At 40.6% G+C, this 144179-nt stretch overlaps 1 protein-coding gene across 11 annotated transcripts; it reads right to left on the bottom strand.

The window, feature by feature from the left end:
• Positions 1–2556: 2556 nt before the first annotated feature.
• On the bottom strand, positions 2557–93815 carry LOC126248879 (dnaJ homolog subfamily C member 5). 11 transcript variants are annotated; one of them, XR_007545552.1, is made up of 10 exons: positions 93664–93810; positions 93472–93574; positions 86965–87103; positions 66612–66764; positions 64355–64486; positions 43654–43719; positions 12592–12733; positions 12132–12217; positions 8971–8997; positions 2557–5590 (listed from the first exon to the last, which is right to left on the bottom strand). XR_007545552.1 is itself a non-coding variant. In XM_049950328.1 (9 exons), the coding sequence occupies exons 2-8, from the start codon at positions 93489–93491 to the stop codon at positions 12156–12158; spliced, it is 723 nt and encodes a 240-aa protein (XP_049806285.1). In that variant the 5' UTR covers positions 93492–93574; positions 93678–93815; the 3' UTR covers positions 2557–8997; positions 12132–12155. The 11 variants fall into 11 exon arrangements, 9 of the variants coding, with proteins under 9 accessions (XP_049806285.1, XP_049806292.1, XP_049806290.1 ...); XR_007545551.1 differs by having other exon boundaries at positions 12132–12226; XM_049950328.1 differs by having other exon boundaries at positions 2557–8997; positions 12132–12226; positions 93678–93815.
• Positions 93816–144179: the final 50364 nt, after the last annotated feature.

Here is a 144179-nt window from a genome sequence, read left to right on the forward strand (position 1 = left end):
GTAAGAACTGATTTCAGTCTTCATCATTGGTGCCCTGGGATCAATATCACATAACCTAAAGTAGAATCCTAAGATGTAGTAGACAGTGAAATACAAGGTACAGTACTGTTTGTAACTGCCCATGTATTATGCAAAGTATTGTAAAATCACGTAACTTACCAGGTCTGCTCTTGAGAAAGTTCGAAGTTACCTGGAGTAGACTTTATTGTATCCAACAATGTTAACTCTAGTGTGAAAAATAAAGATGATGATGATGATGATGAAATGAAATATTCCCAAGCCCTGAACTCAAACAATGGGAGAAGAAATTAAATGTTTGAAGTACACCACGGTACGCAGATGAATCAAAAGGAGAAATGTTGAAAGGAAGAAACACGAGGTACATGTTAGTGTTAAAAATTAGTGAATAAATTAAGAACAAAATCTATGCAAAACCCACAGTGTGAGAAAATAAAGCTCAATAGGACATACTGACATACCTGTGATAACTTTATTTGGCAAGTCAGTAAGTAGTCACAGGAGTAAACAATGGGGCACTACAAAAATTTTATTTGGGAAACTAGATGTCTACACAACAGAGTGAAATGTATGACGGTGGAAATGAACTGTAAGATAGCTTAACACCAAAGGAAAAATCATGTCAGAAAGAAAATTGACTTCAACTCTACAAAAGACCCATAGGTGTCAAAGTATAACTTTTCTCACTAAAGCCAAATTACAGTTCAAAACATTAATGTAACAATACCTTAAATTTTGTCAAAAGGAACAAAACAGATGTATATGAAACTTGTATCTTGTAAAATCAAGGGAGAATTGCACAAATAAATACATTCCCCCTCTACAGAAATTAATAAACACTTGTTAAATAAGCCGATTATGAAGTGACACCAGATGGTGTAATTATACAGTTGGTCACTAAAATTGCAGCACCATGAAAGCAGCATGCAACAAACATCAGATCGGCATGATGTGTAACACACATTTGGATATACACATGATTAGCATCACAGTGCAACCGCACGAAGTACATATGTAATGCCATCAACATTCTATATACAGAGAGAGAGAGAGTGCAGCAAATTTCTCTTTCAGAAATTACATTTGAATGTTGGTTGGTAGTGTGGAAGAAGAAGAAGAATAAGAAGAAGAAGAAGAAGAAGAAACAAATGAGCACATCAGTATTTGACAGTGGAAGGATAATGGCCCACTGAGACTGCAGTTTATAATTCCAGGATATTGCTGCTCGTGTTGTTCAAGACCTCACGGTTGTCGCAGAATGTCGACTTGATGGGTTAAAGAGGCCCATAATCAACGTCATGCTGGGTCTCAATGGCCCCACGTGAGTAAGGTCCAAGGAACTGAAATACTGTTTTCTCAGCTGTGCAGGATTATAAAGACGTACCAAATACCACAGGTCAGGAAATGGGCTTGTTTGCAGAAATACAAGTATCCAGTGGACAGTGCAATGATGTCTGAAGCAATATGGAGTGTCAGCACCTAACCATTGCTAACACAGCAACAGAGATGTCCCTAGAGCGGTGTGCCCAATAACATCACCAGACAGGGCGACAACACATTGCCTTTTTAGACGAGTCTCAGTTCTGTATACAGTATCACAATGTACATAGCCACGTGTGAATGCTCAGCGAAAATGAGTGTTTCCCGATTGCATTCATCATTGTCACACGGACCAAGCTCCTAGAGTGATGACATGGGCTGCCATTGGGCAAACACCACAATCACCTCTAGTTTGCATAGCTGGTAATTTGGACAGCAGTTGTAACATTTCAAATGTATTAAGGCTGGTTTCTGTGCCCTAACTTTCTGGCCACCACAATATCTTAACAAGATAATATGCTGTCTGTACCGTTCTAACCTACCTCGATACAGAAAGTATTCAGACTGTTGCCCTAGCTGGCATATCTCATCCACTGCAAACATTTGGTCATCAGTTGCCGCGAGACTAGCATCCTACCACTTGCTGGCCACTAAGACTAATGAATTCTGACACAGGGTTGAAACAGCATAGAAATGGTTTGTTTGAGATGAATTCATTGTTTAATTTTTTTCTTTATTTTTTCCCTACTGGTTTAACTGCTTCTTATTCTTTTCGTTTATAGTCACTGTTGGCAGAAGTGGCAGCTCTTTATAGTAGATTTCTTACAATGGATACACCAAAATCGCATACTATTTTTTTTCTATTAAACTGTTTACACATAACGAGTTAAGTTTTGTTATTTGCTCTCTTTTCCTCGTGTTGAATTTTAATGTTCAGCAGTGTATATTTATTTCACTTTTTATAAGTGCTGGTGCATTATTTTTTACATAATGGTTAGCTACTTAAATTTAAAATATTTTAACTTAATAAGAAATTCTGTTATCTATGTAAAACAGTTATTAAAAACCACGAACATCTTAGCAGCTTCCTCCCTCCTCGCAAAAAGAAAAAAAGGTATTCTTTGCCCAAAAGAGAATTACATTGGAGCTTTTTATGTGGAACATTGTGCAATGATGACAATATCCTACAAAAAGTGAAGCATAGTGTATACACAGGCATTTGATTTCAGTCTTATGTATTTTCACAACAATTTTTAATTAACTTGATCACTTACAGTACAATGTGTGACAAAGCCTTCACAATAACTCATGGCACATTTCTTTGGGTAGGATTTTCCATTTCAAGTGATGTGAAAATGTCTTACTGTTATAAGGTTCACAGAGTACAGTGACGAGTCTGGTAGGCTACCAAGCCAGTACAACATAGGAGAGATTTTTGTCCATAATTTAATAAGTATCTTCCAATGTGCTGCACTGTAGTTTCTGCCTCTTATCAAATTTCTTTATTGTTTTCGCTTTTTCTACAAAAGAAGGAACTCCAATTTATAAAGAGCAGATTTTACTATTTTATTAACAATTTCGATTCATGGAATGTAATATATTTACATATGTATGTTCACAAAATGTTTGTGTGGCATGGCGAGGAGCAGGCACCAGTTCCATTACTGTAATGAATGAATTCTCTCTCTCTCTCTCTCTCTCTCTCTCTCTCTCTCTCTCTCTCTCTCTCTCTCTCACACACACACACACACACACTTTTCGATTAACAATGTTCCTAATTTTTGAAACTGCTACAGCACAATAAAATACAATCATTGTAGACTTATCACAAAACAATTTTGTTGGACAAACCTGAAACTAGTACATAGTGGCGTTATTACCATTAACTTAGCAAGTAATTCATACAACAGTATTCCTGATTCACATTTGTTTCTAACTACAACTGGACTTTTGTCCTGCTCAGTAGTGAGAAAGAAATTTTATTATATTGACAAAATCAAAAGTATTAATAGACAAATTTCAAATGAAGTGACAATCACAAAAAATGGTGCTAGGTACAAAAAGTGACTAAACTGACTGGTTGTTACGTCTGGTACAATACATCTAAGAGTATCTATATCTGAGTTACAATTTTCTCAACCATTAATCACAATTACAGAAAATTTTAGATCTGTACACTGAATTGTGACAAAAATTCCCCGTTTTCTTTCTGATCAATGAGGCTTCTTATACATTCGATGTTATACCTACATTATCACTGTGATACAGCAATGTAAATATCAAAAAGCCAAACTGAATCAAAATGTATACTAACCTGAATGATTCATTTCACTGTAGAAAGTGAGATTTTATTCAAATTTGTATTTCATTGTTAAGAATTAATACGGGTAGTGGAAACTTTTAAGTTTGATGTATTTCATCTCATCTTTAAGAGTATGTAACAAATACAAGAACATTAACACTTTTCATATTATTTTGTCACCCATGTGCACTTACAATTTATAATATATGTAAACACTTTTAAAAGTCTATTAAACTGCAGTAAATATGAATTTAATCTGCTTGATGCATAGAAGTTCATTGGACAGGTAAACTCTAATGCATCAACACAAGTCTGGAGATTCACTGTTACCCAGTAAATGGGGGAGGGGGACACTATTTGAATTTAATTTTATTTGTAATACAGTCCATCACTGGGTCTTATATTGAGCTCATATCTCATCTCAGAACCTACCAATATGACCTTGTATTTATATTTAGTTGTTTTGTGAGGCACTTCAGAACTTTATTTCACTTCTCATATTTCATGGTTCAGCCTGTTTTACCTTCTTCATTCATCCTGTTGCCACAGTAAATTTACATTTAATGTATTATCATTGCTTTGATGGAGGAAACTTAAACAAGGTTCCCCACTAGTATTCTTTAGAAAAATGAGCATTAAAATATCTAGACAGGCCAAATCATACATATACAACTGCAAACTCTGTGCTGCTCAGTATGTAATTACCTCCACAGTACACCACCCAGCATCTTAGCAAAATACAAGTACATTCATCATCCAACTGTAGTCCTTAAATCAAGTTTCTCCTCCATAACAACAAGTTTATAGTGTATTCTACAATAGGGTTCTCTGCTAAATATGTACATGTCCTCAAATTATAACTTTCAAATGAAATCCTATGAATTAAGTAATTTAACACAAATGCATTTTAGTATTCTAGTACCTAGTATGAAGCTGGTCAGATGAAAACTTCCCATTGTCAATTTAACTACGAAGTCTATAACTGATTTATGCACTTACATACATACATACGTAAATACATGCACATGTTCACAATACAAAAAGTAAACAATATAAAAGCAATCATGTAAATAACAAATTACTCATCTAAGTAAAGTTTGGACCGGCTGTTGCAGGAACAGATACATGTCATACAGCAAGGTGCAGACGCAGTCTAGTGCAAAGAGATGTTTGCTGTTGTTCTGTTCTTAAAGCACAGTAAAGGAAGCAAGATTGGATTTTAATGTCTTGTTGATGACATGGTACAATAATAGACAATTTATTCACAAACAAACTTTATGTTAAATGTTATTCAGTTTGTTGACAACAAAAGGAAACAGTGCACATGGAAAAGGTTACACAATATGCTTCCCAAAATGTTTAAATATTACAACATTCCTGTGTGTAAAATATAGGATATGGGATATAGCACTGAGCATAATGGGCAATCTACACAGTTGCAAAGAGTGGAATTTTAACAACAGCAGAGAAATAATTAGGCCATTCAATATTTAGTTGTTGGGCTACTCCTATCTTGTTAGTACATAACACCCTTAAGGTGGGGTGGGAGGTTAATACAACACAACAGTAACAGTACTTTTCATAATAAAATTGAGAGGAACTCAAATCTTACCAGTTTTTCCATTGTCACAACATAGCAAGTACTCCACTTACCAAATAATAATAATAATAATAATAGATTATTTATTTATTAGCACTATTATTATTATTATTATTATTATTATTATTGTTGTTGTTGTTGTTGTTAGCTTTGCAGTTTGTCTGTCATTACATTAGACGAAAACTGGATCATGTCCCAATGGAGTACAATGTGCTATTGGATAATACACTTGGGTGAATGGTAAAGCTTTTAGTGTTGGACAACATGTGCTCATACTCAATTGGAAGAGTTGTAATCAGTAGCAGATGGTAGTTCCACACATACAGGGGCTCCATCAACAGAGGGCAGTTCTGCAGACACAGAAGTCTAAAATCATAATACTGCAAATCTAATGCCAGCAAAACACTTGCAATTTAGAAACCACATCCATTACAGTAGAAACCAACTGAACTGAAAACAATCTCTCTTGTAATAAAACCCTGCAGCAACTATTACTCTTTTGTATTAGCATTAATACTGCTATATGATACTTTTATCTCAATAGACTACGATTATAGCTAACACAGAACATTTCAACACCATTGCATTAAGTGCGTATGGGCCACAGATTCCAAAAGTCAATGACTATAACAAAATAATAGTAATAATACCCCCCCCCCCCCCACACACACACACACACCACTTATTTGAATATCAGCTCTACTGAAGCAGCTGTGTATTTATTTAACAGAATGCTGTGCATATATAATGAGCTATCAACAATGTAAGGAAAAGACAGATTGCTACTTACAGTAAGATGACATGTTAACTTACAGACAGGGATAGTGAAAAAGACACTTACACATTAGCTTTTGGCCAAAGCCTTTGGTATTTCATTCCCGTCCCAGGTGCCAGAGATGGCAATCTTGTGCATGCTTGTGTGAATGAATGTTGTGTGTTTACTTTACTTTTCTGATGATGGCTCTGGCTGGCTGACGGCTAATATGTACATATCGTTTTTTTTTTTTCCCCAAACTTAACACGTCATCTTTATGGTAAGTAGCAATCTATCATTTCCTTATATTTCTGATGTTACAACCTGGAGTTCCCATGGTTTGCATAATTAACTATCAATCAGAAATAAATACTGGATAAACTGATTTCTCTCATCCTCCATTCTGAATTTTGTATCTGTTATTGTACCCTCTTCTGAGTGTTACACCAAGATTAAATTCAAGACTGTACAAAGCTTCACAATTCAGCTATAAATATGTTGACAAAATTACTGCACATGTTGTCTTTGTTTCCTTTTAATGAAGTACTGGAAGAGAAGACTAAGGACTGCAGCTGTAATAAATGACACTTCGGTTTGCTTCGCTTTTTCAAAGACTGACTGCCAAATAGGTCTACACTAACCAATTTGACAAGTTTTACAACAAATTTTAATAAAGAATAAAATAAATAATAAAAATTGTGAACCTATACAGCAATATAAACTGTGAACCTATACAGAAATCTAAAAACAGGACGACCGGAGCTGTGGTTTAAAAATCCAACTACTACTGCCCCACCAACTTATAAAAACACAGTTGGATCAAAAGTGTAAGGATGACGAAGAGACTTCCGAGAGACAAAGAGGAGAACACTGACCATCAATAGACATAACACTAACTCATGCCAGCGGCAGTTTTAATTTTGTGCTCTTCAAGGACCCACTTCCAAGGCTATTTTGCTACTTCTGAGAGCAGTCTCATCAGATGCTGTTACAGCACAAATTATAGTACATATGGATAACTCCAAAGCAAATTTTTCTAACGGAAAAATGAATCAAGTATTCCAATGAGGCTGTTTTTATTGTGTCCTCTGAGTCATTCAGTATGATGCCCTCTGACAGAGTGTTAATTTTGCCTTTATTAGTTCCTATGAATTTTACTGCTGCTTCCGCAGTTAGGCACATTGCAGAATACACAATTTCACCTAATTTCCACGTGATAAAATATATTTTGCCTCAAGCATCCTTAGCAGACAATTATTATTAGTTTTATTACTACTGCAGTTAATTTCCATTAGTATGTAGTCTATAATATAATATTTTCTTTCTTTCACATAGTATTTTCCTCCTGTCTGTTCTCTAAGCACTCCCCTATGGTGCATATATCAGATTAATATACCAATATATTTGATACTAAACACTTTTCTGACACCTTATGGAAACAAATTAAATAAAATACAATCAGTAGAACAAATTCTTATTTTATATGCTGCACTGAATTAAAAAAAAAACATTACATTTCTCATATATTAATAATGTTTTCCAAATCTGGAAATATAATGACACACAACTTAAGCCATTCTGAATGAATTCAAGCCTCCTGAATGACTATCATTCACAAACCACAGTTCCTTCCCTCTCTTTCATTTAGTAAGTTTAGAATGCAATTGTGGCAGTCTTAGAGCTTGTAAACCAAACTACACAACTTAAAACACTCTAGCCAGGCTATTCCCAATATCATAAAAAGGTTTTTACGCCTGCTTTATATAGTATCACATATTTAAAAAAGTGTGTATTTATTAGTTAAGTTAAATTTACAGTTTTTACAATACCAAAATTTATACACAGTAATATACATCTGCTCACAAAATAAACATGTAATACTTGACAACGAAGTGTTGTTAATTTTTAACATCCAAGCATTTCTGATAAATGACTCACAGTGGTAATTGATGTAAATACAATCACAATTATCTGCAAAGCCAGAGAAGACTGAAGCATATCCTGCCCTTGAACAATGACTGAAAGTGAATAATTTACTGTGTCTCAGAGAAAATAAACTGAGAACACTAATTGTCGATAATTATTACTTTGAAGGGCAGTTTCAATTTGTTGTATGCAACAAACAAATTCTGATTGTAAATTTTACAGAGTTAATATTTTCAGTCTCTGCTAAATTTTCAGAAATCAAGTTTGAACATATGCATTTCATTTGGCAGCTTACAGTCTATACACTACTACTAAATAGCTAACGGTAAAACTGATTCTTCCAAACAGACTGACAGTCGCCAACAATTCAACTGTAGGTAATTTAACAAAGTCTTCTGTAAATTTATTTGGAAAGCTTGGAAGACCATTCAAACCTGTGACACTTTTTTTCCCCACTTACTTTCTTATAGGATATAACTAATCCTAAAATCAAATGCATTTACTTCCAACAGATGTTCTTGTTGCATTCATGTTTCTTTCCAGGCATAACAATACAACTGCTACATTCACATACAAACTAACAATTCTAAACAACAGGCAATGTTGGCCCTCTCAACGTTCAATCCTATTCTCTCTTACACACTCAATGTAATAGTTAATTACAGATGCACCCAGATACAACCACAGAAGTTACTTACTTGATTAACAGGGGTAGTGTTAAATTTGTGAGATTCCCCTATACATTTCCACACTGCATGTGACTAGAGTAAAATTACGTGAGCATAGCAACAAGCAAGCATGTCACTGAATGTACATCATTATTTTGAGGGTGGAAGTAAAAATAGCTATTTCCCAGATTTAAAAAATGCTTACTTCTCATTGTGACTAATGTCTGGTGCCACTAAAGATAAATCAATCACAAGCATGTAGTTAAATGAAATAACACTTCAACTCTCGATGATGATAATAATTATATTATAACAGGAATGAAGGGCTGTAGTTCTTATAAGTACAAAGTTTATCAGACACTGCCACTGTACGTCAACTTACTTTCCTCAGTTTCTTGTACACGTCTACCTGAAATTAAGACAAATTTATTAAATCTAACTCAAAAGGTTAACTACTAAATTACAAATTAAATTAAGGTGGGAACAGTTTTTAGAAACAATATTTATGAGCCAAGGGATGCCATTTAGCTTCAATATATATTCTTATTATTTTGCCTCTCACTTCGCTGCTGTTTCACCTTTAGCATCTAGTAAAGAGAGTATACCATCATTACACTATATGTAAGCACAACAAACCTCATTGTACACAGCAATTCCTCTTAATGTTTAAAAACCCACAAAGTGACATAGATGATGCTGAAAGAAGTTATTATATACAAGACACATGGGGCCACAAATGTTGGGAAATACCCCAGCAAGTGGGTGACAAACACTGAACATGTGACATCACCAGATGACGTACCTTGCTGCACATGCAGCAGTTGAGCTTGTCGATCTTAACTCTGGCTGGTAGGGGGCAGTGCTATATATCGCTCCAGAAGGCTACTCTGTTTTCATAAATGTAAACTGATTCATTGTAGTCTTATATTACCACTACCATGAGCACTACCATATCACATTGGATAATGCAAGAATGAAAACAGACTAACCGAGTGGAGCAATACATAGCGCTGCCCCCTACCGGCAAGGCTAGGATCGACAAGCCCAATAGCAGCACATGTGGCAAGGTATGTCATCTGATGAAGTCACATGTTCAACATCTGTAGCCCACTTTTGACACATTTCCTGACATTTGCAGCTCCATGTGTCTTACATAAAATTATTTGTCTCAGCATTATCTATGTTGCTTTACACATTTTTAAGCATTAATAAGAATCACCCTGTATAGTGTGAAACCCAACTCCACCATCTTAATTTCGAACTCTGTTCAGGAATATTTTCCTAGTATTTCAGCATAAGCAAAGAGTTGTAGATTGTGTAGCAGAATAGTTACCAAAATAAATGTCCAATAGCATGATGTAAGGTATGTAAATTAATGCATACATCCACTGTTTTTGCAAATTAAGCTATAAATAGAACTTCGACATAATCTTATAAACAACACACAGAGCATCACGTTGTTAATACATATCTCAACTGTGAACTATAAACAAATGATGTATAATATTTTACAAAAAATATTCATTCACAATTGTAAACATTATGTACCAAAAGTTTTGCTAAATGTTAATATGTAATGACAATTTTACAGTTAGAAAATAAAAAATAATCCACTGAAGATTGCACAAAAAGTACTGAAACATGCCTGGGTGAAACAAAATAGAAAAAGAAAGGTCTTTTGCATAACATGGAATTCCTCGTCCTATTTTTGCAGCAAGCACGGACATAACAAGAAGAATTGCAGCACCACAAGATGATTACTCTTGTTGCTATTTCAGTCTTATTTCTGTCATAAGCATACTGCAAACTGAACAGTTTATTCATGAGAACATTTCACTTTTATAAACATAGTATTAGCAATGATTGTTTTGAAATCGTTATGGGTAGAAGTCCTTTGAGCTCTTCTGATTATTATAGACTGAATGACAGTTTTACTTTAGAATGACACATTAAAGACTCTACTGTCAGTGTCAGCTAATGTTTCTCTTTCTGATTTAGATCAAAACTTAACTTTTTTCTGTTGGTCCAAGATTAGCATTATATTATACAGTATAGTGAATCTGTGAATGGCATTCAATATCTGAACTAAAGTCAGTCAGTAAAGCTTAAACAATTGGCCCTAAAAGCAGAAGACAAGTTCTTTTTATTTATGCAGCAAAATAACTGACAATGGCTGTAGTAGTGAAGATATAAAATGAAAACTGACATTAGCAAGGGAAGTGTTTCTGATGAGGAAAACTTGTTAATACTCAATATAAGTTTGTGTTAGGAAGAATTTTGTGAAGACATTTGTCTGGTGTGTAGTCTTTTACCAAAATGAAACATACATGATAAAAAACTCAGATAAGAAAAGAATAGAAGCTTTTGAAATGTTGTGCTACAGAAAAAGGTTTAATTTGTTGTTCTGTTTACTAATCAGGAGACACAAAACTGAATTGGGGGAGAAAAAAAATCCTGATGGTATTACTTGACTGAAAGATCAAGTTGCAGGACCTGTTGTGTCTCCGTCAGATGCAGTACACAGCACTAGACTTTAGAAAGTACCACACACAGAATGGCCAGCCACATCCTCGATAGCACACGTCAGGAACTACCTCATGCTTACAGTCCAAGACATTCAAATAGTCCATTCTTACACCAATAGTTACGTCTGCCACCTGAGAGTGCTGAAACCCAGAGCTATTCGATCCATCTGCCAAATAGTCCAGATTCGCATGTTCATATGCCGAGCACAAGATTTAAGTGACCGTACACCAACGCACAACCAGTTATCACCCAGCTCCAGTCATTGGGCAGTTAATGCCAAGTGTCTAAGATTATCTGTTGAGAGTCTGAACTTACGAACTCTCAAACTGCAGTCCTAACTGAACATCAACTAGAGTATTTAGTCATCATTTACTGTGTTAGGTTAGGTAAGATTCAGACTTTTACATAAGTGTGTCTTCTCCTCGAGCAAAACCAGAGTACATTTTGATGCACATTATTTTAGTAAATCATTGTTCTTATTTCCCACATGTTGTCCTAGTTATTCTGTTTTGGATATTTTGCCCTGTGACGTGACTGTGGCAAACAATCAAGTACGCCACCTTCCTACAAGTGTGGGAGGGATTCCACCTCCTGCCATCTTTAAGTTGGCTTGCGCAAGATACCTAGAGAGCTAGTTGCACAAGCTACCTAGAAGGCATTATACTCTCACTCAATATGCAAACAGAATGGGACACAAAATCCATAATACTGGTACAAAGTATCCTCCCCTGTGCACCCTGCAGTTGCTTGCAAAGTGTAGATATTAATGTAAATAAACTATTGTTAACTTCTGACTGTAATTCTTTATCAATGTTGTAATGCATTGTATGTGGCTTTATTATGTGTGTGTGTGCCAACAGCTCACTGCAGTAAAGACGTTACAGCCAGGAACAGATGATAGTTCTTTTAAATGGTTAAAGCTATGTACGCATAATTTATTTGCTCCTAAATGGCTTTCATAAAATGTACATACATGAGCAAAAAGTAATATCACTCTGCAACTATGATGCCACATACCTGCAGAACTAGGGTACTCCCCCATTACCATTTTGACTGCTGTTGAGGCTGTGCTGTTTGTGCTATGTGTGATGGAGAGCCCTTCTCTGACAACCCTAAAATATAATGCACAACTGTACTGTGTTTACACAAAATAAATCAACAAAAATTAAAGTAAGTAATTCACCAGACAGACAGACAGACAGACAGACAGACAGAGAGAGAGAGAGAGAGAGAGAGAGAGAGAGAGAGAGAGAGAGAGACACAATATATCCCCAGATGTGAACATACCCTCAAGAGTTGCAAGTGCAGGTTTATATAATGAATTTATCAGGTTTTCTCATTTACTTTGTCATGTATGCTTTGAGAAATAAATTTCTGTTACGTGGAATTACATTAAGTGACACAGATCCATGTCAGAAGGTCTCGTACTTTCCTTAAAATGACGGATAAAAAATTTCAGTTAAAACTATGCACATACCAGGTGTATATGTCACTTTTTCTGCTGGGTTCAGTGATGTATTCTCCGTTGCATTATCAGGGGCAGATGCAACAAACACAGCACTTGTACCAGTAGGCTGAGAAGTTACAGCTGGTCCAGCTTCATCATCGCTTAAATCCTCCTACAAACCAAATGAAATTTGAGTATCACCTTGAAATCTTTAGATAAAAAGTTGGTTAGCAATATTTTACAGAAACTTAACATCTGAAATAAACAAACATGAACAACAACAAGTTAATCAGTGTTTAAATACCTCACAATATGGTCTATGTATTATCATAAATACATTTTGGATCTCCTGGTTTTCAATTTTTTATGTACTTCAATTATGCAAAATATGACTACAGTGCAAATGAACTTGGTATTCATACAACTGGTGCTGACTCCAACTATAAGTTTTCTGTTATGGAGCTTCACTGCTATGATGGATACTTACTTACGTTCATCTGATAAAGCTCTTAAACAGCTTCTCTTTCCAATTAAATTTTATAGGGACATGGCAGCTGAAATTTGTATTATTTGAAAGGCAGAACACAACATGATACTTGTTATGAAGCCAACTAGAGATAGAAATTACACTATTCAATTTTGAGGGATGAGATGGTTGGAGAAGGATGGGGGCATATTAGGTGGTATAGTGTGATTTAATCAAAATAATTAGTATTTAACACTTATCAGACATTACTGGGTAAGATCTCATTTTGTCAACATGCTGTACAAAGTGTTACTGCAAGGATATATCAAATAGCCGAGACTATTATTGACATAACTGCAGGTTAGCATTATGACAGGCAGCTGGCTCCAAACCAGCAAAAAGTACCGTTTTGTGCAATGTAATAATTGTTTAAGGATTTACTATTACGGTTCAACAGTATTCAATTACAGTGAACTGATATGAAATGCATTTGTTACATATGGATAAGTGCAAAAGAAATGATACATGTTAAAATTATTTTATATTTTACAAGGAAATTCTCAAACTGCAGTCCAAGCTGAATTTCAACTACAGTAGTTACTCATTATCTACTGTGTTAGTTCAGATTATGTTCAGACTTTAAAGTAGGTGTCACGTCTTCTCCTCGAGCAAAAGCAGACTATTTTTAATATAGTTGGGCTTACTGCTAACAATGGTCAAAAGCTTATGAACACAGATTTCCACTGCCAAAATGAACAAACTGCTCCTATAAGCAACATTAAGCATTTAGTCCATTTTCATCAACAGAAGATTATTAAACCACAAGTTCATTTTACATTGTTACATTTAGCAGATTATCATGAGTAGGAACAGATTTAACTGTTATTGAGATAGCTTCACTGCTCAGACAACTCTGCAATCCAATGGCCAACAAAATTAGACCAATTCCACAGCATCATCAACAACAATTACATTTCATATTCAAAGAAATTTCAGGCTTTCAGCCACTCATTGTCAACTATATTTTGACTGAACACCTGCCAGTAATCCTCAGGTGAGCCATTAAGCCTGAAGAAGGTGTCCTCTATTCAACAGTTGACTAGTGCATTGCGAGTCTTCGGTACATGCGTCAATCTTGTAGCGACGGACAGACCAAACTACAAAGAAGTCCCTCTCTGGTGGAATTGCAGAATTCAGTCGTCCTTAGGATTGCTGCTTTGTGTGACCATCAGTGAACTCCATCATCTTTGATTAGAACAAATTGAGACGACGACAGCGATTCATGCATTGTCTACCCGATAGTCGCTACCACGGTTCATCAGAATTTTCATGATGCGTATTTCTGCAGATTCTTTAATAATGGATCTCCAAAAAAGATGTTGCTGTACCCAGAATTACTGTTTTATCACATCTATTGAATGTCTATTGGAGATAAAATGTATGACAGTTTCAGACTTGTTTGGGTGCAAAAGGTGAGTGCAGAGTTTATTATTCGGGGCAGCATTCTTTCATGGTGCATGTAGTGTGGCCAACATAAACCTTACCACAATGGCAAGGTATTTTACAAATCCCAGCCTTCCACATTAACAAATTGTCCTTCACTAATCCCAGAAGTTTGGCCACCTTAGATGACGGGTAGAAAACCACTTTCACTTGAAAGCAAATTAAAAAGGGTAGAAACAAATAAAGCTAAGAAATTAGGAAGTGAATAAAGAGGAGATCGCATCAGCAGAATCTTTAGTTTTTTTTTTCACTTTTTTGGGGGATATTTGATTCAAGACAGCACAAATCCTTAACTATTTACAGATGAAAGTGGTTTCCCACTCAACATCTAATATTGCTGAACTTTTGGGGTCAGTGATGGATAATTTGTTATTGTGGAAGGCTGATATTTTGAAAATATCCTGCCAACGTGGTAAGCCGTATGTGAGCCAGACCACATGCACAGTGGAAGAACACAGTACTGAACATCAATGCTGCACTCACCATTTGGTACAAACCAAGTCAGCTGTTGCCGAACATTGTATCTAGACTGGACAGTCAATGGAGTATGATAAAACAATAATTTTGGCCACAGAAACAAACTTCTTGGGTCTCCATTAATAAAGAAGACATGGAAATACAAGTGGCAGAAAATCTGACGGACCATGATAGCGTTTAGCAGTTAGATAATGCATGGAACCCTGTCATCTCCACAGTTTGCTCTAATATAAGACACCAGAGAACACAGACAGTCTTAGCAAGTTGCGACTCCCAAGGACAGCCGAATTCCGCAGTTCAACCAGTGAAGGCACTGCCACAGGGCATTATCATAACACACTCAGTGCGCTAACAAACTGCATAACGGAGGACATCATTGCAGTCTTAAATGGCTCACTTGAGAATGACTGACAGGTCTGTAGATGAAATATCATGGAGTGTAGTTAACAAAGATTTCTTGCAAACCCAAAATTTCTTTGAACGTTCAATTTACTGGGAAATTTTTAAAAGAAGTAGCTTTGCACTTACAAATCAACAGTTTGTGACTTGGTCATCTGTTTTTCACGCAGAATATCAGAAAAGAAAGGCAATTATGGTGGGATACTTTATGAATTCTGTGAATCGCACAATATTCCTCTCAATATAAAAATCTAGGACAGGATGTCATAGATAGGTTATACACCTGGAGTTGTTTTATATGTGATGAGACCCTACTTGAAAAAGGGTATTTGCTTTATATAGACTTTTTTTAAAAATGGAAACGGGGGGAAAAATGACAGTTGTTGTAAGTGTAAAGATGAATGGAGAGTACTCACCATTTCAAAATGCACTGTGCTGAAAAGGCAAGGAGCCTATAAATCTATGCAGTCATTAACTACAGAGGTGCGACAATTATTATGACCCAATATTTCACAGAAAAGAGCACTTTTGTGTTTTTATGTACTTGCTTATTTAACAGGTCAATGTTACACCAATATTTCGTATGTGTGCCTTTCAACTTTAACAACAACACATTTCTCCTACATATGCTTTCTATTGCAAATGAGTAAATAATTTCAATTCCAGCATCGTACTGCCATAGTTTGATAAAGTCCCTCCATAATTTTTACCTTTGTTGTAAGGGTAGTTTTTGTCCCTCTTTGCTCCCCCCCCCCCCCCCCCCCCCCAATCTTCCTCTATGAACCATGGACCTTGCCGTTGGTGCCGTACCACAATGGAGGGGTATCTGTTGAGACGCCAGACAAACATGTGGTTCCTGAAGAGGGGCAGCAGCCTTTTCAGTAACAGGGGCAATAGTCTGGATGATTGACTGATTTGGCCTTGGAACATTAACCAAAAGGGCCTTCTTGTGCTGGTACTGCAAACGGCCGAAAGCAAGGGGGAAACTACAGCCGTAATTATTCCTAAGGGCGTGCAGCTTTACCGTATGATTAAATGATGATGGTGTCCTCCTGGGCAAAATATTCCGGAGGTAATATAGTCCCCATTCAGATCTCCGGGTGGGGACTACTCAGGAGGATGTTGTTATCAAGAGAAAGAAAACTGGCATTCTACGGATCAGAGCGTGGAATGTCAGATCCCTTAATCACGCAGGTAGGTTAGAAAATTTAAAAAGGGAAATGGATAGGTTAAAGTTAGATATAGTGGGAATTAGTGAAATTCGGTGGCAGGAGGAACAAGACTTCTGGTCAGGTGAATACAGGATTATAAATACAAAATCAAATAAGTGTAATGCAGGAGTTGGTTTAATAATGAATACGGAAATAGGAATGCGGGAAAGCTACTACAAACAGCATAGTGAATGCATTATTGCCACCAAGGTAGATACGAAGCCCACGCCTACCACAGTAGTACAAGTTTATATGCCAAATAGCTCCACAGATGACAAAGAGATTCGTGAAATGTATGCTAAGATAAAAGGAATTATTCAGATAGTGAAGGTAGACAAAAGTTTAATAGTCATGGGTGACTGGAATTTGATAGTAGGAAAAGGAAGAGAAGGTAACGTAGTAGGTGGATATGAAATGCGGGCAAGGAATGAAAGAGGAAGTCGCCTGGCAGAATTTTGCACAGAGCGCAACTTAATCATAGCTAACACTTGGTTTAAGAATCATGAAAGAAGGTTGTATACATGGAAGAACCCTGGAGATACTAAAAGGTATCAGATAGATTATATAATGGTAAGACAGAGATTTAAGAACCAGGTTTCAAATTGTAAGACATTTCCAGGGGCAGATGTGGACTCTGACCACTATCTATTGGTTATGACCTGTAGATTAAAACTGAAGAAACTGCAAAAAGGTGGGAATTTAAGGAGATGGGACCTGGATAAACTGAAAGAACCAGAGGTTGTACAGAGTTTCAGGGAGAGCATAAGGGAACAATTGACAGGAATGGGGGAAAGAAATACAGTAGAAGAAGAATGGGTAGCTTTGAGGGATGAAGTAGTGAAGGCAGCAGAGGATCAAGTAGGTAAAAAGACGAGGGCTATTAGAAATCCTTGGGTAACAGAAGAAATATTGAATTTAGTTGATGAAAAGAGAAAATATAAAAATGCAGTAAATGAAGCAGGCAAAAAGGAATACAAACGTCTCAAAAATGAGATCGACAGGAAGTGCAAAATGGCTAAGTAGGCATGGCTTGAGGACAAATGTAAGGATGTAGAGGCATACATCACTAGGGGTAAGATAGGTACTGCCTACAGGAAAATGAGAGACCTTTGGAGAAAAGAGAACCACTTGATATTCATACAGGACATCAGATGGAAACCCAGTTCTAAGCAAAGAAGGGAAAGCAGAAGGGTGGAAGGAGTACATACAAGGTCTATACAAGGGCGATGTACTTGAGGACAATATGGAAATGGGAGAGGATGTAGATGAAGATGAAATGGGAGATATGATACTGCATGAAGAGTTTGACAGAGCACTGAAAGACCTAAGTTGAAACAAGGCCCTGGGAGTAGACAACATTCCATTAGAACTATGAGGCTATTGGCCACTCTTATTTCAATAGCCTCCTTTAGAACACACTCCCAAAATGAAGTCCATCTGAGCACTTCAGTTTGTTCATATTTCCTTGAGAACCCTGTAGCAATACAATGTTCCACAACAACAGATTTCATTGGCTGCTTGAGTTTACTGTCTCCTGTGGTTCTGGCACCATTCTTCAAGTGTCCACACAGTCTTCCCGATGTGTGCCTCACCACATTTGCAAGGAATACGGTAGAGACCTGGTTCATGGAGCCCCCGAATCATCTTTCAACATACCCAATAGTGCTCAAATTTTCAGAGGTGGACAGAAAATAAATTTAATGTTATGTTGAGCCAAGATTCTTCTTATTTTGTTTGACACTTTCTCAGCATACAGCATCGTCTTACCCATCTTGTCATATTCTGTTTCCTGGGTCAGTACATTCTGCCAGACAGCAGGTAGGATTTGTCTCCCGCCGTGTCTGTTCTTCTTGAACACACCCTTAAAGTAGTTGTGTTCCCTTGTGTTCCACAGCAGAATAGTAATTAAATGCAGCAATAAAATTTTGTGGAACTTGCTGGGATGATGCGAAGTGTTGCACATCGGTTGATTGCACAGTGATGATGTTACCAACATCAACACTCAGAAGAACGGAAGTACAAACAAGCTGGGGGCCCACTGCCTTAGACTGTGTGAGAGAAAATGTCGGGAACACCTTATTCGGCACTTGGACAACAGTGCAGAGCACCACCAGCTTGGAATCCACTGCTATGAGTACGCAGTTGACCGGCTGAAGTGGGAACCTCAACTCTGCAAGCTGCATTTCTGCTGGTGACTTGACTGCAGATGAGGGCCAGGACAATCTTCCATGGATGAAGAACTTATCTGCCTATCTGTGATACATTACATTTGGCACCTGTGCTGCCACTCATGAGCAGCTGTATGCTGGGATCGCCTCTCGGGCTGCCCTTCATGTCACTGTTGCATCTTCCGCTTACACACAATCTTGAACAACTGATAACAGAGACATGCAGATTTCTGGATTCTAGCCTAAGCACAGCTTAGGAAAAATTCAAAAACACAAATGTCAGCATATCAGTAACTATGTACATATCATTCAATGGCTGCAAGAAATACACTTTCATAACCAAGACCTAATGGTGAGCTTTTATGTATTCTCCCTCTTCACCAGACTGCTGCTTGCTGATTTCTTCAACTCAGTGTCAAATTCACAATGGATGTGGAAGAAAATGGTGACTTTCCTGTTTGGATGTCCTGGACAAGTGCAAAGCGGATGACACTATGGGATACTGTGTGTAAAGGAAAGCCACCCATACTGATTTTTATATCCAAATGTCCAGCTGTCATCATCCTTCAGAGTGTGACCATGCAATATTGGATGAAGTGAGCTCAACCACCTTAAGCAATGTATTCAGGAAGAATGGATTCAGTGGGAGACATATGGTGTGCTTTCAAGGGTACAACCCCAGCAAATGGAACATGACAAGCAGGATAAGAAATAGGCACATCTGAGTACACCAGCAAAGTCCCTAAGAAAATTAGCAAATTCTTGGCTCGACATAACACTAAATGTGTTTTACGTTCACCTATGAAAATGCATGTAATATCAGATATCTGAAAGATGATTTGGGGCTCGATAAACTAGGTGTCTACCATATTGCTTACAAATGTAGTAAGGCATACACTGGACAGACTGTGTAGGCAGTCAAAGAAAGATGCCAGGAGCATAGGAGACACCAAACTCCAGACATCACCAAAATCTGTTGTTGCAGGAAATTATGCACGTATAGGGGACTCAACGAAATATGAGTGGCTGATGGGCTGATCAAGAGAGACAGGGGCTTCACTCTCAGTAAAGTGTGGGACATAGTGCCAACCAACTGGAGTTCAACATCGGCTGAGAGCAAATTCCAGGCAGGAGGGGAGAAAGAAGCACTGAGGGACCAGAATTTGGGCCCAGCATTTGACAATTGCACCCCTCCTCCACCTACCCAACACGGGGTATGGCCAGGTAGCAAGGGAATGGGTGGGGTGAGGAGCGATGTGGCGAAGATGCTCATTCTAGAGATATCACCTGAGGATGACAGCAAGGTACTTTGTCAAAAACTTGTTATGTAAATGACCACAACTGGTTGACCATTATGTTTTCAGGTGTCCAAATTTTATCAATCCCAAGAAGCCTCCCCCCTCCCTCCAGACACCCCTTAATGGCATCTTTAAGAGTGTGCCTAATCCGCATGGAATTCACTCATGTGCGATGTGTGAGGATGATGGCAAATACATCTCGCACAGTTTGGTGGAAGATGCCAAAGATGACAAACTACCTTGCCTAATGACACAGCCATTTGAGCAGTATGCATAGCCCTATGGGAATCACATGGATGCACATAGGTGTCGAGGTTGCAGTTTGCACAAGCTTGATGCTCTTCCATAGACCTCATGCTGTGTTGTGATGTAGCTAGTTGCCATGTTCCCTGTTAGGTCACACTCACCAAGTACTCACTCATTTTCGGAATAGGGGACGTTGAGTGATGGAGAACGAATTTCACTCATTCGGTACACCACGCGAATGCAGTGCTCTAGCCCCCCAACCATTGCATGACCTGTTGTTGAAAACGAGGATTTTTCGTTTAATATTGTGGCTCTACTTCTGTACTGTGGAATCAGTACATATGCTTGTGTACCCAAATGAACAACTTCATTAAAGCTGAATGGATATGAGAGAAAACCTGCATGTCCAATGGGTAAACGAAACTATTTCCTACTTCCATGCAGTAGATTATTTAAATTATGCTAAGAGCACAGTATTTTACTACAAGAACATGATCAGCCTAGAAGACAAAATGGATACTCATAAATTTCATAAATTCAAGGCTGAAGGCTAGTTCACAATTCGTTGTTCTGAAAAATTCTGGCCAGGCATCAAATCAGTCATGACCATAGAGCAGATCCTCATGACGACAATGACGAGTTATGGAGGGCTGTCTCTTGGTCACTGCATAACGAATACTGTTCTGTATTTGGGGACTTTGGCTATTAGGGACAAGGAAAAAATACTTGGATTTTTCTGCATGTCCCAGTTAGATATATCCTTTTTCTTGGGTGAAAATACACCTTTTCCTGGTTGAAAATATGCTGTACCCTCAGGTGAAATTACAGTTTTCCCATGTTAAGTGACAATCTACTTTCCCTCCTGGCTGTAAAACCTATCAATCCTTTGAATGGTAAAGGTTTTATACTCCGTTGTAGAACTTCCCAGCACTAAGAAGTGAAACTCAGCAAAAAATGTTTTGGAAAGATTATTGATGCACTGCAACATGTGCACTGAATATTTTCATATCACAAGAGTATAGATACGAATTCCACCAAATACGGCACGGTAGCTTTCAAAGCACTGCTATTGAGACTGCAACGCACTTTGAATACTTATGCTTATTGCTAACCTTACCTACCTAATAGTAATGTGCACCTTAACAATAAGTAGCCATTGTGAAGGTAGGTTGGTTGGTTGGTTGGTTGGTTGGTTTGGGGGATTAAAGAGACCAGACTGCTATGGTCATCGGTCCCTAGCCATTGTGAAAATAGTATTGATCTGTGTACATTAGTTACAAAAATGAGTGAAGAGACTGTACCTGTTTCTTCTAGCAACTCTCCATAAACTTCCACGTCATGTCTGTGACGCATTAATCCAGTACATGCTCAATTTCTTTTATATGCTTTAATCTCACTGCAATGAGCCAATTGCAAGGTTTCTCTCACAGCACCCTCCCCCTCATGGACCAAGTAAAAGTGTGTGTTCAGCCAACAGTGACATCATTGTTAAGTAGTGCGAACACAATTAGGAAAAGTTAATGGTTTAAATTAAAATACATTCAGCATAGCTACAAGAAAGCTAAGCTTTCATACATAATAACGGTCAAAATTTTTTTGCAGTTCTCTCTCTCTCTCTCTCTCTCTCTCTCTCTCTCTCTCTCTCTCTCTCTCTCTCTCTGAGGGTGTGTTTAGGCAGGATCCTAAGAGCACAGTTTAAATTGCTGTAGCTGAATATTAAGCCAACTATGTGTGAAACTGCTTAAGAACTCGCCTCACACATTGTTTTTGAGAGAGTAATTATATTTTTTGTCACTGTTATTGCATACTTTGTAATCTATGAAAGAACTAAGTAAATAGAAAACACTGACACTGAAGCTTGGCCTTCTTTTGCTGTGTTACCCTTTAAGATACGGTATATCAAACACAAATATGCATGTAAAACGTGATAAATGGCATAAATGGCTGGTCCTCAAAGTGTTAAGTTTTGAATGAGAGTCAGACGCTCCATGTTTTAAGGAATTCATCGCGTATTGGCACAAGTTAACATGATTCATCTTATGTAAAAGAAAATTTACTTTGAAAGTACCGCTTCCTAAACCATCATTCATGATATTTTCAAGCAACCTGTTAGAAATGAAAACATTTATGATGGCGTGCTGATCGGAAGCAGTTTGATGTTACGAAGTATTGAATAGTCTTTGAAACATTTTGCTGTTGGCAGACGTTTGTGTGTACTATGTTTTGCTGTTGTAAATGGTGCATTTTCTTTGCCACTAAAGTTTTGTTTTGGTGGTGTTCTCTCATTTATGTTTTATTGCTGCAGTCTTATTCTGCAGTAGTGGACTAAAGTAAAATTCTTTGTTAGAATATCAGTTATTACCAGCCAAAATTACAAAAATTTAACTGAAAATAAAAACAATGAAAAACTCCCAGAATTCTAAAAAATTCCTGAGGTTTTCCTGGATGTAAGAATTCTTTGTTTTTCCCCCAGATTTCCTGGTTGTCCTGGGGCATATGCACCCTGGCTATGCCATGCCTCGAAATCCCTTGAGACTAAGGAGATAGTGACTTAGTGAAGGAACATGGGTATCTCAAGAAATTGGCATCAACTGCATGAAAAAAATGGTGCAAAATGATTCTGAAGATATGAAGTCCATACGAAAGAATAAGGTGGTTACTTTAGCCTCAGCTTCATGTGCCCTGACAAGTGCAGAAATAAAATGTACAGTCAATCATCTTACTTCCTTCCAATGAATTTGCACTGCAGAGCAATCTGATGATAATGTGACAGAATTTTTCAAATTTGAGCTTGCACTTTTTCCTCTCTGTATCTTCAGTGAGGGCGGCATATGCAAGGGCACAAAATCAGCTTTGTATGTGGCTTTCACTCTGATAAAAGAGGGAGTGGATCTATGGATGCGCAAATACGCAATAATTTATGATGAATACTTTCTACATATAAGTGTACTGAGTTTGACTACAACAACCATGTTAAAGACATTGTGGAAGTTTTATGTGAACAATATGCAAAAGCACTTTGGATATAATGCCACCGTAGTTTTTGATGATGGTCTAGTGACATCCATTACCTGATCATTGAAGTAACAGGCTTCACTACACTGATCTACAAAATTAGCCTTTTCTGCAACAACAGCCATTACAATGTCATAATTTTTTTATCAAACAACAACAACAACAACAGCAAGAACAACAAAAGGACTTCATTTCAATGGTGATGACTGAAATGGTTGCAAAGGCCATAGAAGATACCAATTCAATGATAATGAACACTTTAGATATGAGTGGTGTCTATTCTGGTTGTTTTGGTTTTAGGGCACAAAACTGCTATGGTCATTAGCGCCCGGTCCGTGACTTAGGAAACAGTAAAAACCGAAAATGGAAACCAGCAGAAATGGGAACAAAACTCAAAAACTTGGAGAAACTAAAAGCAGAAGGAAGGCTTAAAAATCCACTACAGAAAGGGGTTGGTTGTCCCCAAAAAAAGCTTCAAATGTCTGACGTCATTTCACTGGCACTAATAAACTCAAGAACGCGATCGGCCGAGCGCGTGTCATCTGCTAAAATTGACAATATATCAGGAGACAGCTGTAGACGGGCGCGTAACGGAGTAAAATAGGGGCACTCAATTAAAAGGTGTATAACCGTCCACAGCTGAGAGCAGTGGGGACAGAGTGGGGGATGATCGCCGCTTAAAAGATGTCGATGGCTAAAAAGATAGTGCCCTATCCGAAGTCTAGTTAAAATTACCTCCTCCCGACGATGCGTTCGGGAGGAAGAGGTCCAAGCACAAGGAAGAGCTTTCACGTCCCACAATTTATTATGGGGAAGTGTCGACCAAGGTGCGTGCCATAAAAGAACAACTCGACGACATAAAACGCTCCATAGATCGGTGAAGGGAATCGATTGAATAGCTGGCCGAAGAAGAGAGACTGCAGCCTTGGCCGCTATATCATCCGCCTCATTTCCACAGATACCAACGTGTCCCGGGAGCCAGAGGAACGCTACCGAGATGCCCCCCCAGGTGGAGCAAGCGCAGACAGTCCTGAATCCGGTGGACCAGAGGGTGGACAGGGTAAAGAGCTTGGAGACTGAGGAGAGAGCTGAGAGAATCTGAGCAGATAACATACTGTATCCACGGATGGTGGTGGATGTAGTGGACAGCCTGGAAAACAGCGTAAAGCTCCGCAATATAAACCGAACACTGGTCGGGAAGCCGAAATTGATTTGGGGTGTCGCCAACAATAGGCACTTCCTACACCTAACCATGTTTTCGAGCCATTAGTGTAAATAAATGTGGCTTCCTTCATTTGTGCACATAGAGCAGCAAATGCCAGATGATAAACAAGTGAAGGGGTACCATCCTTGGGAAATTGACAAAGGTCACAGAGCAGGCAGATCCAGGGACGGAGCCAAGGCGGTGCTGTACCCCAAGTTGTCAAGAAGGTTTTAGGAAAGCGAAAGGAAATAGAATGGAGCAGTTGACGGAAGCGGACTCCCGGTGGTAAGAGGGAGGAGGGGTGGTCTGCATACCCTACATCAAAGGAGGTGTCGAAAAAAATGTCATGGGCTGGATTAGCAGGCATGGAAGACAGATGGCTAGCATAACGACTCAGAGGGACTGCTCGCCGATTGGACAGCGGAGGTTCAGCAGTCTCAGCATAAAGGCTTTCCAGAGGGCTGGTGTAAAAAGCGCCAGACACTAAACGTAATCCACGGTGGTGGATTGAGTCGAGACGACGAAGAATAGACGGCCGAGCAGAGGAGTAAACTATGCTTCCATAGTCCAATTTCGAGCGCACTAAGGCGTGATAGAGGCGGAGAAGAACCATTCGGTCCGCTCCCCAGGAGGTACCATTCAGGACACGGAGGGTGTTGAGGGATCGCAGACAGCGAGCCGAAAGATAGGAAACGTGGGAGGACCAGCACAGTTTTCTGTCAAACATAAGACCCAAGAATTTAGCGACGTCCGAAAACGGAAGGTTGACAGGTCCTAGATGTAAGGAGGGTGGAAGAAACTCCTTACGTCGCCAAAAATTAACACAAACGGTCTTACTGGGAGAAAAACGGAAGCCGGTTTCGATGCTCCAAGAGTAGAGGTGATTGAGACATCCTTGAAGACGTCGTTCAAGAAGGCTGGTCCGTTGAGAGCTGTAGTAGATCGCAAAATCGTCCACAAAGAGGGAGCCCGAGACATCAGGAAGGAGACAATCCATAATTGGATTTATGGCAATGGCAAACAGTACAACACTTAGCACGGAGCCCTGGGGTACCCCGTTTTCTTGGGAGAAAGTACGGGAGAGAGTAGTGTTCACCCGCACTCTAAATGTGCACTCTGCCATAAATTCGTGAAGAAAAAGGGGCAGCCGACCTCGAAAGCCCCAAGAGAACAGTGTGCGGAGGATGCCTGTCCTCCAACAGGTATCGTATGCTCTCTCCAGATCAAAAAATATTGCTACTGTTTGGAGTTTCCGGAGAAAATTGTTCATGATATAAGTGGAGAGAGAAACAAGATGGTCAACTGCAGAACGATGCTTTCGGAAACCGCATTGGGCAGGTGTTAAAAGACTGCGGGGCTCCAGCCACCAAGCTAAACGGCAATTCACCATACGCTCCAAAACCTTACATACACTCCTCGTGAGAGAAATGGGGCGATAGCTAGAGGGGAGATGTTTGTCCTTTCCAGGTTTCGGAACAGGAATGACGATAGCTTCCCGCCAGCATCTGGGAAAAGTACTATCGGTCCAAATTCGATTATAAATGCGAAGGAGGTAACACAGACTATGGGTTGATAAATGCAGCAACATTTGGATGTGAATACCATCTGGTCCTGGGGCGGAGGAGCGAGAAGAATAGAGTGCATGTTGGAGTTCCCGCATGAAGAAAACAGTATTATAGCTTTCGCGATTTTGAGAGAAGAAAGCAAGAGGTTGCACTTCCGCTGCACGTTTCTTCGGGAGAAACGCTGGCGGGTAATTTTAAGAGCTCGAAATCTCAGCAAAGTGTTTACCCAAGGAGTTAGAAATTGCGACGGGGTCCACTAACGTATCACGCGGGACCGTGAGCCCAGAGACCGGGGAGAAACTAGGCGCGCCAGATAACCGTCGAATCCGACTCCAAACTTCCGAGGAGGGAGTGAAGTTGTTAAATGAGCTAGTAAAGAATTTCCAGCTTGCCTTCTTGCTATTGTGGATGACGCGACGGCATCGCGCATGGAACTGCTTATAGAGGATACAGTTGGCCAAAGTAGGATGGTGGCGGAAAACGCGAAGAGCACGTCGCCACTCACATATTGCGTCACGGCATGCCTCGTTCCACCAAGGAACTGGGGGGCGCCGGGGCAATTCGGAGGTGCGTGGTATTGAACGTTCCGCAGCTGTAAGAATAATGTCTGTAATATGTGTGACCTCATCGTCGACGCTAGGAAAGTGATGGTCATCGAATGTCGCTAGAGACGAAAAAAGTGTCCAATCGGCTTGGGCAAACTTCCAGCGTCGCGGGCGCATATATGGCAGTTGAGGCTGCAGTCTAAGGACACATGGAAAGTGGTCACTCAAGTGTGTATCATCAAGGGCGAACCATTCGAAGCGCCGAGCTAGCGGAACAGACCGACCGAAAGGTCCAAATGAGATAAATTTGTCGTGGAGGCAGACAAAAACGTAGGGACCCCAGTGTTGAGGCAAACTAGATCCGCTTGGTGGAAGACGTCTAGCAATAGTGAGCCATGTGGACAAGGATGTGGAGATCCCCAAAGCGGGTGGTGGGCATTGAAGTCCCCAACTAGCAAATAGGGGGGTGGAAGCTGACCAAGAAGATGAAGGAGATCAGCTCATGCCATTGGTGTGGACGATGGCATGTATACAGTACAAAGAGAGAACGTGTATCCAGAAAGGGAAAGACGGACGGCGACAGCTTGGAAGGAAGTGTTTAAGTGGATTGGGTGATAATGGAGAGTATCATGGAGAAGAATCATGAGTCCTCCATGGGCTGGAGTGCCTTCAACAGAGGGGAGATCAAATTGGACGGACTGAAAATGTGGGAGAACAAAGCGGTCATGGGGACACAGCTTTGTTTCCTGAAGACAGAAGATGACCGGCGAGTAGGATCGTAAGAGGATCGACAATTCATCCCGATTGGCTTGAATGCCGCGGATATTCCAGTGGATAATGGACATAGGGTGAACAGAAAATGGAGGAATGTGACCAAGGTTGCCGTCAACTCAACGACTGCTCAGAGCTTGCGACCGACAGCATGGAATGGCATTCAGCCGAAGGCAGAAGATCCTGATCCATAGGTTGTTCAGGAGCAGCTCCTGCCACCAGCGATCGGCCGGTTGATCGGCTGCCAGCAGTGCGCCTCGGCGACACAGAAGACGGCTGAGGGCGATTTCCGCCAGGTGGTGCTGTAGATGGGACACGCCTTGGCGGAGAAGGAGATGAACTGGGTTTCTTATTAGCCTTCTTGGAAATATGATGTTTAGATGAAGGAGGAACCGATGGTTGTGAAGTTGGGGTACGTAAAAAATCTTCACGAGTATGCTCTTTTTTCGAAGTCTTGGTGTCTGACTTTTGGGCTCGAGATTTATCAGAACCTGATGAAGGGTGAGCCATAGAGTGGGCAGGCGAAAGTGGTGAGGTTGAACGGGCGATCTTTGCGCTGGCCGATCTGACGACCGTGGTACTGAAGGTGAGGTCGCAAGTCTGCGTGGCCGCCTCCTTTGTTGGCCGAGGGGAAGCAAGGACAGTGCTGTATTTTCCTGTCTGAGGCACGGTGGGCTGTCGACTGGCGAATAATTTTCGAGCAGCAAAGGTCGACACCTTTTCCTTCACTCTGATTTCCTGGATGAGCTTTTCGTCTTTAAAAATGGGGCAATCTCGAGAGGAAGCAGTGTGGTCACCCATACAGTAGATGCAGCAAGGGGATGGAGGTGGACAAGCACCCTCATGGGCATCCTTGCCATACGTAACACATTTGGCCGGATTGGAACAGGACTGGCTAGTGTGATTGAACCGCTGACACCGATAGCAACGCGTAGGGTTCGGAACGTAAGGGCGAACGGAAATTATCTCATAGCCTGCTTTGATTTTCAATGGGAGTTGAACTTTGTCAAATGTCAAGAAGACAGCTCGGGTTGGCAGATGTTCATGTCAACCCTTTTCATAACTCTATGAACAGCCGTTAGGCCCTGGTCAGACAGGTAGTGCTGAATTTCTTCGTCAGACAATCCATCGAGGGGGCGTGTATAAACAACTCCACGCGAGGAATTTAAAGTGCGGTGCGCTTCAACCCGGACAGGGAAGGTGTGGAGCAGTGAAGCACGCAGCAATTTTTGTGCTTGGAGGGCACTGACTGTTTCTAACAACAAGGTGCCATTCCGTAATCTGGAACAAGACTTTACAGGACCTGCAATTGCGTCGACACCTTTCTGAATAATGACAGGGTTGACCGTGGAGAAGTCGTGACCTTCGTCAGACCGAGAAACAACAAGGAACTGTGGCAACAATGGAAGAACTGTCTGTGGCTGAGACTCAGTAAACTTACGCTTGTGAGCAGACATAGTGGAAGGTGAGGAAACCATTGCAGAAGAATCCCCCACGATTACCGGCGTCTCCGATGGCGCGCTCCTCCCTTGTGGGGGCCCTCTCTGAGGGCACTCCCGCCTTAGGTGATTGTTCACACCTCAGGTCACACCTCCCGACAAACGGACGGGAGGACCAATCGGCACTTTCGGAAGGTATCAGCTCGGGTAATCACCCCTCCCTGGGCCTGGCTGTTACCAGGGGGTACGTAAATGTCCTACCTGTCTCCCCGAGGCGGGGAATTACACGTTACCCCGTCACCGGCTACGCTTGGAAATGCGTGGGTCGGCCTTCAGACACGCACAGGGAGGAAAAGAGAGAAAGGGAAAGGAAAGAAAAGAAGAGGGGTCTCAAACGCCGCAGCGGAGAAAAGGGCAAAGAGAAGAGGTAAGGAAAAGAGAAGGACAGATGAAGGACTAAGACTTGCAAGTGGAGAAAGCAAAGAATTTGTTACAGTTTTGAGCGTCCGTCTCCAGACGTAGGCACAAACCATACTCCCAGAGGGGGAGAGTGGGAAGGAAAGAGCCAGAGGTGAGGGGAGGGGGGGCGAAGATGGGGGATAGGGAAGGATGCGGAAAAGGAAGGTACGCAGCCCGGAAAAGAAGGAGGGCCACATTAGCTCGGGGTCCCGTGCTCGCTACGCACGTATCCACAAAAGAGTTGTGAACCCCTGGGGGGGGGGGGGGGGGGTGTCTATTCTGTCAGATATGTCCAATAGAACAGACACCACTCTCGATGAAGCTGCTGGGACATATACATGAATAATAATTGAGGTGAAAGGAATGGGAAGGAAATGGCATGGGGAAAGAGGCAGGAAGGAAATAATGACTTGCAATGTGGTGCGGTGAGCTGGAAGTTGGGAATTTTGGTTTGACAGAAGATGTGTGTGGGTGGCCGATGAGGTTAAGGGAACTGTTCTAGAGAAGCAGATCATTTGTGTTCGAGTCCCAGTCTGGCACAAATTTTCAAACTCCTGTCGCTGCATCGCTGCAATGCCTTCTGTGACTGGAAGTCATTATTTCCTTCCTACCACTTTCCCATCCCATTTATTTCCCAATTATTTATGATAATAAAGCCACTGCATCAACCACTGCTAACAATGATATGTTTTTGTACAAGGTGAAGACACACAATCTGGTATTGCTGACAGCATTAGCCTTAAAAAAAACCACACACCTGTTACAATGGGATGGATAAGTCCTCCAGCATTTCCAACTCATTAACATCAAGCAATTTCTTTCCACATGATTTTGTTTCTCTTCACACAGTAAGTGGGAGTGACACTACTGCAATCCCCTTAGCACATTGGAAGAAGAAATTCAGCACCATTTATAACAAAAGCTCTCTGAACAGGCAGGCGCAACAGTACAACAAATTTCTGAAGCAGGACAAAGGTTTCTTGCGACACTGTACAATAGCAACATTAACAGTGTAACACTGAATGATCTTTGACACCAACAGTTCTTTAAACCTGTGGACTGCTGTCCACTTCAGACACCACACAGTACCTTCCTTTTTGTATCTGCCTACAGGTACAGCCATGGCTGGGTAATAGTTTCGATTCTGAGGCTGCACGCGAACAAGAGGATAGGGTGATCCCTATAACAACGAAAAATGCAGCTCCAGACCCCTTACTGATTACGATGACAGGAAAAACTAACTTACGACATTACAGTCAAGGAGGAAGAAGAAGCTGATTCCCCAATCTGACTTGTCACAGGGATCGAAGTGGTCGAGGAATTAACTTATTTGCCCGAATCTGTGTTCTGTTATATATTTTTTGTTCTCAGCCATTTTTATTTTTTAAATATATATTTAGGTGGTAGGAAATGACATTGTATTCGGATGGGACTGTGGTGTGTTCTTGGTGTTTTTAAATTTTCACAGTTACAAGCACCTACCATGAAAGACCTGCATTTTTTGCCACTTTTGTGCAGCCTTACGAGAAATAAGGATCCTGCTGACTGTAGGGATGGGAGTTTCTTGATGTCAAGAGTTGATCATTAGAGAGACCTACATTACCCTTTTTAAAAAAGTTGAACATTAACATTATAATGCAAAAACCTGTCCGTTTTGTAATTTTTTTTCATAATCTGAGAATCTTGCCATTCCTTCAGAGCTGCATCTCTTGGTAAGTACATGGTGTAAAAGTCAGTTTGTCCAGTGCAGAGTGTAGAAAATTTTGCACTCTACATGAAAGATTTTAGTTTTTTCTTCTCACACGATGCACGGAAAAAATTACAGAAAAAAGTTAAAATGTCGCAAAATTTTGCAGTTTACGATTCCTCACATACTGTGAATAAATGTTGCAAAATGACAGTGTCCAACAAGTATTGTCAACCAAGTATCCCCAGCAACATTTAATCATTGTGAATGCAAAGTTTTCTTTCGTGGCCACTTCTGTACGAGTAGGCCTATACCAGAAACGACTTTGGACTATCATGTAGAAATGGACAGATAAAGACTAAAAAGAGACAAGGAAAGTTGAACTGTTGGCATTCTTTAAGGACCACCTACCTTCTCCTCTATTTCACTGACAAAATCTTGCAAAAAGATGGTTCCCTACCTGCTACCACCACATCATCTAGACCTAAATCCTACACAATTGGTATGGACCCATGCAAAGCATAAGACCCATAGTTTGTGTCAAATATCTCACTCTCTAACCCAGAAAAATAACAGGTGATATTTCTGCTGCTAATAAATAAATGCCGTGCGACACCTTGCCTGCTGCAAGCCTTTCAATATAAAACTATTTTGGTGACTTGAGTGTCAATTTTGCTGCTTTTATATTCAGGTAGTTTTTCAGTTGCCCTCTCAAGCCTGAATGGACCCCGTTCCCAACCTACCCAACATAAAAAATTTTAAGTGGTCATTGGGAACCAAACATTGAACCTAGGCGACACTGGCCAAAAGTGCTAACCACTACACCTTGTGGTCAGGTTACCTTCGTAGTTTTAATATTAGCTTTTACTGTTGTGGTATTGGAAGACTTGAGAAAGACTGTGTCTCACAGGAAAAATGTGTGTGTCAAGAGATACTTCGACGGACGAGCAAACTGAAAATACAATAAAAATGGTTGGAACAGAGTCTAACAAAGAGACAGCATTATCATCCACAAGTGAAACGGCAGACAAAAAAAATCAACAGACACTGCTGTGGAAAGTAGTTGATCAGATACTGCCAGTAAAGCCTCCTGCTGTGAGATATACTGTATGTTCAGTTGCTGTTCTTTTTCAACATGGTCACTTCCATTCAGCGACACGTAAAGACGTATAGGATGTGACAGCATACCACTTTTGACGGTATGCAAGTGTACACTTTTCCTGTTTCCTTTCCCTGCTTCACAGGCATAAACGTAATGGTGCTGCCACCCTGGGCAGATAACCAGTTCGTTTTGCCAGGTAATACTAAAAGTTCATAAAATTTGGATCCTTTGTAAATAAGGTCCATTGTGCCTGGTGACTTGATTATATGGTGATCCACAGGGTATGAAAACAGTCACCATCAACACTACAACTGAGGCAGAAGTTTCTTCCAGGACCTTTTTTTTATATTGGTGTTCATTCATTGAATCTTTAACAATAGAGAAAATGTGTGTGTCAATTACAGAACTGGGGCCCACTCCATAATAGAAGTTGGGTGCTTCACAATTTGAGTCGCACACAACAAAGAAAACTGTTCACCTTAACACATGCAATATATGAACTCATCCGAAAAGCAAACTTGCAATAACATAAAAAAAGTTAAGTTTCAGGTTTTAGATGGTTGTCTGAATGGATGCTAGAATTCACTTTTCTCTAATGGTGTCTCCTGGAGGAAACGCGCATTTTCCTTAGGGGAAAAGATTACAGAACTTTAAGAAGGTCTAAAATAGATTCCTTTATCTTGTTTCAAACCAACCTCAAAATGATTTTTAACATTATTAGTCAAATCCAGACTTTTCCTAGCCACTGAACTGCATTAATTGGGTTTTCTTTTTTAACAATTAATGAGTTTTCTTCAAACAGTGGAGGTACAAATAGATAGTCCGTACCCTTCCAGGTGATCCTTTAATTATCGCCTAGTGATTCTCCTATTGCTTTGGTAATTTAGACAAGTTTGCACTGAATTCGTAGACTCAATTTACTCTTTCATCTACATCTTTCCTACTGAGCGGAATGATAGTCATGCCTATTACTTCGAGCTTACATGTGCTCAACAGTGAGGTTATCAGTGATGCCTATTGTTTAATGTTTAGTAATTTTTATGAAATTTGTAGCCTTTTGGTTATTCTCTCTTTGAATACTATTTTCTTGCAAAACTATTTTTGAAACTGCAAGTTTTCCATTTGACTAACCACTTTTTCTGTTCACAACTTCAAAAAATCTAACATGAAACAAAACTACAAAGTTAATATCTAAACAAAATTCTGATATAACTATATTTATGTTGTTCTTTAAGAGTACATCACTCTTAAAACTAATGCTGATTACATTTTTTATGTAAGAAATTTTCATAAGTTACTAAAATGTACAGAGGATCACATGATAAACAACTGAATTCCTCAAATCAATCCTGTTTCATAAACGGAAGTAATAAATTTGTCAAGCTAATGAAATTCAAATATGTTACACTCATTTTAGGAAGTAAAAAGTGTATAATGTCTAATGAATTACTGCTTTAGAGTGAAGGAAAGCAATAATTCTAAAAATTTTGTTCGAGTCCAATAATTTTCACACCTCTGTACACTAATGGCATGCCAGACACTAAGCAGTATGATCAAACAGTACCATGCTTGTGAGGAACAACAACAAAGTGTGAAAAGTTTGCTCCTGTATTAGGTCTACAACTTTTGCTTCTGCCATTTTGCAATAGGTGCCAGTAGTTGCAAGTGGTGGTGCAGTTGATAGGTCATAAGTGTCATACAATAAGCTTAGGCATTTGTAAACATAATGCCATCAGAATGTTAGTCTATTTGTGGTTGTGTCATAAAGTCATTCTTAATCGAATACATCAACTTATGAGCCTAATTCTTGTGTTTTATGGGAAGTTTTAATTTTCTGCTTAAGCATGGAGGAATCTGTGGCTGAGGCTTATAAAATATTGCATAACCTACTAGTGGAAGAAAGAGTGGAGAATTGTTTCAACACTTCAAGAACAGCGATTTGATGCTTTTGAGCCAAGCAGTGAAAGAAAAAGCCCGCAATACAGTGATAGAAATGAAACGGTGATTTTGGAAATGACAATGCTTAACCCAACGCCACAAAACCTGCCAAAATATACTTGGAAAAGTTGAAATGGAAAGTCCTACCCCACCCACCATATTCTCCTCACATTTCTCCCTCTGACTAAAACCTTTTCCGATCAATGGCACACGGCGTGGCTGACAAGCACTTTTGGTCATATGAAAAACCGCAAAATTTGATCAATTCCTGGATCTCGTAAGATGCCTAGTTCTTTTGCCACAACATTTGTATGCTGCCTGAAAGGTAAGAGAAAGTAGCGGCCAGCGATGGTCAGTACTTTTAATCTTGTGTGTGTGTGTGTGTGTGTGTGTGTGTGTGTGTGCAAGTTTTTCACAATAAAGCCTCAAACTTCGAGAAAAGTGGTGGAAGCAAAGTTGTAGACCTAATATTATGAAAATGTATCTACACAACACACATCTATTGTACAGACAAGCAACTTGAAACTATTAGGTCTCTAGATTTTAGAGAAAAATTCAGGCTGTGGTAGGGGTTAAGATGCTACCCATATAGAAGGGAGGGGAAGAAAAAAAATTACTAGAACAGCAGGCATCTTTTGTTATTTAGAGGCCATGTCTGTCAACAAAGCCATGCTACACATGCACTCAATGCAAAAACAGTCATGAATTATGCAACAATCATCCATTTTGTGAAGCAAAGCAAGCTCCTTGTATAGAATAATGCTTCAAAATCTATTAGCAATAACAGGAACTTCATTTTTACCACTTTTAATACAATGCATATGTTATGTCTAATAACATATGGTTTGTATGTACTTTCAAGTTACTTCATTCCCAATATGAAAATAAATATTCTGTTTAACAGTTTACTACACCTGTCTCTGATGACCATGACCTGTAAATCACAAATATTTGCTACGAGGTTTTCTTTCCCTAGCTTTATGTAGAATTTGGTATGTAACAATTAAATCACAGTTTGAGATATCAGCCAGATTGTCGCATGTGAGATAACTCTTACATGGCCGTCACTGTGTTATACTTGCATTAACATAATTACACTCTATAATTTATCTGGAACTATATAAACTATTCTCCAGGTGACATTCCTTTTTTACGCAGTTTTATGACCTGCATTATTGCCAACGGGCCTATGGACTTGCTATAACAGTACAGTACCTACCTACATCAAAATTATAACAATAAAATGCATTGCAGGATGTATGCAAGTATGTAACACAATTGTATTCCCAATTCTATCTGTGACTGCAATAAAATTGCATTTATGGTTTTGATATTAGGCCACATAACCTGTGCACCTACTTAGTTTAATGCTGTCGTGAAACTAATTAACATTTAGACTATGCATACCAAATCAAAGGACTTCATAGTAATGGAATATACAATTACATGTCATCCTGGAGCAGCATTTACTGAAATCTTCACCACTTTCTCTCTCCAATTGGAGATCAGTCAACAATATGTGTCATGGGGCTTACACTATTCCTAAGGTGACATTTTAGGGGTCACCATTTAAATAAGGCAGAACAGTTGACCCTCTTTTCATCTTCTCATTGATTGCTCACTACTTTGACCTCACGACTCTAAAGGCTACTACGATTTCTTAACACTGCATGCCATACCTTACTGCAGAATGGAAGTGATCATCACTGGCTTTGATGTTGGCCTGAGGACTTTGTGAGATAATGTGTCAGCAACGCGGAGGATCATGCTTTTAATTTAATCAGCCCAATCACTAATGATGATGTGGTCTTCAAAAATAGCCAGTTGGTTGTACAGCATTCAGTTTTCTCTGTTAAACATCCATTACTGCAGCTTCCCTTTGTAAAACTTCCCCACATGCAGAAATGGGTACTTTAACAAAGGTCATTAACCAAGGAGAATGTGAGAGTAATGGTGAAGAATGACTTATGAATTCCTCCACATATAGCCCAAACACACTCACATATTATTGTAAAATGGAAGTAATGTTATCAGTGAGGGTTTACTTTATTTTTCATCATGCCATCTTCCCATTAAAGTCAAGATAGTGCAATAGTTTTGGTAGTAGTAGAAGCTTGTTGGTTCTCTCACGCATACTTCCATGCTAAAGACATCTGTGCTTGAGTCATCATTCAATTTGACAACAGGACCAGATACTCATGATCAGAGGGTTTCAAATTAAGTAATTAATTAATTAATTAATTAATTAATTAATTAATATAAATTCAAACAGCTTCAGCTGCTGAAGTCTGTGTACAGTAACCTTTTTTTCTGAAATGTAGTTGTGGTCACTGATAAATGATGGCAATCTCTCAGCCATATATAGCTTCTTTTATATATATAAAAGTTAGAAAGTTGCACAGTCTTTATTCCAAACTGGATGACTGTCTCAACAGTTCTCACAGAATTGAGGTGTTGTGCACTGGACTCCATGCTCCTGTTCTGGTTATCTGTATTTCCCACAGTTTTCATATCCCTTAGAGTACTGCGCGAGGTGGCGCAGTGGTTAGCGCACTGGACTCGCATCCGTGACGACAGCAGTTCAAACCCGCATCCGGCCAACCTGATTTAGGTTTTACCTGACTTCCCTAAATCCTTTCACACAATTGCTGGGATGGTTCCTCTGAAAGGGCACAGCTGACTTCCGTCCGCACCCTTCCCCCATCCGATGGGCCAATGATCTCGCTGTTTGGTCCCCTCCCCCAAATGAGCCAACCAATCTTAGAGTAGGCTGTTCTAATGCTGCTGGAGCTGGAACAACCTACCTCACAGTGTAAGGTCGTGTATCTAGAGCACTGGTACATAAAACAACAAATGATGTGAATGTATCCTGGCATTGCAACTCTGTCTAATTAGATCAATAAGAATTCACTCTTTTAATGATATTTTTCATGCCAATTGCTCCTTCAGCTTTTCTGTTTTATTTAAGTTCTTGCATGTCATCATTAAATCCCTGCAAGATACAAAATCTTTATAACAACTAAGTGTGGTTCTGATACTGTCAGGGATTCTCCAAGACATTCAGCTTAACATTACTGTTGTCTTTGGTGAGGAATAACTTTCCACCAGAAGCGTCTGATTTTCCTAACTGCTGCACAAATTTTTCACAGTTACTACAACGTACTGCAAGCCTTTGTTTACATAAAGTGGGGAAAACTTTTCAAACAATACTTCCTCTTGTAACAAAGCAGGTAGATTCTTTCCATCCATTATGTTTTCCTTTCCCCAAAATAATAATAATAATAATAATCACCACCACCACAAATTTTGCAATATCTTCAATACTGTCATTTATATAACATGTGCACAGTACCTAAAAATCTCAAATATGAACCCAGTGTTTATTAAACTAAACTTTTTACCAATTACATTCTTATGATATGAAGGAACAAGCAGTCTTGGTTGCAGAGTTAATTTTTTTAATTATTTCCCAATGATGCATTTAATCATTATTTAGGCATCTTTGGACTGGCTGATATTTGGTAGTGATGGGTACATGGGATACTGACCATATAATTTTGCAGCAGGTAAACACCCTTTGGAAAAGCTTTAAAAACATTGCGCGGTGTCCCCATTATGGCACGTGGCGCATTCCAATGAAAATCAAATAGGCTCAAGCCTACAGTAAAGTTTCACATCATCCTAAAAATGCCAGAGGTGTGGCACACATTTTGGTTGTACTTTTCATGAGCAGTCTCCCTAACCACCACAGCATGTCTCCTATCCGACCCAAATTCCACATGTCGCACGCTACAGAGCAATGCCCATTAATCTACTTGCTTGCAGCTTACCTGTATTCTCGCAACGGTTCAGATACTACTGTGCATCTGCACTGAGGTATCTTAACACCATCACTACATAATAGTTAGTTTCAAGTGGTCTTTGCAACTTAAATTAATGAACATTCTTTCTGTACCGTGTTGTGATTGTCAGGAGTGTAGAGTGTTATTGTCATCGAAACCAATTATTGTTGGACTCAATATTTCGTGTGATAAGACTCATTTAAATGAACCACAGAAGACTAATTATACCTGATGAATTGAAAGAGGACTGTGATGATTGTGAACTTTGACTATTTAATGCAAAAGTGAATTGTTTAGTTTGTGCACAATTGAAAACTTCACCACTGTTACAGTGGGTACTGGCCTGTAAACTTGCGCTAAATAATATTCATAACAACTGTATCAGTCACTGTCTTTAACTTTCAAAATCCAACAGGAATGCAGTGTGCAAGTTAATTTCAACCAAACTGTTGGTGGTGTGTACATTTTGAAACAGACACCATTCCACATCAATTTAAACTTTCAGTGGAGAGGTGACCAAGAAGAGGAACTACAGATGACAAGAGGCTACAAAGAACAGGTCAGTATCGCTACACTTTCTCTTGCTAATGAAAACAAAATTACAAAGACGACTGAAATTTTGAAGCTGTCACACTTTGTGAGCTGTTGAGAAGGCGTTTCTGTTCCCCAACAAGAGACTCATCATGTTGGTAGTGATAGTTTATTAACTACGGATCGTTCTGTTCCCAGAGACAAAAAAGGCAAATGCAAGTCAACTCGGGTGTAGCCCATCATACTTGCTCAAACCAAATACAACTTAAGAGTTAGAGGCTGCCTTCCAAAGGATGTTACACACTGACCACTGTACACCACATCAACAAGCAGCTCAAATTTTAGTGAAAATAGTTGTACCGTCCTGGCAGTTAAGCCAAGATTCCCACAACACTAAATGGTTCACCAGCACCATCAAACATGTACAGTGCTTACAGCTATAGAGGACTGGCATCACTGACTGATTACAGGTTTCACTAACTACAAGTTGTTCGAGGTGTTCCCCTCTGATACTACAAAGACAGCACATGTAGTTTAACAAATGCTATGGATGCAGCAAGCATTCATCCCCGCTCCTCCTAGGCCCAGACAGAGTGGTATGCCCTTATATGTTATGGTGACACTGAAGTGCTGAAACAAAGTATAAACGTAATTCTTTACCTCAAGCTCACTATCTACCCTCTACAGCTACAGCAGCTATAACTTCTTTGCAGGCATCCTTTCGTAGCTCCCATGAGGGAGACAGGGGAAGAGAGGACAGCAAAATATTTAATATTCAAATTGGCAATGTCTCCACTTACTAGCCTGTTTTGTTAGCAACACACCATAGCCACAAATCTTGTTAAAAATATAGCAAGTTTTGTTAGGGAGATATATTAGAATGAACTGTCACATATTTGTAAGAAGCTGCTAATGTGGTTATGTTATGGCATGGGCCCAAACTTTGCAATTATTTGGTCTCTCTACCCTCTCTACTTTGCAGTAAACATGTTACTATCATCATCATCATCATCATCATCATCGCACTGCAGTAGATGCTGCAGGAATTTTCTTTCACTCATCCTGAAATGTAGCAAACCACTACCTTAACTGATTTTGAGTACACTCAGTGCCCCATCAGCACTATCACACATTTCACTGGGAACAGAATAGTTTAATTTCCTCCTATTTTATTTATCAGTTCATTATGTTACGGGATTTTCTTTATAAATGGAGGCATTATCATTCTCAAATAATAAGTGCCTCCTGTCAACCATGGACCCTGCAAAGGTTGCTTGCATGCCTCAACGATACGGACAGCTGTACCTTATGTGGAGGCACATTTATGGGGTATCAATGGTGAGGAAAGATGACAGGGGGTTCCTGAAGAGGGGCAGCAGCCTTTTCACTAGTTGCAGGGACTGATCTACCCATGTAACATCAGCCAACAAGGCCTTGCTGTGCTGGTACTGCGAATGACAAAGTAAGGGGAAACTAGTTTCCTCATTCAGATCTCTATGCAGTGACTATTCGGGAGGGTGTCGTCGTCATGAAGAACGAGACTGTTATTCTAAAGGTCGGGGTGTGGAATGCTAGATCCCTTAATGGGATTAATTAGAGAACTTAAAGGAAAATGGATAGGTTGAAATTAAGATATCGTGTGAATTAGTGTAGTTTGGTGGCAGCACTGTATGTGTGGAACAGACCTGGAGACACTGGAAGGTTTTAGACTGAATATGTAATGGTAAGGCAGAAATTCTGGAATCAAATTTTAAACTTTAAGACATTTCCAGTGGCAGCTGTAAACTCTGACCATAATTTACTGCTTATCAATTATAGAATGAAACTGATGAAACTGCAAAAGGGTAGGAAATTAAGGAGAGGGGACCTGGATAAGTTAAAAGAACCACAGGCTGCCGAGAATTTCAGAATGGGCATTAGGCAATGACTGACTGAAACGGGGGATATGGATACAGTAGCAGATGAATGGGAAGCTTTGAGAAATTACAGAGGAAAGGCAATAGAGGATCACATAGGAACGAGGATATGGGCTAGCAGATATCCTTGGATATCACAGGAAATAATGAATTTAACTGATTAAAGGAGAAAATATAAAAATGCAGCAAATGATGCAGGCAAAAGGGAAGAGACACATCTACAAAACAAGACTGACAGAAAGTGCAAAATGGCCCAGCAAGAATGGCTACAGGATAAATCCAAGGCTATAGAAACACATATATGAAGGGAAAGATAAATACAACCTATTGGAAAACTGAAGAGACTTTTGGAGAAAAGGGGAGTAGCTGTATGAATATGAAGAGCTCAGATGGAAAACCAGTACTAAGCGAAGAAGGGAAATCTGGAAGGAAAATGTAGAAGAGCTATACAAGGGAATGAACTTCAAGGCAATGTTATAGAAAGGGAAGAGGAAGTAGAAAGGCATACTGAAAAGTAATGCCTCCGAATTTTTTATTATGTTCTCAGTATCAGTCGAGATATTACATGTCATGCATATCACTCTGTCGACTTTGCCCCTTTGCTGATGCAAGTTGCAACCATCTGGCACTAAGAGGGCTCCTCAAAGAATTTGTTAACACATGGCGCATGACAATGCCAGTCCACATACAGTTGCTGCAGCATCTGCAACAATCCAACAATTTGGGCTCACTAACTTCAATCATCCTTCATATTGTCTCAACTTAGCCCCATCTGATTTTCATCTTTTTCCAAAACTTAAAGAATACCTTTGAGGACATCACTTTGATAGTGATGTAGTGGTGTAAGAAGAGGTGACATTGTGTTCCGTGAATAAAATCAAACTTTCTACATGACAGTCCCAACAAAATAGTCTCTCATTAGGTGAAATGTGTTTGTTGCGAGGTGCTTACATTGAGAAATAAATATGCAGACATGAAGAATTAAGATAAAGAAAGTTAATAAAATTTGTTTTATTTAAAAAGCTTTGTCAGTTTTCACATAAAAAGTTCTGAGACATTACTTTCCATGATACCCCCACAGATGGAGATGAGATGGGAGATATGATACTCTAAGGACAATTTGACATAGTATTGAAAGACTTAAGTTGAGACAAGGCTCCCGGAATAGATGACATTTGCTCATAACTACTGACAACCTTGGGAGAGACAGCTGTGACAAAACTATTCCACCATGTGTGCAAGATGTACGAGACAGGCGAAATACCCTCAGACTTAGAGAAGAATATAATAAATCCAATTCCAAAGAAAGCAGGTGCTGACAGGTGGGAATATTACTGTACTATCAGTTTAAGAAATCATGGTTGCAAAATACTGACATGAATTATTTACAGGAGGGTGGGAGGACTGGTAGAAGCTGACCTCGAGTGAGATCAGTCTGTGCTCTGTAGACACGTAGGAACATGTGAGGCAATACTGACAGCAAGACTTATTTTAGAAGATAGGTTAAGGAAAGGCATACCTATGTTTATAATATTTACAAACTTACAGAAAGCTTTTGACAATATAAACTGGACTACAGTCTTCGAAATTCTGTAAGTAGCATGGATAGAATACAGGGAGCAAAAGTTTATAGACAACTTGTACAGAAACCAGATGACAGTTATAACAGTGGAGGGTCATGAAAGGGAAGCAGTGGTTGAGAAGGGAGTGAGAAAGGGCTGTAGAAGAAAAAATAAAAACTTTTGAGATTTGCCAATGACACTGTAATTCTCTCAGACAGCAAAGGAATTGACAGAAAAATCAAGAAGAAGTAAGAACAACATCCAAAAAAGCAAAACAAGGGCAATGCATGTAGCCGAGTTAAATCAGGTGATACTAAGGGAATTTGATTATGAAATGACACACTACAAGAGTTTGTCTATTTGAGCAGCAAAATAACTGATGATCGCCAAAGGAGAAATGACATAAAATGTAGACATGACAAGAAAAGCAGTTAAGAAGAAGATAAATTTCTTAACACAGAATATAAATTTAAGTGACAGGAAGTCTTTTCCGAAGTTACTTTGCTGTAACATAGTGTTAACAGAAGTGAAACATGGACAATAAGCATTTCAGATAAGAAGAGAACAGACATTTTTGAAATGTAGTGCTACAAAAGAATGCTGAAGATTAGATGCGTAGATCGTGTGACTAATGAGGGAGTATTGAATTGAATTGGGGAGGAAAGAAATTTGTGGCATAACTTGATTAAAATAAGGGATCAGGTGACACGGGACATTCTGAGACATCAAGAAACCACCAATTTAGTTGAAGACTGCGGGTGGGGGGGGGGGGGGGGCAGCAAAAGTTTTACAGGGAAAACGAAGAGACAAATACAGTAAGTAAGGTGAAATGGATGGAGGTTGAAGTGGTTATTTAGAGATGATGAGGCTTGCATAGCATAGACTAGTGTGGAGGACTGCATCAAACCAGTTTCCAGACTGGCCACCACCACCAACACCACCAACTGTTGTAACATGGCCAGCCAAGAGTTTATCAAAATTGCACAACAGCTTCTGCAATTTTCAATCACAAGTAAGCACTGCTCACCCGACATTTACCAGTTACAGGAACATTTGATGGTCAAAATCGTGCACCCTACTAGAGCATTACTTATGTATCACTACTGAAGAGTAACTTTGTATTAATGTGTTTGACATCACTATAATTTGAGTTCCATGACGCTGCTGACTTCAGTGAATATATTATGTATGAACAGCAACAAAAACAAAAGTTTTCTAGAACATGCAGTAAATTTTTTGTAGTATACACGTTCTAAAAAATGGTTTTAAATTTCACGTTTCATGCTAAGACTCAAAAGAGCTGTTATCCTGCACATCTGACAGATCTGAGAGTCAAACATACATGAAATTCAGCCACTACATTCGATACAAGAGAACAGAATACAAGAGAACAACATTTCTTTTGCTGTCAAACTATGGCAGGGTATTTCTTCTTAAAGGTTAATCATCTCACAGTATAACATACAAAACTTTAAAACCTTCCAAGTAAAAAACAATAATTTTATTGAAACAGATATTCATGTTTTTAAGAATAAATGTTAAAACTGGTATCCTGCTCTTGGGTGGAAAAAAGAATGAATTAAATTGCAGTTTGCAACATCCAAACCTTTTTTTTACAACTAATAGCAAAATATTTTGCAACATGAAAGCAACATTATTGAATGATAAGTACTATATTTACCTAAAGAGTATGTTGTGGTCCATCTGTGGAAACAAACAAATTAAAAAGAGTATTACATGTCCCGCACCTGTTTCTTTGAAGAATGAGGCTGCTCCGATATGACACCATCAGCTGCTCCGGATCCAGCATTCCTCTACAAATAGAGCAAGCGACCAAGCTCAGTCCCAACAAAAAAAAAAAGAAAACTACTAAATAAACCAAATCTAAATTAATGCAGTCATGCAGGATATCCACAGAAATACAGAAATGTACAACTTGTCAAAACATTGTCAAATACTGTGGGGGCAAAAAAAAAAAAAAAAAAAAAAAAAAAAAAAAAAAAAAAAAAAAAAAAAAGGGTCACTGGCAACATTCACTAGAGCAAGTCGAAGGGACTGAAGAGGAATAATGAAGGTAATGTACTACTCACACTGCTGTATATGATGACAAAGACTGGTTTAAGGCAAAATGAAGGAAATAATAATAATAATAATAATAATGCAGGGTAAAAAAAAACAGGAAGGGTAAGACACCCTACAATACTTAACTGCAGATTTTGGTGATAAGCTTCATTGGAAAAATGCGTGAACTTTATACATGCCTTTAAAAACAACAATTGTTGTTCTGAAAGAAGGGCCTAAACATTGAGCTCTCAGAATTTTTAGTTTGTTACTTGTTCAGTGGAAGTAAAGTCAGGGAACAAGAGGTCAGTTTTATTAGGATAATATATCTACCAATGATCAAAAATATGTTGAACTTCTATTCATTTAGTAAGTTGTTAGTATTTCTTGAACATATAAAGGTGTTGGAGCTGCTGCTGGAAAAATTCTGTTTTCATATACACAATTTCTCTGATGAGTCTACAAATCAAAGGGAAGAGCAAAAGTTAATAAGAATATAATCACAATCCTCATTTTAAATGTGTCACATAAAAACCTAGAAAAAGCTGTTCAGAGAAGTTAACAGAATCTCCTTACAGTGACCAAACACTCTAAATCGTTTGCAGCAAATGACTTTTTCATGCAGTTAACAACAGAAAACAGACAATCACAAATGTTCATTGCATGCATAAATTGTACATTCACTGTAAGTTCTATCCATTATGGATAACTGCATTCCAGTATCACAGAAAGAAAGCATTTGAACAAGATGTGCTCATGCACATATTAACACAAAAGATAATTTTACTTATTAACCTGACTCAGAGCTAGAAACCTTTGATTTGTTGTGTGACTAACATTACAGTACAGTTGCTGATCACCATTTCCTGAAAATGGAAAGGAGATGTGGAAGACTGATATTCTGTTATTCATAAATTAAGAATCACATACAAAATATCCCTCACTGCTAATACTCGGCTTCATGGAGAACTGTTCTGAAGCCACACACTATCAGTTAATACTGCATGTCGTGTCACCAAAAGCAGCCATAACTGCACTTTATTACACCTTGATGACTAACAATATATTCTTACAATAGTCATAACTGTATGATTTTATCATGGCAAACCTTATTACAGATCAGTAATTTCAAAGTCTAAAATTTAACCCTGCCATGTCAATATCAGAATTGGAGAGTATAAGTCCAGATATATATGAAAACAATCTGTAGTTGTTATAAAAGTGAAACATAATAATTTACATTTGAGACTCCACCAACACTGACTCCAAGAGATGCAAGATGTCTTGAACTTGATACAATTAGCATAGTAGGTGAAGTGTAAAGCAACAAAATGTAAATGTTTACTGATGCATACAAACAGAAAACAGCACCCTTGTTTCAACTTGGGAAGATTCATCACACATCTCGGCTATTGATTTAACACAGGAAATCAATTCTATAATTACTGATTTCATTAAATTTACCATACCCTTGGCCCATGACAGGTACATTGTAGTCAGTCACCAGTTAGTTAGGAGACAGAAAAAAAATTAGACCTGGGACAGACAAAAATTAATATCAATGAAATTGTGTAACAACATAATTATAGTGTAAACCCAAACTGCAGGATAGTTTTGTTTATACAACTGTATGAAGTAGTCATGAGTGCAGACATATTTTGAAGATGGACCATGTGAAGCGCATTCCAAAATAGCAAACTAAGTTGGAAAAATTACGAAAGTGCATAAAAAGGAAGTGGATGTTCAGCAAATGACAAGTGTATTATTTTATTTCACACGTCTAGTAAGATAGGACGAAACTGAGGAGCAAATCTCCATGGTCAATGAGCCAGTACATGAAATTAACATATGGGACAGCAGGCATATCAGGAGAAAGAATACAGAACATCTTACATGACCTGGCTACACGAGTGCTATATGAAAGATATAATTCACACTTATTGGTAAGCAGATACAAGCAAATATGAAAGTAATTTTTCTCGACAGTTTTTGGACCATTTATTGATAATGCAACTGATCTATTGTGCCAATTTCTTATTGTGGAAGACACAGGGATTAACCACTTCTCAGCAAAAATGAAACAGCATTTGGCAGAGAGTTTACAAGCAACATTTTTTGTGATGCAAAAGGGATTCTGTGAACTCAGTACCTTTCACAGTAGATAAAGTAACAGGTGAAAGAGCATCTGCTCCGAGGCGAAAGGTACTATACTGAGTACCAGAAGGGCTTGTGGTAAAAACTGGGGCCTAAGCCCCAGAGGTATGCACTGGATATACACCTATGGGGCCGTAGTGTGGTGGAAGAAGGTAGAACAGCGGGTTGCAGCTAAGGAGCTTGCTAAGGTGCAGAGGCTGGCCTGCTTAGCCATAACAGGTAGAATTAGCAGCACACCAACTGCTGGGATGGAAGCCCTACTGGACATGCCTCCACTAAACCTTTGGGTCAAAATGGAGGCAGCAGCTGGGGCATACAGACTTAAAATTGGTAAAAACTGAATCTCATCGGGATATCCAGAAACACGCACTAAGATAGTGAGCGAGGTAAATATAGGAATGGCTGGGGAGATATCAGCTGACTATACAATAACTCCCAACTGCTTCAACAAGCCTTTTACAATATAATAATTGGAAGCAGGGGGGGGGGGGGGGGCAGTGAGGAAACAACAGTTCAACACCATACGGGGGACATTGTTTGGTTCACTGATGGGTTGAAATCAGATCAAGGCATTGGGGCAGGGGTGTACAGGGTTCAGCCAAGACTGGAGGGCATCATCTATCTAGGAAAACTGGCCTCGGTATTTCAAATTGAAATTACTGCAATCTGGGTATGTGTGGAGGAGAATATACATAGGTGCTACAGGGACCATAGCATCTACATCTATTCAGACAGTCAGGCAGCCCTGAAATCACTGGCAGCTCCTGCAACGAGATCTAAGATTGTTGCAGAATGTCACAGGGCTCTGGTGGAACTAGGAGGAAGGAATAGGATAAACCTGGTGTGGGTCCCTGGCCACTCAGGGATCTGTGGCGATTAACAAGTCAACAGACTGGTCAGGATGGGGGCAACGACTCCACCTCTCCTGACAATCACCAAGGCTATGATCAAACTAGAACTATGGAAATGGCTTAGGAAACAGCAAGTAGAATATTGGACCAAGGTCCATAAACAAAAACATGGTAACGTAATGATGCCCATGCCATGCTTTAAAAGGAGCTCTGTAATCCTGGGATTGAACAGGAAAGAGGTCAAACTCACCTGCCATGGGAATTTCAAAGAACACTTACACACAATGGGTAAAATGGAAGAAGACCCTAAATGTACGATCTGTGACGAGTGTGAAGAAACCGCACCTAATCTTCGAATGCATGGCACTGGAGGGCAAAAGATACAGAATCTTCGAGACAACTAGACCTGAAGAAATTGTGTCCAACAAAAAACTGGTAAAGTGACTCCTTTCACTATTTAACGGCATTGGTTGGCTTTACTAGATATAAAGGGAGCAATACCGCACAATAAACTCTGTTTCGGTGCAAGCAGTGGTGGGTTAGACCTAAGCTGTTTTAGCTTCCCTGTCAAAACCAAATCAGTTGTTGCAAAGCATGCAGTTAATTTTATCCCAGAACTCCCAGTTCTCATACCCATTTACAATGTTCTCAGAATCCTGGAGCACAACTCATATCTGATCATCAGGGTATAGAAAGAGTACTAAATTTGCAAAGCTCTTACACAAACCTTGTGATACAATGTGAGCTATCTAAGAAATTTCTTTAAAGCCATTCTCACATGGAATGAGTTAACTGATGTTTGCATGGAGCTGGACAAGTTTGTGATGTCATTTTGTGTTACTTCACATGGAGAAAATATTGCCAAGCGTAAAGCACAGAATAAGTTATGTAATATTTTGGCAATGTGTTAGAAAACAATGAACCAATTAGAGGCAAGAACACACTGTACATCACAAGTAGAATTTGGGAGACACCATACTGGATTTCATCTTTTTCCAATTGAAGCCCAAATTTGGTGCGTTTTACATTATAACTAATGTCCTATGAATATATGCAATTTCAAAGCACCAGCACATTGGGGATCTCTCAAAAATGCATCATCATTTGTACAATTTGTTGTAATAAAATGATAGAAAATGTCATATTGGTGGTTAAAGAATTTTCGTATTTAGTTATTTGCATATTGTAACTTGTGTGCTGTGAAAATATGTCATTTAAAGGGAATAGCGCACTGAAGATTTAACAAAAAAAATGTGTTCTTGGTAGGATTTATTAAAAAAATGTCAAACTTTAGAAGATCGTACATATAGAGTGTTTGGAAATTCCCATTACAAACTTCTAGGGCTTGTAGAGGGGAATGAGTACATAATATTTCAAATGGCATCCCACGTCCAGAAACATACCATTTCAGTTTCACAACCGTTTCAGTTCAGATGTTCAACTCATCCACTTCTGCTTAAGGAATTGAATTAGACGTGATGCAGTACAATTATTTGGTAACAACTCTATAGGAAACATAACGAAATATCCATGTATCACTTAAGCACATTTTTTTGTATTAACACTTTAACATTGTGTGTTTACATTCTTCCAAAATAAAAAAGAACCCAGCATACTGTATGCACAGAACAGTACTGATGCACTACAACAACAGCCCAATGTGACAAGCACCAATGTTGTCGTAGAGATTGTACCCACAAAGCCTGTTCTGGTACACACTCTCCATCCCAACTGGTGCCTCCAATTACCACCGCAGTGGCCAGAACTCTTGTTACTAGATCTCCCTCTGTTTCTACACGAGTCTTGTAAATTAAACTTTGCATATGACCCCACAAGAAGTAGTCCATAGGAGTTAAATCCAGTCCACGCAGGTGGACCACTTTGGCCTATCCACCTTTCACCATATCATCTGTTGAGATGTGCCAAAAGCACATGAGAAGTGAGGTGGTGCACGCTCATGCTGAAACCACATTTCCTGATGGACATTCAGTGGCACAACTAATAAGAACAGGCCCAATACATTTTGTAGGAAGACCAAGTATGCAGGATCAGTTAGCTTGAATGGAAGGAGGTATATCCTAGTTACATGACCGTCCAGAATATTTACCCACACATTAATACCAAAGCAGTACTGAAACCCCTGAACATGCCTGGCACGAGGGTTTTCGTCTACTCGCACATGACTATTTTACGAATTCAGAACACAGTCACTAGTGAATTTACATTTGTCTGTTAACGGAAATCTATGTAGAAACAAGGGTGTGTCAATGCAGCTGTGCACGAAGCACATGCAGTACACAACACACTGTGGAAAAATCGGCTGGATCCATAGCGTGTACTATATGTAAGTGGATAGATGTAATTGTTGGTAACGCAGAACATCCCAGACGATACTGTGACTATCACCCACTACATGTGCAATTCTTTGAATACTCACCAATGGATTCTTTTCAATGTGATGCAGTGCATCTTCAAATTCGGGCACATGGCATTGTCATGGAGCATCACAGTACTGCCTCCTCACGGTGAAGGTACCTGTTTCTCAAAGCTCCTGCGTAACTTGCCCGATGGCATGCTACATTGCAGAAAATGTTTGCGATACAGCTCAATAGCGTACTGAATCAGGCTCACTGGATTGGAGATGCATAGGCATTGAACAGGTCTCACAGCAAGATAGACATTAAGTGACATTAGGTGACCATCTGGCGTAGTAAACATCATTCTATCTAACATATTTCATATCAGGACAAGCAACTCTAGAGACTTTTCTCTTTCCCTCAGCAGATGTGCACATGTTACACATCTGAACTGAAACCAACATAGAACAGAAACAGCAAGTTTTTGGACGTGATTTTCCTATTCAAAATATTATTTACTCACTCCCTTCTACAAGTCCTAAAAGTATGTAACAGGAATTTCCAAACATCCTGTATAATATATGTTCCTATGTTACAGGAGTTCAGTGTAATGTAGTGGGTAGTGGCATCAAGCTATGATGTACTGTGTGGCTGATTCGCCTTTCTGAAGCCAAAAGAATTCTAATTTACCTTCGTGTTTTGTATAATATTGTGCAGTTTTCTTATTAATTCAATAGAAATGTTTTCTGTAATATCTAGAGCTATGTAAACAAAGTGTACTCTCTCTTAGTAGCGACTTTCTTTCATTTTGTAAACTTTTATAAGCTAATGTCCTTACTAATTTGACATGGAACTTACCTTTTGCCTTTTAACATATTTGTGGATACTGAAGTTTTTATTTTTGTATGCTTCTGGTAGAACACAATCAGCATGTGGACAACAGAAGAAATGCGTGTTTTAATTGAGCTAATGTATGTGTCCAGTGTGTGTCCATTTTTGTGCACAAACTGTGTGGTTAACGAGCCAGATACATCAGACAGTTGCCCGAACATTCGTAATTTTGCATCAACGGTGTGGAAGTGAAATGCGGTTGGCATCCCTGCACACACCTGTGTTTAATGTGTAACTGCTAGAAGTTTCATTGTTGTATTTCTGTTATTTATTGTTCAGTACTATATTGAGTACAACGTTGTGTCACACAGTTTGTGAATTTCGAGATGGCAGATGCTTCTGCATGAAACTTGAGAAAACCTTTACAGAGAGACACCAAATGATGCAGAAAGCCTATGGTGATCAGTGTTTGAGACATACTTGGTGTTACCAATGGCTCACACGGTTTAAAATGGCTGGATGAAAGTTAAGGATGACCCTCACATCCTTCAGGATGTCCTTCAATGTCTACCAATAACACTAGTGTCATGAATGTCAAAGAAATTGTTCGTGCGAACTAAAGATGAACTGTTTGAGAGATTGCAGAAGAATGTAATATTTCAGTTGGATCGTGTCATGAAATCCTGACACAACATCTTGGAATGCACAGTGTTGCTGCCAAGTTTGCCCCATGGCTCACGAGTGAAGACCAGAAAGACCTTCGCCTCACAATCTGAAGAGCTTCTGGATCACACAAATGAGACCGAGACATTCCTTAAAGGAATCATAACTGGTGATGAGACATGGGTGTATGGTTATGATGTCAAGACCAAGGTTCAGTCTTCACAATGGGAAGGGAAGGCAGGTCAAATTTCAAAGCCATGCTGATAGTTTTCTTTGACTTTGAAGGATTAGCTCATCACAAAATCACGCCACGGGACAAACTGTTAATTGATGGTCCTATTGGGACGTGTTGCGCGACACCTGCAAGAAAATGTGAGAAGGAAATGGCCTAAAATGTGGAGAGAGAATTCATGGCTCTTGCATAATGATAACACACCTGCACGTTCACTCCTGTTGGTGTACGACTACTATGCAAAAAACGAAATCCCGATGCTGCCTCATCCTCCGCCCTCTCCAGACCTGGCCCATGCAGACGTTTTTTATTTCCAAAGTTGAATACCCCATTCAAGGAATGAAAATTTGCAACAACAGATGAGATAAAAGAAATTTGCAGATGGCAAGGTTTCATTAAAGCAACATGCCACGTGAACATTCCTTTGCATAAGCAAATTTGAAACTTCTTGCCAAATTAAAACTGCATGCAAGACCACAATTCAAATCCAGTATTCAACATTCTGTGAAAAATGCTCTTACTGACTTGGTTATCTAGTTGGTAAGAGAATTACCCTTGAAAGACAAGGTTCTGTGTAAGAGTGCCAGTCCTGCACACAGTTTCCATCAGTCAGGAATTTTTCAACTAAATGTCCCATTACACAGAACATGTCCTCTGGCATATGAAAGACTCATTTGAGCCAAACTTTTTAATATGAAGGCAACAAGTTGCCTTGGTGTAGTCTCATTATTAGCACTGTATCCATCACAGTCTCCCAGGTAACCACATTGTTCCAAATTATAGACTTTTGTTTAGTTCCTGAACTTGTGTTATTTGAGCTAAAGTTAGTCATTGCACATGGCCATTTTTGTAGTGTTCAGTTTATGGGAGGAAAGATGCAGTGCCAAAAGGAGGGCAAGGGGCAGAGGGTGGAGGGGGAAGGGGGAAGGGGGAAGGGGAAGGGGGAAGGGGGAAGGGGAAAGGGGTGGGGGGGTGTGGGGGAGAGGGAGAGGGGGAGAGAGAAGAATGTGTGTGTGTGTGTGTGTGTGTGTGTGTGTGTGTGTGTTTGTGTGTGTGTGTGGGGGGGGGGGGGGGGGGGGTTGGAAGCAACACTCAAGATTGAGCAGTGTTATTTGAATACAACCCTCAAATTGGAAGCCAAGCACAATGGTGCAGTAGTAAGACAATGAAATCTTATTTGTGAGGGAGGTGGCTGAAATCCCTGTCCAGCTATTCAAATATAAGTTTTCTGTGATTTCCCTATAGAAGATGAAAGCCGGAATGGTTCCTTATGTAAAAAAAAGGAGAGCAGGGCCAATATCCTTCCCCCATCTGAGCTCGTTTCTCACATCCTCATCATTGAAGGACTGTTAAACCTAGACCTTTCTTCAAATGAGAGGACTTTTGTCCTCAACTGAAGGTGTTCAGAATATTCATCTGTAACAGAAATTGGAAAAAAAAGGTTGCCAGAATTTTGTACAGGTAGTGAGAGTAAATTCACTGAGACAGTCCACAGTTGTAGCAAACTAACTCCAGGTACCGTCACTGTGGCAACATGCTTATGCATTCAGCACTGTCAATTGGAAAGTTTCATGAGAAAAATCAGACTACTGCCCTCCACCACCTACTCATCTCACCAGACCCCACTATAAATGACTTTCCTGTTGCCAAACTTGCCATCAGTACTGAGACTGGCACTTAGAAATAACTGAGTACATTAAGGATGATTCACCACATGTACTGAATGATGGGCATTCCAAAATAGGCTTCCTAGAATTGCAAATGGAAATGGAAATACTGTTGGATGAAGTGTGTGGATGAGAAAGTATTTAAAGAATAAAAATGTAAAAATGTGGAAGCTGAAAAAAACTTATTAAATATAGGTTTTTTTACTAATGAACCTCCATGTACAGTCATGACAGGAAATTAATGGTTGTATTTATAATTCTATACTGACTATCCTTATACAATGTTGCAGTGTGTACAGTTCCATTGGACAAGGTGGAAATAACAGTGTATCTACCAACCCATTTTACAAAATAATGTAAGGCCACCAAGGTCTTCCTTTAAAAGCAGAAGACGATAAACTTTCCAGTCAGCACAAGAACAGTTATATTCAACTACCACATTTGTTCAGATATCCAGTGCTAGATCACATTTAAATTCCTCCTGGTTTATGTAATAAGAAAGTGTAATAAGGGCATGCCTCTGTAGCAAATTTTTCACCTAAGCCAACTGTTTAGGTAGATATTACAGATGTCATTTATAAAACTGATTTCTCTATTGTTAAAGCTAATAAGTATTATAGTGGGGGAACAAAATTGCTCATTGTCCCCGTGTTAAACTTTAAAATACCCTAAAAAGTGTCCTACTGGTAGTGGCAATATAGCAACAGTGAACTGGTACAGCCACACTGGTTTTCAGGGATCCAAAACTATGACTATCACAGTTCATCTACCTTTGTCAGGACTCTAGTTTGACAGATTTACAGTGAGCTATTAATGAACTGTTTACCAACTAATCTCTTAAGTCATAACCGGAATAAACAGTAATTACATACTGAATATCTGTCAATATCCTGGTATCACAAGAAACACACACTAGTGATGAGAAACAGCTCTTAGCTAGAGGAGGAAAGTGGCTGGATGTATAATGGCAATAGCAGAACACCATGCCACACATGGAAGAGCCACATGTGTCAAGAATGATGACTACACTGCCAACAATACGGAAAGGATAGACTGCTACTCACCACATAGAGGACATGGCAAGTGGCACACGTGTGGAATGAAAGAGAGACTGCTAGATCTGACTGCCAATCAGTGCCTCCTCTATGTGGTGAGTAGCAGCCTATCCTTTCTAAATTATCGTTATTTCATCCCAAATTTTCCATTGTTTGCCCCCGACTCGGTTCTTCCCCCCTACTGTTCAACATATATACTCATGACCTTACAGAAACTGTATGTCTCAAATTTATAAACACCACTGACATCAAGCTCAATGGAACAATCTCTCGGAGGCAGAAGAAATTATGACAGCAGACCAGTGTGTATTGGATAAGTATTTCATGAGGGGGAAGCTCATACCAAATCCACTGATGACTGAAGTCACACTATTCCATCTGAGCAACAAATATGTAAAACTACTGTGTGTCAGAAATAATACATTACAGTGCAACAGAATTCCAAAGTATATGGGTATCACCTTGGACATCTCACTTACCTACACACCATATTTGAGAAACATCTGCAAAAGTTAAATTTCATAATACCTCATTGCAAAGGGTAACAGGGAGCTGATGCAAACACTTTTAGAACAGCCTTGGCCTTGGTTAATTTATTAGCAGAGTACTTTTCAGTCTTACAACTGTACAGTTTCCAGACCCACACCCTGTGGATGTTCAGCTTTGGCAAGCCATGTGCACTGTTTCTGGTACACATCTGCCTACACTTATTCCGTGGCTCAAGGTGCTAAGCAATATCACTTCACCTCAAATAAGAAGACAGGTAGCTCTTTTTCAGTTATGGACACAAATACACAAGAGCTACCCACTCTCCAAACACAACATAATCCAGAATGGTTCCAAATCCAAATCAAAACTCAGCAACCAACCTGGAGAATCACTATGAGCCTCTTAGTAATTTCATTCCTGATGCTGTCTGGAAAACAGGGTGGTCTTCACCCTTGTAAGGCTTCTTGTGACAGTGGGCATGGCCACAAACTGCCTGCCTATCTGAATGAATGGCAACTGCCAAATTGTGGCCAAGAGCCAAAGCTTAAAACCTAGTGGCAGAATACTGTACTAAGCACAACATGTGACTTCAATGTGTGCTTCACAACCCAAGCCATTTGTATCCTGAAAGAGAACACTGTCTGAAATCACAGCAACATTTTCGAACTTGTTTATGTGAGTGTCAACTGTTCACTGCCTAAACTCTATTGTGAATTGTTACTTTTATTCCTTCCATTATCCATATTCCACTTATGACTTTCCAAAACCATATTCATACCTATTAGTGGCATAGATCATGAGGAAAGTTAGAAAAACAAGGAGGAAATGTGACCTTTGATTCTGTAAAGAAACACAGAAATTACAAATACATATGGAAACAGCAAGTCTTCAAGAGCAATGGCTCTTAAGAAGCAAAATTTATTAACACCAACATTCAAAAATATGAATAAAAACCAGATTCTGATGGCTATTCCTGTAAATGAACACACATTCTTAAATGTATCAGTAACAACATATGTTCGTTAAGTGTGTTCTATGCATGTCCTGTTACATAGACAAGTAAATCTTACTTCCCAGTAAAGCATGCTCATCATGCAAACAGAATAACATGCCCAGACATTTTTTAATTATGTGCATTTTCTTTTACATTCTACATATAGGGTACGACTTTAATTATATTCTGACAAAGCCTCCTCAAAACTGGCTTGAGTTATGGCATATCCCTTCCTGAGTTTTCAACAACAAATACTGTTATAAAAACTTGTGAAACCTGTACTGACTTTGATTTTTAAGAGCTATCCCATTCTTAGAAGAGAAGACAAACACCCATCAAAAACAACAATTGAAACCATGAACTATGTGCAATACTTAAATTGTACATTTAACGGAGACAGTAGTTCAGAAATATATCCGGTACATTTATAGTTTCTTCAAACACTGCATATTGATAGAAGTACTTTTAATTACTAAGTAAATACATAATATTTACTGGGAAACACACTCCGACATATTTGTGGCCCATTTACCTGCCATCACAAAATTGACAGACATTCAAATGGCAGATATAAAGACATGTTTCTGCACATGCTCCTCTAGCAACCAATCCATCTACGAATGACAAAACAATCCTACACTAATGTTTTAAATTAAAATCTGCAGGATATACCATTCATAAACAGGCAAGTCTTGGCTGATTACCTTAGTAACCTACCTCTACCTTCCCTAGAGGTCAGCTTTGACAATGAAGTGTTAAATATTAGGTAAGAATATTTTAGCAATGGCGCAGACCGGAACTTCAGTATTTTTTTATCTATGGAAGTTAATATCCATTTATACCTTAATGCCATCACCAGTGGTTTGACCAAACCTTCTCCTTACACAGCTTCTTGGCAGAACATGCATGCACATTGGGGAGGGGGGGGGGGGAGGGAGAGAAGAGATGGAGATATCAATATTCTGATTCATCTGAAATCAGCAATAGCAGCCATTGCTGCATATTTACAGTGCCTGTGACCCACAAAAATTATACACACTGCAGCTATTTAAGAACCAAAATTATTACTACAATATAATGGTCCATCACAGCAGATGCGCTCCTACCGAGTGACACACAATGGGCTTTCCTAAGTAATATGACACGCAGTGCTGTGTTTACATCAGCCCTAAGTAAATTCCATAGCACTCATTCATTTCTTCTAATATAATTTTTTGTCATCTACAAAGGAGTCACTCAGTGTCTGGCCCTGTCTCCTCTGAGCACTCACTAAAGTACTTGCTGTACCACAATAATGATTAATGCTTCATTTGGAACTACTCATCACATAAGTTACATTATTGTTTAAGAAACCTGATAATGGCAATCTATGTTACCAAACCGACAAACATTATTCACCCAATGTTGCAGTTAATACAGCTTTGAGAGACAAAAATAGCCACTGAAGACATTGAAGATGTACTCAAATAAGAAAGGACATCTTTCTTGCACTTCAGTGCAGACTGGAAATGAGAAGCTCCTAAATTAAGTCAATTACGGGGAAGCGGAATACTACATTGACACAAAAGAAATAGCACTACTCACATTAATAAGAGACAATTTTTCATGACATTTGTTTAATACATAATTGTTCTTTAGCTTTTTCTTAAAACAAACATGGCAGATGTCCTGAAGATTCCCACTGAATATACATGCTGGGGTAGTTGGCAGGGGGTGTGGTGGGTAGAGGGGGGAGGGTATGATTGTGAACGAGGGAGTGATGGTGATGGTGGGTACAAAAGTGGGTAGAGGGGAAAGGAGCATGTCATAGGGAGGGGGAGGGAAGGAAGAGAGAGAGTCATCATCTTTCAAAGTAAAAGTATGACTCCAAGTGTTCAAATCATCAAACTTGCAACTTTCATTTCCCATAATCTTGGACATTTCAGTTTCCCAGTACACTTTTAGATTACAATAATTAATAACTACAAAATACAAATGAAAGAAAGTGAAGCCTTCTGAATGAAATTCATACTACCCTCACATTTTTACTGAATTTACACTTTCCTGTTTCGTTCTCATTATAAAGAAAAGGTAATGCGAAACAAGACAAACAAGCCTCTAATTATATATCTAGATAGCTCAAAACTTCCTTTCCCAATAGGAATGGCAGAGGTTTTTTTACTACTACTACTGCTGCTGCTAAATGATACAAATAATAATAGCAATAATGAAATACATACATAAAAACACCATGGAGCCTTTTCATGGAATATTATATTACATCTGACAACCAAACAACTTCGAATGTGTACTCAATGTTCAAGATAACTTCTTATATTATACTATCAATGAATACGCAGGAAATAATACTAATTACTTACCAGTAAACATGATGCCCTACAGAAAAATCGAAACTATGTACAAAGACTTAATTTAAGAACATGCATTTCTGAAAATGTATTTATGACATATCATATATGAAACTGAAATTTTAGACAGTATTGCATAAAAATAAAAATACAATAAGCCTCCTGGAATTTATCATATTTGTGAATTACTGGACATATTCAATCTTTAAGCTTACACACTTAAATATTGACAGGGCCTACAACTTATATAACTGAACAATTTAAACAATGTTGTTCGAAAAATTTTCAATAGGGAAAAAGTGACTTGGCATTACACACTAGATTTTGGTTAGCAATCTATGGATATTCTTCTGACATGTTCTCCAAATTGGCTCAATTTTTAGACATATAAATAAAAAAAATCTTTCAGGAATCAGGCACACAGCATCTGTAATTTCTCAAGCAAGCAAAATGACAAAGAATGCACATTTCACATCAGTGCAAATGCCTATCAATAAAGCAAAATTTATTCTTTTTGTCAGCTGCTATTAGATCCTTAGTGTAGGGTGGAGACTTCATTCCATCTAAAGATTTCCCTTAGAATTCCAGGTTTTTCCGTATTTGAATTGATGGTTTCCTTGAACCATGTTCTGTTACAGGTGACAGCGAGTTTTACTTAATTAATTTTCAAGCTGTCACATAGCTTACTAATGATTATGCCAAGTTCAGGATTATTCCAAACAGGATTGGAAACTAGATTGGATAAAATTGACAATTTTATTGTTGTTGTTCAAGAAATCAAGTTCAGTCATAATACTTTGCAGCACAACTACATCAGCAACATAATCGTTTCGACTGTCCACAGAGAAGCACACTAGAAGAGAAACACCTGTGTCCCAGGCCATATTCCAAATAACGATCTTCAGTTTCCCATTGTGATTTTTTAAACAAAGCAGCCACAAGGATCCTAACCCAGTTGTAATTGTTTCAAGACACTTGTGTAATTCACAACAATAACTATCAATTCTAGAGTCAATGTGTATTTGTTTCACGTTACAATATCAAATTGAGAAAAAGCAAATATACTGACAAATTTACCTATCGGTAATTCTACAGTAGAAGAAAATCAAACAAATATTCATGCTGACAGCACATCAACTTTTCCTGATCACAGCCAAATAAAATACGATATGCAATTATAAATGAAATACATTCTAGAGTCTAAATAACGGCATAAGCACTTGGAAACAAGCAGCAACAATGGCAAACAAAGCCATGCTAGATATGGCTTTCAAAATAACCTAGTGGCTGTTCCTAATTCTGCCGTACGACTTTTTCAGTCTGATTGACAAAACTAATAACATTACAGAAACAGAGCAGAAAACTTATGGCTTCGTTTATTTTCTCCGAGTACAGAGAGAGAGAGAGAGAGAGAGAGAGAGAGAGAGAGAGAGAGAGAGAGAGAGAGAGAGAGAGAGAGAGACTTCTGCCTAAGTCATTCACTAAACAACAAAACAGTGAAAGAACACTTTAATTAGTTTTATCAACAGTTCTGTAAGTTATAACTGGAATCCAGAAATCTCACTGTTCTCATCGTACATCACTACGCCTTGCCACACTACGTTGTTATGTGATAAACTCAGGAACAGTATATGAGAAACCCTCTTAAGTATATGTTTCAAACACAATATCAATAGATTTTTATAGCAACGGCACAGCAAGTTTCAAACTGAACACTACGGTCATTGTTGAAATGAAGCACAACATAGTGACAGTAAAAATACTGTATCTAATTGAAATTAGAGAAAAACATAAAAAATGAAGCCCAGATATTCAATGCTGATCTGCAAATTGTGTGTTCAAAGACACATCTGTATTTATTGTTATTTAAATAAAAACAACTGAACTATAAACATTAAGACAATTCAGTGCAATTCTTAACCATTCTTTACAGTATGTCACACCCAACTGTTCCCATATCAGAAGCTCAGTGTTTCGTAACACAATGATTCAACTATTAACAAAAGGAGGGTCGGCATTGGTCGCTGAAATAGAAATCTTTATTACTGTTGCAAATCAATTACAATCATTGCGTGACCAGCATTAGAGCTAGTATTAAAAGCCCTGTGGACTTCTACATACAAGCATTCAAACTACAATATCTGCACATATCAGTGAACAGTACTTGTCAGACCAAAGTAACAAATTGATGATGGTCACGCAATGATTGAAACTGATCTGCAACAGTAATAAATATTTCTACTTCAATGACCAATGGCTGACCCTCCTTTTGTTATCAATATTGATGTGGTGGTGGTGGTTGTACACACAACTCCTACTGATAGAGTCCACATTCAAAACAATGATTCAATATATTTCTTCATGTCAAACAACAGCACCACTCCTATAGGCTAAAGTCTCCCCTCCCCTCCCCCCCCCCCCCCCCAACTTTTCCAGTAAAACCAATATCTCTGAGAATGTCTGATTTTCCAAGCATTTTGGACAAGTTGCCACACTGTAGTACAAATATATTCTTGGTTAAGCATTACTCTGCAAGTGAAACAACAAAAGCAAAATATGACTACAAACAAAAACAAATGTGCCAATCCATAGAACTTTTAAAAAATGGTTGGAGCATCAAACACTATGTAAAACCACTCCTCAAAGGTGCTCAATTGCAAAAGAAAAAAATTGGATTTTTTGTGGACGGTAATGTGACAAGGATTTAATCAAGTAACAGTCACTATGCATTAGTTACATAACTGAATTGTGTGAAACACACAACAACAACAACAAAATTAAAGTCACTAGCTGAATTGGAGAATGAGTGTAGGAGAATGGTCTGTTGGAGGAACTACCCCAGACTTCACTTCAGATCACGTGCGGAAAAAAAAGGAGAGAGATGGCTTAACATGGATTTGGACCTCAATCCTAAATAAATGTCAAGTATCTACATCACTGTTCTACCTGACTTTATAACTTTTTTCCTCATACTTTCAGTTCACACTAAATCGCATCACACACATATTCTACATATGATTACAATATTCCTTTTTGGATATGCAATCTTCACAAGATACAAGTAGGAACTTCTACAGCAAGTAAGTTTTAACTCAGTGCATCACATCCTTTAAGGTCTTATCCACAAATTTTGCATATCCAGCAGAGTTGCCAGGTCACTGTCAAGAAAGATTTTTCCATCAAATTTGCCAAAAGTGCATCGAAGTGGGTATGCCCCACTGTAACAGTTATCAGGGTTTCTTCCTGTTCCATTCACATACTGAGTGCAGGAAGAATGATTGTTTAAATACCTCTGTGTGTGTTGTAATTAATCTAATCATATCTTCATGATCCCTATGTGAGCAATAAGCAGTGGTTTGTGGTCTATTCCTTATTACCATTTAAAGCCAGTTCTTTAAACTTTGTAAGTAGGCTTTCTCAGAATAGTGCATGTCTATCTACAAGAGTCTACCAGTTCAGTTTCTTCAGTATCTATGTGACACTCTCCCAAGGATCAAAGAAACCTTTGACCATTCATACTGACCTTATCCATATATATATATATATATATATATATATATATATATATATATATATATATATATATATATATATTGAGTATCCCCTGTTAGTCCTATTTGGTACAGGTCCCACACACTTTAGCAATGTTCCAGAATGTGTTGCACAAGTGATTTGTAAACAATCTACTTTATAGACCGATTGAATTTTCCCAGTACTCTAACAAAGTTTAACACCTGGTTTACCCATAACTGAGCCCATGTGGTCGCTCCATTTCATATCCCCACAAAGTGTTACATCCAGGTATTTGTAGGAGTTGGCCAATTCCAACAGCAACTCATTGATATTAAAGTAATAGAATACTACATTTTCCACTTTGTGAAATGCACCTTTTTGCATTTCTGAACATTTAAAACAAGTTGCTAATCTTTGTGCCACTTTGAAATCTTAGAGAGATCTGAGAATATCCGTGCAGCTTCTTTCAACAGTACTTCACTATAACTCATTGTCTCATCTGCAAAAAGTCTGAGATTACTATTAATATTGTCCACAAGGTCATTAACATACAGCATGAATAGCAAGGGTCCCAACACAATTCCTGGGGGGGGGGGGATGTATGCTGACAAGAATGCAATCTCAATTTTCAGCACACACTTGTACAATGTTCATTATTATTTCTACAATTTCATTTAGTTTTTGGACAAAAATATTTTTTGAATACATATGAGATGTTTGTTTCTATGTCTTTTGTTTTCATAATAAATTCCCATACACAATTATCAAGTGGATGTGTAATGTGTATTTCAACACTTTGTAAACAGAAAGTAACCAACTGAAAATGGGCCAGACTGGATTGGAACTGGCTATGAACAATACATAACAGAAATGTGAAGTTATTTGTTGTGCTTTTCCCCCTAATTACATTGCCTTAAATAGATAGTAATAAAACCCCAGGATTACAGACAATGTTGTCAGTTTTTAGGGAACTGATCTCTAATGAGAACTGTTGATATATGGAGGACGAGATGGAGGTTTTTGCCTGATGCAACCTTATTTAAACATATGTAAAAAGTAATGCATGGTAGTATGCATATGTTCCTTGCACTGTATCAGTATAGCATTAAATATGAATTTTTTAGAGTCAACACCCCCCACTCAAACCTGATGGTCATGATATAACACAGGGATTTGTTCCCGTTCCCAACATTTTTTTTCCAAATGAAGGTGGAGATATTACCTCCGTGTTGTGATCATCATAGGAAGGTTTAAAGCTACTTGCTAGATACTTATTTCAGTTGTTGATATCTGTCATTAAATTTGGAAGGTATTACGTTCCTGTTTAGTTAGAAGTTTCATTTGAATACATGCTTTATTGGCAATTAAAAAAAGGCAGTACAAGTGACAATGTGTTTCCTAGTTTTTAAGAGAAGCGGATCCAACTCAAAAATATACAGCGTTAACGAGAGCATGTCCCTTTAGTCTCAGAGTGACTAGTGTGCATCAAGACATCATGACAATAATAGATGAAACAGAATTTTCAGCTGGCAACATATCTGGTAAATACTCCTTTCACTATAGAAAGCTGTTGTAGCCCAGACATTTTGAGCAACGTCTGTGCAACAATGTTAATAAGCTATCAGGTCTTCACTTCTGTTTATATGAGTAGGTTTTTGTGGTCAGAATCAGCACACAAAATTCATTGGATTGTAGGCAGCAACATATTGCAGAATGTTGAATCAATATTCCAAACACTATAACATAACATCCCCTACTGGAAGCTACTTCCAATAGCAGCCAAAACAATGGTCTTACAATACAACACCAACTATACCCCAGAAAAATATTACAGTCAACAATTTAGAATATTTAATGATAAAAAACTCTACATACCTGTCAGAATTTGTTTCTCGGGTTACATCTAGTGGCAATGTTTTCCAAAGTATGATACAGAAACTGATGATAATTTCATTTATTGAGAATATTAGCCAGTTTTTAACTATAAAGAGATTTTTTAAAGTACACTAACATTAAATGTGTCTCAATATGAATTTAAATCAAAGTAATAATCTTGATTTTCACCTTGGGAAGTATGGTTTAGGTAATGTACATTTCATATATTACAGAAGCCAAAGTCAATGTCTCACAATAAAATAGAAAATAAAATTACAAACAAAAATTCCTATTCCTAATAATTTAGTTTTTGATCCAGTTTTTAGAAAATTTCACAATTTACTGTAACAGTGCATGGTAGTGCAAGGATTAATACCTCAGAGTAATAATTTTTATAGACATAAAATGGGACAAAAGCAGACTCTTAATGTGAAAAAAAAAATCACACAACAGATCAATTCATTGTGGAGTTTCGCAGAGGGTGTAGTAGTAGTAGTAGTACTACTAGAATGTTACAGACTTGCTCAGGACATTCCACTGGAATAGCCTATAGCAATACCATTAGGTATGCAATGAGCTGTCCATAAAATTGGGACTCTTTACTACTCCCTTACACATATCATCCATCCATCCATCCATACGTAACATACGTATTAATGAATGAATGATATAGAGGGAAAACTGATAAATGGCAGGCAACACCTTTCGGCTTGTGGGGTTAACATCTGTATGCAGATAAAAACAGTATACTGCTCTTATCTGATAATCATAGTACCACTAGAAAATAGAGCAGACAGAAACAATATTTTTTCATGTCACTAAAACTAATCTGCTGAAAAAGTGGCACCACTGACTGTGACGGAACTATGGACACGATGAGACATTACAAGTGTAAATAACTGAAGGAAAAGCAGTGTAACGTGCAAAAGTAAGATCACAATGACTGGTTATCCAATTAGTTCAGAACTGATGGAAACTGACAAGAGATGTCTAGTCACTACCTAGTATAATAAATTATCACAACTACAAATGATCCAGCCTCATATCAAAGTTAATCTAAACTTATTTAATGTGTGTCTATCATGTATTCGACTTACCTACCATCAGTGATGTTTCACCAGCAGCAGGTTTATTAACTGAGGTGTCATATGAAATGGTTACACAAACTTCCTTTGAGGCTTGCACCATTTACATTTTGTATTACAAACAACTCACCTTACTTTCCTTAAAATATAGCTATAAGTTGAAAGCTGCATCATTGTCTGATTTAGGCAAAATGGGCTGCAGCACTGCAAGCTTTCTGACTTACAGTTTTAAACAACAGTTTACATGTGGTTGCAAAACTAAATTAATACATACGTGCAGTGTGTGATACTCTCCACTATCTTCAGGTGGAGGTGGTTTACATTTTCCACAGCAGAAGTTACAGCAACAACAAAAGCAACAGCAGAGGTAGCAACCAGTTATGATGCCACAGAAAATTATCAAAGCCTGAAATTAAAACATGGTATGGTGCGATTATTCATTATATGAAATTCCTGTTTGCAAAAATAATTCAATGTAAGAATGCTACGTCTATTTAGCATAATACACAATGCTCCCTGACACAGGTTTTTCTGTTCTACTTTGAAACTACAGAATTAATACTCATTGATAAAATTAAGGTTTTGTTTGATGTAATCTTTATATCATACTTTCACTGACATTACTTCAATCATTAACAAGTTGCCAAAGTATGTCTCACATGAAAAATTAATTTAACTGATATTATGAATGAAAAAATCCTTTTACTATATTTTTTGGTTTTCCTTTTTACACCACACCAATACACTTTGTATTCTGACTGCTATACTATATTTTAACAATAGTTACAAAGTTTCTCATTATTAGGTGATTTAGATAAATATCTCTTCTCCTTCATTTATGTTTTGCCATTATTCCTGTCCATGTAATTCCTTCCCTTTACGTAATTCAATTTCACAGAAGACCATGAAACATATACTAGAATGGATGTTTTTAGTCTTTAGTCTTTGCAGAGTATTCACCATGCTGAGCATTAATGGCAAAATTTAAAAAATGTTCTAAACAAACATTATTTTTGCTGCTCTCATTTTTAAAAGACAACTTTGTTGCCATCCCTGCCATGTCCAAAATTAGCATAATATTTTTGGTACATAACGTCTACTAGAGGATGCTAATTTGCCACTATAAATTGTGAGCACTATATTCACTATATCAGATCGGAGATATTTACAAGTAGACCTAATACAGGGCGAGGCAAATAAAAGTGGTCCGGACGAGTGGATACGATTGGACATAAATGTATGCATATAACCATACCCATGACCTACAGTTACTTCCAACAGGATGGAGCAACTGCCCATACAGTTGGCCAAAACTCTGAGCACATTTACACAATCTTCATGCGTGACAGAGTTGTTACCAGAGATCAGCCTGTTTGCAGCCCTAGATGGCCACCTAGGTCACTTGATCTGTCAGTGCGATTACTTTGTGTGGGGAGCCCTAAAGTCTAAGGTGTATTTATTGTAATAAGTCTCCTAGAACTGCAGCAGAACACTTCATATGAGATTGCAGCTGTCTCGTTTGATCCGCCATCAGCAACTTGCTGACCACTGCCAAGAAGTGTCAAGAGATGAATGGTGATCACTTTCTACATTTATTCAAACATGCCACTGACATGGCATAAGAAACAGTTGCCTGAATAATTTGTGGTGCTAAAGCCAGATCTGTGCTGTAATTTGTTTCCTAAACTTTATATGGTTGCCATTATGTATATATGTGTGTGTATACTGGGTATGTGGCTCACTAATTGTGTGGATAAAATACGAGACTAGATAGTATCAGCTGCTTGCTGGTTCTGTGTGTAAATACCACACCACAAATTTAAAAGTCTGTGGTTCAGTTCTTTGTCAGTGCTAGAATTTGTTACTTATCACTTCTTTCAGGTTTTACATACACATTACAAATGCCCTACCTCACGTAAAATAAACAGAAATTTGTCCTGAATCTACAAGAAAGAGGTAACTACGTAGCCTTTTTTTTTTTTTTTAACTATAATTTTCCTAACATTAAGTATGATGATTATTAATTTGAAACATGTTTTAAGAGCTACCAAAAACCATGAACTGTAACACGGTAATTGGTTATTAATATTGGTAGAATATACTGAAATCTCAAAAACATGCTGTATGTAAAATGTATTCACACCTCAAAAACATTCCATATTTGCAAAGAACTTATGTAACCTGGTCTGGCTGATTCAGAAAATTTTCTTCTACATTTGTGAAATAATAACCTGTACGATGTCTTGAAATTGCATTGTTTTGTGAATTTTAAGAGATGTTTGATGTTTAATAAATTATTATTGCTAAACTACATAGTTTTTGCAGGCATTTAATTCCATATTTGCAAGACTTGGAAATTCTGTGTAAAACTAGTGCATTATTCCAGTGAAATAAGAGTTACTGGGAAAAAAAAAGATGGCGCCATGCTGGGTTGGCATAATACCGTACATTTCCCACGACACCTAATGCCCCCAGAGTCAGTCATACTGCCAACAAGAGATTTTCTTTCACTTTCTAATAATGTTACTTACCTTGCACCATCCAGATGTAACTAGGAAGTAGGCATTCACATTTTCTTCTCCAAACTGTTCTGCTATATACAAGCCCAAAGAGCCATAATTGTCGTATATATTCCTTTTTGTCAAATCGCTCAAAATGCTGTGTGCTCGATTTACTTCCTTGAACTTTAAAACGAACAAGCACATTAATGTTTTGCAGAGAAAAATTTAGTCACACATTTAATTAATGCAAGATGAATAATATATATTCTAATAATCACACTGGCTCAAGACAACAGGTCATAACATAACCCAAATTAAAGTAACTACCACCACTTTTAGGTATTTTCAATTCTCTATCTCTCACTCTCTCTAACATGTCTAGCCGACTTTTCAAATTCTAATCTTACAATATTATAAAAGCCACTGAATATAAGCTGATCACAAAATTTTGTACCACATGGTGGTATTTCATACAGAAGTATATGAAGGTGAGATAAAAATCGGCAATGGAAAATACAGTGGAGGAATGCCATCACTAAAACAAGCATCATAGTGAATTCTCAATCTTGAAAAACAGTTACTTCAATTTTCTGGTCCACAAATACATCAACAAATTTATGAGTATCTGAATTTTAATAATCACATTGTGGCTTCAGTAAACTGACTTTTCAGATACTTCTCCCAGAAATGTTTTCTACTTTGGACACAGATAGGGGAGAAAGGTATTACACACAAGTCTAAACAACACAAACAAGTAGGGCTCTATGATAAGCTCCAGGAAGCAACTTCAGAAATCATTTTTTTTTCTTCTTCTTTCATTGCATATTCTGATAATTTTGGGTGTGGGAATGTTAAAACTGAATTTTCTGTTTTTTGAGATCATAAGATCAAGTATACTGACCTACGCAAATCGCAAATTTAACAGCAGCAAGTGTACATAACCTGGTAAGAAATATTACCTGGAAACTTTCAAAAAGCATACAAGCACTGAAATTACTTCCACTATGTACGTCAAGATTACCTCCAAATGATGGGGACGAAAACTGAAAGTAATTTTTTTCACACACTGTTTATTCCTTTGTCAGTAAAATCTCACTAGTGATATAAGGTCTGGTTTCCTGGGGATGTCTGCTAATGCTTGTGCATCATGGGGTAGTGTTGACTGGAACACCTTAGAGGGCAAAAAAATTGGACCTGCTCAAATACATGACTACTAGTATTAAAACTCAAGATATCAGTATTTACTACTAGTGCTCACTTCAACCCAAGTACATAGCACCTCTCACAACTGCTGAAGAGCTGGAGATCGCTCTTTTAGATATAATCTCAATGAATCTATTAAAAATTACTTGCATGGACTATTATGCCTGTAAAAAAAGTGTGCGCGCACACGCACACAAGTGTGCGCGCACACGCACACAAGCGCGCGCGCGCACGCACACACAAACTATAAGGATTTGTGCTTGGATGCACAGCATTTCACTTTTTGATTGCATGAATATCTAACTCAATTTTTTTTCCAGACAATTAATTTTTACATATTGTGGTGATTCACCTTCCCTGCCTCCCATTTCTGAGGTCTTGTGAACATCTTACTCGATCCTACTTACAGGCAGGGACCAAGCAGTCAATCTGAACACTGATTAATCAAAGCATATCATGGGTTCTAAAATGGTTCAAATGGCTTTGAGCACTATGGGACTTAACATCCGAGGTCATCAGTCCCCTAGAACTTAGAACTACTTAAACCTAACTAACCTAAGGATATCACACACATCCATGCCCGAGGCAGGATTCGAACCTGCGGTCGCACGGTTCCAGACTGAAGTGCCTAGAACCGCTCAGCCACACCGCATGTCATGAGGATGTAGGTGAACAGGAAGGGTTGTACCCCAAGTCACAGTAATAGGAGATTCCAAAATTTGATGTACATAATTGAAATGTTTTCTGCATTTAGAATTTACAGAAAAACACACATTAAGCACTGAAATCGGGAAGAAAGAGTGCACTAGTGTTCAATATCAGGTTTCACATGTGATCAAGCAACAATTAAAAATTAAAGTTGCAGAATGATGTCAAGGAACCCACTACTAGGGTTGAGACAAGTGAGAGGGAGAAATACTAACAATAAGGAGCAGTAGTGGAGCATGATGGCAGGTTACCTAACTTGTATGGCACAGAATCTGACAGTGATACACTGACAGCAGCTGCAATTTTACTCCAATAACATAAATCACAAAGACCATTTATGTTTCATGCAAAGTAATCATCATACTCAGTCTTCAAAAGTTGTCACTAATCCCCCAAGTGTGAGAGCTCTTAGAGCCAGACTTTTACTAACATAGCACCTACCACATCACAAAATCCTCTGTGATGGACATTACATGGATATTAGATGTTGATTATTCCAAACCACCAACAAAAGTGAAGCTGAGTGACCCTGCAGGATCCTATTTAAAAACTTGGGCTCCACAAGAAAACCATACTCTGTCAGGGTAGAGACTACATGGTCTAACCACATTAATTTGACAACCACTTATGTTAGATGTGAAAATGCAACAAGCACTAACAGACAGCAGGTTGCAGCACTAGCAGTGAAGAGTGTATAAGGCATGTTGGGGGACATAGAAAAACAATGCAGTCATTGTTGTAACGTAGAAACTGAGCACTTTATCACACAATCAAAATGGCACAATCATTGGCTTAGAGGCCAAGGGTGCAAGGATTTACAAAATGGCTATGTTTGTAAACTGTTTGCGTACCACCATGGTTAAAGTATAGAGTGCATGAAGAACATTGCTACCTGAAACCAGTAGTGAGGCAACTGTGGTGCACCACAGGCCATATATGACAATGGTGAACAACGGCTGAAGAGACATGCAACAATTGAGCAACTGATTGCTCAGATGAACCAATGGGCTGCCAATAGTGACTCTTCAATGACCATCCACCGAATGTTGATGTGTACAGGCCTCTGCAACAGGCACCTGGTTCACGCACCCATGCTAACTGCAGTCCAGCGGTGATGAAGGCTGGAATTTGCAGGCCAATACAGCAACAGGTGGTTCTTTTAAATGAATCATGTTTTATGCTCCATCATCAGGACAAAAAGCAAACACTATTCAACAATATTTGGAAGGGTCCTGGCCAGAGGAGGGAGCATTACAGTGTGGGGAATATCTCTGTGGCATTCCCTGGGTGATCTTGTCATTCTGGAAGGCACAATGGATCAACACGAGTACGCACTTATCCTTGGAACCACATGCATCCCTACATGCAGTTTCTTTTTCCTTGAAACAGTGGCTTCTACCAGCAGTACAATGCAATGTGTCACATAACTCACAGTATACGTGGGCCGCAGAACAAATGGAGATTGTTCAGGCTTCCGGCAGGGGTCACATTAATGTGGCTGGACAGTGTATTTTCTACTGACACCTTAGGCCATGGTTCCAATAAAAACCTATTTCCATCCTACAAATGAGTTGAGAGAAAACTTCAGATCTGTTAGGTTGCCACTACCTGGCCACTCCTAGCCACCAATTATCACTGTGCTCCTGGAACTGTTTGTCAAACCAAGGAATCATCACAGTGATCAACAATAATTTCAATTTGAAAGGCACTGCATTAAAATAAACATGGCCTAAAATTGAACCTGCACAGAGGTAATTATAATATGTAATTTCCGTCTCATTCTTGTAAGGACAACAGTAGGGAAAAGATCTGTCAATTTTGGTTTATTGAGAGGGTTTAAGGAAAGTGTAGCTCATCTACAAAATGGACCACATATTAGAAGACTTGTGAGACCCATTCTTGAGTATTGTCAGAGTGTTAGGGATCCCCACCAGGTCGGATTAAAGGAAGATATTTAAGCAATTCGGAAGTGTGCAGCTACGTTTGTTGCCAGTAGTTTCAATCAACACGCGAGTGTTATGTAGATGCTTCGTGAACTCAAATGGGAATCCCTGAAGGGATGATGATGTCCTTTTCATGAAACGATACTGAGGCAATACAGAAAACAGGCATTTGCAGCTACTGCAGAATGATTCTACTACTGCCAACATAAAATTCACATGAGGATAGCGAAAAGGAGAAAAAAGAAATAGGGGCTCATACGGAGGGATACAGAAAGTCCTTTTTCCCCTCACTCCATCTGTGAGTGGAATAAGAAAGGAATGACTAGTACAGATACCCTCCACCGTATGGTGGCTTGCAGTGTGTATTTGTATATCTTGGCGGAGAGGGAGGGGGGGGGGCAAAAAAATTTGGAAGCAAGGGTTTTTCCTTTTTTAATTGCGGCTTAATTCCCTGACATTTTCTTACTGCCTGAGATTACTCTTATCAGTAATTTTTTAACAGGATAGCAAACCAATATAATGAGTGCTGTCAGTGCAAATTTTTGACAGCAGATTTAGAATATTGTTATCTGTGGTTGCTGTTTGAAAATTCTGCTTCACAGGGCACAGTTAAAATGCCTGACATGGCTATTACAATAACAGCAGAAATCTCAAGTTATCTCCTTTTTGGTGATCACAGTTCCTACAACCACTTGTGACACAAAATTTCAACACTCCACATGGAGGTGTATCAACAACACAGCTTCAACTTCAGATCATTCTTGTGAATAATAGTGCTTGGCAATGGAAAGTTTATTTTAATTTTGAAGCTGTGTAATGTATCCAATGTATTGAAATATAAAAAGAGTGTGTCACAAAACAAATATTTGTTTGAGCAGACTATTAGGAGAACTGTAGTTGCTTGTAAAATAGAGATAATTTTACAAGATAAATCAGAACTCAGTTGCACAAAATTTTTTGTCTGTTTCAGTGTTGAGGCACTGTGTTTATAACCACAGCAACACACTCCAGATTGAGTGTAAGTCTCAATGAACTATTTCAAATGCCCCTCTGCGTTAACACCACAGCTTTTCTTCTACACTGCACCAAAATTGTCTACTGCAATAGCAAAAATTCATAATTTTGCTCGAAGTCACAGGTGTACTTTGTGAGAATAAAGTAAGCTACACCATGTTTCATTGTTTCTATGCTGCTTTACAATTAACTGTACATGATGTTTTGTACAAAGTATTTTCTCACGAGTTTAACAGAAATGACAAAAAAAGCTTTTATGTAAACCTTTCAAAACAGGCACGCTACATTACCCAGTGCTTTCAACTCACTATACTATCCAAAATACTAGTTTTTACATTCGAACAAACATGTCTGTATGAAATTTTGGTTGCAGGACCATTACGTATGTCTCGATGTGCTGCTGGTGAGTGTCTTACCTCCGCAAACATGCTCTACATGTCACTGCAAATGTCATTATAGAAACCAAACACAAAACACATATCTTAACTATAAATGAAAGTGAGGGCTTTCAATACAATGCTCAAAGTAATGTGAATTACTACAAAATGCACAGTGAAGAAAAGCAAGTTCATCACACGCCATAGCTGCACATTCTATAATATCAGTGCTGAACTCCATGACATGGACACTTTTCAGTTTTGAAGTTGACCACAGGTTCACCAATATCATAGCCAACATTTTGCTGTGTATAACGGAGCATTGGTATATATACTTCTGCAGATATTGTTTGTATATGGCAGAATGCATTTTCATGATAAATAATCTGTCACACAATTTTGTCTGTATGTTCCTGGAATGTAGTTTAAGAAAGTCTTATTCTCTTGGGATATTTAATGAAGAGCCAAAGAATCTTGTACACCTGCCTAATATCATGTAGGGCCCCATGAGCACACAGAAGTGCCACAACGTGACGTGGACTCTACTACTGTCTGATGTAGTGTTGGAGGGAACTGACACCATGAATCCCACAGGGCCGTCCATAAATCCGTAAGAGTAATAGAGGGTAGAGATCTCTTCTGAACAGTAAGTTGCAGGCCATCCCAGATATGTTCAATAATGTTCATATCTGGGGAGTTTGGTGGGCAGCAGAAGTGTTTCAACTCAGAAGAGTGTTCCTGGAGCCACTCTGTAGAAATTCTGGACATGTAGAGTGTCACATTATCCTGCTGGAATTGTCCAAGTCTGTCGGAATGCACAATGGACACCAATGGATGAAGGTGACCAGACAGGATGCTTATGTACGTGTCATCTGCAAGAGTCTTATCTACATGTATCAGGGGTCCCATATCACTCCAACTGCAAACACCCCACACCATTACAGAGCCTCTACCAGCTTGAACAGTCCGCTACTGACATACAGGGTCCATGGATTCATGATGTCTCCATACCCGTACAAGTCCATCTGCTCGATGGAATCCGAAATGAGACTCGTCCAACCAGGCAACATGTTTCCAGTCATTAACAGTCCAACGTCTGTATTCATGAGTCCAGGCAAAGAGTAAAGCTTTGTGTCAAGCAGTCATCAAGGGTACACGAATGGGCCTTCGGTTCCAAAAGTCCCTATCGATGATGTTTCGTTGAGTGGTTTGCAAGCCCAGCATTGAAATATGCAGCAATTTGTGGAAGGGTTGAACTTCTGTCACACTGAACAATTCTCTTCAGTCGTTGTCGGTCTTGTTCTTGCAGGATCTCTTTCTGGCCGCAGCTATGTCAGAGATTTGATAATTTACTCGATTCCTGATTTTCACAGTACACTCATGCAATGGTCTTATAGAAAAATCCTCACTTTGTTACCTCAGAGGTGGTGTGTTCCATCACTCATGCGCCGACTATAACACCACACTCAAATTCACTTAAATCTTGATAACCCGCCATTGTAGCAGCAGTAACCAATCTAACAACTGCACCAGATACTTGTCATCTTACATAGGCACTACCGGCCGCAGAGTCTTACTATGCCTGTCTACATATCTCTGTACTTTAATAAGCATGCCTATACCAGTTTCAGTGTATTTTATCCTGTCTGAAGAAATACACATCCAGACATCAGTAGTACCTGTTCATCTTTCTGGCAGGAGTCACACAGTACTAGTGACTTTGTTGGCAAATGTGTATTCCCAACTGACAGAATAAATGTTTTCAAATGGTCTTTCATCATCTTACCGCTCACACTTGCATCTACAATCACTGTGGAGAACAATCCTTTTTCAAGTTACTGATAAATCCCAGCAGTGATGTAAAGTTTGTACACCCAAGATTTATAGCTACATTAAATGAACAATGTTATAAATGCCAATAATGAACTGTTTAACTGATAATATTTTTGCACTGCAGTAGAAACCAGAAAATATGCAAATCATTCATCTTCTACACCAACATCACTTTCATTCATCATCTACACCCCACACCAACATCACCTTATGAAGAAGAGTTCATCATTACTTCATCTCAACAAATCGCACAACATTAGCAGTGTTGATTACTGATCACCTACCCATATGGCGTTTCACTACACAAACAACTTCCCAAACTGCAACTTCACATCACACTGCACCATCTCTACTAACATACGAGCAGGCAAAGGCCAAATTCGACAGGGCATACTCAGTGGCCTCCAATAGAGATCTTCAGGGTTTGCAGAAGAACAAGTATCACTGATGCAGTAAGAGACTTTCAAAGTAACTGTCTGAAACTCAATCTACATTGTTGATACACCTTCGTCTCATAAATAGAAATTATTTACTGTCACAGGTGGTAGTAGGGACTGGAATCAACACAAATGAGGTAGCTAGACTATTATGAGGGAGGAGGAGGAGGGAAGGGGAGGGGAGGGGAGGGGGCGAGAGAGGGAAGGGGAGGGGAGGGGAGGGGGCGAGAGAGGGAAGGGAAGGGGAGGGGAGGGGGCGAGAGAGGGAAGGGAAGGGGAGGGGAGGGGGCGAGAGAGGGAAGGGAAGGGGAGGGGAGGGGAGGGGGCGAGAGAGGGAAGGGGAGGGGAGGGGAGGGGGCGAGAGAGGGAAGGGGAGGGGAGGGGAGGGGAGGGGGCGAGAGAGGGAAGGGGAGGGGAGGGGAGGGGAGGGGGCGAGAGAGGGAAGGGGAGGGGAGGGGAGGGGAGGGGAGGGGGCGAGAGAGGGAAGGGGAGGGGAGGGGAGGGGAGGGGGCGAGAGAGGGAAGGGGAGGGGAGGGGAGGGGGCGAGAGAGGGAAGGGGAGGGGAGGGGAGGGGGCGAGAGAGGGAAGGGGAGGGGAGGGGAGGGGGCGAGAGAGGGAAGGGGAGGGGAGGGGAGGGGGCGAGAGAGGGAAGGGGAGGGGAGGGGGCGAGAGAGGGAAGGGGAGGGGAGGGGAGGGGGCGAGAGAGGGAAGGGGAGGGGAGGGGAGGGGAGGGGGCGAGAGAGGGAAGGGGAGGGGGCGAGAGAGGGAAGGGGAGGGGAGGGGAGGGGAGGGGGCGAGAGAGGGAAGGGGAGGGGAGGGGAGGGGGCGAGAGAGGGAAGGGGAGGGGAGGGGAGGGGGCGAGAGAGGGAAGGGGAGGGGAGGGGAGGGGGCGAGAGAGGGAAGGGGAGGGGAGGGGGCGAGAGAGGGAAGGGGAGGGGAGGGGGCGAGAGAGGGAGGGGAGGGGAGGGGAGGGGCGAGAGAGGGAGGGGAGGGGAGGGGAGGGGCGAGAGAGGGAGGGGAGGGAAGGGGAGGGGAGGGAAGGGGAGGGGGAGAGAGAGGAAAGGGGAGGGGAGGGGGAGAGAGAGGAAAGGGGAGGGGAGGGGGAGAGAGAGGAAAGGGGAGGGGAGGGGGAGAGAGAGGAGAGGGGAGGGGAGGGGGAGAGAGAGGAAAGGGGAGGGGAGGGGGAGAGAGAGGAAAGGGGAGGGGAGGGGGGGAGAGAGGGAAGGGGAGGGGAGGGGAGGGGAGGGGGAGAGAGAGGGAAGGGGAGGGGAGGGGAGGGGAGGGAAGGGGAGGGGAGGGGGAGAGAGAGGGAAGGGGAGGGGAGGGAAGGGGAGGGGAGGGGGAGAGAGAGGGAAGGGGAGGGGAGGGAAGGGGAGGGGAGGGGGAGAGAGAGGGAAGGGGAGGGGAGGGAAGGGGAGGGGAGGGGGAGAGAGAGGGAAGGGGAGGGGAGGGAAGGGGAGGGGAGGGGGAGAGAGAGGGAAGGGGAGGGGAGGGAAGGGGAGGGGGAGAGAGAGGGAAGGGGAGGGTAGGGAAGGGTAGGGTAGGGAAGGGGAGGGGAGGGGGAGAGAGAGGGAAGGGGAGGGGAGGGGAGGGGGAGAGAGAGGGAAGGGGAGGGGAGTGGGAGAGAGAGGGAAGGGGAGGGGGAGAGAGAGGGGAGGGCAGGGGGAGAGAGAGGGGAGGGCAGGGGGAGAGAGAGGGGAGGGCAGGGGGAGAGAGAGGGGAGGGCAGGGGGAGAGAGAGGGGAGGGCAGGGGGAGAGAGAGGGGAGGGCAGGGGGAGAGAGAGGGGAGGGCAGGGGGAGAGAGAGGGGAGGGCAGGGGGAGAGAGAGGGGAGGGCAGGGGGAGAGAGAGGGGAGGGCAGGGGGAGAGAGAGGGGAGGGGAGGGGAGAGAGGGGGGAAGGGAGGGGAGAGAGGGGGGAAGGGGAGGGGAGAGAGAGTGGGGAAGGGGAGGGGAGAGAGAGTGGGGAAGGGGAGGGGAGGGGAGAGAGAGGGGGGAAGGGGAGGGGAGGGGAGAGAGAGGGGGGAAGGGGAGGGGAGGGGAGAGAGAGGGGGAAGGGGAGGGGAGGGGAGAGAGAGGGGGAAGGGGAGGGGAGGGGGAGAGAGGGGGAGGGGAGGGAGAGAGAGGGGGAGGGGAGGGGGAGGGGAGGGGGAGTGGGGAAGGGGAGGGGGAGAAGGGGAGGGGGAGGGGGGAAGGGGAGGGAGAGAGGGGGGAGGGGAGGGAGAGAGGGAAGGGGAGGGAGAGAGGGAAGGGGAGGGAGAGAGGGAAGGGGAGGGAGAGAGGGAAGGGGAGGGAGAGAGGGAAGGGGAGGGAGAGAGGGAAGGGGAGGGAGAGAGGGAAGGGGGGGTGACGAGGAAGGGGAGGGAGAGAGGGAAGGGGGGGTGACGAGGAAGGGGAGGGAGAGAGGGAAGGGGGGGTGACGAGGAAGGGGAGGGAGAGAGGGAAGGGGGGGTGACGAGGAAGGGGAGGGAGAGAGGGAAGGGGGGTGACGAGGAAGGGGAGGGAGAGAGGGAAGGGGGGTGACGAGGAAGGGGAGGGGAGAGAGGGAAGGGGGGTGACGAAGAAGGGGAGGGAGAGAGGGAAGGGGGGGTGACGAGGAAGGGGAGGGAGAGAGGGAATGGGGGGGTGACGAGGAAGGGGAGGGAGAGAGGGAATGGGGGGGTGACGAGGAAGGGGAGGGAGAGAGGGAAGGGGGTGACAGGGGAGGGAGAGAGGGAAGGAGGGAGAGAGGGAAGGGGGGGTGACGAGGAAGGGGAGGGAGAGAGAGAAGGGGGGGTGACGAGGAAGGGGAGGGAGAGAGAGAAGGGGGGTGACGAGGAAGGGGAGGGAGAGAGAGAAGGGGGGTGACGAGGAAGGGGAGGGAGAGAGAGAAGGGGGGTGACGAGGAAGGGGAGGGAGAGAGAGAAGGGGGGTGACGAGGAAGGGGAGGGAGAGAGGGAGGGAGGGGGAGAGAAATTTTCTGTAAGTAAAACAGTTAAGAGTAAGTAGGTGTGTGAAGTGCTGTATCACAAACTGAAGATTCTCCTAGATTGTGTGGCTAAAACAGTTCATCTCCTGTATTTGGTTCAAAGTGAGCACTAGTAGTAAATACTGGCATTGAACTTTAATACCAGCAGGCATGTATCTGAGGAGATCAGACTTTTTTACTCAGTGGTTTTACTCTAAGATGTTCCAGTCAACACTATCACTAGGATGCACAAACCTTAGGAAAGATTTCCAGGAAACCAATCCTCGCATCAGTTGTGAGATTCTATAGAGAAAGGATAAACAGTGTGTGAAAGGGAGGGGGAAAAAAAAATCTTAATTTCATTCCCATCATTTGGAGGTAATCTTTAAGTACATAATGGAAGTATCTCAGTCTCTTTGAAAGTCTCCACATACTCTTTCTTGACAGGTTATGTACTCTTGCTGCTGTGAAATTTGTATTTCTTATAAGTCAGTATACTTGAGGTTATGACCTCTAAACACAAAAAATTCAGTTTCAACATTCACACAATCAAAATTATCAGAATATGCAATAAAAAGAAGAAAAAATCGATTCCTGGCATTGTTTCCTGGAGCTTATCATTAAGTCCAACTCATTTACATATTGTTTTAACCTGTGTGTTACAACTTCTCTTTCTGTGCCCAAGTAGAAAAGTTTCCGAAACAAGTAATTTTCCCTGAGCGAGAATATGTTTCTTATGTTTATTGGTATGTAGGAGACAAGGGGATACAGATCAACACCTTAAACTTTTCATAAGTAACATACTTTTGTAATTATCACTATTAGATGCAATAGAATTTTGGGGAACTTTTAAATTTCTATCAGAATTCTTAGTAATAAACAAACAATTTTTACATTTAAGTAGAAGCATACTTTTAGTTGAAATGTACCCCTAACATGGAGCACTTTTCAACAAGAGGCTGGGTACTATACAACATTTAAATAACACCAGATTTTTTTTTACTGAAATAACACATATTTTATTGATATAACAGGCTTATAATATATGATAGGTGCAAATGAAGCAAAATTACTAATACAATTTTTTTAAAATAAACAGAACAATGTACCAAATTGTGCAGTTCACTTCAGCAAGCAAAAACCAATTACAACATCTAGGCTGTATATTCAGTCTCCTATGAAACCACCTGAACGAATAGCTTGTTCATGAAAGCCAAAAAATTTGCTGTATTTGCTTTATTAAAAACTGTTGCTCTTGATAAGCTAATGTTCCCAGGTGTCCCTAAGGTGAGCTGTTGTTATCAGCTCATGAAACCCCATCAATTCCAGCTATTTTAAATGCAGCCCAAGAAGTCTTTATGCTAGAGCTTACCCAGTTTTGGATATTTGTATGCAATCTGTGATTTGTCAGTCCATAGCTCATATTTTTAACTTTAAATAGTGGAATCATAAACCTAACATTCTTTATCTGCAGTGAAAATTTGTTGGCTTGTATACTTTGAGTGGTAACAATTTGGTGATGATGGTGTCCAACTGCTGTCACTCAATATCAACTGCAGAACTCTTTTTAATCTGTCAAATACAGCAGAATAGTACATCCCATATAGATCTGCTGCTGTTCTAAGAGACAGGGCATCCTGGCCACTGCAATTTTTAGTGCAGTCGCCAGCTTTCAAACTGACTTATGCCAACTCAAATATAGTACTACTTGATTGCCAAAAACAACTTATTTAGATGGGCTAGAGGAACATTTCAACTGTATTGAGATCTACCTATAAAGATTTCATTGAAATCTGTCCTGTAAGCAGCCATTAATGTTAAAGCACTGTTACTCTTTTTAGAACAGTGTTGCAAATAGTTTATAGCATATCAAGATGCAGAGTCTCCTAATTAATTGGGTCAATAAATCTGATTTACCTGATTTAATATTAAATGACTAAAATACACTATTGAAAAAAATAACTCAGCTTTGACTTTGGACACCACAAAATAGTATTTACTGAATATCAATCTTCTTATGGATAACATGGATAAGTATCCATTTCAGCTTTTCTCCTGTAGTGGAACTTTATGTTTATTTGTTGGCAAATCAAACAGAAGTTCCAGCGACGATGAATTCAAAGTGCCCCCTGGTTGAAATTGCTCCGCCTCGTCTCACCTACTACCAAAATCTTAGACTATGCTAGTTAGTAACTGATTCTTACTGGTGCAATACATCTGCTGCAGAATTTGTGAAGCAGACAATTGAATTAACTTTCTTTAAAGTTCTGAACAGGGTGAAATCTGGAAAACTAGTTAACAACTTGAACAAAAGTACCATTCAGAGTTTCAAAGAGATTGACACGTGTTTTTCATTTGATCTTGCTCCCCACCCTAATCTGTCACCCTGATCTGTGATATCAATTACTTTCCTTTTAGCCAGAGCACACCAATAATCTTTTGGATTCCAGGTACTCATTTGGAGAGAAGAAATGGTCACCAAGTGACGTGAATATGCAGCACATTCTCTAACATACACACTAGTCTAGAGTGAGTATATATCACACACACGTGTGTGTGTGTGTGTGTGTGTGTGTGTGTGTGTGGGGGGGGGGGGGGGGGGGGGGCGCAAGCGCACGCGCGCGAGCGAGCGCGTGTATACCCGTCCTTTTTTCCCCCCTAAGGTAAGTCTTTCCGCTCCCGGGATTGGAATGACTCCTTAACCTCTCCCTTAAAACCCACATCCTTTCGTCTTTCCCTCTCCTTCCCTCTTTCCTGATGAGGCAACAGTTTGTTGCGAAAGCTTGAATTTTGTGTGTCTGTCTACCTGCCAGCACTTTCATTACCGAACGAAAGTGCTGGCAGGTCGATAGACACACAAACAAACACAAACACACACACACAAAATACAAGCTTTCGCAACAAACTGTTGCCTCATCAGGAAAGAGGGGAAGGAGAGGGAAAGACGAAAGGATGTGGGTTTTAAGGGAGAGGGTAAGGAGTCATTCCAATCCCGGGAGCGGAAAGACTTACCTTAGGGGGAAAAAAAGGACAGGTATACACTCGTGCACACACACACACACACACATATCCATCCACACATATACAGACACAAGCAGACATATTTAAAGACAAAGAGTTTGGGCAGAGATGTCAGTCGAGGCGGAAGTGAAGAGGCAAAGATGATGTTGAATGACAGGTGAGGTATGAGTGGCGGCAACTTGAAATTAGCGGCGATTGAGGCCTGGTGGGTAACGGGAAGAGAGGATATATTGAAGAGCGAGTTCCCATCTCCGGAGTTCGGATAGGTTGGTGTTGGTGGGAAGTATCCAGATAACCCGGACGGTGTAACACTGTGCCAAGATGTGCTGGCCGTGCACCAAGGCATGTTTAGCCACAGGGTGATCCTCATTACCAACAAACACTGTCTGCCTGTGCCCATTCATGCGAATGGGCAGTTTGTTGCTGGTCATTCCCACATAGAATGCATCACAGTGTAGGCAGGTCAGTTGGTAAATCACATGGGTGCTTTCACATGTGGCTCTGCCTTTGATCGTGTACACCTTCCGGGTTACAGGACTGGAGTAGGTGGTGGTGGGAGGGTGCATGGGACAGGTTTTACACCGGGGGCGGTTACAAGGATAGGAGCCAGAGGGTAGGGAAGGTGGTTTGGGGATTTCATAGGGATGAACTCCGGAGATGGGAACTTGCTCTTCAATATATCCTCTCTTCCCGTTACCCACCAGGCCTCAATCTCCGCTAATTTCAAGTTGCCGCCACTCATACCTCACCTGTCATTCAACATCATCTTTGCCTCTTCACTTCCGCCTCGACTGACATCTCTGCCCAAACTCTTTGTCTTTAAATGTGTGTGTGTGTGTGTGTGTGTGTGTGTGTGTGTGTGTGTGTGTGTGTCGACCTGCCAGCGCTTTCGTTCGGTAAGTCGCATCATCTTTGTTTTTAGGTATATTTTTCCCACGTGGAATGTTTCCCTCAGAGAGAGAGAGAGAGAGAGAGAGAGAGAGAGAGAGAGAGAGAGACAGAGAGAGAGACAGAGAGACAGAGAGAGAGACAGAGAGACAGAGAGAGCGCTAGCTCTCCACTGAAGTAGCACTGTTTCTACCAATTAGGTGGATAAATCAGAATAAAAATATAAAATCATTTGCAACCAAACAACTACTTTATTCCAATTTGAAAGCTTACAGCATGTTGTCACAACAGTTTCAAATGACAGTGATTAGCTCATGTCGTCGTGAGACTTATTTCACATGGGTAACTTTCAGTCTGCATATTTGATGTAAATGTTTAGGTGTAATATTGGGTTGGTGCAGAAGTTTGTAGCATTTTTCTGCAAGTTTACTAAACCCAACAGATACACATAAGAGACTGTAGTGATCAATAATATATTCTCCTTCACTAGTTACAACAGCCTGCCAATGTTGGTGTAACTTTTCAATTTCGCAAATGTAGAAATCAAGTGGTTTTGGGGCGAAGAACTCATTCAGCCATGTTCAGAGTGCATTTTCCATCCAGAAAGGAAATTCACTGAAGCTTGTACAATAGAGAGTGGAAAAGCGAAAATCTGAGGGTGCAAAATCAAGCAAATAAAGTGAGTGTAGAATGACTTCCCAACCCAACTCCTGTATAGCGATTTCTGTCAGTACAGCACAAGGCAGGTGGGTATTATCATGGAGTAGCATCATTTCACACAGTCTTCATTGTTGTTGTTGTTGTTGATTGTATCTGCAAGACATCTCTGCTATTGACAATAAATGCAAACAGTGATGGTTACACCTCAGGGAAGCAATTTGTAGCACACCACACCATTGCTGTTCCATCAGACCATAACCATATCTTTCGTGGAAGCAAGCATGTTTTGGGTGTTGCTGCTTTGTTTGGGCTAAACCATTCCTTTCTTTTCCTCATGATAGCATGAAGACACCATTTCTCATCACCAGTAATGATACAGGATAGGAATGGTTGGTGGTGTTCATGAGCCAATTGAGGATGAGCAAGCAGAGATGCATATATGACTACTCATTTATTTTTTTGATTCTGGCTTAGAGCATGTGGTAACCATACAGATGATTTTTGAACCTTCCTCATCATATGCAAGTGCCTCACGATGGTGGAATGATAGCAGTTCATCACATTTGCTGCTTCTTGAGTAGAATGACATGAATTATTGTGTATTAAAGCATTTACACGATATTCATCAAACCGGAAACATCTTCCTGAACGTGGAGAATCACTAACGTCAAAACAATCCTCCACAAAATGACTAAACTATTTTCTCGCAATGCTCTGCCCAATGGCATTATTCCCACACAAGGTGCAAGTGTTTCTGGGTGCCTCTGCTGCTGTTGCCACTCTACTGAATATAAACAGAAGAATATGTTGGAAAAGTTCTGATTTTTCAACTTGATACTTCATTTTCTAGTGTCCGCAGCTCCACTTACTATCTCCAAATCACAATATGTAAACTCAGATAGCAACAGTTAACTACAAACAAAAAATTACGAAGCATAAATAAACCCATAGAAACTAGAATACCAGCATCTGAAACAAAAATCATACAATCTTACACATCAAGCCAATACTTCCAAGAGTTGTTAGAAGTATTGTACACTCCTGGAAATTTAAATAAGAACACCGTGAATTCATTGCCCCAGGAAGGGGAAACTTTATTGACACCTTCCTGGGGTCAGATACATCACATGATCACACTGACAGAACCACAGGCACATAGACACAGGCAACAGAGCATGCACAATGTCAGCACTAGTACAGTGTATATCCACCTTTCGCAGCAATGCAGGCTGCTATTCTCCCATGGAGACGATCGTAGAGATGCTGGATGTAGTCCTGTGGAACGGCTTGCCATGCCATTTCCACCTGGCACCTCAGTTGGACCAGTGTTCGTGCTGGACGTGCAGACCGCGAGAGACGACGCTTCATCCAGTCCCAAACATGCTCAATGGGGGACAGATCCGGAGATCTTGCTGGCCAGGGTAGTTGACTTACACCTTCTAGAGCACGTTGGGTGGCACGGGATACATGCGGACGTGCATTGTCCTGTTGGAACAGCAAGTTCCCTTGCCGGTCTAGGAATGGTAGAACGATGGGTTCGATGACGGTTTGGATGTACCGTGCACTATTCAGTGTCCCCTCGACGATCACCAGTGGTGTACAGCCAGTGTAGGAGATCGCTCCCCACACCATGATGCCGGGTGTTGGCCCTGTGTGCCGCGGTCATATGCAGTCCTGATTGTGGCGCTCACCTGCACGGCGCCAAACACACATACGACCATCATTGGCACCAAGGCAGAAGCGACTCTCATCGCTGAAGATGACACGTCTCCATTCGTCCCTCCATTCATGCCCGTCGCGACACCACTGGAGGCGGGCTGCACGATGTTGGGGCGTGAGCGGAAGACGGCCTAACAGTGTGCGGGACCGTAGCCCAGCTTCATGGAGACTGTTGCGAATGGTCCTCGCCGATACCCCAGGAGCAACAGTGTCCCTAATTTGCTGGGAAGTGGCGGTGCGGTCCCCTACGGCACTGTGTAGGATCCTACGGTCTTGGCGTGCATCCGTGCGTCGCTGCGGTCCGGTCCCAGGTCGACGGGCACGTGCACCTTCCGCCGACCACTGGCGACAACATCGATGTACTGTGGAGACCTCACGCCCCACGTGTTGAGCAATTCGGCGGTACGTCCACCCGGCCTCCCACATGCCCACTATATGCCCTCGCTCAAAGTCCGTCAACTGCACATACGGTTCACGTCCACGCTGTCGCAGCATGCTACCAGTATTAAAGACTGCGATGGAGCTCCGTATGCCACGGCAAACTGGCTGACACTGACGGCGGCGGTGCACAAATGCTGCGCAGCTAGCGCCATTCGACGGCCAACACCGCGGTTCCTGGTGTGTCCGCTGTGCCGTGCGTGTGATCATTGCTTGTACAGCCCTCTCGCAGTGTCCGGAGCAAGTATGGTGGGTCTGACACGCCGGTGTCAATGTGTTCTTTTTCCATTTCCAGGAGTGTATTACTGTGTAAGAAGGCAATATTTTCACGAGAGGAAGGGAAAAATAATATTAAACAATGAAATGGGATGGAATCTGAACAAATTGGTGAAGAAACTTTCCTAGAAAAAACAGAAAAATGCTAAGTATGATATAGCCAATTACAATTTTGTCTTTCCATCTAAAACTTGTTGCTCCTAGCAGCTTATTCAAACCCATTTTCTAATCCACCCAACAAGTGGAGCTTCCACTGCAAGTCCTTTAAAATTTCCGCATTTCTGTCATTTTCAAAGTGTACACACACACACTTGGAAAACCATCATCAGTTTAATATGATAAACGAAGAATGCAAATTTTGAAAGTGCCAAATCTCACATTTGTCAGGGCAATCATAGAAACTATATCCCTTCTTCTGCATAACTTATTGGTAAGGTATTCTGATTCCTCATCACTACAAAAGATAATAAGACAAATTATAAAATAAATAACTTATTAAGAACATTCTAGGTGCCATGCCAAGGAACTGTCTGGTTCCAAGAGCCAAAAAGAGTTTTTTTTGTGTGCTATTCATACTGAGGCATTACATTTTATTTGTGATAACAAAAGTACAGAATACAGCAGTAATGTTTTAACTAAAATTGAATTGTAGTCAACAAAAATCGCTTCTCATTATTTTTTAATTTTTTTTTCACAAGGAAAAAACAAAATTGAGCTGAAGGAAAAAAAAATCTCTCAGTAACAACTTCTGTTTTTTTACACAACTCTATTCTTGGGGTCATATGTTGCAAAGTTTACTGCAGCTCTCTCTGTGCTGTTGAGGAAGAAATATCAATATCAATAGGTCTTTCTGTTTTGTAGCTGAGAAACATGGCCACTCTTTCAGATGAAGTATGGCACTGCTTGCATCAGTCTAGGTCTTTCCTCTTTTAGATAAACTGAAATTTTTCCATTCTTATACTTCATAGCAGAGTCTTCAATAGCTATTTGAGATGAACGAGCACGAGAGACTTTGACCACAGTGCGTTTGGAGACCAAACGCCCGCATTGACAACAATGTTTCAACAACATTTTTAAAATCAAAGTAGTCAGTTGCATGCATTGGAACTACATGGAATGGGTTCATAGCTTTAGCTGACAACAGTCTTGTATAAATCTTGCAGAATAAAGATCTTGCTTGCCTTTCTTCATTTCTCTGTAAACGCAAAATCTGGCCTAGCCCAAAAATTCTCCCATTCACCACAACCTTGTGTATTACCTGTTCAAACCACAGAGGAGACGATGCATGGCACTTTGACCTGCATGGGGAGACACTGCTTGGCACAAAGACCATGCACCATCTAGTACTGAATGTTTGCAACATTTTTCTCCATAATTTTGCACTTTGATCAAGCCTAGGGACACACCACAGAGTACTGAATAAACAATAGCTCTGAAATGTGTTTTGTGACAGAAAATGGCACTTTGAACATTTGACATTTCCACTCTTCACATGTTCTGTTTGATTTACGTAACTTGAAAGAATCATTACAAGAGCTACATATCTTCACCACACTACACTAACGGAAAATCAGCACTAAGGACAGATTGTGTAAACTGTGACCAGAGGTAAGTTTTGATGTTAGTTCAGAAACTACACTCTGTTCAGGACTCAGCCTTGTTGTACACCACTAAACATGGATGCACCAAAGGAGTTTCAGTGTCAATCTAAGTTAACATGAAAGTTGCTTGGCAACACTGCTAAAATCGGATATTGACCCAATTATCACACTTTGACTGCAGATATTAATCTTATTTCATGGATACACAGCATTTATTATAGAAGGAGTTGTTGTGTAAAGGAGGAGGACAGTAAATAGAAAAGGAGTGATCTCCAAACTTCTCCCCCTTACAAAACAGACTGATTCCTGGAATGCATACTGGGCCAATATAAAAACACTATACCATGAAGAAAAAAAAGAAATAAAAAGTAAAAGTTGCTATGGCCAACAAGGAAAAGGTGTCACCATTTTATATAAACGCATTCTTAATTATTCCCACTCTCACCGCATTGCAACCCCTGTTAGTTTCATTTTCTTTTGGTACTGGAATTTCTTCATACACAGAATTTCACCCCAAAGTTATATGTAGTGCTTTGTACACACTGTAATATGCTCTGGTTAAGCTTAGAGTCTGAGATTGCTTATACTACATTTAATGAAAACTACCCAAGATTCCTAAATTTCTCTGCTCTTTCACCACCAGGAGATTTGGTGGAGATGAGCACACTCCTCAGCACCTTATTTGATAAAAATCACACTGGGTTTTCCTCATATCGCTTCCTTCCAAAGGCGCTTTGCCGCATTCTTTCTTCAGTGAAGCAATGTAGGCTGATACCTTGCGGTCAGCTCTGCGAGCTGTTGCTACATCTGCTCTAAAATCGCCAACTGAATGTTTCCTGTAGCATAAAACCTTAATGTTAAAAGTAGTACGTACATTGCAGTCTGTGATTGGTTTCAACACACAGTTTCTCAGCCTTAGAACTAACTGCTGCACAGTATTTTCATCCAAGAAAAACATCATTATTATGAAAATGGGATTGTCTTTTACTGTCCTCAGTAAACACATCCAGATATCTGTAAACTGAATAACAATAACTAACTCTCTGTCGTGTGTGTGTGTGTGTGTGTGTGTGTGTGTGTGTGTGTGTGTGTGTGTGTGTGTGTGTGTGTGTTTTTGTTGTTGCTGCTGAAGGGTGGGGGGGTGGGGATAGAACTTTCTTTTACTTATGATTCCCTGGAGACAGTCTCCTGGGAACCTCAAAAGAAAAATAAGCTGATTGGATTAAAGTAACAGTTTCCAACTTCCAACATCTTAGCAACTGAAACAGAGGCAAATTCTAGATCAATTTAAAAAAAACTGACACAAAAGTAAGTAACTCACCCGTTCAGCAGCTTCTGGGTTATTTGGATTCTTATCAGGATGGTATTTTAAGGCAAGTTTCCTATATGTCTTTTTGACATCTTCTGCTGTAGCTGTCTTCGGGAGACCCAAAATTACATAAAGTGTATCACCAGATGTCCTATAAAAGTCCAAAATGAGAACAAACAAACGAGGTCCATTGCAGCTCTCATTACATTGCCTACTTGGCATATTTATTAACACAGTAAAGAGAGACTTCAAAATTTTATGTACTGTAATATTTGAACTTAGCTACTACACACAAATTTTGAGAAAAAAATAATATCACAACTTAAAAGTCCATTATGCAACTATATTAAATAAGCACGCACTGTCTTGCAATGGAAGATAAAGGCAATTTACTCACTTTTTCCATTTGCATCTGAGAAAGAATATTGCATTTAAGGTGACAAATATGAGATGATCTCTCAGAATTTACAAGAGTAAACAAACTTTAATGAGGTCAAAATCTCAAAAGTTTGTGCACAGGCTTCTCAAAGTGGTTTTGCTGCTTTCTAACGTAATAAGCATTAGTCTGATCAACTGAAGAACCTAACTGAGCACCTCTTTTTACACAATGAGATGGGAAGATAAACAAATGCACGGAAAAGATGAACACACTACCTTTCAACATATGTAGTTTGCTTTCACCTGAAAAATTACACCTACATACCTCCAAATATTTCACACAGTCCTGGACTGGAGTTTGCATTTAGTGCAAAGTACAGTGTTAACAAAAGTGTAGATTGAATGTATGATTAGATACAGATTACATACACAAACAAAAATGATGTGGGCTGAGTAGAAAAACTGAAATGTACATCAGCAAAACGAGTGTATATGCAACTGCAAATCCATCTGTCTTGTATTTTTATGAAGAAACCATTATAACAGAACTGTCTGTCCACGTAACTCAATTACTGAATTAAAAGATTTTACACTGCAATTTCTTGATGCACCATTTCCTGTTCAGTTATTTTACCCTCAATCTTCCCTCTGAGTTCACTGAACAATCAAACCATTTCCCTAGCACTTTACTCAATGCCTTTCAAGTATCTGGCCAACTTAATATCAGTTACCCACTTTGAATACATTTACAGAAAGCCCTATATGTCTCGCAAAATCTCTCAACACTGAACAATGACCTACCAGCAACAGTTTTGTGAGCTACGTGACAATTATTTTCCATTTTTACCAATAACAACTTAATTCTTCACCACTAGATGATGATAATGTGTGTGTATAAATGTACAGCACCAATAGTTTTGTAATGGGGTTGTCAACACAACTTTTAAACAGACTGCATGTTTATTTACAGATGCCGAGAAAAATCTTTAAGATCAGCCTTTAGACTACATCACACTATACCAAACATAGGAAACCTAAAAGAAGTGCCTGCATTAATGGCCAACTTAAGTAGTTACCATATAAGAATGGGTAGTATGAAAAACAACGTAAGGAGCTCTGTTGCTTTTATATGTAACTCTCAATTACATTGTGATGAAGGAGAAAAATATTAGGATTTGCAGGAAAGTTGTCCAATAATAGCCTTCTTCAGCCCACCTAGTCCAATATGCGGAAGGCTGTGAGATATAGCACAGTTAGCAGACAGATATGATTCGAGATAATTTTATTTACTTTAGAATTCAAAGTTATTTCATGGTTGTGATGATAGTAGTCGTAGTACTAGTAAAATCGGAGGATTTACCACTTCTCACGACACTTAGTGTGAGAGAAAAATTTGTTTGCAAAACTTTACAACAAATTTATCACAACTTAGTTCACGTATCTCTTACTTTAGGGGTCAGTATTGTATAGCAGGTATTTTGAATTAATCTTAATCAGTTCAAAATAACGAGGAAAGAGAGTGGAGTGACTAATTTGAGTTTGACAATCATATTTTGCTTGGCAGTAAACAGAATAATACTTATGAAGAAATGAACACCCATCAAGTCAGTCTCGTCTTCCCAAACACAAACAAAATTTAGTTGAACAAAGTATTGGGCTTGAGACCAATCAAAATTATCAAATGTCCAGAATGAAACTATAATTCAGAAGTACATTACATAATGAAGTAACCTTACCTCACAGACAAACACTGCTTAATGAAGAATTAATTTCAATCTTCACATTCTCTGGGCCTGACGTAGCAGACAGTGTTATCTTATTTTTTTACAACACAATCAAAAAAGCATTTGATAATGATATAATGGATTTATATCAGCCAATTATCACCATCAGACTAAATGGTTATACTGCAAGTGCTAACAAAGTTCCCTTTGTTTTGTCAACACAATTAAAACAAGGTATGAGGACAATGCGAAGGTAACAAGTGCTTTTAGTCAGTCTACTAACACAGAATGGTCAAAACCAGTTATAGCACTGTGAAATGCTTTTGCGATTGTGTCATAAAAGATAAAAGACCATAATCAGTCACTTAATCTCCATGACCAGTCACTTAAAAAAAAATGAACTGTCTGTGAAAGTAAAATCACTTACGCAATGACATGTAGTACATACCTCTTACAGAGGTTCACTCTATTACATTCTCAATTGAAGTGAAATTAAGACACACTTCTGTTGGTGCCAGTCCAACAAGTTATGCAGATGAACCAACAGAGTTTAAAAAAATCAAAAGTGTGACTATGGCACATTAAAATTATTAATTGGCCTGCAAGCCATACTTGGAGGTGCAATAGGAACAGCTTTCTTACTAAGCACATCTATCAATGCTTCAGAATTATAATCACATGGAAGATTGCTCCGACTATACAGCAGTAGTTGTGCAAGTCATGCTGAAAACATTTTTGTTGCTAAGGTACAATCTGCTCTACCTGTAGCAGAGAATAAACAACTGCATATACATCTAAACATCCAAATTTCGAAAAAGAGACTACCATATGTAATTGTATGATGAGCTATCATCTCATCATTCTCATTTACAATGTGACTAGCAAAGCAATGGCAAGCATTTTCCTTTTCATTGCTGTTATCACACACTAACATAACAGTATCATTTACAGTAGAAAATAGTGTAACGAAAGTAAAGTGATGTAAACATTGGTTTCATGGTTGGTTAGCCCTTCACATCTGTGTACTTAATGTATTACGGGAGGTAGTACACCTTTGATTATGGAAAAAATATTAAACTCATACAGCCACATTCCCCACCACATATAAAAAGCAGCACGAGAGGTGAAAGCAACAAGTGACAGAAAATATATATTATATCTTCGAGTGTGGAGTTAGGCTCAAACCCCCAACTCTTGATTTATTCTAAGATCAACACAACCCCAAAGATAACATTGTTTACACCAAGACTGCTCTTCCCATGTTTCTTGTACCACCTTTACGCACAATACTGGAAATGGCCACGGCAGCATACTGCTTCAGATAGATAAACTATTTAAAACAATATTGTAACTTGGCACTCTCTACAGGCTCTGTCAGTTCTGGATATTTAACACACCGGCTGCCACCAGCCGCAGCAAAGCCTCACGCCTTAAGTTGTTGCCTGGCAATGAAACATCCATCACTACGTGTGCAGCAGTCAACGTGTTAACAGCTTTGTGCACGATTTTGGGCATCTGCCATACTCCACTAAGCAATAATTGATAACTGGGTATGATACCAGATCACATCTTTACCTTTCAAAAATTAAATACACAATAAACCATTACATTCTCAATCATTTGCATAAAAAGAACTTAAATGTGTGACAGGTCTCGAAAACAAAGTGGAAACAATCATTCATCCCATCATCCTGGGTGTTTTTCATTGGACTTAGAGCTTCAATAGGTGAGCATTAATCACTGCCAGACACGTATCTGACATGCTCCTTGTAGGCCTATGAAGGTTACCCTGTGGTATCCACTTCCATTCTTCTGGCTAGTAGTGACCCCAGAGTTGAGTGCCCCATAAATCCAAACATCATCACCTGTTCTTTAATGAGATCCCATTAGAGTTCTTTGAGAGAGTGTGGTGGAACAGGGCGACCACGAAAAATCCGTCAAACAAGTCCCACATATGGACAATGTTGTTTAGGTCAGAACTCACTGCCAACCACCCCATTACTTCAATGTCCTGGCTTCACTTGACATCGCTGCTGATGCCTGCCACATAAGCCCTGACATTAGAAGAAATTCAGGGCCACCACTGTAAGCAGCAGCCTCCATATGGCCCAACAGAATCTGTTCAGTGTACTGCCTGGCAGTAAGATGACCATGGACAATGACACGATCCATAAGGTTATGAACAACGAAGTCTCCCCCACATCACAAAACCTTGGAAAACTGTTGATTTCCTCTACAACATTTGGCAGGTACTGCTCACCATAGGTGCTGCACATGAAACGGCCCCTACCTTGCCTCAGAGGATACCAACACTTGTCTACGAACAACACATTTTGCCAGTGAAGAAGCTGATAGTTGACATGGGAACAGCAGAACTGAAGGTGAGCTGCAAGATGTCGAATCAAGTGGGGTACTCTGAATAGGACGCCTGTACCTCAAAGTCCTTTCCCATAACTTGTTCATTACAATCCGATAGAACACAGCAGCTCCAGTGGCCCTTATGAGATCATCTTTCAGTGCTCTGGCAGTATCCATACAATGCTGCAATGCAGGGATGGCCCAATATCAGTCTCATCGGAAATTGTAATGCATCGATGACCTTTTTCAACCCGCCTTGTGTACTGACCCCTCTGTAGCATGTCCACAACCGACGGGCGACACACAGAGAGGCATTGTCATCTGAAGCAACACATCCTTTCTTCATCAAACAGATCATCCTGCCAACTTACACTGCACTACGATGTTGCATTGCATGTGCTTGGTTGAAGACAACATCCACTAATGACAAATGACATCTGTGTACCTCAATGGAAAACATTTGGGGCACTGTAGTCGCTCCCTTCTGAGGGGCCACCTGACTAATGCATAACACATCCAACAGATGGCGAGTTATTTTAATCATTGGCTACACTGAAAGCAAAGATCTCAATCCATGTAATAAGACCACATGTACAGCCTGTCTCAAAATATATTTAACAAATCAGATGATACCCATGTTCCCCTAATTCTTTTTAACAGTGTAGTAAGCTTGCTGGTAGTTAAGTAATTGTTGGCATAACTGATACTATTCTGAAGGTTTCCATCTGACACTGCCTGTTTATCACAAGAATTACAGGTGTGTTTTAATGCATGTTTCTGGTGACATATGATGGCACCTGTTATATGCTTTGTCTAGGCAATTGCTTCCTTGACAGAAGTTCCCATTTCTGACTTAAAATGCACCACATCAATGTTACTGTGTTTTAAAGCCAGCAGACAACTCATCTGTTACAAATTGTTAGAGGTTCAACAAGTGGGGCCTACTACGGCAATTCTGTTCCCCCCCCCCCCCCCCCAACAAGAAGAGATGAAGCAGGGGCTTGCATTCCACAGACACCTATCAAAATCATCACTACAGATAGATTTCACGGTAAAAGCAGTAGTGTTAAATTGGCAGATAGTCTGTGTGACAGTGGTGAGGAACAGGATTTCCAGAGGAACATTTCTTCATTTCCAAACATGCTTTATTAATCTCTTTATGTTATTATTGCTGAATCCAAAAGAGCTCTTTTACAAATATTTTGAAATTCCTGTAAATTCTACAACTGGCTTTTTGTCATTTGTGCTTGGCCTTTGCATTCCAGTTGACTCTACCAACACCACGAAACTGGAATTTGAAGGGTATTTTCAATTCCATCCCCTCCTCCAGGAGCAACTACGTGTGTGACATGATGTCTCGAGATTTTTCCTTCTTGTTTGTCAAATTCAAAATGCAACTGGAACATGCATTCAATCAACTAACCAATCTTCAAGCTTAATGAGTACTACTACATTTTGGTTTCCATGAGTGACAAAATTTCTAACACAACCAGGCTTCACAAAAATAAAGCACTCTCGTTCTTAGTATTGGAACAGTGCAAGGCAAAGCATCTCCCTCTTTTCATTCAACAAGACATCTGTGGCCATATTCAATTATTCAAAAAGAAAACACACAAAATTTTACCTATCATATTGATGAAAGCACTATATGCTTTTTGTTGAGACTGATAAAATTTTTCGTTCGTAATGTTTGTAATAAAAAATTACAACTTGAATTAATAATTCGTAAATTTTACAGTAAAACAACTCTTTATTAAAACAAGCGTCACATTGAAACGAGTGTAAAACGAACTTTTGTCAGTTTAAAACAAGGAGAAGAGTAGCGCGTTATCATGCATCATGCTCTTAGCACAATTTAAAGCACGTTTTACAAGTCTCTTAAACACTATACTTTTTCTGATACGCGCTGAAAGATGCAGCCGCAACACGACCTAGAACTTAATTTTATTGTGAGCGTCATACATCGGCATAACACTATAGGCAACTGTCAACCATTATGACATTTATTAGGTAAAATAAAAAGAAAGTCAATCAGACCATAACAAAAATTACGACTTACGATAATTTTCTTCTGTCCATCGTGCCGTTCACTTCTCTCCACGTAAATGTCTTTCAATAAATCGGCCACTCAGTAGAATTGATTACGCTCGCCGTTCATAGAGCTACAGTTCAACAGAATGCTGCATTTCAGTTCTCATTACTGCTTAAATCAAGAAGAGTATATTACATATTACTCACATATTCTCATTACCATTTGATCAGTACCTTCAGTGAGGACAAAACGCCTTACTACATATAATATAACACACTGCCGTCGACCTTCCTGCTTCGCCAAACACCCAGCCCCGAACTCCTATTGACCAGTACCTTGATAATATATACGTACGCATCAAAGACATTACTACAACAGATAATTTCCGCCATGTTATTTCTCTAAGATATTGTCTTACAATATGATCAGAAGTCAGAACATGATTCCTCCATGCAATACCGTTGTTCTTCAGCTGTAGACACCAATCTTAATCAAAAGTTTTTACCATTTATTGTTGCTTTGTTAATGACTTGTAAAGAACAGTTGTATAAATGTTACGGATTACTTTCCCTTAAACAAGTCTTTCCAATACCTATTCAGACACTCAGATTATATAGGTTTCGTCAACGAGTAGTTGTATTGATGAATTATTTACTAATAACATACAGCACTAATATACATTATGAAAGTATTCAGAAACATGTACGAGAAGAACACTGAATATATCCATACAAGAAATTTTGTAATATTACTTACAACAAACTAAATGATTGTATGAGGTACGTATTACAAATACGTAAAGTCGTCCAAAGAATCCAGTAGGTTCACACTAATTTTCGAAGGTCCGGCGTTAGCCATACACTCTTGCGTACATAGTGGCATAACTGCTTGTCTTATAACATTTGATAAAACCAAATTAACATTATTATATATTACCGCCTCAAGATATCATAACATTTTACAATTCACACATACGCTTCTAGACATTCTAAGACAGTATTTTACTACTTTCACACAGAAATCAAGGTGAAAATAATGTGTGACGCAGTTAACACGATGGCAGCGTATTACAGGCTGTAACATGAACAACTAAGGACGACTCCAAAAGAACTGTAAGAAATGATACTCAAAAGGTATACCTTACCTGTCACAACCTCATATGTGAATTTTTATTTGTGACTTTTGCAAATAGCGGTACACAGTTTACTGTCTAAAAATTGTGAAGCACAGAGAAGGCATTGTCGGGTGTCAACGTAACTTCGCACACACTATCAATGTGTAAGTAAATTATTAGAGTTTCAATTCTCTGTGACCAGTAGAAAGCAGCCACAGTATATTAGTGGTGTTCCCGTTTATCAGGCGTGGTGAGGAACATAAGGAGCTTGAACATCTATATCTACAGGGTGATCCACGAAGATATGTAAATATTTTAATATGTTATTCTACAAGTAAAACTACAGAAAAAAGTTCTTATAAACATAGGTCCGCAAATGTTTAGTTACGGAGTTACGGCTAATAAAAGATTTTTCCTGTAATTTAGCAACTTCACTAATATGAAGCCATCGCATAACTGTACAAGGCTACAGTAAAGCACGATTTCCATTTATTTTGTTGTTATCGATCTGGTGAATCGAATAAAACATGTCCCAGACCTGTATCTGCAGTAGTTTTCCAGAACATCGCTGCTGGAAATTACGTTGCACTGTTACATTTGGGTGGGCTAACTCGTTTCAAGTTTAGGAAACGACTGAAACAACTCACTAACGGTTACCAACAATGACATAAACGTTTCTACATTCTTAATGGAAAGTAAACAAATTTACTTCAATAATAATCGTTTCTTCTCAGGATGTTCTGGAAAACTACTGCACATACACGTTTGGGACATGTTTTATTAGAATCACCAGACCATTAACAACAGAATATAAGGAATTCGTGCTTTACTTTAACGTCGTACAGTTTTGGGATGGCTTTGTACTAGCGAAGTTGCTAAATTTCAGGCAAAATCTTTTATTAGCCCTAACATCGGAAGTAAACATTTGAGGATCTATGTTTCTTGTTGTGGTCTTCAGTCCTGAGACTGGTTTGATGCAGCTCTCCATGCTACTCTATCCTGTGCAAGCTTCTTCATCTCCGAGTACCTACTGCAACCTACATCCTTCTGAATCTGCTTAGTGTATTGATCTCTTGGTCTCCCTCTACGATTTTTACCCTCCACGCTGCCCTCCAATGCTAAATTTGTGATCCCTTGATGCCTCAAAACATGTCCTACCAACCGATCCCTTCTTCTAGTCAAGTTGTGCCACAAACTTCTCTTCTCCCCAATCCTATTCAATACCTCCTCATTAGTTACGTGATCTACCCACCTTATATTCAGCATTCTTCAGTAGCACCACATTTCGAAAGCTTCTATTCTCTTCTTGTCCAAACTGGTTATCGTCCATGTTTCACTTCCATACATGGCTACACTCCATACAAATACTTTCAGAAACGACCTCCTGACACTTAAATCTATACTCGATGTTAACAAATTTCTCTTCTTCAGAAACGATTTCTTTACCATTGCCAGTCAACATTTTATATCCTCTCTACTTCGACCATCATCAGTTATTTTACTCCCTAAATAGCAAAACTCCTTTACTACTTTAAGTGTCTCATTTCCTAATCTAATCCCCTCAGCATCACCCGATTTAATTAGACTACATTCCATTATCCTTGTTTTGCTTTTGTTGATGTTCATCTTATATCCTCCTTTCAAGACACTGTCCATTCCGTTCAACTGCTCTTCCAAGTCCTTTGCTGTCTCTGACAGAATTACAATGTCATCGGCGAACCTCAAAGTTTTTACTTCTTCTCCATGAATTTTAATACCTACTCTGAATCTTTCTTTTGTTTCCTTTACTGCTTGCTCAATATACAGATTGAATAACATCAGGGAGAGGCTACAACCCTGTCTCACTCCTTTCCCAACCACTGCTTCCCTTTCATGCCCCTCGACTCTTATAACTGCCATCTGGTTTCTGTACAAATTGTAAATAGCCTTTCGCTCCCTGTATTTTACCCCTGCCACCTTCAGAATTTGAAAGAGAGTATTCCAGTTAACGTTGTCAAAAGCTTTCTCTAAGTCTACAAATGCTAGAAACGTAGGTTTGCCTTTTATTAATCTTTCTTCTAAGATAAGTCGTAAGGTTAGTATTGCCTCACGTGTTCCAACATTTCTACGGAATCCAAACTGATCTTCCCCGAGGTCCACTTCTAATATGCACTTTTTCTTTAGTTTTACTTGTAGAATAACATATTAAAATATTTGCTTATCTTCGTGAATCACCCTGCATACTCATCACCAGAGAAAATCAAGCAAGAACAGCAGATAGGCTGCTTACCTCCCGCCACTCTCGGACTCTATGATCAGTTCGTTAGTGCAGTGCAGTGCAGTCCAGTACATCTATACTCCATGAACCTTTGTGAAGTGCATGGCAAAGGGTATGTACCACTGCGCCAGTTAGCTCCCTTCACATATGGACTGAGGAAAAAAAATGATTGTTTAAATGCCTCTGTGCATGCTGTACTTAATCTAATTTTATGTTCACGATCCCTAAGGGAGCAATATGTAGGGGTTGTAGTATATTTCTAGAGTCATCATTTAAAGCTGGTTCTTGAAACTTTGTTAGAAGACTTACTTGGGATAATTTCCATCTACACTCCTGGAAATTGAAATAAGAACACCGTGAATTCATTGTCCCAGGAAGGGGAAACTTTATTGACACATTCCTGAGGTCAGATACATCACATGATCACACTGACAGAACCACGGGCACATAGACACAGGCAACAGAGCATGCACAATGTCGGCACTAGTACAGTGTATATCCACCTTTCGCAGCAATGCAGGCTGCTATTCTCCCATGGAGACGATCGTAGAGATGCTGGGTGTAGTCCTGTGGAACGGCTTGCCATGCCATTTCCACCTGGCGCCTCAGTTGGACCAGCGTTCGTGCTGGACGTGCAGACCGCGTGAGACGACGCTTCATCCAGTCCCAAACATGCTCAATGGGGGACAGATCCGGAGATCTTGCTGGCCAGGGTAGTTGACTTACACCTTCTAGAGCACGTTGGGTGGCACGGGATACATGCGGACGTGCATTGTCCTGTTGGAACAGCAAGTTCCCTTGCCGGTCTAGGAATGGTAGAACGATGGGTTCGATGACGGTTTGGATGTACCGTGCACTATTCAGTGTCCCCTCGACGATCACCAGTGGTATACGGCCAGTGTAGGAGATCGCTCCCCACACCATGATGCCGGGTGTTGGCCCTGTGTGCCTCGGTCGTATGCAGTCCTGATTGTGGCGCTCACCTGCACGGCGCCAAACACGCATACGACCATCATTGGCACCAAGGCAGAAGCGACTCTCATCGCTGAAGACGACACGTCTCCATTCGTCCCTCCATTCACGCCTGTCGCGACACCACTGGAGGCGGGCTGCACGATGTTGGGGCGTGAGCGGAAGACGGCCTAACGGTGTGCGGGACCGTAGCCCAGCTTCATGGAGATGGTTGCGAATGGTCCTCGCCGATACCCCAGGAGCAACAGTGTCCCTGATTTGCTGGGAGGTGGCGGTGCGGTCCCCTACGGCACTGCGTAGGATCCTACGGTCTTGGCGTGCATCCGTGCGTCGCTGCGGTCCGGTCCCAGGTCGACGGGCACGTGCACCTTCCGCCGACCACTGGCGACAACATCGATGTACTGTGGAGACCTCACGCCCCACGTGTTGAGCAATTCGGCGGTACGTCCACCCGGCCTCCCGCATGCCCACTATACGCCCTCGCTCAAAGTCCGTCAACTGCACATACGGTTCACATCCACGCTGTCGCGGCATGCTACCAGTATTAAAGACTGCGATGGAGCTCCGTATGCCACGGCAAACTGGCTGACACTGACGGCGGCGGTGCACAAATGCTGCGCAGCTAGCGCCATTCGACGGCCAACACCGCGGTTCCTGGTGTGTCCGCTGTGCCGTGCGTGTATCATTGCTTGTACAGCCTTCTCGCAGTGTCCGGAGCAAGTATGGTGGGTCTGACACACCGGTGTCAATGTGTTCTTTTTTCCATTTCCAGGAGTGTATCTTCAAGAGTGTGCCAGTTCAGTTCTTTCAACATCCTAGTAACACTCTCCCGCATGTCAAAAAAGCCTGTGACCATTTGTGTTACCCTTCTGTCCATGTGTTCAATATTTTTAATATCCCCTGCTAATCCTATTTGGTATGGGTCCCACACGTTTGAGCAATATTCTAGGATGGATTGCATGTGTGATTTGTAAGCAATTTCCTTTGTAGACTGGTTGCATTTCCCTAGTATTCTATCACTAATCCGAAATCTGCTATCTGCTTTACCCACAACTCGACATATGCGATCGTCCTATTTCAAGTCGCTCATGTCCCTCTTAAGAGCTACGCCCAAGTATTTGTATGACTCAGTAATATTGTATTCATGAGGTCCTAAGTTTCTTCATTTTGTGAAGTGCACAGTTTTACATTTTTGAACATTTAAAGCAACCTGTCAATCGTTGCACCACTTTGAAATATTATCTTGGTCTGACTGAATACCTGTGCACTTTCGTTCAATCTGCACTTCGTTGTAGATAACTGCATCATCTGCGAAAAATTTGAAGTTACTATTAATATTGCCTGCAAGATTATTAATATACAACATGAACAACAAGTGACCCAACACACTTTCCTGGGGTGCACCCGAAATTACTTCTATATCTGTCGATGACTCTCCATCCAAGATAATATGCTGTACCCTCCCTACCAAGAAATCCTCAGTCCAGTCACATATTTCGTCTGAAACTTCATATGATTGTACTTTTGATAATAAGCGTAGGAGTAGACCAAGTCAAATGCTTTTCGGAAGATGAGAAATACTACAGCTACCTGAGTGCCTTGATCCATGGCTTTCAGGGTGTCACGTGAGAAAAGTGCAGGTTGTGTTTCACATCATGTATGTTTTCGAAATCCACGGTGGTTGGCATGGATGTGGTCGTTCTGTTCGAGATACCTCATTATGTCTGAGCTCAGAATACGTTCTAAGATTCTACAACAAATGGAATACAAGGATACCGAACAGTAGTTTTGTGGATGACTTCTGCTACCCTTCTGGTATACAAGCGTGATCTGTGCTTTCTTTCTACTACTGGGAACAGTTTTTTGTTCTACGATAGATTATAGTTGACATAGGGGCTAACTCAACTGCAAATTGGGTACAGAATCCGGTAGCGATTCCATAAGGTCCTGGGACTTTGTTCCGTTTTAAAGATTTCAGCTGTTTCTAAACACCATTGATAATAATATCTATTTCATTCATCTTTTCAGTGGGACAAGACTTAAACTGGGGCAATACTCCTGAGTTTTTCTTAGTAAAGGACATTTGAAGACAGAACTAAGCATTTTTGCTTTTGCTTTGCTTCTCTCAATTTCAGTTCCAGTCTCATCCATGAATAACTGGACACTAACTTTGGTGCCACTAAAAGCCTTTACGTATGAGCAGAATATCCTTGTGTTTTGTGAAATATCATTGGACAGTGTTCTGCTATGGTAATCATTGAAGGCTTCACACATTGCTCTCTTGACCGCCAAATGTGCTTCATTCCGAATCTCTCTATCTATAGCGCTATGTTTTCTTTTATACCTATTATGCAGCAGTCTCCGTTTCTTCATAAGTTTCCTTACAGTGACTGCATGCCACCGAGGATCTCCCCCATTATAAACTATCCTACTGGCTACTTGTATGTCCACTGCATAGTCAACTATTCTTTTCATCTTGAGTCATATTTCCTCAACATGCTCCTATTCTGACCTAAAAGTGTCAGGTTCTTCAGTAAGGTTATGACACTATTGTTTCTCTGGCTAGTTTGAGGAACACATAAATATTTCTGCTTGTTTTACTTGCCCTTTGTGTTTTGGTATTCATTGTTGCTATAACTGCCTCACAGTCACTGATACCAATCTCGATGTGGACTTCCTTAAAGAGGTCATGTCTGTTTCTTAGCATTAGACCTAATATATTTGCATCAAGAATGGGGTTCTGAACTACCTGTTGGAGGTAATTTCCAGAGAAGGCATTTAGTCACGTTTCACAGGATATCTTGTAATGCCCACCACTAACAGAACTATAATTATCCCAACTGATTGTTGGATGATTAAAGTGTCCTGAAATGATACAGTACCATTAAGGAAGCTACATGCAAGTGAACAGAGGTTTCCTGTAAAATTTTCGGTCTCATCAGGAGGAGCATCTGGTAATCGATGGAAGGACCTTTTCGTAATTTTTTGCCCATCCTTTATACTGACAAGGGAAACTCGCCATCGTACCCCTCTCAGATTTACTGGTAAGAGGGCCAAGTGTACAGCCCGTCTTAAACTGAACAGGATGAAAGCATGAAAACAGGAATAAAGTGTACTGGACTGTGAAAAAAAAGCAAAATAGAAGCAGTGAATGGTCGAAGAATTAGAAGTGCAGTATAGAGCAGCCAGAAAGAGAAGTGGCGTCATGGTTAACTCCAGCACGGTAGCCCAGCGTGTTCGGTTGCAATGAAAAAAAACTCAGTGAACGGATCAACAATGAACTTGAACAGATGTCATGGGACATCCGCCCTGAACAAATGCAACGAACAATAACGTACAAAATAAAATTTAAAAAAAGTGGTTATGGTGCTAGACTGCCAAGCGGGCGAGGCGTGTTCGGCATCCCTCATGTCTTTTTTTTCGCTTTATTCACATTTGTGTCTGTGTCATGGTGTAACGTCCGTTTGCAACAGCATCAGCTATACTTGAGCTATAGCTGGTACTTGAGCTATACTTGAGATAGCTACTCATTAGATGAATTTTTGGATATGGTAAGTGGGTAATTTCCCCAACCCCACAAAAAAGTGTTATGTAATATTTTGTGCAATGTAATATCTTGTATATACACCTTTTATGAACCTAACACGTTCCACATCATTACGAAGTGTCGTATTTATGATGGAACAATTACTAATCTAATCTAATCTAATCTAATCTTTGTTCACTGGAACCATGGTAAACACTGACACGACATCAAAACTGATAAGGACATCAACTTGGCCCACGTGCTTTTCTTTTTAATTGTCAATGAACTGATACGAATTTTTTAATATGACTATCCGTTCCACCAACATAAGGTTGGAGCAATGAGGCAAGGCATCTAGCTAATTCGTGCGTGGGATACCCTATAGCACTCACAGTAGGCCTCTGAGGAAACTGTAGTTTGTGCACAGGGGCAGGTATGCTTCTATTTTGCAGAGTAGCTTCTTATTGTCAAAGGAGAGTGAAGACGATTTCACCAATCGATTAGCGACTTTTAAAATCTTTGTAGTCGGATTCTTCTGAAGTTTTTTTATAATTGGTGGGATCCAAAATATTGTTGCTTGTATCATGATAGTCCTTAATCCTCATCAGGACCATGGCATTGCCCTTGTCTGCGGAAAGAACAATAATGTTTTTATCTGCATTGATATCCCTCAGTGCCATCATTTGTGCCTGTGACAAATTACTGTTAGGTGGATTACATGTACGTAAAATTCTAGCTGTTTCCATCCTAATTATACCAGCTGACTGCTGTGGAGACTGATGGACCCCTGCCTCAATACTTGATATAATATCTTCCGTGAGTACTTTTAAAAGGGTCACAGCAAAATTGTCTCCTTTGGCCAGAACAGAAATTTCAATTTCAGTCAAAACTTTATTAAACAGGTTGATAACAATGGGAGAAATATCCTCAATCGAAGCTACCAGCATGTTCTTCTGTAGACCTGCGAACTTAATCTTCTGTCTACCCAATAATTTCCATTGTCCTGAGCGTTAGACCGTCAACCTTGTTCCAGTCACAACACTGCTTAGTATTACTAATAAATAAGAGGAGCTGTAATAGCTTACTGGTTTCCGCCAGTGTTCGCCGCATCTGCCGAATCCTCTCTTGTAGCATTGCTAATTGCATACGGTTGTAAATACGATGAACCTGTGCCGAGCGAAACAGCCTATTCACCTTCAGACATTTCGGAACAGTCGCAGTGTCCCTGCAGCGCAACACAATACTTAAGATATTTTGCCTTCAACTTGAGCAGTCCCTCAGATCATCGAGCCGTTGCTGACATATCCTCCTTGTAGAGGAGTTTGATCACATGATATGAGGGTTCGCGGCTGGTATTGGCATCGCTAAAAACTTCCGAGCTATTGGGCCATGGTCAGCGCATAAAACTTTCTCCTAACGATTCCTCTCTGACTTCGAGAGACATGTTCAGAGGTAAAACGGCTAACTGCAACCAGAACTCATGCCGATTATATACGCAGCGTAGAGGACACCACAATCTATCACGTGACGTCGGCTATGAGATTATCGCAGGTATTGCCAACAGTCTCGATTGAAAGTAATCAATCATCATTCTTACGTTTCAATGTTGCCATCCAAATTTTGCCCAATTTAAAACCTACCTCTTTTCTGTTAAACTTATTATGGTGTTTATAGATCTCAATAGCCTCTCTATACATATGCACATGGTAATGCGATGTTCTCGATATGACACTCGTGTCAGTGAATTTTATTTCGTGATCACCCTCTTGGTAGCGGTGTTCTGCTATAGTTGATTTATCCGTATGTTCTAGGCGGCAACTCCTCTTTTGTTAAACGAGACGTGTGTTACCAGTTCTTTTTGTGGTGCCAATATAAACCAGTCCACAACTACAAGGAATCTTATACACACCCTGTGTAGCCGAAGGATGTCGTATAACCTTCTGCTGAACTTAAACATTCTTTTATCTTCCTGGTGGTTCTGAAGGTAGTTTCCATACCATACTTGCTCAACACTTTGCCAACGCAATCCATAAACGAACTGATGAACAGAAGGAAAACTTTCCCTTTGGGTGGCTGTCATACCTCATTGGTCCTGGTTCTGTCCCTACGGCGAATGCTCTATCTCTCTCCTTGTCAGAATAACCATTCTGAAGTTAACCTATGAAGATATAGCTTGCAATCGGAGAGGAAACGTTAGGAGAAAGTATTATGCATCGACCATGGCCTATTAGCACGGAAGTTTTAAGTGACAGTACCAATGGTGAAAGCTTAAATTGTATGATCTTGTTGATTCTCTTCTAATTTATGAGTTTAATATGCTACAAATATTAACAGTAATCTTTTGGAATTTAAATAATTTACAGACAAACATGGGATATCAATTACGACTACAGAAAACTTGGTGCAAGTTTTACTACTTCTCTGAAGCGTTATTCAGCTCATGATTACTAAGAAAGTTTGACAGTAGCGTTATTTTACAGTAAATGTAGACGATACGCAGCCCTGCTAAAAGAGAGAACTAATATGAGCCGATGTGTTATGTATTCACAATAACTGTAAATCACAAACACCGATTTATTACGAAATAGGTTATACACATCTCTTGTAAATTGCGAAAATCTGTCAAGCGTCGAAAAATTTGCGGGCTTTCAAATAAAAATGAAATGTGGTGTGGTGGCCCTCAACTACGTACCCTCTGACTCATACGTGAAATATTAAAACTTTTGGCTAGTTTCGTTGTCTACGGGCTGGTACATAGTTGCCGCATTACAAGTCAAATACTGCTGAGTCTACAGTATACAATATGAATAGACAAATGATTCGAATGGTTGAAAGTTCCTATCACACGGAAATTGCGAATTTTAAATGCAACATAGTAATTTGTAAATGAAAAATTGCAATTAAATAAAATCTGCAGATACTATCTTAACGACTTTAAATGATGAGTACGATAGCAGAAGTATCTTTAAGATGGTGTCGATGGTCCAGCAATTAAATAAAATATAAGTTGAATAACAGGGAAATAGTAGATTCCTACTTCACTTAATTAGTTATGAGCAACAACATAGCTTACTTCCAAATGTGTACTATGTCTTCACTGCAGAAGCCATGGAAATCTCACAAGTGCACAAGTCGGCACTACGAAATATTTATATCTCTCGCAACTACGCACAAACTGCTCACACCAAGTCTTTCCCCCGACCGCCCGTCCGTCGTGCCGTACCGTCCAGGACCCTCCGTGTTCTGTCCTGTATTATCCGTCGCGCCACACTCCCCAGAACCGTCTGTTCTCTGTCGAAACGATGCTTCTCCCCCACCTCCATACAGTCTCTTCATGTGTCCTTTTTGTGATGATCGCTGTTATTGGCTAGAGCGCTCCCGCCCTGTCTCCAAGCCAACACACACTCACAAACATATTCGAAATACTGGATTTACATTTAAATAACATGAAATTAAATGAATATTCCTACGACTGGACCATAAACACGCTATAACACACATTATTAAATACATAAATAAATGAAATAAACAATGTCAAACGAATAGAACAGAAGTAAGCCTGTATCCCAATGTCTCTGTGCTATCTAAAACACAGTAAATAATTGACCAATTTCTTCATAAATAGTATATATCGGATATAAACAAAGACATAGGTGAATAAATATATTTATAAGCATCCTTCTACGGTTTTTTCGTGTAACTGTGGAGTACTTATGGCCTGACGCGATCGATAGTAATCAGCCACTTTGGCCTCCAATAACTCATGTATTATTCAAGTCTCATGCCTGTAATTTATACCAATTTGGGTTTACACTAATAGCTTTCTAAAGACACGTCGATCGACAAAATCGGATGAACCGTTTACATTTTGGAAATTAGTTACTGGGTGCTACTTGTATAATTTATCGTTAGATACTAAACTTTAAACTAATAAAGATATTGAAAATTTGATTACACCATCAGCGTCGTCGTGCAAATAATGGTAATGTACATGTTTCTTTTTGAGGTATCATGATTCATCTGGCTACTATTAATTTCTATACGAACTGTGAAATGTCTGCCATTAAGGTTTGACAAAGTCTGCCGTCTTTGGCACTCACGACATCGACATAGCGTCACAATGGAATTCCCAGCCACGTGGTCCCTGGAACCCGCTAATGTTCGGCACCACGCGGCCGCCGAGAGGCCCAGCACGGCCACGCCAGCTCTGAACTTAGGAATATCTTCAGGGCGCCACAACTCGCCCGTTACCTTACAACTTCTCAAAGTATACCTTTTCCACGTAAATATACAGGGTGTCTGTCCTACGTGTCGTCAGGCGCATTTTTCTAGTGTTTCGGCAAATGCCTGCAATTTCGTTTTTGCATTGTGTAGTTGGAGTCAGCTCAAATAATGTTCTTCAAGTTGTCTATGCGACGCCCGGTGTCGACGGAAAGCATCGGTTAGTTTCCCGTTACAAACTAAATTATTTTTAAAGCGGATTTTTACCTGCCCAATCGATAGAGTGGTTCCAGATTGGTCTTGTCCGATATTCGATTTATCGATCTGTAGCAACTGAAGCAGTAAAATACGAAGAATAGCCGTTACTCCAGCAGCGAAAGCATAGCCCTGGCCTGCACTGACTGCTACTGCCTAGCATCCAGCAGTACTGAGTCGCTGCTCGATAACTGTTTATTTTTCGTGTTATTCTTTCCTTCTTAATACATATCAGACTAGACTAATTTGGGAGCACTCTATCAAATGTACATGTAGAATTTTAACAGGAAGCAAACCGACACTTTCTGTTGACACTGGATGTCACATGAAGGATGTGAGGAGAAGTAATTGTTTGGGCTGATTCCAGGTACCAAAAACGAAATTGCAAGCATCTCCCGAAGCACCAGAGACTCTTAGGAGAGACACCTGGCATAAAAAAAATCGGCGAACTGTTGATTGTGAACGAGGATACTATGGCCCACAGTTTTGAAAAGGACAGTTAACCTTATACCTGACGAGATAACAGTACACGATATAACACGTTCCCGAAGAGCTCAGGCTAAGTTTACATATGACTACACAGCACGAAAAACTTGTTTAAATTTTGCGTTAAATTTTTGTACCTAAGTTTTCGAAGTGAATTCCTATACCCCACGTGATTTCACTTTAAGCTTCATGTGTTGAATGATCACTATGAAGGATGCAATGTACTCAAGTGAGACACTATTATCAGCACCTGACGAGAGTTTCAAAGGAGCCTCATTGTTAGTCTCCATTTGATGACTTGCTAAAACGAGCATGGTACGACTGGCGTTTGGCTGACATCCGTAAATAGTAGTGGTGACAAATGATCTGTAGCGTAGCCTGCAGTCTAAATTAGGTTGATATGTGATGAATTGGTTGTGAGTTGGCGAAGCCATCGAACGTGAATGTCAAATAAAGGCTGTAGTAACAAAATGACCTACACCACAGCCCGCAGGATAGCCTACAGCACAGCCTAATGTTTACATTTGCGCCATATTTAATCAGTCTGTTTCAGCCAAATTCCGAGTATTTAGTTGCCAATCTTCATGGCAGGGCAGTCTAATCCAGTAACATGTAGATTTGTAGGGCGTTCTGGTTTGGCAGGGTCCAATGTTGAGCTGCATGGGAAAGTGAGGGCAGCAATACCCATTGTCAAGCTTGTGGTCGACAATGTCTGACCACCACAAGGGAGGATCGCCATGTTGTGCACCGAGCACATCGTAGCCCGTTCACATCTGCACCTGTCATCTGAGAGCAAGTAATAGACTCCCTGCAACACTGTATGACATCCCCGTCGACTCGAGACTAGCACCAGTCCAACTAGGGAATTACTGTCCTGTGTGTAGGCTGCCATTAACAACACAAACGGCTATGTTTGGAGTGATGCGCGACCAGAAGGCATGGACTGCTGATGAATAGTATCACATTGTGTTCAAGGTTGAATCGAAGTTCTGACTAACTTGGGTGGGCAATGTTGGTGAGTATGGTGGCGACCTGGAGAGAGGTTCCACTTTTCCACTGTTTAGGAGAAGCACTGTGGTGTTACTCTTGGTGTATGATGTGAAGAGCCATCAGATATGACTTCAGGTATTGACTGGTAATGATTGAGGAAGCCTGACAGCACAACAGTACATCACGGAGATCCTGCATGTTCATGTGTTACCTGTCATGTGATAGTCTTGTGATGCCATTTTTCAACAGGACAACGCTCATCCACTCTTGTCTCATATCTGAATGAAATGTCTGCATGACATTAAAGTGCTCTTGCGCTCAGCAAGATTGTCAGATTTGTCCTTGACAGAACATGTGAGGGACCAGCTTGGATGTTACCCCTGTCCTAGTGACTGTATCCAGGTTATCAAGTACCATTACAACAGTTGTGGACTAGCTTGCCTCAGGGAAGCATACAACAGCTTAATGCCAGCCTGATCAACCGAATCAGTGCTTGCTTTCAAGCCAGAAAGCGTGCTATGTCATATTGATAAGTGAGTTTATATTGACAGTTTGAGACTATTTTGTAATCACTGAAATAGCATCGCATACCCTCTCAATCTAAGTAATTTCATTTCCTGCTCCCTTTCTGGGTGCTTCATTTTTTTTGTCAGGCAGTGTACGAAAATCATAGTCATCTGTGGGACATTGAAAGTGGAGGCGCAGCAAGTTATGTTTTGAGTATGGGGAGGGGGGGGGGGGGGGGACACAACACAGTAACAAAGTGTGACTTCCTCTATGACAAGAACCAAATCTGTGACTCATGATATATGCTGGTATACATTTCTCCATCTTATATGAGGTATTAGATTAGATTACATTAATACTAGTTCCATGGATCATGAATACGATATTTTGTAATGATGTGGAATGAGTCAAATTTTCCAATACATGACATAATTAAGTTAATTTAACAACATAATTAAGTTAATAGAACAACTTTTTTATTTTTTGTTTTTTCTTTAATTTTTTAATAATTTTTTTGTTTGATTTTTTCTTTTTTTCTTAATTTATATCTAAAAATTCCTCTATGGAGTAGAAGGAGTTGTCATTCAGAAATTCTTTTAATTTCTTCTTAAATACTTGTTGGTTATCTGTCAGACTTTTGATACTATTTGGTAAGTGACCAAAGACTTTAGTGGCAGTATAATTCACCCCTTTCTGTGGCAAAGTTAGATTTAATCTTGAATAGTGAAGATCATCCTTTCTCCTAGTACTGTAGTTATGCACACTGCTATTACTTTTGAATTGAGTTTGGTTGTTAATAACAAATTTCATAAGAGAGTGTATATACTGAGAAGCTACTGTGAATATCCCTAGATCCTTAAATAAATGTCTACAGGATGATCGTGGGTGGACTCCAGCTATTATTCTGATTACACGCTTTTGTGCAATAAATACTTTATTCCTCAGTGATGAATTACCCCAAAACAGGATCTCCTCACTAACAAACGAAACTGAAATGTGATTAATGATCGAAGTCCACTTCTAATCTTTCTATAAATACTGCACAGAATGAAGATAGCTTTATTCCTACCTAGTTTATGTTGTTCGCTGAAAAGCGTATCATTTGCAAATCCAAGCATGTAGTACTCTTCATGTTATTTTGACGTTGGTTGCCTGCCACATTCATGGTGTTGCTAGTGTATCTCCTAAGACAAATCATAGGGTCAGTAGTGTCTCATGTGTTCCTATATTTCTCCAAAGCCAAACAAGCTATTCTTCCCCATTGTCATCTTCCTCTAGACTTTCTTTCAGTTCTTATGTAGATAATTCGTGTTAGTATTTTGCAACAATGACTTTCTAAAACGATGGCTCAGTCACACCTATTAGCACCTGCCTTCTCTGGAATTGGGATTATTGCATTATTCTTGAGGTTTGCAGTCATACCGCTTGTCTCTTATCCATTGCATATAAGGTGCAATAGTTTGCCATGGTTTGCTTTCCCAAAAGTCTCAATACCTCTGAGTGAACGTCATCTGCTGCAGGTACCTCGTTTTGATTTAGGTCTTTCAGTACTCTGTCAAATTCTTCTTGCAGTATCACATCTACCATCCCATCTTCATCTACTTGCTCTTATCTTCTGTAAAACTGTCTTCAAGTTTCTTTTCTTTATATTGGTCTTATGGATAGATCTTTCATCTTTTATCCTTTCCTTCTCTACTTATTACTGGCTTATCATCTGAAACCTTCACATTCATACAGCAGCTTCTCTGTTCTCTGAAGGTTTCTTTAATTTCTCTACAGGTGGCATTTATCTTCCCGATAGTCATGCATGTTTCTACTGCTTTACTTTTCTCTTCTAACAATTCCTGCTTCGTCATTTCATATTTTCCGTCACTCTACTTTTTGGCGTCTATATTCTCTTTGTCTGCTCCACATCGCTGCGTTCTAGTTTTCTCCTTTTGTCAATTATTCAATATCCCGTGTGTTATCCAACGATTTACCCTGGGCCTTGTATTTTTGCCTAGTTTTTCCTCTGCTTCCTTCACTATTCCATCTCTCAGAGCTACTCATTCGTCTTCTGTTGTGTCCAGTACCGGTTCAAGGCCCAAGAGACACAAGAGGCCACTTGTGACCCCAAGCTGAGTGCAACATTTTCATAGTGAAGCCTGACACAAGTGAAAATATACGATAATGCTCTTAGAAGCAAAAAAAAAAAAATATAATAAACATGAGGTATTTGTGAGAAAACTGCAAGTGTATGGCTACAAGATACCATCGTGATTCGCTTCATTGATGAGGGTTGATTTGGTGGAAGAGACCAAACAGCGAGGTCATTGGTCTCAATGGACTAGGGAGGGATTGGGAAGGAAGTCGGCCGTGCCCTTTCAAAGGAATCATCCCGGCATTTGCCTGAAGCGATTTAGGGAAATCAAAATCACTGTGAAATATTGTCCTAGTACAAATGTATTTGAAATGTAAAGTTTTCGATTATGTCCCCATCTTCACAAGAAATACTATACTATATCAGCACATTACCCAATACAAATCACAGCACACTGGTACCTTTTAATAGATGTGTTCCAGGTGTCAGTCACATTTGGAGGCAATACCGCACTCATCTCTGCAGTGACTTACGAAATCTTTGAAACATCCCAGGATTACCTCGTAAGTCTATATACAATTCACTGCTTCGGTTCTCTGGCTGTATCATTGAGAGATCTCTATAAGCTATCAAACAATGTAAAATCCAGTATGGATTAACGAAAATATTATAAAAAGGATAGACTATTGCTCACTATATAGAGGAGATGTTGAAAATTGCTAGACATGTGAGATTTGGCCCAGAAGAGTTCTTCTAAAGTAGAAAACATATAAACATTCGTGCAAGCAAAACTAACACACACATATCCTCTGTCTCAGCGTGTTTGGACTCAGTGGGCAGAGACAGTGGTTGTGTGTGTCCTGGATTTGCTTCTAAATGTGTGTGTTTTTTCCTTCATTAGAAGAATGCCTTTTGTCCGAAGCTCACATGTTTAGCAATCTTTTTGTTGTGCCTATCTGCAGCAGTAATCTATCCTTTTCATCATATTGGAGATCTGTTTATTTCATTGTTGAGATGGGCCCATACAGAAAAATCCAGAAGATTGAGATCAGGTGACCTTGGAAACCAAGATAGAAATTCTGACTGACCTATCAATCTCGGAGTGTTTTAGATGTCAATTTATATCAGCAGCAACACATGCATGCCACATTTCTCAATGTTGTGCAAGTTAAGATTGGCCATGGATGAAATTTGAGCCCAAAGAGATGGAACGAATACCAAAAAATTTATAGATATATAGATAGATATATACAGATAGATATATAGATAATTTATAGATAACTACCTCCAAAGTCAGATACATCTGTTTTGACTAGGGTCATATTCCATATTGATCTCAGTGGTGGCTCATAACCCCACGCTCGCGATTATCTCGCAAATGGCTTGTTTGCAGAACCATGTTTACTGGAATGTTTCCGCTTCTGTTATCGTATACTTCCACAGTGTCAGTATTCACTATTAGTTAGTTAGTTAATTTCATTTTCCATGGATCATTTTGCACAATAAATCTTCATGATGTGTAATGAGTCATTTTACATTCATATTGCAAATTAATTTGTACATCTATCTGCACTCCAAACATCACTATATAATTATCCCCCCTACCCAAATGAAAGCAAGACATACAGATTGAGATAGCAATTCCTACCCACCACCTTTTTCACATTATAAACTTAGAAATTCTTCTACGGAACAGAAGGAGTTGTCAAGGAGAAATGTGTTCAACTTATTTTCAAAATTTACCTTGATGTCTGTTAGACATTTTACATCACTGGATAAGTGTTCAAAATTTTTTGTTACAGCGTTGTGTACCCCTTTCTGTGCTAAAGACAACCTTAATGTTAACTAATGAAGGTCATTCTTTCTTCTAGTACTGTAATTATGTACCTCATTGTTCCTTTTGAACAATAGTGGGTTATTTACAACAAACATCATGAGGGAATAAGTATACTGTGAAGCAGTAGTCAGATTGCCCAACTCCTTATACAGATGTTCACAAGATGATCGATAGTTGTAAGTAGGCTGTTTAGGTATTTATGTTGGTAACGCCACGTAGCGCTCTGTATGAAAATCACTGACTGTGCTGTGTGCAGTCTGTGGCTGGTTGGCATTGTTGGAATATTCACTATTGTAGTGTTAGGCAGCTGGATGTGAACAGCGCGTAGCGTTGTGTAGTTGGAGGTGAGCCGCCAGCAGTGGTGGATGTGGGGAGAGAGATGGCAAAGTTTTGAGAGCGGACGATCTGGACGTGTGTCCATCAGAAAAAGGAAATTTGTACGACTGGATGTCATGAACTGATATATATATATGATGACTTTTGAACATTATTAAGGTAAATACATTGCTTTTTCTCTATCAAAATCTTTCATTTGCTAACTATGCTTATCAGTAGTTAGTGCCTTCAGTAGTTAGAATCTTTAATTTAGCTGGCAGTATTGGCGCTCGCTGTATTGCAGTGGTTGGAGTAACGCAGATTTTTGTGAGGTAAGTGATTCATGAAAGGTATAGGTTATTGTTCGTCAGGGCATTCTTTTGTAGGGATTATTGAAAGTCAGAATGCGTTGCGCTAAATATATTATGTGTCAGTTTAGTGATGATCAGAATAAGTAAAGAGCGAAATGTCTGAGTACGTTCAGTTTTGCTCAGCTGTTTGAAAATCAAATAACGTTGAAGTTTACCAGCAGGGTAATTTATCATTTTCTAAAGGGGACGTTTCATATGTCGACCCTTAGCCAAGGATACAGCACTGGAATCTTATGATTTTTTGCTTGTAGTTTGTGTAGTTAGTGTAGTTATTGTTTATTGCTAGGGCGTAATGTTAGAGAGAATCTCCTTTGTTTTTGTAGCTTTTCTTTGTTGTACTGTAAAACAGTTGTGGCATGCATGTTGATTTGCACCAAGTATTTCGCAGCCACGCTTCCAATTAATTGGATATTATTTTCAGTGCTATTTTAATGTGTTTTCTTATTTTGTTCTTCAAATTGTGCTTTCCTGTGTTATCGTGTGTAATATTGTGACAATTATGGCGTGTGAAAAACGTAATACTATGCTCCAAAGTAAACTGAGGAATGACAGTGAAGACGAGAATAGTGTGTTAGCGCCACTGTGTTGAATTAACTAATGTTGAACATAGTAATTTGGTAATTGTGGATAGGGAAATGGACCAGGCAATAAATAACGGTGTCGACAGTGAAACAGCTAGTGATCAGGGCGGTATTGTCGAACGGTCGGTCTTCAACAGCTCGCCCCAGGAACCCGAAATGACACGACACAATCTTGCAAATACCGTAGATTCAGGTTTTGCGTGAATACCCGTTTCTCAATCAAGTCAAGACACATCATCTGCTTTTCAAAATGCGAATGTTGCCGGTGCAAATGTACTGCCGAAAAGTACAGAGGAACATGTTTCAGACACCAGTGCATTTTTATTACAATTAATGCAACAAATGGGACAACAGCTTCAAAAGATAGACGCAATGGAACAAAATCAGGAACGAACACAGAAACAGCTACAATAGTTAGACTCAATGGAACAAACGCTTGAACAAACGCGTGAAGATTTAATTGTATTTAATTGTAGAGTTACTCACAATTGAATCTAAATGTCAAAAAGTCTGTAATTACGTGAAAACAAAAATTTGTGAGTATTTTCAACCTATTATTTCGCGTCGTGAAAATGCATTACAGAATCACGAAGCAGCCATAAAAGAGCTGCAAACCATTGTTCATGAAAATCACGACATCTTGCAAGCTAAAACTGACTCAGTTGCATCTACCGATTCGGTTACGCAACTTGCAAAAACTCAGGAAAACTTAAAGGACACAGCAGATACGTTTCCAACACAAATGGACACTCTGAAACTTGGTTCAGAAAAACACACTGAGGAAATCAGTTCATTATTGAAGAAAGTAGCCGAACTTTCAGATCAGTTCACTAACTTATCTACAAAAGTAGATGACGATCTGAATGACACAAGACCCGTAGCCTTCACTGACACAGAATAGTATGAACAAATTAAGAAATTTAATCAAAATCAAATTACTACGCAACACAAAAGAGAAATCTGGGAAGTATAAGATCAGTTGGCACAAGTAATACAAGAATTACATATTTCAGAGGACACTCGCGTTCCAGTATGGGAAGAGGGACACAGAAATACGGAAAAGCCACAAAATAATAACACAGGGCATTTCGGAAATTATGAAAGAAATTGGCAAGGTGCACCGAATTTTGAGATGGAACCGCCGACACGACGTAACAATGACCAATATGCGACTCGCCGTCGTGATAACTTTGATTATAAGCTGGTTTATTACTACACGTAAATTCAAAACATTTAAGAATTCCGGCAATGACATTCATTCACAAGCATGACTTCATCAATTCTCTCATTGTTTTTCTCCCAACTAGTCATTAGAGCAAAGACTGGAATTTACGTGTGGCTATTTAGAAAAGGAACCTGCTGTAAGAATGCGCTCGATCATTCGCGATTGTCACAGCAAAGGAGAATTTTATCATGCCTTCCTCTCAGTAAATTGGTCTTTAGCTACTCAAGACTGAGTAGAACAGAGCATCATGATGATGAAGCATTTTGAACAGTCTGAATTTTCGAGCCCGGCAAAATATGATGCACAAAAATCAGTACTTGTCAAACCCATACAGACCCTCCAAACTCATCCGCATTTGCTTAATCAAATTGACTGAACATATGAGAGATATTATTTTGGCAGGACTTTGCAGAGATGACACCTAAAGTTTTCAGGGGCTTTAAGAAGAATTAGAAATTGACACATACAGTCGCGGGATGCGAAAACAGGAAAACAATCATTACAGGTCATGTCTGTCACAATTCCGCGATGGCAGAAGTAATACTGGACACGACAAGGCAATTCTTACAGCACAAATCGTGACCAAAACAGACACCACCCATATGACAGCCGTTGGCAGAGTAATAATAATTACAGGGAAAGATCACCTCTCAGCGGTAATGACTATGACAGAGACAATCAGAGAAACAGACAATATGGGAACCAAAATAATTATTATCAAGGGAGACAGAATAACTTCAGACTCAACGGTCCACCGCGCAGTTACGATTCTGAGTGAAATTATCCTCCACATAACCGACAAGAAAGAAACTACAGAAACCTATCATAAAGAACCTATTATGGAATTCTATCTCTGTCGCACATGCTTCTAAGTGTTGCTGTAAGCGAAATTTATTAATGTCAGTATTCTTAAATTTAAAAGTGTTTTTAACAAATGTGGCAACTCCTCCTTTCTCCATATTTTGTCTACAGAAGTAAGAGGCTCACTTAAATTCTATAAGGTTTAACATATCTGTACCAGTGGTCACATGATGTTCAGAGAGGCAGATTATATCAGCTGGGTTCAATGACTCTAATGCATCAATGCACATAAGTAGTTCATTAATTTTACTTCTAAACCCTCGAATATTTTGATGCGCTAAAGATAGTTGGCATTTCACATTTACCGATATGAAATTCGGTGGAAATAAAATTTCTGCTGATTGCTGTAAATTTTTAACCAACAGCTGTGTTCACTGATCCAATGTGCCATGATTATGCTGTTTGATTTCTTTCTCAAACTGAAGGTTGGTTTGAATCTTTACATTTTCTCAGAACTTGACTTCATTCTGTCCTACCTAGCCTAAAACAGGTGCTGCTCCAACACCTATGACCACTGGTATATTATCACTCATCACTCATGGCAGTGCCTCCCCCCTTATATTTCCTGCTATTATCCCAGCCAGTTTACCCTTCCCTTTCCTGCTGAGGTGTAGGCCATATCTAGTATAATTCCACCTACTGAGAGAATCAACAGGAACCAAACCAATATGTGACCCCGCACCCGGGCCAAGTAGACGTTCCAACTCCAAATTAACTCTCCCGACAGAAGAGTTTAAATGTAAGCGGTCATGGCGTCTCAGAACAGACGAAAACTCAACACTGGTATGTCTCATTGCTGATGCAATCTTTACCAGGTCACACTCTATATTGTACCCAGGATCTCTGTCAATACTATTGACCAGCCCACCCACAATAACCATGGTGTCTTCCTAGGCAAAATCTTTACAGAGTGAACCTAAATCCTCTGTCACCTGACCCAGACCAGCACTAGGTTTAAAAAAATTGTGACCTGGTATTCTGATCCTAACTGGACCTGAAAAAGTTGGCCTACATCTCTGGCATGTGAACTACCTAACAACAAAACTTTCTTTATCTTTGCTGACTTCTCTACATTCTTATTCAATTTTCTACTGAAAGTTTGTTGTGCCCTCTGTACACCTACCTCTGTCTGAGGCTCATCAGTTTCTAACTGAAGCAACAGGTCAAACTTATTCTTCACGTTCACCACAAAGCTGTCTGACAAAGTTCTAGGTCTGTTCCCCATGTTACCTGTTGCCACTTCCCACCTCTCATTATCCTTCTCCCTCCTTAACCTGTTCAGATCTTCCCTAGCCTGCTCTAACTGTGCCTGAAGGGCAGCAATTTTCCCGTCCAGTTCCATTATTTTCCTATCTCTCCTGCATATCCTACAGAACCACCGATGAGTCTGATCCACTTCCACATTTCCCGCGCCGCTACAGTCACCCCAATGGAAAAAACTATTGCAGCCATCACACTAAATCCCGGAGCTAACAATTCTATGGCACATCAGGCACTTTTCACTCATGGTAAAAATCTTACTTTAGCGAGAATAAGTCATATGAAATTACTGAACAACAAGAAAACACGTTTACGAAAGATTAGGTCTAGTCTCAATCGTATGTAAACAAACTTACTTTAGTGACAATAGATTACCGACAAAAAGAAGAAAAACACGTTTACAAAAATTAGGCCTAGTCACAACTGTATGTAAACAAAGCTATTATCGTATGTGCAAAGTTTCCAGATACCAGAACTTAAAATTTACGCTGTGTTTCGCAAAATAAGAGTTAAACAAGGAAGGGACACGCTTTTCTTAACATGAAGAACGAAACAGAACAATTAAATAAGATTCTATAAATTTTACTGCGCTAAAATTATGCAAGAATACGATCGTAACCCTACGTGATCCATTGGTTGGCTATACCATCAGTCCCATAAAACTTCAATTTATCTGTTTCCCACAATCAAATGCCTTGGATAAGTCATTGAAAATACTTACCGGTGCTATTTTGTTATTTAATGCTTTTAATATCTGGTGTGTGAAAATGTAAATGAGATTATCAGTAGAGCAACACTTCTGAAAACCAAACTGTGATTTGCTGAGGAGATTATTGTTGCCAAGGTGAGATAATATTCTAGAATACACCACCTTCTCAAAGATTTTGGAAAATGGTGTCAGCAGTGAAATAGGTCGGTAGTTACTGACGTCTTTCTTATCGCCTTTCTTAAAGAGGGGTTTAACGATGGTATATTTTATTTTCTCTGTAAAAATGCCTTGAGTTAGTGATGCATTACACATTTATGACAATACCAGACTTATTATATGGGAACAAATCTTTAGTACTCTATCAGAAAAACCATCAAAATCAGAAGAGCTTTTATTCTTGAGAGAATGTATGACCCTCTTAATGTCTGAACTAGAAGCTGGTGATACATTCATATGATGTAATTTTATGAGAGATACTTCTTCAACATATTGCTGTGATCTTTCTCTTAAACTGTTGGTCCCTATGTTTTCTATCATGTTTAAGAAATAATTATTAAATACATTAGCTATGTGTGACTTTTGAGTTAACGAGAATTGCGCCCTCATTTAAATATATGGTCGAAAGAGTCACCCTACAGGAATTGTGAAACGAACCCTGTCGTCCAGGACTGCATGGCACATAAGGTGCAGATTCACCTCGAGATGAGGAAACTCATAGGCGTCTATTGTCTATTCAGGCCTAAGCACTGTAGTGTGCAAGAGAGACAGATGAGAACCTACGTCAAAGGGAAACCCAGTAGAAGTCTTTTGTGGCCAAGGAGACCTAGCAGTGTTAAACATGGCGGACCTGAGATCAGCTATAAAGGGAAACATTTATGAAAACTATTTAATTCTGTAGTAATGCACGGAATGAAGCCACAGTAATTTTAATCTGACATCCTCCATAAATTTTCATGGTGATCCCAGTAAAACTTGAATATTGATCATATCTGTTATAGTTTAGGATTTATTGTTAAAGTGAAATTAATAAGTTTTGTAACAAAGACCGGACTGCTAAAATCTGAACGCCTTGGTCGATCTTAACTATTGTCATTTCATATAGAAGCGCAGCATTAAAATGACAAATGTTGTAAATATCAACACTTTAACTTTATTTGTTTAAAAAATATAGTAAATTTAAGTTATCAGTATTTTCAGTTAATCATCAGATCATCATTTTCTCCACAGAAAACATATCGAATGATAACAGCATGACACCTTATTGAATCATTAGGTAATAGAATATTTGTTGTAAAGTTTAGTGCATAGTAGTTAGTTTTGTTCTTTATTTATTTATCAGAAAGCTACTGGTCATGTGATACAAAGTTAAGAAGGAAATTTTATCAGTTTTATGTAAAAGAATTTAATGTTTATTACGTAATGGATATTATTGTTAGTTTATTTAGAACATGAAAGTGTTCAAGCTTTGATTATTTAAAGGGGAAGGGTGGGCATAGCGGCCACTGCTGGCATAGTAGCCACTGGCTGTTACTGCACTGTACGGTGGTGCTACACAGCAGCGGATGTGTCAACTATTCCAGTGGTACGCGATCTCAGATGTGTTGAAGGTGGAAGCGGTTCTGATCACTTGTTTAATATGTTCGTGGTTTTCAGTGTCGTGATGTAAGGTATGTGTATTTAATTAACTATTATAACCAAACTTTCACTCACAATACATGCAACTGTTAGTAACATCTCAAAAGAGATGTATTTAGGCTACAAAATGACGTGTCTGTGTAACGCGTTGCTCGATTCGTTTAGCCGGTAGTGTGACATTTATGTAATGACGGCGAAGAGGGCAAACTAGCCACGTCAGTGGCCGCTATGCCTGACTGTGGCCATGTTGCCCGACATAAAGTAAAATATATTTTCATTGAAAGATAATAGTACTGTATGTTGTTTACAAAACTATTTAGGGTTTCAAACAACCAACCCAGCCCACTGCCTCATTGCAGTACTTCATGTGATTTAAGCAGCACCTCCAAGACCAATAGGCCCTATACTTTTGCTGTAAGCCCACAGGATATATTTCCAATCCCTAAAGCAAATATTATGAAACGAGAAAATAAACGAAAAAAGGAACAAGGAACAGTTGCAGTTTTGACCTCAAGCCTTTTCAAGATGGAACTAGTACCCGCAAAAGCAGAAAAAGAAGAAAAGGAAACACTTAAGAAAATAAAGCTGGAACTGAAAAAAGAAAAACAGAGTAAGAAGAGGAATGAAGGAAGCAAAGAAAAAGTTAACGGAAAGCAGAAAACGAAATCAAAATAACCGAAGCGTGCTTTGTTTAATGACTCTGACAGTGACTTGAGTGACACTGATTACTTTTTCTGCGAGGACTTATATTCCAAGCCAAGGGGAAATGAAGGATGGACAAGGAGTTCGGGCTGTTTACGATGGGCACATGAGGCTAGTGCTGGGTGTGAAGAAGAAGACAATGACTTTATTTGTGGCGTTTGTAAATAAACTCAGTGTGAAACTTTCTTTTTCTACGATGGTAATAATGTTTTTATTTTGAAAATACACATTCATTTAGTATACAAACTCAGTTTAAATTTTGTATTTTATAGTGGGCAAATTGGCCACCTCATGGCCACTGTGCCCCACCCCGAAGGGCAAAGTAGCCATTTGGTAGGGATAGAGTCTTCTTCTTCTTCGGTTATCAACCCACAGGTTGGTTGGCAGCAGCACGCCATTCCGTTCTTTTGTCAACTTTCTTCTTCATATCTGCATAGGTCTGGCACCCGATGTCATTTATTACTTGTTGAATGTAGCTTAATCTAGGTCGTCCTCGGCGAGTTCTTCCTTCAATGATTCCTTCTAATATTCTCTTAATGAAATTGTTATGCCGTAAAATGTGACCTATGAAGGTTATTCTTCTTTTCTGTATATTTCGCCAAAGAGATCTGTTTTCTTTCACTCTTCTGAGGACATCTTCGTTTGTAGCCTTGTCTCGCCAGCTGATTTTTTCCATTCTCCGGTAGCACCACATTTCGAATGCCTCTAGTCTTCTCTTTTCTTCTTTTCCACTAGTCCAAGTTTCACATCCGTAAAGGGCTGTACTCCACACATAGGTTTTCATGACTCTCTTTCTTACGTCTAAACTAACATTTCTACTCGTCAGTAAGTTTCTTTTTCCATTGAATGCTATTTTGGCAAGTTGTATTCTGTTTTTAATGTCACTTTTGCTCCTTCCATCTGCTGTTATTTTGCTACCTAAGTAGTTAAATTCTGTAACCTGCCCTAGTTTCTCTCCCTTTATTGTTATTCGTATGGGTTCATTGTAGTTCAGGGCGCCACTCACCATCACTTTAGTCTTTTTCTTATTTATTTTCATTCCATACTGTTCTTTTAAGGTGTTTTCCATTTCATTGAGTGCGGCTTCTAAATCTTCTTTCCTTTCTGTAATTATGGCGATATCATCTGCATATCGCAACATATCTATTTTCATTCCGTTAAGTTTTATTCCTACTTCAATATTCTCTCTTATTTTATCTATTGCTTCTTGGATATATGCGTTGAAAATTACTGGAGATAGTGGGCATCCCTGTCTCACTCCTTTCCTTATTCTTGCTGTTTCTTCTTTGTTTTCCTTCTTAACTAAGGCTGTTTCATTTTGGTATATTTTAAAGATTATCCTTCTATCATTATATTTCAGACCAGCCTTCTTCAGAATTCTAAACATTTCTGGCCATACAACATTGTCAAATGCCTTTTCGAGGTCTACGAAGGCTATAAATACTTGTTTGTTTTTGGAAATTTGTTTCTCAATTATTAGTCTTAAAGATAAGATTGCTTCCCTCGTCCCTACACCGCTTCTAAAACCGAATTGGTCTTCACTTAGAGTGCTATTCAATTGGTTTTCAACTCTTTTCAAAATTATTCTTATTAGAATTTTTGATGCGTGTGAAAGAAGACTGAGTGTTCGATGGTTTTCACAGTCCATAGTAGATGCTTTCTTAGGTATGGGGAATATGATGCATTTCTGATAGTCTTCAGGAACTTCACCTGTTTTGTATATTTTCTGTATGAGTTGCAGTAATGTAGCTTTCATTTTGTCTCCTGATTTCTTAATTAGTTCAGAAGGTATATCATCAACACCTGCCGCTTTCTTATCTGGTAGTTCTTTTAGTGCTTTTTCAAATTCATCTTTCAGAATTGTGTCCCCTAGTTCTTCTTTCTCTACTTCTTCGCTTAATTCTATCATATTATCTGTTAGAGGGTCTCCTTGATATAGCTCTTCAATGTATTCTTGCCATCTCTTCAGCGTGTCATATCCAAATAGTACCTTGCCCTCTTTGTTCTTTATAGTTCCTGAAGATTTTACTTTCCGTTTAGCAAAGTTTTGTTTTATTGTTCTGTAGGCCAAGTCAGTTTTTCCTTTAGCCATGTTTTCCTCCACCTCTTTACAAATGCTGTTGAGGTAATTTTCTTTTGCTTTCCTAGATTCTCTGTTTATTTGGTTTCTAAGCTTTCTATATTTGTTTTCGCTTTGCTCGTCAGAGGCATTTTTGTATAGTCTTCTTTCTTCCATTAGACAAATTATTTCAGGTGTTATCCACTCTTTCCTGTTTACAGGTTTGGCTTTCCCAATAAATTCTTCTGCTGCTTTATGTATGCCTTCTTTGATTTGTTTCCACTCCTCGTTAGTACTCCCGGGAATAATGTTTGATGCCATCTCATCAGTTTTCCGTGCATAAGGGATCACTAGTTCTTCAGACTTTAGGTTATCTCTGTTCCATACTTTGTTCGTTTTTCTCTCTAATCGCTTGAGTTTGAGTAAGCATTTCATCATTACAAGGTTGTGATCACTATTAATATCCGCAGACGGGTAGCTTCTGCAATCCTTGATTTGGTTTTTAAAACGCGATTTTACTAATATATAGTCGATTTGGTGTCTTCTAGTATCTCCTGGGGCTTTCCACGTGTACCTTCTTCTTTTATGGTGGTTGAAAAGGGAGTTCGCTATGACCAACTTGTTTTTGGCACAAAATTCAATTAGCCGGCTTCCTCTTTCGTTCCTATCTCCTAGACCATATTTCCCTACAATTCCGTCAACTTTCTCTTCTCCAACACTAGCATTCCAATCTCCCATTATAATTAAGTTCTCTTCACCTTTAACATAATTTATAACTTTGTTGATGTCTTCATACACTGTTTCTATTACATCGTCTTCTTCTGCCGATGTCGGCATATAGACTTGTACTATTACCGTGTAAAAATTATATATATATAATAAATTGACCGAGATAAAGTCAAAATAAAAATTTGCCTTATGTAGCTAAATATGTAGGATATCGTATGTTAATACATAGTTTATTTCTTACTTATTTTCTTCAATTTAAAAAATATTCCTTAGCATGACCACTTTGCCCACCCTTCCCCAATATGTTAAAATGTAAAGTAATGTAGAATAAGCTGTAGCCAATCAGATGGACGCCTTCTGGAAAGGGAACTGCACTAGTCAGATGAGCGAAGACTTTCGGCGCGGGAAACGCGGTCGGAGACGGGCAGATTGCAGTTCTGGTCTAGACACCAAAGAGAAAAGTTCGGTTCAAATGGTTCATATGGCTCTAAGCACTATGGGACTTAACATCTGAGGTCATCAGTCCCATACAGTTAGGCTGGAGACACCAAAGGGTACAAATGGTTCAAATGGCTCTAAGCCCTACGGGACTTAACATCTGAGGTCATCGAGGTCATCAGTCCCCTAGAATTAGAACTACTTAAACCTAACTAACCTAAGGACATCACACACATCAATGTTCGAGGTGGGATTCGAATCTGAGACCGTAGCAGCAGCGCGGTTCCGGACTGAAGCGCCTAGAACCGCTCGGTCGCAACGGCCGGCTGCCGGATTGAAAGGCGAAAGCGTACAGTCGGTCTTTAGGCAGCTAGGGAGTGAAAAGACAGAAAATTTCTCGTTGTGTGGTATCGCGGGACTCTGAGCGGTGAGCAGCCGCGCGCCTGGAGTGAACTCAAACTTTTCGTGTAAATATCGAGGTGGAGTATTGTGTTTCGCGATGAGATCGTGACTGATCAAACTGTGTCAAATGAATATGCACTCGAGTGTAACAGTAATTCTAAATATGACCACTTTCGCTATTAGTTTCCTTTCTGAATAAACATTATCAAAACAAATCGCAACTGTGTGGCCTACATCATTTATGGGTCGTTAATTTAGTTCCCGATATTATTATTACGGTTATTATATGTTATATTAACTGTGTATTTCGCAAACTTGCCATCAGCCAAACAATTTAACTAAAGAGTTTGAACAACACATTTCAAGGAAGAGGAACCGCATGTGAGCCCGAACATTTTTGGGATGTTAGCTCGCAGATTTGTCATTTATAACCCTTCCATTCAATTCAGTAGTCTTTTTGTCCTCTTCTGTAGTTGGTTGTCCTGTCCCTTGCTTCACTATATTCCGTATTGCCTTAATTCTGTTGTCAGATGTACTGATCCCTGACATTATGTGCACGTTTCTTGATTTTTTAATAACCTTCCTTAGTAATTTTGAGTGGTTTTTGTAGTGTGCAACTACTGCATGGTCTCTACTTTTCCTTGCCAAAAGTTACATTTCCCTTTTCCTTTCGCAAGGTACTTTAATCCCTTAGTGATCCATGGTTTTTACATGGCATTTTAATGTCCTTTCTGATTATTTTATGAAGCTATTTTCCAATACTGATATGAATTTATCATGGAATAGATTCAATTTTGTATTAGCATTTGGTTCTGTATAAATTTCATCCCAGTTTCTTGTAAACTACTTTTAAAAACATTTCCCCTGTAGTCATTAATGATTCTAAATGAATTCCACTGAGGTGTATCCACACTGTAAGGCACTATGTCATTCATTCTGACTAGCTGTGCATCACGATAAGAAAGAGCATTTGTTACTGGGTAAACAGTTATTTTCTTGCTTTGTGCCTCATCAAAGAAAACATTATCATTTAGTGACCTACAGTCTTTATCGACCTGTGTTGGAAAGTTAACTACTCACAGCAAATTGTAGGATCCAAATAAAGTCTCCAGATCATTTTTCCTATCAGAATCCCTTAGAAAATCTACATTGAAATCACCACAGACTATTAACTGCTTGCTGATGTCTGATAGAAAGCACAGTAAGGAATCCAGGTTCCTCATAATCTTATCTGTTAGTGTGGGCATTAGGAATGGAATCGCTATTTACGCTCCATTAGCTGCAAGCAGAATGCTAATAAAATTACTGAGCTATCTTCTGTTTTTCATTCCAGTTCGTTCGTTGATAAGTTTATCTGGTTGAATTTTAAAATGACTAAAACTTTCGATCTCTTCCAAGATATCTACTTTCTACCTTTCTTTGTTTGATGAAAGATTTCGAATTTATCTAAAAATTTTCAGGACGTGTGTGTGTGTGTTGCATTATACGCACAGAAAATGAAATTTGATTATTTTCGTTCGATTTTGTTTTTTCTTTTCATCTAATACAAAAATCCCTAACTGTTTGGCCCATGTATATCATGTTGCAGTTATCACTTAAATGTTCAAATGTGTGTGAAATCTCATAGGACTTAACTGCTAAGGTCATCAGTCCCTAAGCTTACACACTACGTAACCTAAATTACCCTAAGGACAAACAAACACACCCATGCCCGAGGGAGGACTCGAACCTCCGCTGGGACCAGCCGCACAGTCCATGACTGCAGCGCCAAGACCGCTCGGCTAATCCCACGTGGCAGTTATCACTTACAATTTTATGTATTCCCGATTTATTTTTTGTTCAGTTTTATGGGTAGTATGTCTTATATAATTTTTGAGGTTGTTTCCTATGCAACATCCAATTCTGATTTCAATATTTTTAAACATTCTCACTATTTTTGTCTGAAATGTTACCATAATATGGGACAATTCCAATTAGTCTTTTGTTTAGACATTTCTCTTTCAAGAGTAATGTCGTTTATGGCTGACTTTGTCCAAATTTCAACTTTTGCTTGTGTCTTGCTTAATCGTGTTTAGTCTTGCTTAGTCTTGTTCAGTGTTTCACTTTCGCTAAGTTTTGCACACATATGAATATTGAAATTAGCTCAATTATGTTCAAGTGAAATCGGTGAGCTCATTCAACTATTACAAGTTGCTATTTCCTACTTTAGGTGTTAAAATGAAATACACTCACAACCAGAGGACTTACCAATGGGGAACTTCATGGCAAGAACCTTGGCTGAAATACCAAACCAAATATTTTTGAGGAATTTAAACAGATATCTGGAATAGTTATTTACTACAAACGCTATGTCTATGAAATATTAGTTCAGAAACTTCCTGGCAGATCAAAACTGTGTGACGGACCGTGACTCGAACTCGGGACCTTTGCCTTTCGTGGGCAAGTGCTCTACCAACTGAGCTACACAAGCACGACTCACGACCCGTCCTCACAGCTTCACTTCTGCAAGTTTAGCAGGAGAGCTTCTGTAAGTTTGGAAGGTAGGAGACGAGGTACTGGCGGAATTAAGGCTGTGAGGACGGATCGTGAGACGTGCTTGGGTAGCTCAGTTCAGTCTGCCTTCGGCGGTGCTACGGCACGGACGTCTGTTTACGTCCCTGCCGGGGAAGTTCGCGCTCGCGCAGTTGTTTACCTCTTCGGCGTACTCATGCGTTTAGACGATTCGATATAGAATGGCACATGCATACCGAAAGTCGACTCTCAAGATTAGTTTTTCGAATGAATATGCGAGACCGAAAGCTTACGAAATCGAAAGGTTTCTACGAGACGAAGTTAAACTTGACTACAACGAACTTATTGGAATACACCTCTCCATAGTGAGCAATGTCGTTTACGTCAAACTGCAGTATGTGACAGAATCATCCGAGATACTAAAAATGGACTCAAATTTCGTCACTCTCATGGATATGCTGTAGAAGTAACTATTGATCACGCAGGACTGGGCTTACGAAACCATACGTATTTTCGAACTTCCCTTCGAGGTTCCGTCTGACTTGGTCATTGACGCCTTACGCCCATATGGAAGAGTGCTTAGCAACGTTGAGGAAAAATGGTCCAACTTCACGACTGGGGTGCGTCAAATCAGAATAGAACTGACACAACATGTACCCTCGTACTTATTCAACGGCGGATGTAGAGCTATAGTCATCTACGATGGTCAACCAAAAACCTGCTCAAGCTGCGGGAAAGGGGGCCACGTCCGTTCCGAATGTATGCAGAGGAAGATTGTGCAAGTTCCAAATGGCGAACCCGTGCCTCCGTCCACGTTGACGCTGCTGACACTAACGTATGCGGACGCGTTTCGAACAGATCCCATCCCGAAGAATGACCAACTCCAACATCCTGACAGTTTACGGCAACCGACTGCAGCAGAGACCGCCTCCTGTGAGAACTTCTGCCACTCCGGCGCCGACGACGCACTTAACCGAGCGGAAAGGATCGGCAGGAGGTATGGAAATTGATCCTACGGTTGTGCCGACAGCTGCTTTCGTCCCTGAGCACCGGGAGTCAATTCCGCACTCGGACACGGAGGCGCACACGCGCAAACAACGATCGCCGAAGCGCCACAAGAAACGACGACTAGCGCCGTCGGATACGTGCTTATTGCAGTCCACGCCAGACGGACCTGCGTGTAACGTCGATACAGTGCATCCGGATGCGCAACAGGAGGTTCTACCTCCCACACAGCAGTACGACGCGAATCATACGAGACAGGGGTTGAATACAGACACACCGGATGGAAAGACGACGGAAGGAGTCCCTCCATCCACCGCAGCAACGCCACCGCTTTCGGTAAGCCAGACCGGAGCAACACGACGGGAGCTGGACCTCCAGCACAGGAACTGGGCCGACGAATCCGATACTGACCCACAGACCGACGACGCACCCGCAATGGCGAGTGCTGCGTCCACCGGTTGTTAACCACGCAGAAGATGCAGACTGCCGCACAGACACCATGTCGCCAAGCAGTAGCACACAAATTAACATAAGCGCTCATGTGCGCTTTACGCACTGAGGAACAGCGGCAGGCATATCGAACAGCCTCTATTAATATTAATACGATCAGAACGCCTGTCAAATTGCAGTTATTACGAGACATGTTGCACGCGTCAGACGTCGACATCCTTCTTCTGCAGGAAGTATGTGTTGAGAGCTTCCCCGACCTCTATGAGTACGATACATACATCACACCTACTACCGACGGCGGCAGCGGAACAGCGATACTTCTACGTGGCGGCATATTAGCCGAGGACGTGGTGTACCTGCCGTCAGCGCGAAAACTGGCGCTCACAGTGCTCGGAGTACGGATCGTTAACATTTACGCACCGTCGGGGTCCGACAGACGGCGCGATCAATCCCGATTTTACGCAGAGGAGATTGCAACACTATTCTTAGGTCGGCATGAACATGTCTTATTTGGAGGCGACTTCAACTGCGTGCTCGCACTAAGAGATCAACACCCACGTTATACTTCATGCCCGGAGCTGCGGCAACTCATACAGGACATGAATCTCATTGATACACGGGAGACGTTACATGGCGACAGACGCGGATACACCTACGTCACAAGTCACTCTCCAAGTCGTCTCGATCGCATTTACATAACACGTCGTCTCGAACCTGCGATCCTCGATGCGGAATTGTGACCTGTCGCCTTTTCAGATTACATAGCGTATACCGGGTGATCAAAAAGTCAGTATAAATTTGAAAACTGAACAAATCACGGAATAATGTAGATAGAGAGGTACAAATTGACACACATGCTTGGAATGACATGGGGTTTTATTAGAACCAAAAAAATACAAAAGTTCAAAAAAAATGTCCGACAGATGGGCGCTTCATCTGATCAGAATAGCAATAATTAGCATAACAAAGTAAGACAAGCAAAGATGATGTTCTTTACAGGAAATGCTCAATATGTCCACCATCATTCCTCAACAATAGCTGTAGTCGAGGAATAATGTTGTGAACAGCACTGTGAAGCATGTCCGGAGTTATGGTGAGGCATTGGCGTCGGATGTTGTCTTTCAGCATCCCTAGAGATGTCGGTCGATCACGATACACTTGCGACTTCAGGTAACCCCAAAGCCAACAATCGCACGGTCAGAGGTCTGGGGACCTGGGAGGCCAAGCATGACGAAAGTGGCGGCTGAGCACACGATCATCACCAAACGACGCGCGCAAGAGATCTTTCACGCGCCATCTGTCGGACATTTTGTGAACATTTTTTTTGTTCTAATAAAACCCCATGTCATTCCAAGCATGTGTGTCAATTTTTACCTCTCAATCTACATTAATCCGTGGTTCATTAAGTTTTCAAATTTATACTGACTTTTTGATCAAAATGGTTCAAATGGCTGTGAGCACTATGGGACTCAACATCTGTGGTCATAAGTCCCCTAGAACTTAGAACTACTTAAACCTAAGTAACCTAAGGACATCACACACATCCATGCCCGAGGCACGATTCGAACCTGCGACCGTAGCAGTCGCGCGGTTCCGGACTGAGCGCCTAGAACCGCTAGACCACCGCGGCCGGCCACTTTTTGATGACCCTGTACATATGAATATGCACAGTCTCCCTGAGTCGTCAACAAGTGTGGAGGAGTCGCAGTGTTTGGAAACTGAATACAGCACACCTCAGGGAACCTGAGTGCAGACGCATAATCGAATACATTTGGCACATGTGTGAACGAAGCCTCCCGACATATCCGACGACGTTGCAGTGGTGGCTGGAATGCGTTAAGCCTGCATTACGCCGAGCGTTAATTGCATACGGAAGAGAGCAGATGATGTGGAGGCGACACACGACGGAATTCTATTTCACGATGCTCCGCAAACTTTCTGTACAAGCACCTTCAGAAAAGCGTAGTGCCGGTATAAAACAAGCACAGGCCCAAATAATTTCCATAACGCGCCGTCGTCTTGAGGGTGTCGCAATCCGTGCAAGGGACTTTGAACGAGTCCGTGGAGAATCACCGTCGATATATCACGTTATCAGAGAAAAACAACGTAGCCGCAGAACCTTAGTACATTGACGGTCGTACTGCCAGACGGTCGCCGTATGACAACGCAAAAAGACATTGCCAACGCTTTTGTGGAACACTACGGTCATCTCTATGACGAAGCGGAACACGATCAGGCAGCCTTTCACGAGGTCCGACGAATGCTCTCCGCGTGTCTCGACGAGACGGCCAACCGGGAGTTAACAGGGGAAGTCACAGTTGACGACGTAATGGAAGCGCTTAATAAGGGTGCGTCGCACAAATCGCCGGGGCCCGACGTGTTTCCGTTAGAGTTTTATCGTACATTTAAAGATCTCATGACTCCACAATGGACTGCCATGTACTGCGAATTGATGTCTCCCAATGTGCCTCTTCCACCCTCCTTCGTGGAAGGAATGATCATCCCCATCCACAAACCATCCGGCGGCACAGGGACACAGGCCTACCGGCCACTGACCCTTCTTAATTGCGACTGCAAGATCTACAGCAGGATACTTGCAGCACGCTTTAAACGGGATACTTGCAGCACGCTTTAAACGCGTAATACGCCAAGTAATATCACTCGACCAAAACCAGCTAGGAGGAGATAGCATTATACAAATGGCACTCAGCGACTACCGCGATCTTATCGCACTGGCATCAACATGTCGTCTCCGGGGGGCACTGGTATCGATAGACTTCGATCGCGCCTTTGACAAGCTGAGCCATGCTTATCTCACGGAAGTGATGACGCAAATGAAGTTTCCGGAAAGTTTTGTCACCGTCGTTATGAGACTACTCCACGGAGCCGCATCCAGAGTGCTCATCAATGGACGCTTGGTGGGGCCCATCACCATCTCACTATCGATCAGACAAGGGTACCTGCTGTCGACGATATTGTATGCCATCACTGTCGAGCCGCCGCTCTGCGGGCTCCGGAATCGACTCCAAGGAATGACCATAAGGCACAACAAGTTTATATGCAGAACATACGCGGATGACCTAGTGTTTTTAGCACGGTTAGGCGACGAGGCAAGAGCGGCCCTGCACTGGATTCATTTGTATTGTATGGCTACGGGAAGTCGCCTGAACATGGCAAAGTCGGGAGCGATGAACATCGGGAGAGGACTCCCGACAGGAAGGGTAGCACCATTACAGCCCCTCAGCAAGATGAAATGCCTAGGAATTATCTTCACTACAGACGTTCGACGCACGGCGGCACTGAGCTACAGACATCTTCTGCAGACAATTCGTGCGAGTGTCCGAAGTCACAGGTTAAGGGCACTGGATATGATACAACGGGTCACCTTTGCCAACACTTATCTAGCTTCTCGCATCCCCAATCTGGCACAAGTTCTTTCTATGCCGATGGTGTTGGCCCGCCGAATCCTGGCGGCGTTAGGATATTTTGTGAGCACAGGTCTGCTTTTTAAGGTCGGATACGAAACCCTCGCCCTTCCTCGTGGTCGTGGAGGTCTTGGACTAGTCCACGTACGCGACCGAGCAGTAGCTATTTATGTAACCACGATGATAAATATGTGGACACGACACCGGACAAGTCTGACGGGCACCTTGATAGACGAACTCGCTCCACCTTCTCGTTCGGCTCCGGTAGCGGTGTCTCACATCTCACCATCGCTTGCCCATATGCAAAACTTTTTTGTGGAACACAGTTATGTACATATGGAACTACCGACTACCAGGACGGCAACGGCACGTGATATACATCACATCTTGACTCGACGACGGCCGAATAATGCCGGAGAGCGCCGCCAACCAACAGTTACGTGGTCAGTGGTATCGCGTACAATGCACCACCCACACCTTGATACGGGAACGCGCTCACTGTGGTATCAGGTGGTAAATGGGAAATACGCGACTCGTTCCAGGTTGCATACAATTCATATGGCGGACGAGCCACTGTGTCCGCAGTGCAATGTTATAGACACAGAGGAACATCGCCTGATATGCGGGCCTTCGGCGGACGTATGGTGTTTGGCCAAAAAAAATGATCGCCTTCCTCCTTCGGGTGGGGCCGCAAGCACTAGAACCACGGATACTACTTCTCCCAGATATGACCTATTATCCCCGAACAAAGACAAACGCAGTGACCTGGATTCGAGGTTTGACTGTGCGTTATCTTTTCCGAGACGGCAGTAAGAATGTACTCGACTTTTGGGCCTTACTACAAGAACATCACTCACAGCTTATGAGACATCCGAGATATCGAACATATTACGCAAATTTTTTAGGGAGTGCCTTGCTTGATCCCCCCAGCCAGTTGGGGTGTCCCGGGTAGGAGAATGTAATTATTGCCTATAAGTATCAGAACAAGAAAGGACCAAGACAGTGGAGAGGATCCACCACCACACCTGAAGACGTACCGACACCAATGCGACGTATAACGGGATTAGCGAGGTTCGCGCCCAAGAAGAGGAACGTGGTCCGTTATTGTTTTGTACTGACAGAAGCAGGATATTTTTTCACTATTATGTAAAAAAAAGTCCACTTATTTACGTTTCCCAGAAATATTTTATTTTATAAAGGTCATCATCTTAAAAAAAAAAAAAAAAGCGTTGGTAGAGCACTTGCCCGCGAAAGGCATAGGTCCCGAGTTCGAGTCTCAAAAAAGTGGCAAGGGAGTAAGCATAATGATATAAAACTGATGAGCGAGGTAGAAGTTAGCAATTATATTAACATTTTAGATATAACAATAACGAAAATAGATTGAATGCATAAATTCGGAATTTTTCTAAAACCAACTGCAGACAAGTTAATCAGTAACAGACCATGCCATCCAGAAACCCACATGAATGTATACTTCCAAAAGATATTAGTGAGAATAATTAATTTTCAGGTGGATGAAGATAAAACTAAGAAAGAAATCACAGTCCTTGAAAACTTTGCCATAGCGAATGATTTTGATCCAAAAATGATTAAAGGAATGTACAAGCAAGCGATGAAAGCTGTACAGAAGTCAGTCATTAATGACATAACTCTGCAAAGAGAAATGTCTAAACAAAAGATTAATTTTGCACTTATCCTATATTATGACAATGTTTCAGACATAATAGCCAGAATTTTTAAAGATATGAAAATCAAAACTGAATTTAGCACAGAAAAGAATATTGAAAAGGTAATAAGATACACCATCCACAAAACAGAAATATTAAATAAATCAGGAATATATCGGTTTAGATGTGATGACTGTGACATTGGTCAGACAGATAGGAATTTTCGGATTAGATTAAGAGAACACATGAAATCTAAGGAAAAAAAAAACCAAAACGCATTCGCCATATATCTAATACACAACAAGACATTTACTGAAACATTTTCGTCAAATTCTGAATCCTTCTTCGAAGAAACATAGGAAGAAAAAAAACGCATTCGCCATATATCTAATACACAACAAGACATTCACTGAAACATTTTCGTCGAATTCTGAATCCTTCTTCGAAGAAACATAGGAAGAAAATGGATATTCTGGTAGAGATTGAAAGTTATAGTCTTTTTAAAAAACAGTCACATAAACTTATCAACGAACAAACTGAAATTAAAAATGGAAGATATCTTGGCAATTTTACTAGCGTTCTGCTTGCAGCTAATCAAGAGGAAAGGTAGCGATTTCATTCGTAAAATCTGCGCTTATAAATAAGACTAGTCATATGTAATTTCCACACTGACAGATAAAATAATTAATATTGCCTACATACTAAGTGAAATTTAACTTTTCTAACACCCCATTTTGTAACACCTTTATAATTTTATCTTATTTTATTTTATGATTCTTTTCTTTACATGTACCCTGATATTTCTCCACACCCACACTTTTATTTTTTCAGCATTCCATTCTTTGGTCAACATTATATCTGTGCATATTTCTCACTTTGCATGCCTGCCCTTTGTCCACTCGCCACTCATCACCTGTGTTGCGGCCACATGTAGTAAGCACTGCTTCAAGCAGTGGAGAATGGCAAAGCAGAGGCACTCCGGCGACCGAGGCGTTGCGAAGTAGCCAGGCACAGATAGCCTTGCTGACAGCAGCAGTCTACCAACAGACTGACGCAAGGATGCACACAGACCGAGCGCCAAGCGAAGCATGGAGAGTGCTGAGTAAGGGGAAGTGAGGCCAGCACGCTAAGTTACGCTGGAATATACTGCGGGAGTAATAACAAAAAGCTACCACGGAGGGTAAAAAACGTCCTCCTGCCGGATATAAATAGTGGAGTGCAGGCAGCAACAGACAGAAGCCATTAGGAAGCAGTTCGGATCTGAGGACGGACGTGGTCCGTGTCCGAATGTTCAATCTTCGTAGGTGACGACTCCGGAAGTCTGTTCCAGCTCGCAGGAGTCATCCGTTCGCCGCCAGATGTCAACTTCAGCTCTGGAGGTCGACACGAGTTCGGTCGGGACCATGGCTGACTAACTACAGCGAGAACTTCCAGCAGGAGCGGCCGCAGTGCGGTCTTGGTCACAGGCGCCGCCGGGGACTGACGCCCAGACTTCACGGCAACCCGGCCCCACGGCGCGTGGTCCGTCCATGACGGGACCTCACGGACATCGCGACTCACGGCTTCCCAGCCGCCGGTGCAGCAGGCGTCGGCAGCTGACCTCACGGCGACGCTTCTCTGTGGGAGTGCCCGTACTGGGGCGCCGAGCGGCGACGAGTTCATCTCAACCACAGGGCATCCTGGCTTCAGCGGAGCACTGGTGGCCTGAGGCTCCCGAGTGCGATCAGCGCCGCGCGTTGCGCGCATTGTCCGAGAATCTACACAGCAGCAGCCAGGCGGAGGGATCCGCAGGGCTGGGCAGTGACGACGAGGGAGAAATTGTAAAGAAAGTTCAATAAATAACTGTTAAACTCCACGCCGTCTCAGTCTTTGGCGCAGCCACTGTGTCTGCTGCTAACAAGTGGTGCAGAAGTTGTAACAAGTGGTGTCAGGCGCACCCACGCCACGACTGTGACTAGCACCATGCGGAGTAACCGAGAAACACTGAATAGGGTGAGTCCAGCAACTGCCTTCTGTCTATGTTTTCTGTGTAGCTAGACATGTCGAGGGTAACGCTAAGGGATGTGAGAGTGTCATTTGAAAGGCCTAGCAGCCCTGTAGACTTATCGCAGTTTCGTGGGAATGATAGTCACGTTAACTTAGTACCGTCTAAATGTGCAGTGTGTGGATTAACAGGTCACGTTGCTCATTGTGATAAATTTGTACCAAGCACTTGTGATGTGTGTGGCTTCTATGGTCATGTAACGGGGCAATGTGGTAAGTCTAGATGGGCCTGCCATTTGACGTGCTAGGAATTAACTTGCTTCTGAAAGTATTTATATGGAGTGTAGCCATGTATGGAAGTGAAACATGGACGGTAAATAGTTTGGACAAGAAGAGAATAGAAGCTTTCGAAATGTGGTGCTACAGAAGAATGCTGAAGATTAGATGGGTAGATCACATAACTAATGAGGAGGTACTGAATAGGATTGGGGAGAAGAGAAGTTTGTGGCACAACTTGACCAGAAGAAGGGATCGGTTGGTAGGACATGTTCTGAGGCATCAAGGGATCACCAATTTAGTATTGGAGGGCAGCGTGGAGGGTAAAAATCGTAGGGGGAGACCAAGAGATGAATACACTAAGCAGATTCAGAAGGATGTAGGTTGCAGTAGGTACTGGGAGATGAAGAAGCTTGCACAGGATAGAGTAGCATGGAGAGCTGCATCAAACCAGTCTCAGGACTGAAGACCACAACAACAACAACAACTGGGTAATACAATTTTATTTTTGTGAGGTGAGGTATACCACACGGAAAATGCCAGAGACACGTGCAACCGGGACAAGTGACACCGTAGTCGCATTGACAGAGCAAGTGAAGAAACTGATTGAAGAAAATAAGATGCAAAAGCAGCACGTGCAGAGGATGGAGTAACAATTGTTACAAAGTACTCAATCAGGCTCGGGAAGCGATAGTGTAGAATCCAAGGGTACTGTCTTTTCTGGCGAGGCAGATTGTTCAGCGGCTAATTTGATACCTTCCTTCTCGAGTAAAACATCAGAGGATGTGAATGTTTTCATTGGTGACGTACGGAGTACGGCTAGACTGTGTGTCTGGTCGGATGATATGTGTTTGCAAATGGCGAGGTTACGGTTCGTAGGTGATGCAAAGATTTATGTGGCATACCATGAAGGGTTAAAGGATGCTACTATGTTCACATAGTTGGCTGAGGGATTATTGCAAAGGTTTAGGAAGCAAAACAGTGCCAGGTTTTTTACAGAAAAATTGGGGAGGATGATGCAAAATAACGGGTAAAACGGTAGAAGAATTTTCAGACAGAATTAGGAGAACGAATGCGCACACGTATGAGTTAACGCAAGATGCGAGTGCAAATGAAGTTCTATTGAAAGAAGCAGAGAATAGAGCTTTAGACGCATTTCTGCGAGGGGTCTCGCCGGATTTTTCACGCCGGATACGGATGGAAAATCCAAGTGACTTAGCAGCAGCATTGCGCGGAGCTACACATTTGCATGAAGTGGATAGCGCCACTAGAAGTCGCAATGACAAGAAAAATTTTTCGTCTTCCAAAGAGTGTTACCGTTGTGGCAAGCAAGTCATTTTAAAGGAGAATGTCGGGAACCGCAGTGTTTCAATTGTCAGAAAATAGGGCATAAGGCACGGCAGTGTAAAGCCAAGAAACGGGTTAATGATACAGCAGGTAAAAAACTGTTAAACGAAAACGGGAGTGTTCCAGCTGTCGGGAGGCATTCCCAGTAAAAAGAGGTACTCAGAGAGTGCAAGAAGAGGCAGATTGTAGTTTGATGGTATGGATAAAAGATAAGTGGCAAAGAGTTTTAGTGGATACTGGAGCGCATGTATCAGTTGTCAGGGTGGACCTCGTGGGCAAGAAAGGATTGGAAGCTCTGAGAACAGATTGCGCGCAGTAGGTGATAAAAAATTAGATGCACTAGGGACAGCACAGCTCAAGTTTAAGATAGGGAACGTGTGGTTCCTGGAGCAAATCGGGGTGTTGTCAACTGTGGGACAGAGATTTTCAGCGATACTTGGGTTGGACTTTTTGATTAAACATCACGCCATACTAGATCTCTCGCAACATACGCTGGAACTTGTTCTCAATGGGTACAGCGGTTGCAAATGTTTCAGAGTCGCAAGGTGCACCGATAGCTAAGGTGATGCCAACTAAACTGCGTACAAGTGCATTAAAGGTGATTTCGTGTGACAAAGTACGAACAGGTGATCTGGGTGCCGGTGGATGTCGATGTGCCACAGCAGGGGTTATTCTTGGTAGAGCCACTACCGAGTAATGAGGTTTTAGACGAAAAGCATTGCTTTATTCGTAGGAGTGTATCACTGGTAACGGACATAAACAGGCAGTTTATGGTTGCAGTGAGTTTAGATAACTTCGGGCGGGATGATGTCCATCTGCAGAAGGGATTAGTAACAGCCACAGTAGAGTTATGGATGAACGGGACATCGATAGTTCGAGGCTAGACTATGATGTAAAGCAAACCGTCAGCACGCCTGCACTTCGTGACAAGGTAAATCATTTGAGAGGAAATGATCGTTCGGGTATGGAAGCATTATTACTCAAGTATAAAGCATTGTTTGAAGCACAGGGTACGTTACCTGCTACACCGATAACACAGCATAGTGTTCCGGCAGGGAATCACGCTCCGGTGTATTGTAAGCCATACAGACTACCGAAACAATTACAACCAGTAGTAGAGCAATTAATAGAGCAACAACTGGAAGATGGAGTAATCCAGCACAGAAATAATCCTTGGTCTAGTAGCATGGTCCTAGTTCCGAAGAAGACATCGGACGGGTCGAAAAAATTTCGCTTTTGTTGCGATTACAGACATTTGAATGAACAGACAGTGGCGGACGTATATCCGATTCCGAATATCACAGAAACGTTAGACAACCTAGGGCAGTGTAAATTTTTCTCCACTATGGATTTGCAAAACGGTTATCACCAGATTGAAGTATGTCCGGAGGACAGGCCGAAAGCAGCATTTACGACGCATTGTGGTCACTTCGAGTATAAAAGAATGCCGTTTGGACTAAAAAACGCTCCAGCAACATTTCAGAGGCTGTTGGATGGAGTCCTTCGGGGTTGAAACCGAAAAAATGCATGGTGTATCTGGATGACATTATAGTTTTTTCGAGAGATATAGAGCAGCATGTGGAATGGTTAGAGGAGGTGTTTAAAAGATTAGAGGTAGCACGGCTAACATTAAGTTTGGACAAATGCCATTTTGCGCAAGCACAAGTAAATTATCTCGGGCAAGTTATCAGTCAGGACGGGGTACGGACAGATCCCCGTCTCACTTCTGCAGCACGAGATTTTCCGGTTCCGCAAACGGTTAAACAACTGCAATCGTATACTGGTCTTGTGAACTGTTATCGAAAATTCGTACAGGGGTTCGCAGAAACAGCGAGGCCACTTACTAAGTTGGTAAGAAAAGGTGTTACCTTCCAGTGGACGTCAGAGTGCGAGAAAGCATTTCAAGAGTTGAAACGGATACTGACATCAGATCCAGTTTTGAAGTTTCCAGGCTTTTCGAAGGAGTTTATACTAGAATGTGATGCTTCTAATCACGCTCTTGGGGTTGTACTTGGGCAAGGAATTGATGGCAAAGGACATCCGATTGCGTTCGTGCCTCGTCAACTTAACAAGGCGGAACAAAATTACTCCATGACGGAGAAGGAATTGTTAGCGGTAATATACGGAATTTCGTACTTTCGATGTTATCTGTACGGTAGAAGGTTTAAGGTTGTGACCGATCATTCAGCTCTGAAATGGTTATTAGGTCTGAAAGACCCAGCGAGTAGGCTAGTGAGATGGGCGCTGAAACTCAGTGAGTTCGATTATGAGGTAATACACAAGCCAGGTGTGAAACATGCCAATGCTGACGCATTGGGCAGGAAAGTGGCAGTATTACAAGTAACAGGGGTGACTGAAGATGAGTGGAAAAGGGCACAAGCCGTGGATAGTGATTGCCGATTGTTCAGAAAGCAACTGCAGTTCCTAGTACAGGACGGGTTATTTTGCAGCTCGACGAAATGCGGTCCGCGCGTCGTCGTTCCAGCAGCATTAAGATCTGAAGTTTTGCAACAGGCGCATGACCATTTTCTTTCAGGACATGGCGGGAGAAGAGCTACGGATAGACGGATAGCAGAGAAGTTTTAGTGGAGGACACGACCTCAAGACGTGGACGAGTACGTCAGGAATTGTGTGCCATGCGCACTGTGTGCGGACTTGAGCCATCAAAAGATTCAGCTTCAAAGATTACCAGAGGCAGACAGACCTTTCCAACAAATCGGAATTGATGCATTAGGCCCATTTAATAGGAGTGCAGCAGGGAATAAGTATGTGTTAACAGTGATTGACCACTTTTCTAGGTATTTAGTCATGGGCGCATTACCAGATTAGAAAGCAAGTACGGTGGCACAAGCTTTAGTTAATAATTGGTTACTCAGGTATAGCATACCTCAGTCCTTAATCTCGGATCAAGGTACTAATTTCACGTCTGATCTGATGAAGCAACTGTGTAAGTTACCGAAGATAAAGAAACTACGGACTAGTCCATTCCATCCGCAAGCAAATGAACGATCGCTAAGATGTTGAGTCACTATGTAAATAGTCAACACACTGACTGGGATGTGTACTTGCAATTCGTAACCAGTGCATATAATAGTAAGGTAAATACGTCGACATGATTGTCGCCATACGAAGTGGTGTATTGGCGGAAGATGCCATCACCTTTTGACATGCTTCGCCCAAAGCTGGGAGCGGAGGGCGAGCATGTAAGGCAATTTGCGAAAACCATTAAGGAAGTATTGCAGAGAGTTAGATGAGCTAACACGAAAGCGTTGGAACGACAAGAACGGATGGGAGGTACAATGAGGAAGTTGCTACAGTACAAATGGTTCAAATGGCTCTGAGCACTATGGGACTCAACTGCTGAGGTCATTAGTCCCCTAGAACTTAGAACTAGTTAAACCTAACTAACCTAAGGACATCACAAACATCCATGCCCGAGGCAGGATTCGAACCTGCGACCGTAGCGGTCTTGCGGTTCCAGACTGCAGCGCCTTTAACCGCACGGCCACTTCGGCCGGCTGCTACAGTACAGAGTAGGCCAATGGGTGCTACTAGCAAATCCATATGTTCCAAAAGGGAGAACCATGAAGTTCACAAACAAGTTCCAGGGACCATACCAGGTGGTGGAAATGACATCACCTGTCAATGTAAAATTAAAATTGCCTACCAAGACAACGGTGGTTCCAGGGGGTAGTAGATCCGTGTATATGTACTTCTCCTTCTGGCAGAAAGATCAAAGAAGCGCCAGAAGCAGACAGTAAACCGGTTATTAAGTATAAGCTGCGTTCGAGGGCTGTGTAGTTAGCAGTAATTATTATGTGTGTATTATTTTTGTGCACGGACTAGGGTTATTTTATGGGTATTAAGGGGCAGTGATGGGAGTTTTTTCCTTCTCTCTCCATTCTGTACGTGATGCAGGATGGGGTACAAGTGGATAGTACAGGGCATAGTCCTCTGGCAGCTGACACAAGCTGGCCAGGTACAGGATATGCCGTTGCAAAGTCGGGTGTGGTTCGGGAAACAACCGGATGTGGTCCTCACCAGTCACGAGTGGACGCTTCGGCTGGCACTCAACATCCTGCAGGTAAGGAACGAGATGCGGCAGCTACAGGAGGTGGTATCGAGAGTGGAAACCGTTACATCTAAGAAAGGAATACTACGGGACATGCAAGAAGAGTACGAGGCTTTGGATAGGTCATGTAAGGAAATAAGGGAACAACTGCGCCAAGTCGTGAGCATGATTCCAGGGAGGAGAAAGAGAGTAAAGAGGGGTTGGTTGAATGCAGGTGGGAAGTTGCTGAAAACAATTTTTGGAACAGCGGATAGAGACGATATTGAGGGTTTGAACAATTCTTTAAGAGTTATTCGCGACAGGGAGGAAAGCATAGGGAAGTTAGTGGATATACACACAACAGAGATACAGGGATTAGGTACAGAGTTGTTGAATGTGACACGCGTGGTGCGTGGAATGGCTACAGGGTTACGAGCATATATAGAAAAAACACAGAAATTATTGAATACGGATCTGGAACAGGTACAAACGCGATTGGATATAGTGGAAAGGAAGCTGGAAGTGTCTAAATTGCTGCGGGAACTGTTTAACAGCATTGGTAATGCACGAGTGAGGATGGATGAATTGCAATAGGCAGTACATCATGCATTGCACGGGCACGTGAGTATGACTTTGATGTCACCAGAAAAATTCAGACGGAGTCTGAAGCAGGCAGAGGGAGAATTTCCAGAGGGGATAGAGCACGTAGTGCCGATAATTGAAGCGAGTGTGTCACTTTTTTATCATATGTCTTGGATTAAGGTAACAACGGATCTAGTTAAGATGTATATAGAGATTGGATTTCCAGTAACTAGTGTGGGGAGACAGTATCACTATTACACAGTGCATCCTTATCCAGTCAGATGGGAGCGCATGGGGAAGGGAGTACAGTTCAGGACACAGGAGGATTTATTAATTTCTAAGGAGGGGGATAATCATGTTATTATGTCGAGTTTAGAGTTGAGTAGATGTCTAACGGAGTCAGTTTCCATTTGTCCATCACGGGTTGTTTTCACGGGCAAGGGGTCATGTGAGATCCAGTTATTTAGGGCAGAAGCAGAAGCTTCGGAGTGTCGGAGAATAATTGTGAAGCCTATGCCACATTTTCAGCAAGTTGGGAGGCAATGGTTGTATTCAGTATTCGCTACTGAGAGGACATCAGCCAAGTGTTATGACAATGGGAATTGGACAGCAACCACGGAGATGGAATTATGGGACAGTGGTTTGCTAATCAACGGGACAAATTGTGAAATAGTAGGGGATCGTTTCAGCTTACCAGCGACAGTCACGGGAGTCACCAAGGTTACAGACACTCATCTGACGTTGTACTGGCCAGATGGGTCATTCAGCATCGCTCCAGGAGAAAATTTGACATATATTAACAACTTCCTGGCAGATTAAAACAGTGTGCCGGACCGAGACTCGAACTCGGGACCTATGCCTTTCGCGGGCAAGTGCTCTACCAACTGAGCTACCCAAGCACGACTCATGATCCGTCCTCACAGCTACACTTCTGCCAGTACCTCGTCTCCTACCTTCCAAACTTACAGAAGCTCTCCTGCGAAATTTGCAGAACTAGCACTCCTGAAAGAAAGGATATTGCGGTGACATGGCTGAGCCACAGCCTGGGGGATGTTTCCAGAATGAGATTTTCACTCTGCAGCGGAGTGTGCGCTGATATGAAACTTCCTGGCAGATTAAAACAGTGTGCCGGACCGAGACTCGAACTCGGGACCTTTGCCTTTCGCGGGCAAGTGCTCTACCAACTGAGCTACCCAAGCACGACTCATGATCCGTCCTCACAGCTTCACTTCTGCCAGTACCTCGTCTCCTACCTTCCAAACTTACAGAAGCTCTCCTGCGAAATTTGCAGAACTAGCACTCCTGAAAGAAAAGATATTGCGGTGACATGGCTGAGCCACAGCCTGGGGAATGTTTCCAGAATGAGATTTTCACTCTGCAGCGGAGTGTGCGCTGATATGAAACTTCCTGGCAGATTAAAACTGTGTGCCGGACCGAGACTCGAACTCGGGACCTTTGCATTTCGCGGGCAAGTGCTCTACCAACTGAGCTACCCAAGCACGACTCACGACCCGTCCTCACAGCTTCACTTCTGCAAGTTTCGCAGGAGAGCTTCTGTAAGTTTGGAAGGTAGGAGACGAGGTACTGGCAGAAGTGAAGCTGTGAGGACGGTTCACTGTTTCACATATGTGTATTCTGTTAATTGAAAATACGAGGGTTGGAACTTTAATAGAGGCAACTATTTATTTACAGCTCGTACAAAATACATATGTGTTTCAAAGTTTTACTGGCCTTCAAAGTAGACACCAGCATTGTGTATAACCCGTTACCAGCGATGTGGAAGTCGTAGGATACTCTTAGCAGTTGTAGTTGTGTTGACAGATCGAGCGGCGCGATCTATTGTCCGACGAATTTGTAGCAGTTCTGAAGCGAATGCCGTGAATTTTTTCCTTCACTTTAGAAATCGCGATGAACTTACGAGGGCTTAAGTCATGGGCGTGCAGTAGGTGGTAAACACTTAGCAGCCCCATCAGTCAAACAAATCAGTAACAGCTTGCACTGTACGTGCTTGAGCATTGTCCTGCAAAATGATGGTCAGGTCCTGCAGAAAGTGTCATCACTTCTGTCTCTAAGCTGGCCGTAGGTTGTGTTCCAAAAATGAACAGCATAATACGGATTTTTGTCCCAAACTGGGAAAGAAAAGTTCTGTCAAATATCTTCTGACGTGGTCAGACGTTCTTTTACCAGATTTCGATGCCAACACAACAACATTTGGGGCTTCAAAAGGAGATTTTCTAATTGTCTGTCCAAACTCCCCATTAGTTCCCTCAAATACTATGCAAGGCGGGTAAGCAGTTTGGCAGCTGCAGAGATTCTAGGTTGAACCAAGTAACTGTGAGTAACTGATAACAATGACTGCATCATGGATTCCACTTTCTTTGCACCGTTTTGAACAAAGTACGCTCAGAGTGCAACTCCAGGTCGCATCCGCTCTGATCAGAGCTGTACACATTTCCAGCCCCAAAACGCTGATGTCCTCCTCAACTTACACTACAAATCGTAAAATGAACTTGTCGAGATTATTTTTATCATTTCTGTAGTATCAAGTTATAAAATACGTTGTTTTGTGAGAAACAATTCCGTGCTCCTTTTTAAAATTCAAAATCCTTTTGGGGCTTGCCAAATTATGTAACTTTATTTCCTTGCTCATTTGCAAGGCCCAGTTTTGAAGCTCAGTATCATGGACAACCAGTGGATGGTCCATCGCCTGTCGTACTTCCTGTAAAGTCAGCAGTATGTTACCTTCATCTTATCACGTTTTCAGCCATCATGAAGAACATACTTTTTCCAGTGATAAAGCTGTTTCTCTGACGCAACTTCGTGATACTTATGCTGCACTGATGAAACCGCAACCACAGATTTCTTATAGCCGAAATTTAATTCGATTTCTGAAGAAAGGGCATTGCCTGAGATGAAAGACTCATGTGTTTCAAAATCAGATACACAATCATCATCAATCATTGCTATATAAGGGAGCTCCGATCCATCAAACCATAGTCTATTACCTTGTTCCATAATAGTCGGATGTCCATCCATGCTGTCAGTGCAGCAATGGAGTCTTCCAGTTTTACTTCCAGCAAATTAATAGACCTCTCATGGAATTCCATACAGTTGGAATGACCATTTAGTATTCGGCAAATACAAACTGAGTTAACGGTTGGCATCTTCCATATTTGTAACCAGATGTACTTTATACACAATACGAAGTCTTACTTCAGTTCGGCAACAATTCTGTTCAAAACCACAGGTTCAATGAATACTGACAGTTGGCGACGTTACCTAATGGTTGCTGCGGAGTAATTGCTCTTCCAAACAGCATCCGACACAAGCAAACCAGTTGCATGTTTACCTGTGGTTACACGTACTTTAGGTACTTGCCCTATGCACGGTTCTGTTTAAAAAGAACAGCTCGATATGGTCGAGCGCTGCACGTCAGCTTTAATGCCGCGCAGCTAATTCGCTGTAAGTAAATAACCTATAGCTGCGATCCTGCAGTCAAACAGTCCATGCACTCGCTACAACTGCGAGCTAATAAAGTACACAGAAATGTAAAATAAAAGATAAATGAATAATTTAATAAAAAGTGTTCTGTTCTCGCGTCTGTTATTGACGCAGACGACAAAGAATTATAATGAATATTGTTTATTCGAGAAATGACAGCTCAAATAAATGGAAAGTGGTTCTACGATATTCAGTTAATACACAGGTAGAGAATACCCTTATCACATGCAGTAAAGTTACATTGAGAGCGTAACAAGAATGGTAGCAAAACCACCAAACTAAATAGTCACCAAAGTCTCGGGAAAACTAAGCCCATTTCGTAATCACAATACGTTAACATTCACCAGCTCAAAATAGTTTAGAGTTTAACATGATAATTCACAAATTATCACATGTTGTTGTTGT

The sequence above is a fragment of the Schistocerca nitens genome, chromosome 3 (genome assembly GCF_023898315.1).
Source record: "Schistocerca nitens isolate TAMUIC-IGC-003100 chromosome 3, iqSchNite1.1, whole genome shotgun sequence".
In the NCBI taxonomy this organism is placed as follows: Eukaryota; Metazoa; Arthropoda; class Insecta; order Orthoptera; family Acrididae; genus Schistocerca; species Schistocerca nitens.

Coding starts and splice junctions, on each gene's coding strand:
- LOC126248879 (XM_049950328.1), bottom strand. CDS start 93,491: ATGGACAGAAGAAAATTATC. Junction 64,487..66,611: donor TTACATCTGGATGGTGCAAG/GTAAGTAACATT, acceptor TTTTAATTTCAG/GCTTTGATAATTTTCTGTGG. Junction 43,720..64,354: donor GAGAGTATCACACACTGCAC/GTATGTATTAAT, acceptor CTCTATTTGTAG/AGGAATGCTGGATCCGGAGC.